The sequence below is a fragment of the Akebia trifoliata genome, chromosome 8 (assembly GCF_017979445.1).
Source record: "Akebia trifoliata isolate Shusen 1 chromosome 8, ASM1797944v1, whole genome shotgun sequence".
NCBI lineage: Eukaryota > Viridiplantae > Streptophyta > Magnoliopsida > Ranunculales > Lardizabalaceae > Akebia > Akebia trifoliata.
Window position 1 is genome coordinate 3,758,982 of NC_141382.1, and position 131,006 is coordinate 3,889,987.

Below are 131,006 nucleotides of genomic sequence, written 5' to 3' on the forward strand. Positions count from 1 at the left end.
GAGTCATTTTATCATTGCTCAATTTATTTTTTGTGAAAAGCAAAAAAATAAATATTTTATTTATTAAAAATTAAATTAAATATAATTTCAAAAGTTTTAACCCTTATTTTAAAAGATGCTTGACACAATATTTGACTTTCTTTAAGGATCAGGTGACAATCTGGGAGATAATGTTCTAGACCAACTATTTTGTCCTACATGGACTAAAATTTTTTAAATGAGCTGATTTGTTTGTGGATGATCTCCATGGTGAGGGGATCATCTCACAAAAATAGTCCATTATAAAATTATTATCCCCAATTTATAAGTTGAAAAATCGTAGATGATTCATTTTTTACCATTAGCTTGTAACTAGTTTCATAGTTTTAGGAACGTAAAATTCTTTGTTATTTTCTCCAACATCCATCAGTTTTCATTCTGATTCTCTACTCTTCTAGTCAATTAGATTTTTCTTATAACTTTTAAATTGAATACTTACTTTTACAAGGGCCTCTGAGCCTTCAAATTCAAATCAAACTTTTTTTTTTAATAACTTTTAAGTCGAATGCGGAATCTTACAAGAAGAGCCACCAAACCTTCAAATCCAAATCAAGTAACCTAAAGAGTAGTTGATGGGAAAGGTTTTAATGGACTTTGACTTGTCTGATTTGTCTCTTTAGGATCAAAGAATATGGCCGGACAAGTGAATGGTAGTTGATCGAATGCCATAGGGTTGCAAGGGACAAAATTCCATGAATTAAAAAAAAAAACTATTTTTTAGTGTTGAATTTTACTTTTAATTTGAAAGTTCCTTAAAAGTTCTGTAGCCGTCCGCTTTCAAAACATTGGATAAAGTTCAAAAGAAAAAAAGAAAAAAAATTCTTTTTAATTGATGCGGCAGCATTAGTTGAAAAGTCCGATAAATATGGATGTTTACTGTTTGGCTTCAAACGAAATCTGTCTCTAGCTATGTAACGGTTCATTATCAACTAATTGGACAGTTGAACAGTAAAACCAGAAAAAGGAAAGGGTAATATTGCACTTTGACCCCTGTGGTGTGACATAATTCCATGTTGATCCCTTAGGTTTTGACTATTGCACTCACCTCCCCTATAGTTATCCAACGGGTTCACTTAAATAGTTCAAAAAATGATTTTTAATTTTCATAAAAACCATTTTATCTTTTTCTAAAATGTTACTCTTTTCTTATAAACAAAAATATTGCCCTAAAAAAGTTAAAGATAGGTTTACTTGTGAATGCTTAGACAAGCGCATTTATGTGGTTTTAAAATTTAACTTTTTATTTGTTTTTATTTTTATTTTTAAGAAAAAGAGATAAAATGAGAATGTAAAATAATAAAATAACATCTAAATTTTAATGTTGTGTTTGAAAGAAGAGGTAAGTCAAACATGGAATTATGTCAAATTACAGTGGGTGAAAGCGTAATTTACCCCTAATTGTTCTAAATCAAATATCGATTCTCTCGTGGCAATAGATATTTTCAACCACTGTTATCAGTCACAAAAGTATCTAAATAATCCTTAAAGTTTTTAAAATTTCTTTAGAGGACAAGTGCTGTCATTGTGCCCACAAAATATCTTTTGCTTCGAGAATCTGGGATCCATGCACCAATCACACGAGCTCATGTGCATTGAATGGAATCTCCAATTTACAAAACTACCTTTATTAGTTACAAAACGACTCTTGTTAGACTTGACGTGGCAAGCAATAGAGAGTGTGAGTAGACAATCAATCTTGTCCCCATTGTAAATCCTCCCATGCATTTCAGTGTCTATATATATATATATATGGGAGCGGTTTAGGCCCTAAAGTTTGTCCAATATTGTGTCAAACATTTTTTAAGACATGGGTTAGAAGTTTTAGAATGGGCTGATTTTTTGTGAGGATGATCTCTATGATGAGGAGATCATCCTTACCAAAAATCAGCCTATTCCAAAACTTTTAACCCCATCAAAAGTGATTTACAAAAATTGGACTGTCCACGATTATTCAATTTGTAAATTAGGGTAAGAAATTTCAAAATGAGATGATTTTTTTAGAGGATGATCTCTTCACCGTAGAAATCATCCTCACAAAATATCAGCTCATTCCAAAACTTCTAACCCATGTGTTTGAAAAATGTTTGACAAACTTTAGGGCCAGTGAACCGCTCCTTTTATATATATATATATATATAAAAAGACATTGGTTCAGTGGAGAAGCCTAATCAAGACTCGGCCCAAACAATCCGCCCAAACAAGAATACAAAGGTATTTTACACAACTACTATTAGCAAATTTGTTCCTACTGGACCAAACTATGAGTTGGTACAAAGTGCACTAAATCATGGTACATGTTGTATTGGTTCCCTTGAATATAATGAACCATGTACTATCTAAATAATATGCAAACCCAGTCATTCTGATTTTGACAAATCAGTATTGAAGATACAACATTTTTTTTGGTTGAGAAATTCGATTATGCTTCTTCTTGAATTATAAATATGCCAAGCAAACTGAACTAGAGAACCAAGAAATAAATTATTATTTTTCCTACGTACGTACCTCTATGAATTGGATTCGTTCTAGAATGGTGAAACAAGCCATGACCTGAATTTGAATTAAGTGAACCAATGAATTAGGTAACGTAGGGTGTGACAACATGTTGCCAAGATAAATTTTCAATTTTTTTTTTTTTTTTTTTGTTATAAATGTACTATGGAGGAGTTTTCGGGATCCATATTCGTGGTGCTCAAGTAGTTGAATTGCCTTCTAAGAAATTCACTATTGGCCATAATAGGGTGGGATGGACAGGATTGTGTGATGTGCCTACACTGCAAAATCTTATTTCAAAGATATAATTAAAGGATTTGATACTTGAAAGTAGTTGTTGCACTTTATGATTGAAGGATTTGAGGTTCATCGACAAAGCAACATATTAACCACATTATGTGAAAACTGAAAAATTCTACATGAAAATTCGATGGGCCAAGGCCATGAATATTAGAAATCAAAATTCAATGGCCCAAGACCATCGTAATTTGTGGTGTTTCCTACATTCAACGACTTAGAGTCATCAGATTTCTCTCATCCTCCATTAATTTGACAGTTTTGATTTGTTAGAAGAAAAAAATTTACCCCATGATCCGTCAAATTTTACGAAATTCGATGACTATGGGCCATCGAATATGAGTTTTTTTCACGTTGTGCCAAAAAGTAAAATTATGAACTTCTTCATTGATTATTATTGAGTATTTACATTAAATATAATCGATCTACTAATTTCATTGAATAGATTTTCAAGATATCGAATTTGCTTTCGAAACAACTATGCTTAGGTTATTTAAAAATCACAGTTACAATTGAATTATGACATATACGATGGTCCATTTGTAATATGCCACTGGATAAAAAAGTACGGCATCTATGGAATGTCGACAGTACTGTTCTTTTCTCTATCTTTTTATTTTTTTCAACGTCATAGAACAAGCAGTGTTCTTGTCATCCATGGCTGAGTGTCATCCGAAGGTTCATACCATTAAATGGACCTTTAGATTTAGAATGCACGAATCCCAAGGATCACCCAATTGTAGACAAGGACCCAGCATGATTGACAGGATATTTTCGTAGACTTAGTGGTAGATTTGGATATGGTTAAGATGCTAAGTTGTTTTATTCTTGTTTTTATTCAAACAAAGGTGACTTACCAAGGCTAGTAAGGGCCAACTTTTATGGTATTGTTGTCTGAATTAAAGGAATCTGGTTTTGACACTAATACCAAGTGTCAAAGACATAGAGGTCCCACCTTGACTTGCTCAATTACATGTTTTACGGCTTATAAGAAGGAGAGGTCTTCAGTCCAGTCTAGATGAGCTTGTACAAGAGCCCAAGGACCCATTCCGTAGAAGTTAAGATGGGCAACCAAGAAAGTTTGAAATAATAGGGTTAATTAGAAAAAAGAAAAAATTGTTTTTAGCAGGGCAACCATTGCTCACTCTCCCTCAGGGGTTTCTAGCTTGGCCTGTAATAGTGGGCTAGTTTGAAGTCCAGGTGGGGGAGTGGATGATTGGTGTCATGCATGCATACTTCTGTGGAGTTGATTGATCAAAGTGGTTGGTATGTTGGGTTAGAGTCATACTATGGCATTTATTACTCACTCTCCTTCAAGGGTTTCTGATCTGTCTCTTAGGGCAAGTTTGAAGTGCTTGGGGGAGAGCGGATAGTTTTTGCTTGTTTTCATGGAGTTGAATTTGAGCTTCTATCCTCTCTCCAGGCTAAAGTATGTGTGCACATCAACTATGTGAAAATACCCAAATCTTGACGGCTTAAAACCGTCGAATTATGGATACATTCGACAGACTCAACTGTCGAATTGGCCCATCGAATTGGGGCTTGTCGAAAAATATTCGGCGGCTAAAAACCATAGAATTTTTATAAATTCGACGATTTTGGACCGTTGAATCTGGGATATAAACATATATTTGACGATCTATAGCCGTTGAATATTATATTTTCTACGTTTTGTGGCCGTCGAATCTGGGATTCTGCCATATTTTCGATGGCATGAGGCTGTCGAATTATTTTAAAGACCAATCAAAACTTTCATTTCGTGCCCAAATGTTTTTTTTTTCAACCTATATCTGCGAAAAAAATCACACATTTATATCTATATCCCATCCATATTGACATTCACATCCAATCCCATCCTCTCATCCCCATCCATTCACATACCATCCACACCAATTTGCATTCAATTCATAGTATCAAAGAATAATAAGATTTAAAAAAAAAAAATTTATTTATATAAGTCAAGATTTTAATCTCACATATTGGAAGAATTCTTGAGATCATTTTCACATACATCAATGGACAAAATTTGTCATCCAAAATTTTAATTTTTGGATTTGATTTAATTCTAGGAAATTAACTTGGCATTGTTGTTTTCATTTTCCCAAATGAAAACGGATCAAGGTCCTTGGAAAGCATCCGTGCTGAACTTGACTTCATCAAAGTACATGTCTTGAAGTTGCTTCTCATCGTCCCATCTAGTGCTCTGCTCTAATTACTTGGAGAATGAACATGAGATTGTTCACCTGCTCCTTTATCTGATTTAACTTTAACTCTCTGATAGAATAACACATAAGCTATTGATGTCTTGATTTCACCTCCACTAATAGGAGAAACGTGACAGTCATCAAAATGGTACCACCTGTCCCTTTCAAGTAGCTGCACATTCGATAAAACACATTACATATTCTCAATCATACACCAACAAATCCCAAATAGAAGCAGATTCTGGTTTACATCTCTTACCTTTGCATATGCAGAGTAGTGACCACCACCTAGGCTACCATAATGATTGCTGATTGCATAGATAAAATTTACCCATCTAAACAGTCCAAAATCTGAATATATAGATAAAATAAACAGTCCGAAAGCCTTTACACCCAGCCTATTTCCATATAAATTCTATATATCTCTTTTTCATTCTAATTAAAGGGATAAGTGAACGAAAAAAGCTTCCTGGTATTGCCTGGCATCACTTCACAATAAATATCATGTATTAATATGTATCTAAATAGTTCATGACTAAAACAACATACTTGTAACAAACTCCAACAAAGAATTGTCCATTATGAGAGAGAGAGAGAGAGAGAGAGAGAGAGAGAGAGAGAGAGAGAGGATACCTTCTTCAGTTGGCTAGAAATTCCTGTCTTGTCATGTTCTTCATCTCTTCAAGCTCTTTCTCATATGTGCTCAACTGAATATAAAAAGAAAAATTAAATAAATATAAAAGCTGATTTTGATCATGCTGATCTTCTATAGTTACAAAAGGAATAAAGAACCTTTACATGAGAAAACTAAACCAACTCACAGGGAAATTTATATGAGTTGAAGGACCCTAGTACTTGAGTGCAGCTAAATCATAAGCCTTAGCTGCCTTTTCTTCCATATCATGCCCACCTGCAGTACAACCAATGTTATTGATGCACAGTAACAAAAGTGGTCATATATCCCACATTCCATAATAATCTTATATTACAAAAATGATTCTTTGATATATGATCATTCAACTTAGAATCTGAAAATCAAAGAAAATTGCCTAAGCTAAGGGCCTACGTGATAAGTGCAATTCATGTAATTTTAATTAATGTTGTGTGATGAATCCTGTCATCTTCCAAATTTTCACTTTTTTCCGGAGTTATATCCATATTTAGAATTTCAAGACTTCAAAAGGCAAAGGCACCACTCTCAAGAGTCAATCACTTATGAATGCAAATCTCCCAACTAAGTCAGAATGGTAAATTTGTGTTCTCTTCAGAAGACAGAGAATAGAACAGAACTTAAAAGCTAAACAACAATAATTGGTCACATTACTACTACTACTCCTCCTACATGCAATGTACAAACACCCTCAAAGAAAACATCAATCCTACTTGCAACTCAACTAACAAGGAAGCTCACAATGGCAATCTCGACTGTCATCAAAATTGTCGAGATGAGAAGTTGAACGGTGCGGCGCAAGATGATTCAGCATAAGACCCAAATAGATCCGAACCCATCTTAGCAATGTCCCCCACATTGTCAAGATGGTTTAAAAGGGACCAGAAGGTGGACCAAAACCATTCTTTATAGACCAAGTATATGCTGAAATCATACAAAGAATAAGGTATGTGGAAGTTGACAGAGAATATAGTGCAACATGTTGTAGACACCCCATTTTTGCATCCGCCTGATTAATCAACTCGTCAACCCGATCGCAATGATTCCCAATGATGGATGTGTATTCCATTGCTTTACTTTGTTACCAGATATGTTTCAGAAATCCGGATGAGGTATCTCAAACTAACAAAACCTTAGAAACCACGCTACGCTAGGAAAATATGACTCTAGAAACATAGAAATCATCATCTTGCAGACCAAAAAGAAGCTTCACGATAAAAATCACTAAAAATTGACCGAATTACCAAAATACCCCTAACCTCAAAACAACCCTAGAGCCTACATTACGCTTAGGAAAACCCATTCAAACACATAAAATAATAAATCGAAACCAAATAAATCATTTCACCAATTTTAACAGAATTTGACAAAATTACGAAAATGCCCCTCATAAAGTTCACAATCATTTCACATAAAAATTTTCATAAATGACACAAACCAACATTCTCATTGAATTCCTTACGAAAAACCGATTCTAAAACATCCTAAAACATTAAAAACCGACTTGAAACGTGAAAAGTCCTCTCCGGGGGCAAAACGGTAATTTCATAATTTTCATAATTAAAAAATTCGAAATTAATAAATAAAATATTAAATAATTAAAGTGAAACATTTATGAAATTAATTTAAAATTTTGAACCAAAGAAATCGATCAATCGGACTCTCAAGCAAAATTGTTGAGGGTTCGTGAGATATTTCTTTAAAGACCCCTCCATTTGGGGGTCCAAGAATTAAAGAAATAATGGAAGGGGGTTCTCCAAAAATTAAAAGTAAATCAAGCAAGACTAAAGTCAAGGTATTAAAGTCAATCAAGTGAGACTAAAGTCAAAATTAAAGTCAATTAAGCAAGACTGAAGTCAAAATATTAAAAGTCAATCAATTAAGACTAAAGTCAAAACATTAAAAGTCAATCAAATAAGACCAAAAGTCATAATAGAATTCTAATTAAATAATAACTCTATCTAATAGAGTTCTAACTTAAAAACAATTCTACCTAAAATAATTCTAATTAAAACACAATTCTACCTAAAACAATTTTAACTAAAACACAACTCTAATTGAAAGATCTCTAATTAAACACTAACTCTATCCAAATCAACCCTAAAAAACATCTATAAATAGAGGTGCTCACACTCTATTTTCGTATAAAATCATAAACCCTAAGAGAAGTAGGTCTAGAAGCTCCCCTAGCCCCCCATAAACCCTAGTTTTGGAGTCCCAACTCCTTACCTAACATCCCCCCTTCAATTTTAGTCTAGAAAACACTTAAAATCCCTCCAAAAACACCCCTAATCCGCAACAAACTTGAAGAGTTCAGATTCAGAAACAAGGAGATACCTTAATCTAGGAGATCCGAAGTCAAATCCGGAGACAGAACGAAGCAAGGGAGTACAGTACAAAGAGCTCTTTTTGCCAGATCTGAGGGAGCAAAATCCTTGCTATCAGAAAGGTATGAAATTTTTTATTTTTATTTTTATCTAGGTTTTTTAGCAATGTGATATATTTGGGAAGTTAGTAGAGACCGGCTTTGGCCGGGCGGGGTTGGTGCCTAACACCTTCCAACCCCGTAACATGATCCCCGAATTCAGATTTTTTATGGTAGATTAGTTCTTGTTATCCATGTTAGAGTCAGTTTGGTTCCTAGACCACAATAACTAGGTGGCGACTCCCAAACCTCAAGGGTCAAAAGTGGATCCGTGCACCCCGCGGATCGAGGGCGCTTTCACATGTGCACAAATAATTGCACTATCTGCCCCTGATATCGTTATACCATGATAAGTTTATAGATGATTTCTGTATAGTTAATTACATGGTAACATTTGTGAAAAGTCGAAGGAAAGGAAGTTCTATCACTTATTTCTTCTAATACTTCGATAATCTGATGTGCATAACCTAAGTGCAATTGAGATTGAAACTCTACATCCCTAAGGTATGAATTAAAGAATCAATCAAGATATATGGTAGTGCAATGGTGATTACTCTTATAAAGACTACCACTAAAAGTAAAGATATTATATCCAAATGAATATCTTGGTAGGTAATAATAATTGACTCTTCAGATGAAGCAGTTTCGAAAAAGAGTTGGATGAGATAAGTTGGCTTAGAATCTCTTTTACATGTCTTCTCCCATATTCTAGTTCTTTAACAGAGTTTGGACATTTCCATCTATTTTATCATCTTTTTATAAAGAAATGGTCAGATTGAATTATTAAGATAATATTAATATTAATAAATAAATAAAATGGACTATGAAGACAATGTTTGGTTTTAAATTATGTCAAGGTGAGATGAAAATCACTAATATCTAAGTTTGATGTTAGTGCTTCTCATCAGAACAGAACACCTATAAAAGCTTGTTTAATTGTATAAAACTGAATATTTTTGGCAAATCAGTTGGTAGCATATATCAGGTTTAAGCACTTTTAATTTCTCTAATTCAAAAGCAGGGGCGGCCCCACATTCATTTACACTTTGGGGAGATAAAGTTCATGATAGTTATGATGAAAAACGGTTAGTGGTTGAATAGATCCATCTTATATGTTATCTACCCCCAATAATAATCATTAAAGTGAAGATTTAGAAGGTAGTGATGCACCATCATTGTGTCGGTTAAAATATCACTTCCAAAAGAGAATTTAGTGATTTTCAACAGGTATGAGGGCATTTTGAATATAAAACTTAAGATTTCAATAAGATACATCAATATGCAATAAATTAACTTACTGTTAACATAACTGATGTCATATTTTACATTACACCTCAAATCAGAGCCCACCAATGACAGGCCCCAAGTGAGCTAAGATCTTATAGATTTCATTCAGAGTTAAGAATTTTTGGACTAAATTCATACTACGGAAATGTTCACATACATTTCAATACATACAGAAAATCCAAAATTTACCTTTTTTTTATTTTAGCAAATAAGAACACAACTTAAGCCAACAAGTGTATAAGTTGAGGGACATTTTTCACTACAGGAAAAATTGGCTACAGCAACAACTTCTAGTGACGGTCAAAGTTTAACCGTCGCTATGGAGTGTTTATTTTCGATGGGATCAATATGTGGCAACCTCATTACGGGGTCTCTCTCTCTCTCTCTCTCTCTCTCTCTCTCTCTCTCTCTCTCTCTATTTTCCCTCAATTTGATCGTCTTTGATCTAAGAATGAGTTTATCTGTGGATTTGCAGAGAATGCAAGATAACTTGAATAAGCAGAAGGAAATTAATAATAAACTCCGGAGAGAAATTAGGTAATCCGAAGGCTTTTTTCACAAATCGTATAAAAAAAAGATAAAATTGGGGATTTTTATATATATATATATATATGGGGGGCGTTCAATGGCCAACTTTTTGGCAAAACATTTTTCAAAACATGAGTTAGAGGTTTTGGAATGGGCTGATTTTTGGTGAGGATGATCTCTATGGTGAAGAGATCATCATCACCAAAAATCAGCCCATTCCAAAACTTCTAACCCATGTTTACAAGCTGAAACATCGTGAACCGTCCATTTTTTGTAAACTGTTTTTGATGGGATTAGAAGTTTTGGAATGGGCTGATTTTTGGTGAGAATGATCTCCTCACCGTAGAGATCATCCTCACCAAAAATCAGCCCATTCCAAAACCTCTAACCCATGTTTTGAAAAATGTTTTGCCAAAAAGTTTGCTAAAAAGTTTGCCCTTGAACAAAATATGGAAAGTTCACTGCAGACTGTTCGTGATCGAAAGGTAAGAGTTCTTATTTGCAAGGATCTGTGTGAGTTCTTGAAACTATATTTCTTTCTCCTCGCAGATCAAGAAATAAATGTAGATGCAGAAAACACCAATTAAAGCATTAAATATTTGTAAACTCTGATCTCCTGCCATTTACAAACTTCATCTGGTGATTTTTGGATAAATTTCCAGTGAATTTTTTGAACTTGGATCTCTTCCAATCGAATTCAAACAAATGAACCTTTCTGATTTCATTAGAAGATTTGGAGGTGTTTCTGCAAAAACCCCTTTTGGACAATTTTTTATGGTAATAATCGTTAATCTTTGTGGCCTTGGGCCTTAATCATGTAACCTAACAAGGATTAATCTTCATTATTGTGTAAAACAGTTTCAGGTGATCTCCACTCAGATTGAGATAAAATTAATGAAATAATGGGTCCATGGCTAATAGTTTGGATTGTCTCCATAATTAAATTTCCATTCCAGTTGAGCTATAATGGTATTTTCATTATAGCCAAAATTTGTTTTTGGTATTGGTTACGGATCATCTTCTAATTTAATACTCTCAATTCCTTTGTAACAGGATAACATGGAGTGCTGGCACACGAGTTCTTAAGCGATACACGTCACTGTCTTCAGTCACTATGATATCTTTCACTATGTGAAAAAGGCCCATATTTGACGGTCTTAGCCCGTCAAATTTTGAGAAATTTGACGGACCCTACCATCAAATATGCCCGTCAAATATTCTCTTGTAGAATTTTTTTTTTGACGGCCCTAGACTATCAAATTATTGGATAATGGATTTAAAAAAACAGAACCTGATTGCAAGTGTTCATATCCAACATTACTATCTCAATTTGCTTTCTTTTTAGCTTTTCTCTCATTCTTTATAAAACATTCACAACTTATACACTCCTTTAATTTGGGACAATATTCAACCTTTGTTGGTGAACAAACCATCTCAATTGATTTTTTCTTAATGTACAGCATATTGGTACTAGAAAAATAAAATCTTCGTAACATTTCAAATATGAAAGAAAAATCACTCGATAAACTACACAACATAATAAGAAATCTATGTATCCTTCTCAACATAACAAAAATTGTTCCTAGTAGCAGCCATCTCTCTCTCTCTCTCTCTAGATGGGGCAGGGTGGGACATCAAGGGTAGTTCCTGCTTGAAGTTGGCCCCATCCTATAAGTCGCCAATGCTTCTCAACCCATCGGCTGAGGGCAACCTTCTCCCCTTTGCTAGTGCACACGGGTGACGTGAGTTGCAGCTTAGCAAGATCATTCGTTACAGCAATAACTCGAGCACCTGTTGACACAGACCTAATGTTCAACATCAGGATCTCACCTTTAGCCAGCTTTGAGACGTTTCCTTGCCTCTCTGTACCCTTGGTTCTGACTCCAAGAAGCCGTCAAAGAAGGAAAAAGTTCACCTAAAAAAGTTGGAGAGCAAGAACAAAGTCATTCATCATTATTCATATTTTACAAGGCACACACAGAATAACATAATGATCTCAGTGAAATAGATGGAACAACAATCTTTTGCTTCTTGGTTTCACTGGTTTCGACATTTTGTCCAACCTGCCCTAATTGATAACGGGCAACATGGATAAAATAATTTATTTGAAGAAATAACTGCTTAGACGACGAACCCTGATATATTTACAACTACACACAAAGTCAAGGTGCAGAATCAAGGAGTCAGGACAAAACTCCATCTACTTGGATGTTGACCAAACCATTTATTTCAGCCTTTGTGCAGTAAAAGAAAACTAGATTCATGTACAAACCAAATGGTCTAGCAAAGAATATACAAGTTGTTTATGCCTTCAATCTATCAAGTTGCTTTTGGACAAAAACAGTAGTTTTGATGGGGACCTAACTGTTAGCACGTCAACAAATTCATCACATTCCGTCATGTCCCACACATGAGAAGATACAGATGCAGAATAGTAAAAGTAATTTTGCAGGTTCAGCTTCTTACCTTGAGTTCAACAAAAACTTCCGGGAGTGACCCAACCTCCCCAAGAACTTGACCCACCAGCCTATCATGTGTTAAAGTGGGGTTCATGGTGGTGCCAATCTCAATGAGACCTATCAGCACGTGTTAACGTGGGGTTCATGTTTAATTGTGTATTGCTTTCCAGCCCCACCATTGTCTAAAATACTTCGCGAATTGTTTCGTTATATATTTCCAACATAGATGCCTACAAATTTTTAAAAGAAAAAAAGGTTAACCTGCATTAATATATCTACACCACAGGCATGCATTTATTTAATCAAATGTACAGAAAAAGATTCAACTGTAAAAATTAAATGGGTAACCTGCATCTTGTATTTCCAGCCCTGGGATGCCGATATTTCTATTTTCATAATCGAAAGAAAGAGAGAAAGATAATAGCAACTTAAACATAGTGACTAGGATCTATTGTCATACCTGCTAATCGAGAAAAGTTGCAATGTCTGTTGGGTGGATATTTTCAACATTAAATGAACAAAGAACAGCACAGCGGACAGTTTGTGAAGGAACAGGGCCATATACGTGGATATTGGGAAGAGCACGCAGGTTTTCATAGAGATAACTAGCCAGTTTAGTCTGTAAAACAAAGATAACATAAGGCCAGAAACCAGTTTAAGAACATAGACTGACATCCAACCCGGCGGATTTTTACCTTGTAAAAGGAATTATTTACTAGGTGTTGAGTTGCATTCATCGCACACAAAGATAATAAAACCTAATCCCAAAGAATATCTAAAGTTGAGATGGGATGAGGATGAAACTCAAACATAAGCCAAAATCGCATCGATCAGCCCATGGTTAACTCAATGAGCTACATCAAAAAGCCGAATGGAGTATTCTTTCGGTGTTGTCCAAGTCTCTTGGTTTCCATTTTGAATCACATGCCCCCCTGGTAATAAGAAACACAGGTGTATATTGTTGTTGCATGAATGGCCATTTACAATTTCATCTGACAAGTAACAAGAATGCATAGTCGATGAAGATTATAATGATAAGGATTGCTTTGAAGGATAGTCCAAACAATCTAATGACGTACCTGATCTGGATATAGTTGGGAAGTCGCAATGTCTAAAAGAGATGGAATCAAAATGGGATACAATAGCAGATGCTATATTGGCTGGGCCATCAACATGGTGGCAATGCTCAAAACAGATTGATTTTTATTTATAGTTATTGCCCTTGAGTGATTTGAAGTGTTCTAAGGTGATTGTCATCATGTTCATTTTTTCTCTTTTATCTGTTGTCATTGCCCTCAAATACTAAGATATCATTGTTACTTCATGAGTAACCCTTTCGAAGGAAGTAGTGTTTAGAGGGAGCCAATTCTACCCAAAAGACCCAAATCTTGGTTGTGGTCCATTTTAATTTCAAGGACCCGATTGACAATCAGCACAGGTATGAGTCTATTTGTACCTGGTTTCTGGCACATTGATCACTTACAAAGTAGAACAATGCCGCGATTTTGGATCCAATATATAATGGAGGGATCAATAAGAAACATTGTTTTGAAAATCCTTCAAAACAGGGGAAGCTCTTAAATGTCCTTCAACATTTAAATGCTGTCATGTTTAGGTCTTCCTAAGTTATGAAAATCTGCATAACCAAAATAATACTTCAGATAAGCAAAGGTGGAAGATGTATTTAGCTTGACCAAGTAGATAATTCAATCCACAACTGAAAAAGTAAACAGTGATTTCTTGATATACAAATTATGTGACATAGTAAATGTATTGTCCAAGGAAAATATGTACATTCTTACAACTGATGGCAGTCACAGACCTGTGTGAGGCATTATAGATCGTCCAAAATATCTTAATGAAATATGACCATTACCCAATACGAACCGTAATTGACCCCCGACACCTATGTGAATCCCAAATCAAAGCGCACAATGCCACAAAGTTATTAAAAATTATTCCACTAGAATGTTGGAATTGTGACTACAATAAATATTTTTTTCATAGTGTACTGCTCCCAAAAGAACAAAAATTAATGTTCAAATTCAACCCTATTGTAGTTGTCAAGTAGCTTACTCCAAGACTACAAAAAATACTTGTATGATCCATAAAAGGCATAGACAAACGTCCAACATTCAAAAACTTGCTTACAAAGAAAACCAATTCCATAATCACTTTAAAATAAATTATGTAGATCTCTTTGGATGGAACCAAAAGGAGTTAGATTTCGGTCACTGTCGTTTCAAATTTATTTTTCAATACCACAACTTTGGTGACACTGACAAAAGGTGTAATAAATTTGATAACATGCATATCATTGCTTGAGAATATTTTTTAGGTCCATTTCTTCATTAACCAACACTAACAGCGTGTGGATACACTTTTCAAAACAAAAATGGAAAATGAGAGCAGTCGGCAGCACAATGTCAAGGAAAACATTTCTAATATTACAATGACTATATCTTGGTGTACTTTTTATAGTGCAATCTATACCTTAATGGATGGATCCCTTTTCCCCCAAATTAGATTGCCAATTTTGGGAATCCTCTTGTCAAGCATAATCCATATTAGGCTTAGACCACCACCTACAATTCAATCCCTTGAAAATCAACCATCCAAACCGTGATAGTGCTACATGAAAAAAAAAGGGGTTGATTCGACTCCAAGGACTGTCAAATTTGTTTGGATTTAGCCAAATTCAAAGGACATTGGCATGGAGTTTACCCCTTTTTCACGTAGTGTAGTTAGGATTTTTGGACTTCTAGGTAAAGAGTGACGATTTATTGGAACTGGTGTAGAATTCATGGAAGAAGAGGCATTAAGCTCCCCTCTTTACTATTAGAGTTTGGTAGAATATTCAAGTATATGCACCTATTAGACTCCAATGTTTACAAGTTGGGTCATGTTGAAAAAGTTGAAATCATTTGTTTTTTGAGCGGTATTATATTATTATTGATTATTTTCAGGAAGAGAGAACTAAGAGTCACAAGATAGATCAACCAGAAAGTGATAGAAGGTGTTTTTCTTTGCAAGTTCAAATGTTATCATCTTATTTAAATGTCTAAAAGAAACAGAGTTATTGGAAATTGAAATCAGAAACATCTCCATGCACCAAATAATTTATAGAAACACATAATTGGGTTTAAATTGGTATGCTAGGAATTATTTTAAAATCGTATAAAAGACTGCGAAACTCTAAAACAGAAGTCACGAGCTGGAGCCAATGTTGTAGGGGTGTAAAGCTAGATTAAGAAGGAAGAGTTTAAAAATTCAATAAGAGTGCAAAGTTTAGCATGTGGGCATTTATGGCATTCATATGGCGATTAGTACCTACCTGCATGTAAAGCAGCTCGATGGTTCCACCATTTCAAGTGAGTAGCATGTTAAGCACATCAACAACTTGGCAGTTGCGGAACCACGAAGACCAATCTTTGAGGATTTCTACGATTAAAAGAATCTTAGCTAATTAAACTTCCTTACCAAATCAATTATCAAAATCAGAAGACCAAGCAAAATAGAGTCAAAGACAGGACACTAAAAACAAAAAGAACTTACCCATGTAGGTTCAAGACCCATCAGGCTGCAGGCTCGTGCTGCCACTCCAAGGCAACCATGAGAAATTGCAACGATTCCAATGGAATCCGGAACAAGTTATGCAAATCAAAACAGAATTAAAAATTAAAATAGTGTAGGAAAAATTACAAATAATACAAACATAAACTCTCATCAGCAACATACAAAAAGATCATCATAAAGCACAAGAAAAATAAAACAACGCAACATGCATTCCCACTAACCCTGCAGGGCTAGCATCCCTTGGTGGATGTTGAGGTGTCAAATGGTATTCACTACTAGTCACCAACGAGTCACAACCTAAAATTGCTTGTTACATGCTTAATCTTCCAAATCTTTAAATTGATTTGTAGCACTCTTTCGTATTGAAAAAAAAAATTGTTCATAGAAATCTAGGATCCATCAATCATAGAAATTTGTTCCAAATAACAGCCCATTGACAGCCCAAATAACAGCCTTGCATACTCCTTTAATCAAATTGTAGAACTTGTAAAGAAATGCCACACAACAAGGTCATTTTTAACTATGGATATTTTGCTTACAAAAAATAACAATAAGAACACAAACAGCCCAATAAAAAATAAAAAAATTGCATTCCACCTTCATTACACAGCTTGTCAATCTCCAATTTTCTAGGCTTAGTTAATATATTTCCTACACATAAGGTTCACAAATTTCATCATTATTCTGGTAGTAAATTAACATAAATATCTTCAAGAAGTTATTATAAATAAAACTAATTAAGCCACTGATTATTTCGATCCACATACCTCAGATTTGTCATCATGAAAGGCTCCGATCTTGAATCTTCTTTTCCACCTCAAAATACATTTCAAAAGAGTAGCTGCCAAAGAAACTCCAGTACTAATGCTCAAGTCAAGAAGTGGAATTATGATTTCTAAATTGGAAATTGAACAAATAATTAAGTACCTAAAACATGCTTAAACAAACCTATTTATATTTTATAGACTTTCGGCCCTCATCCTTAATGAGACCAAACATTCAAGTGGTTTTTTCACCTATTACTTCATTATATTAGTAGCTAGCAGCAGACCATTCTAATCATAAGGTTGCGATCACAGATTTTACAGAAGGAAATTTTAATTTAAATGGTTGAAACTCAAATCAAATGAGTTTAACTCAAACTACTTCAATCTTTAGTGGATTAATGGAAGAACTAAAGTCCTAACAATATCAAAACACTCAGATCTATAAAATCTTTGGGATCTATAATCAAATGTTTATCTATTCTTAAATTTTTCTTCATGAAGCAAAATAAACGCATTTGGAAAATAAAAAATCAAAACTAATATATTTTGTGAAATTAGGAACCCTAGATTTCATCTTCAACAATTTGAACAGGGTTATGGATCTACCAACAAGAGAGAGAGAGAGAGATAGACTCACCTTAAAATTCAACAGAGAAATTTCAAGAGGTTAATGGCTTCTTCTTCACTCCATCGTTCCAATGTTGAGAGATCGAGAGATAACTTCGACAAATCAGAGAGAGAGAGAGAGAGAGAGAGAGAGAGAGAGTGAGTGATCAAATACAGAGAGAGATCGAGGGTGAGATGAGATCAAGGGAGACGGAGAGATGAGATCGAGAAAGATCGATCGAGAGTGACACACAAAGTGAGAGAGAGAGAGAGAGAGAGAGAGAGAGAGAGAGAGAGAGAGAGAGAGGGAGGGAGTGAGACTTGCAATCGCAGCAGTGAGAGAGAGAGAGAGAGACTTGCAATGGCAGCAGAACGGGTTTAATGGGAGAAAAACCATGAAATTCGTGGTCCAATGACCGCGGAATTTGAGTCGTAAAATTCGTCGGGCCTTCCCTAACAAATTTTTTTGTCAAATTTTGTAGTTTTCACGTAGTGTTTATTTCATATAATACAGAACAATTTTTCACTGCATTTGAATTCTGTAGCGAAATTTCCAGATTATGTGTTTTGAGAAATATATGGATCTAATATTATTTGTACAATGACTCCTTGGACAAAAATATGAACCTTCACTATAGGAAAAGAGGGCTATAGCAACAAATTTAAGGGACGGTCAAATGTATAGAGTCATATTATCCTCACTCAGACTCACTCTTTCACTGACTCACTCTCACTCTCTCTCGTAAGTAGGAGCGGTGAACAGGAGCATGGCGCTAGCATGATCACTAACTACCCTATGAACCCGCAGTACAAAGGCTCCTAGAATTATTAATGTGTTTCACGGTAATACATATTGGATATTTATGTATCTATAGTCTAGAGAAAAAATTCCAATTGAATTGGGATGTTTTTCACAGCTGGTATCATTTGTTTCTACATGAGTCATTTTCAAGGAATCACTGGAGGAAACTGATCCAATATCTCATTTAGGGAAGCAAATTATGTTGCGCTTACAGATCATCTTGCCTCTTCTTTCTAATTTCCTTCATCCTATATGAATCCGATCTCCTCCCATTCTGTGCTCAGCCAGCATTAGTTGAGGTTGGGGAGAGAAATTAGCAATGAAATATTTTCACCATTGAGTCTTTTAAAGTAAAGTGTATGCCCCCAAATCCTCAAATTATGATTGGACCATTCACCAAACACAGTTCTTAACTATCAACATTGTGACTGAATTTTCAAAAAAAATTGATGAATTAAGTCAATTTTTGCTTGCTCAGTGGCATCCAAGTCATTTGACCTTATTCCATGTCAAAATCTTGTTGAATGAGGAAACCGATTCACATTGGGAAACTTGCTCAGTGGCATCATTCTGACTTGTTGGCATTGTATGTTATGAAGCTTGTGAGATCATTTTGTAGATCATCAAGTGAAAAAAGTGGTATATTTTACTTCCTTATTCCTTGTTTGTGCTCCTATACCACTGACCTAATAAATTTAGTCTTTATGATACTCTTCACATGCATATTAGATTAAAGGGGTGTAAATTTTATCCACAATTTTTGTTGCATTAAAAGTTAGTGGCTTTGGCAATTTCACCTTTTTTTTTATACGAGAAAAAAAAATCCAAGTTTTGTTACTTTAGCCTTACTTCTTTCTTCTGTTGCATGTGTGGCGGAGGATCCCTTTGAATATGTTGGTTCCATACTTGTAAACATCTCGAAAATGGAAGCAGGAAGGAAATTTCTAATGCTATTTAGTTCATTCCTCTTTCAAATTTCTTGATTTCTTTGGGCACACAGGAGGCAAAATCAGCAACCCTTGAAGCAAAGGCTAGATCTAAGATGGGAAATGTAAGCCTTTTTTTTTCCCCTATCTATCTTCCCTTTTGTTGGAAATACAATTGTCTATCTTATAAAATAGTCACTCATATTTGTATCATACAAACTCTTGTTTGACACATGCTTTCTGCTTCTTTTGATGTATGGGATTCTTTTTTGGTATGTGACCAACTTTTGATATGACTCGATGAAAATTCTTGATGGAAGTTATATGTTTCACAGTAATCCGGGACATTCATTTTCTTCCGGAGTTACATTAGCAAAGCTTGCTGCTGTTACGATGGATGAACAGGGCAATGAAACTTTTGATACCAGTGATGCACTGGATAAGTTGCGGAAGGTTAGTTTGAATTCTTGTTAAGGAAAATATCTCGTTTTCTAGTAATGGTCAGAACTGTTTAAACATGCGATATAATATATATACATATATTGGTAATCATAAATTATAAAGAGCAAGGAAGAACTAGTAAAATCCAAGGAGGTCGAAAAGACCTGCTAAAGTAAAACAAAACATTAGAAACACTAGTCTAGCTATTGCTTCAAGCAATATTGTTATTTTGTTATATCACTATCTTCAAGAATATGCTACAGTTAGTGGTCTAGAATTTTTTTAATCTTTAAATAATGTGTATTTTTTCCATTTATTTTATTTTATTTTTCTGCTTTGAGTAAAGTGACCTCATGAAGCGCTACTCATTAAAACTGTCCCATTTAACTTATAGTCTTAGTTGCATATTGCATTTCCTAACAGATTTTGATTACCTGCTTATTAGGCACTCTTGGCCAGTCCTTTTTTGGTTCCTTGTCCTTCTTTCATTTGACATTAGCTTGGCATATTATCCTTGAATTCAAATTTGTTTTTCTTATATGATTTAAGAACAAGGGAAGATTGGATGATCTGAAAACTCTTGCATTATTCTAGATCTTTTTTTTTTCTTCAGATTATTAGCATGATTCTTCTTTTATTCCATGTGTCACAAATTGTTTAGGTGGGTTTCTAATATGCTCTTTCTCAGGTTTCACGCATTTAGCATTTGCTTTCAGATATGAGGCAGGGATCACTAAATGTCCAATTGATGGTAATTTAGTCCCCCTTGGTGCTCTTATTACAATTGTACAAAAGGGACTTCAATATCTTGAGATGGAAGCGAACTTGAGTAATGTGAGTGTGCTTAATTCATTGATAAATGATATTTTACATTCTTCTTATGTTTCTTAGAGCATTTTATACTGTATCCTCTAGAGTTTTATGCTGATCGATGCTTGTTTTAAGCTTTCCAGGGTGATGAAGATGTGGATGACGGCTTCTCCTTTCTTCAACCTTTATATGTGTGTGTGTGTATCTTTGCATGCGCGTGTGTGTATGTGTGAGTTGGATTCTGTGAGAATTTGTATCAGTCGGTATAATAGTAGCACAATGAGATCTAATAGAGGGCATTTAGGTCTTTTCATATTGATAGTTGGGGTAGGTCATCAATTTCAAAATATAGGGGTATCTCCAATATTCAGCAATACATGAGGGGGCTGGTGTAAATTCAAATTTTTTTTTTCAAAAGCTTTTATAGCGACAGCCAAAACCGTAGCTGAAGCTGAAGAGTAAAATTTTTTTTTTCAAAAAAAAACTACCCTATAGCGACGGCCAATAGCGACTGTCGCTATAAGTCTTGTACCTAACGACGTTTCCTTCAATTGTTGGCCGTCGATATAACATTTAGCGATGGGACAATTAGCGACGACTATCAACGGCCTCCCTGACTGTCGCTAGATGCTATTGCGACGGTATTGTGTACCTATAGCGACGGTCGAGACCGTCGCTATAACCCTATTTTACTGTAGTGTTGGTGAGGATTATCTCATCACAGAATAAGCACATATTTTCTAGTCTACTATGCTTGGAAAGTTGAGCGAAAATACAGCATTACGTGTTATTCTAATCTCCAATTTTTCCAATTCAATCATGATTTCAGTTTTTAATAAAAATAACTAAAACCCAATAACCAATATAAATAAATGAAAGCAAAATCAAACTTATAATGAGTTGAGATAACAAGTAATAGTATATTTAAATGGCTAAATCAGACCATATATCAACATTACAAATCCAACACTGGAAAATTCAAATTTCAACTTTCACTTTCGTTCTAACTAGTAGAAAGTTCATTAGAGTTTCATTGTAAAACATGTCTCAGACCTAAAGTTACAGTTCAGTCAAAATGCAGCTGTGTCCCTCTAATTTTGAATATTGCCTATTTAATGATCATGATTCCACTTTTTACTAGAAATAAGTAAAACCCAGGTCAATCAAAGCCTATATCGAGATGAGATAAATACCGAAGTCAGACCATATATCAAGTGTTCCAATTCAGAGTTTGGTCAAGTATTCCAATTTATACATTTGAATATATGTAACGATACTCAATCTCCAAGTAACCAAATGCAGCCGAATCTTGATAAAAAAAGATGCAAATTACTAAATGCCTTAGAATATATATATATATATATATATATATTCTCAAAGAAAGTACACAAATCTCAAATAGCGAAGTCCCAAAAAAAACCTCTACATGAGTAAATGTTGTGTGAAATTTGTTGAGAAAAACATTATTCAACTAATCTCACTTAACACTCACAGCTCGTAAATGTAAGAAAATTACCATATTTCTATTCAACAAAGTAGACAATAAAAAGTGGTGAACTTGACATTATAACGTGAATAGGATTTTTTGTCTTTTCACTCACGACCCAATAGTGTTCTACCCATTTTTTGAAAAACCAACAAAGTTGACAGAGAGCTCCAAAAATAGACCCTTAACGAACTAAACTCAAATCAAAGAAACTACATTCATATCATCTAAACTAAATTCATAGAAAAATGCATCCAATTAGATTTCTCCAATTTTATATCCAAATTTATCAGAAAAGCTCCAAAAACAACTATAAATCACCATCAAAACATAATAATTAGAGAATATTTAAGTGAAAAATAGAAGTAGTAGAGAAACTAGAATAAAAATATAAGAAATAAAAAGAAGTGAAGATGACCTACTGGAAAATTAGGGTTTTTACAGAAAAATCTTCTAATAACTCTACGATTAGAAGTTCATTTTAGCACAAATAAGGTCGGTAAACTAGATTAAAGCATCTAAAACAGAATTTCAACAAGATTAAACTGAAATTATTGTTTGGAGAGGCATTCGAGTAAAAGTACCTCTTAAAAGGCTAAAACGAGGTAAGAAGAAAATTTGATTTGTAGAAACACTAAAGATTTCTGGATTTGAAGCAGATCAAAAATCTATCGACGAAGTGATCGATCAATCGATCGGTTTGATCAATCAGTGTTCTCGAATGCCTCTTGAATGTCTGGTTTGATTGGTGTTCTCGAATGCCTCTCGAATGTCTGGTTTGATCGGTGATTGGTGTTCTTGAATGCCTCTCCAAAGTCTGCTCGAATGCCTCTCCAAAGTCTGATTTGGTAAGAAATTCATAATCGAAAGGGATTTGTGAGTGTAGATCGAAGAGGGAGATTGAGAAGAAATTCAGAGTCAAGTAGATCGAAGAGGGAGATTGAGAAGAAGAAATTTCGAAAGGGTTTTATCTGTTCGTTATTTTCCTTGAGAAGGAAAATCGAAACTGTTGTATAAAAATAAAAAATAAAAATAAAAATAAAAATAAAAATAAAAAACCGGTGGGTCGTTGGGCTGGGGTTGTCGAATAATTGTGTTGGGCTTAAGTGCGGGCTTTGGGCAGACGAATATAAATGTGAAATTTGGGCTATCAAATTTAACGCTAAATAAGTGCAGAATTTGAGCTTTTTTGACGTAGTGATCTCTCTTGTTATGCTTTAAAAAAAAAAAAAAAAAGAAGAGTCGTGCTGGAGTGACCTCATGATTGTACCTTATATCGTACATCCTGACATGAATGTGTATAGGAATCATAGATGCTTTTTCACTCTTATCTTGATGTAAAACATCTAACGTACAATCTTGAGGTCACTTCAGCATTATTCAAAAAATAATAATTATAGAATGAGTAAATAAATGTAATCTAATCTATTTAGCAATCATGAGAGAGTGTGTCACATTACATAATTTCCAATGCATCATTATTGATGACATGTTATCAATCCACATGCATTTCAGTATGTCACTGAAGAAAACCTGGGGTGATCAAATAATTTGAAAGAAGAATAAGACCACATATCAACTTAAACTAGATGGGACGACCCGGAAATTAAAATAAATAGATTGCCTTTTTGAGCCCAAAACAAACACAATATAGGCTATATTCTGGGCTGTATCATTGACCATTGGCTCCTTTTGGGTCTTAAATGATCTCATTTTGGAAACCTTCCTAGGCTCTATTATTGTTCTCATTCGATAGAACTCAAGTAATTCAATTCAGGACGCAGGAATTTAGTTGTCGGGATGATTCATGGGCTTTTGGGTAGTTGATTTTATTGGTCCTGAGGTTGAGTATGTGAATAGACTTAGGGATTTGGGCTTTAAAGGTTTGCGGCCCACAATCTTAAGAGAGAGAGGATGGAGGGTTGTCTTCCCATTCCTTTTTTTTTATGTGGGTGGGGGGGGTGGTTTGAAGTTTGTCTTCCCATTGACAACCTTAATAACATAGGATTAAGAGTCTGACTAATTTTACTAACATAATAGGGAAAAAAGGCCTTACTAAGACTCTACCACCATCAAAAAGACCTTGAGATACGTAAAAAAAAAGACCTTGAGATCTTTGTCCTTGTATATCCTGAATCAAATGATCTATGGTTCTGTGAAGGAAGCAAATAAAGAGTGTACAAAAAAAAGAGTTAGACTATCGTGACTCAATTCTAAAATATCAGCTAGTCCTAAACTCCTAATTCAAAATTCAAATTCATTTCATCCAAATCTAATCAATCACAATCCGAAAGAAAATTTAATAACATTTTAACCTAAACTAAAGACCCTTCCTTTCCCTAAATCTCGATTGAAACATTGGGGAGGATAATGGATTGCATTGTGATAAAAGCAGTTATTTCAAGATGGGGTGGTTCAAAATTGACAGTAAGTTGATCTAGAGAAGGTCTTGTTGCACTTATGCAAGCTTATGGTGTTCAAGGGATTTGAGCACTTGTGGAATGGTACTCTAGGAATCAACACTCCACAAACATTACCAACTTATCTAAGTTGGGCATTTTTATCTATCTATCGATCAAAATCCTCATTGAATTTTATTTTTCACTAGGAGCATGCGTGTGTTTTGTGGTATGATCTGTGCATGCTCCATTGGTTTGAAAAGTTCTTAATGTTGAGTCAAAGGATCGAGAAACTCAGTGCGCCACTGTGGATGCAAAAAAATCAACAATGCTCCTTGAAACTTGTACTGGTGATGATTCAATGAGTGCAAACAGTTGAAATAGAAAATTGCATGTCTTTTCTATCACTCCGGCCCTCCACTTCATAATTTTTTTGCTTATTGGTAATATATAAATCCTATAGTGTGCATTGATTGTGTGTATTGTGTAATTATTTTTACAAGCGAAGAATAAATTCATAATCATTTATATTTTGGAGTTATTTTAAATCTTTCTTTGAGATTTAAGTATTAGTATATGTTGAATCTAACTTCGATGCTTATTAAGAACTCTTTCAAGTTTAGATCTTGTAATGTTTGTATACTTTTAATTTATTTTATGAATATTAACATGAAATACCCATCTTGTATCCCGAGATAATACGTTTCACTATCTCAAAATATGTAAAATTTACTACACCACCACTATTCCACTATTACGGATTAATTGACTTGAAGTAGGGTATTCTTTTTGCACGATTAGTGGCACAAATTGGATTTGATCTTTTGTCTTGTAAAAAAGGGATCTTGAAAATAATAGGTATTGAATCCTTTTTCAAATTTGGATGTGGCTCTCATTATAACACTAAAGACTTTCTATTTTTATTTTTAGAGCCGTTCAAAATTGACTTCTTATGATACTTTGTTGATGTGGTCGAGTGCACATAACCATAGATTTTTTTCTCGAGATATAAGGACAAAAATCAAGAGTAGTAATAATCTGACTATCTTTTTTGTACGCTTCCTTCACAGAATCATTGATCTTTTCATTTGGGATACATAAGGACAGATATTTATGATTTTGTATGATTCTATGAAGGGAGAGTGTATAGAAAAAGAAAGTCAAACTATCAAGACTAAAAAAATCTACAGCTCTATGCACACTACCACGTCAACAAAGTACTAAGTGCAGTGTTGTAGGAAGTCAGTTTAGGATGCTTCTTACTTTTATAATTGCTTATTTCTAGACATGTGGACCCTAACCATGTTTATGGCATGAGTCCTGATAATCTGCCTACCCCACATGGTACACTCAATCAACTCTCCAGACATGATAATTTTGGGAACAATAGATTTGTACGTCTCAAAATGCTTATTCTCTCGGGATACACATTTTTATAAGGAAATGCAGTTTTATATTCCAAGACGTATAGATCTACGATTCCCAAAGTTGTCACGCCAAGAGATTCGATTGAGTGTGCCACAGTGAGGTAGTAAGATTATCATGATTCTTTTGGCATATATCACATGTTAATGATAGTCAAGAGACTCTTGAGTGAGGATCATTACGTGGAGGCCCGGCTCAACTCTAAGGCCTAAGACCCCTGTTGAGAGGTAGGCCCCCAAAAATGTCTGTTAAGGTTGCACATGGGAGTGTATTTTTTTTTTTTTAAAAAAATCTTAACAGGCCTTTGCACATTACCACGTTAGAAGATAGAATTCTAAAAAAATACAACTTGATAGATCCACACGGACTGAAATTTCCAAAAAAATAAAAAGCCCCCAAATTTTTTCCTTAACAGGCCGTTGCATATTGCCATGTTTGAGCTTAAAGGTATTAAAAATAAATAAATAAAAAATAAATAAAATAAGGAGATCCCACGAACTCAAATTCCTTTAAAAAAAAAAAAAAAAAAAGAAACAAAGAAGAAGAATTCTTGTTTCCACTAATTAAAGTTTTCCCCTCTTAATGTCCCAGACAATTTTAGAAGTTCTCCCCCTCCCCCCAACAAAATCTTAAAAGGTCCCATTAGAAATTGAAAGTTCAGAAAAAATAAAATAGAGAGATTCCACAACGATGGGGTGTAGAAGCATCGTAAAAGAGTTTGGATTGGATTATTATTCAAAAGGTCCGGGCTTCAATTTGGATAATTTCCTGAAATTTGAAAAAAAAAAAAAAATATTGGATAAATTTAGTGGAACATACAAATGATATTTTGGGGTTTTAACTAAAATCCTATCTTGTTTTTGAGATTTGAATATTCAAGGAAATAAAATTTTGAGGCATATTTTGTGATTTGCCAATAAATCATAGATTAATTCATCAATTCACTGGTTTAATCGGTTAGTCCCTTATTCAAAGAATTTTATGAATTTTCGAAAAAATTCAGACAATTTTGTGACTAAATATGCTTCTAAGTTTTAAAAAATAAAAATAAAAGAGATTATATTAGTACACCAACTTTACTTTCATCAGACCAGTCCTTTTGAAACTTAGGTATAAATTTATGCATCCCAAGTAAAAGTTGGCGCGTTAACGTAAACTCCAAAAATACTCTACAAATTATTTATTTATTTATTTAAAAAAAAGGGGGGGAATCTGCATCAATCCCCACGTTGGAATTTCGAAAAGAGAATGAAAAAAAAATCTTAAGTCGCAAAAACAAATCTCCATTCTCTCTCAATGCTCTTTCTTATACTTTCTCTCGCTATAAAGTAAAGGAGCTTGAGATTGGATTTTAAGCATTGCGATACAAAATGAACATTCTTATGAAGGTACGTCTGTAAGTTTAATAATTGAATTAATTATAAATACTTCAACTTAAGTTTATAAATCATTGTTTGTAATCTCTTTCTCTTCGTTTGAACTTCATGTATTCAATTTGTTTTTGTTTTTGTTTTATTGCTAACTTAATTGTTTTAATTAGAATTCTTACATGTGGATATTTAATCATTTTTTGGATTTAGTTTGATTTTTTGTTAGTATCCTTGAATTAAAATTTTGATTTTTCAAGATTTTTTAATATGTACATCATGGTGGACATTTCTGACGTGGATGCATGTTGAAAGCATCTATGGTTCTAACACACATCCATGTAAGAAATGTATCGTACGATGTACATTTTAACGTTACTTCAGCATTATCCTAATTGTTTTTCACAAAAGTTCATTTTTTTTTTTTTTCAAAAAAAGTTATAGAAGATTACTTTATTTGTTTTAGTGGAAAAGTATTGTCTGACCTGTCTCTTAGGAATTAATATGATTTTCTCACCAATACCCCACCACTCGGAATCAACAAACAAACTTCCTTTCTGACAGTTTTGTGCAATCAAATACCAGAAAACATGTTTTGAGAAAATAAAGTATCACTAAATTAATTTTCTACAAAAACCCTTTTCCAGAGAACACGTGATTTTCTAAGAGACTTGAAAATTTTACTACCTAGCCAAGAAGATGCCTACGTTAAATATGAGTGATTCCACCTCTATAAGAGACAGACAATGTTACAGATACAACAACCCATAAGGTTAAATAATATTAAAGAAGAAAAAAATTATTTTCTATTGTCACCATCCCAACTATTAGAGAATAAAACATGTATAAAATTCGATGACTTGCAAGGTCATTTAATCCGACTATAATATTTACATATTAAAATTATTAGAACACTTTTAATTTTATATTAAAAAATATTTTATTCTCAACCTTTAAGAAAAAATTATTAAGTGGTTTGGAGTTGGACCAGGATTTTAAAACTCTAGCCTGATTATCTGAGCCTGGCCAATGTGAATCGTCCATCTCATTGAGTCTACCAATATGTTGAAAATATCAATTGAGATAATGAAAACTTGACCTAGTAAACCAGATTTTTTTTTCTACATCAATGGCATATTGATTTTGATTATCACAACAAGCACCTCGATCGAAGGATGATAAATGTTGAGTAGTGTAGATGCATCACATTAGATATGAGACGGACGGCAATATATTTTAAAGAGAAGAGGACAACCGGCAATATATTTTAAATTAAGTAATTAAGAGATTATGTTCATCCCATCTCATTTGTGGAATAAAAGAGGTTGAAGTTTATGTAACAAAGCAAGAGCACTCACTCCTGCAGACTTGGCCTCGACAATAATGGGAACCAATTTTCTATCTGCAATCACAAGAAGGTATGTTAATAACTTAATATCCCAACTTTTTTTGGTAAATATTTGTTCTTGACATATATTTGCTACACATCCTTGATCCTTGTTTCCTTTTTCTGACCAATCTCAAGCCTGATCAATTTGATTGGATGGTTGGGATCACAAGAAGTTACTGGTCTGATCCAAAAAACAAATTCTTGATTTCCAAAAGAATTTGATAGATCAGATGGTTAGATCATGTGGATGATGATGCATTTGTGTTCCATGTTTGCCATCATACTTGCCATCTTTAAAATTGATGGACTAGCCATCCAAAGTTAGCTAAGCTTCTGCCCTACAAATCCTAGTAAGTAGCCATAATTAGAAAAAAAAATTTAAATAGATAAAAGTCTATTTTCTCCTTTTCTTTAACTTGCCCTACTTAGAGCATCTCTGGCTATGGTTTCAAATCACATCCCATATTGAGATGACTCGCCTTTATTTATTTTTTTTCCTTTATCATGGGTATCCTCACCCTTCGGGTGAGACTAATCCCATGGCCACACGCACTACCCCCCTCGGAAAGTCCAACATGCAACTGATTGAATTGAGGATCAACCGAAACCTAGAGGGTGGCCCCAAGGAATCACTGCTTTGTGGGGTTTGGAACACTTGACCTACCCTTCCAGAGGAGCTTATCAAGGGTCGGCTTGCCACTAGTCTAATCCCTTGGGGTTGAAATGACTCGCCCTATTGTCCAAGAATGTGTGAGATAATCCATGTGAATCATCGCGCTTAGTGTCTCATTTGACAAACAAGATGACTCAAATGATATTTTGAAAATTTGGTCGAGTCAAATAGGTATTTATTTTGATTAAATCATTATTAATGTTGTGTAGATTGGAGGGGAAGGTGGCATTGATCACTGGTGGCGCAAGTGGCATAGGAGAGTGCACAGCAAAACTATTTAGTCAACATGGAGCCAAAGTCATCATTGCGGACATCCAAGATGAGTTGGGCCATTCGGTCTGCAAAGAACTTGGTCCTTCATCCTCCACTTATGTCCATTGCGATGTCACTGATGAAGACCACATTCGAAATGCGGTTGACACCGCTGTCACCAACTATGGAAAGCTTGATATCATGTTCAACAATGCGGGCATTGCCGATGAGCCCAAGACACGAATTATTGACAATGAGAAGGCTGACTTCGACAGGGTCCTAAGCATCAACGTGACGGGTGTCTTTCTTGGTACCAAGCACGCAGCCCGTGTCATGATCCCTGCACGTAGAGGTAACATAATATCAACCGCTAGTATCAGCTCAGTTGTTGGGGCTGCTGCGTCCCATGCTTATGCGTGCTCAAAGCATGCAGTGGCCGGGCTAACTAAGAATGCAGCGGTTGAGCTCGGGCAGTTTGGTATTAGAGTAAATTGCTTGTCACCTTACGCACTCGCAACACCTTTGTCTAAGGCATTTGTTAAGATGGATAGTGATGAGGAGCTTGAGAAGACCATGTGTGCCCTTGCTAACCTTAAGGGTGTGACCCTTAAGGCAGACGATGTAGCACAAGCTGCTGTTTATTTAGCTAGTGATGATTCGAGGTACGTGAGCGGGCATAACCTGATTATTGATGGTGGTTTCACCATCGCTAATCCATCTTTTGGCATGTTTAAGTACCCCGAATATGCTTAATTATGTTCTCACTTTTCAATTGAAAATTTTCTTTCAACCCAAGTGTACGCCTGTAGCCCTTTTGTTGTTTGCTTGTTAATGTTGTCACTTGCTTTTAGTTGATCAGATTGTCCAATTAATGAATTCTTCTTATTGTTAATTAATGCTTCTTATTCTTACTCCCATTCTAGATGCGGATTTTCGCTCTACTTCGAGATGCTCTTCCTCCCTTTCGTAGTCCGCTCGGATCTGCAAAAGAGTCCACTCCGACGCCAAGTCAGAGATAGTATAAAAGAAATTAAAATTTGAAGGGGGGAGAACAATCATACCTTTTAGCTCATGTGTCCATCTATATATATAGAGATGAGACCTTAGGACTTAATTGGACCCCACTACCGATTTTACCCTCGTATCCATACCAAACTCGAATCCCTAGTTGCCACGTGTCACTCCTCAGTTCCTAGTAAAAAATATCCTCCACAATATGGATAATATTGTGGATGATCTAAGGGTAGATTAAGTCATTCTCAACATCAAGAGTATAGTCACTAAAATTCAGTACATTCCAAACATTACTAATTATATTGAAAAGTTACCAGATGGTTTAAATGAATATTTCAAGGTCTTCAAATTCAAATTAAGTTTTAGTGACGTAACATATGGTTGAAACCCGTAAGGGTTGGTGGCATGGCCTAGACCATGCCTCATGAAGCGGAGGTCTTGAGTACATTAGGGGGCCACTCTTAGAGATTTATTCTATAAATTGCCTGGTAAAGAGGAATTGAACGTATCTCAAGGATTAGTCGGATGCTTTAAAAGGCTTTCATACCTTGATTAAAAAAATATGATAAAATAAATTAAGATTTTGTAAGAATGTAGTGTTCAAGGCATGGAAAATCCTTTATATGGTTGATTTGTCTAACATGTTAACTACAAACACCACACCACACTACGTGAAAATTGAAAAATTCGACATAAAAAATTGATGAGCCAAGGCTTATGAATTTTAGATACTGAATTTTGACTGTATAGGACCATCGAAATTCTTGATATTCTCAGATTTGACTGCTTAGAGCTGTCAAATTTCTCTCAATCTTCATTAATTTGATAGTTTCAGCTTATCGAAAAAAAATTTTGACAATGAAAAATTTGACACCAATTCAACTCTTTTGTCGATCAATTTTATGAAATTTGACGACCCAAGGCCATCAAATTTAGGTTTTTTTTCACATTGTGCCAATCTCTTTCTTTTATTGTAAATTTATTAATTTAAAATAATAAAAAATTAGATTTACACATTTGTCCATCCCTTAATTTTTCTTTAACTAATGATTTTCCGACGATACGTTGAATAATGAATATTTTCTTGTGTATCCCGAGGCAAATGATCTATATGGTTCTATGATGGGGGAGTATGTCAGAGGGGAGGGGGGGTGTCAATTATCACAACTCTTTTTCATTCCCATCCCTCTTTCAATGAAGTCATCAAATTAAGGAAAAGTAACCATTTTTCTTTCCTCTCTCCATCTTGTTTCTCAATAAGGCAATTAGAAGGAAAGTGATGGACAACATTCTTGGATAAACAATGGTTGGTACATCGTGCACTAAGATTTTAAAGCTTCATGTACTATTGTAATGAGAGAACAACGGTAATTAAAGTTGTTTAACACCAAAACTGCCCAAACATTATATGTAAGACAAATGATAATCTGACTCTCTTCTGTCAGACACTCAAAGTACACTCCTTGACGTGGCAGTTACTGAGTTATAAATCTTTTTTTCGTGTATCCCAAAGCGAAGGATTTATGATTCTGCGATGGGAGCGTATGAAAAAAAAAAAAAAAAAAAATCAAATGATCACGATTCTATATTTAAACTTAGTAATTATTAGGATATTTTTTATTTTAAAAAAAAATGAAATTGCAAATGCACTTCCAAACAGTTTAATTTCTTCAAATTGCAAAAATATCTTTTTAATCCTCAATATCATAAGAATGAGATTAGGTTCTGAAGAAAATTCAAAGTTGTCCCACCCTAGCTAATTAATAATTTAAATATAAAAAAATACTTTAGCAATGTATGAAATTATAAACAATGATATAAAATAAGATTATTTATTTAAAATTTTTCTAAAATAATTATTTAAATTAACTATAAAAAAATTTGATCTAATATAAATCCTAATTTGTCATATTGGTATAATTTAAGAGAGCTGCTATTGGCACCCCAACTATTACTTGATTATTACACTCCAATTAAAAATAAAGAAATTAAGTGAGTGGTTGAGAATAAGTAAAAGTTGGGGTGCTAATAGAAGTTCTCTCACTTTTTACTAAATTTCTATATTTTTTGGGTTTAGGGTTTTTATATGAGCTTAATCATAACTATAAACATGTACTGAAATTGTTCAAACGAGTGTTATATTGTTTTGTAATGTTGAGATTATATATAATTTGACCCAAATCTATGTAATGTTTGAAGGGTGTGTTTTAATCTTTAATTTGGGTGTGAGAAACAATTTAAGGAATTGGAGTGTAATAAGTAAAAGTTAGGGTGCCAATAGCAATTCTCTCATTTGAATGTTTGGACTCTAAAAAATGTAGAACTCACAAAACCAACTTGTAAGGTGAGGACTTACATAGATTTATATATGGCCCAAGGTTATGATACCCAAGTGATGTGGGACTATTGTTCACACTCCCCCACGCATATAAGTCTCCTACATCCTTGTGGTTAGGTGCACTGATACCAGTAGAAGCCCATGGGCCTAACTCATCCTCACAAAACCAACTTGTAAGGTTAGGAGTGCCCTAGGTTTATATATAGCCCAAGGATATGATACCCAAGCGATGTAGGACTATCGCTCTAAAAAAAACACTCTAAGATAAGAAATTTGTGCCCACACAAAAATTAGTATTCCTACCATGATATTAATAACTCAATATCCAATAACACATTTATTTGACTTGAACCTGTTCCAGACCCAATCGGATCTGTAATTTTAAGTGTGAACCAGATCTGATATAATATGTATTGATGCATATTCAATTCAAGAGTTAAATATTTTTGAACTGGTCATAATCCAAGCAAATTTGATTTAATAAAAATATAATATGCATCTTATGTCAAAATAAAATGGTAAATATATATCATTTATATATTTAAAATACATTATTTGATTGGATCCTTATCAAAATTCAAATCCATTATCCAGATCCGTAGTTATCACATAGGTGTTTATTGGATTTTTAGTTTGACCTGATCCATTGACAACCTTAGTTAGATTGTTCAACATATAAACATCACTGATGCTGGAATAACACAAACAGGGACACAAGAGTGACACAAATAACGTGGTAGCACGCACATAATTTTTTACTTGTATCTGGTGAAAAAGCATCTACGATTATGTGTGAGCCACCATGTCATGTTCTCACGCTTGTGTCCCCCTTTGTGCCAACCCAGCATGACTCTACAAACATAAAGGTTAAACTTTACAGTATTTTACCATACAAAATCTTTTACAAGATTTTGTAAAAGATTAATGTTAGAGTGCCCTTAGTGGGGGACACACTGGGGACATCTTGACCTGATAGCCCACGCATGCTCATAGATGTGTTTTCTCTGAGATATAAGTAAAACGCATCTATGGACATGAGCGCCCCACCACTTCAAGTAGGGGCGGCAATCTCAACACGACCCATGAATACTACTTGAAAACGACACGAAGTTAGTGGGTTTGGATCATAATAGTGTCAACCTGTCTAATACGATTATTAAATCGATTGAGCTTAGGTTCTGGGCGTCAACTAGTCTAATCCGTTTAGCTATTTTGTCATTAACGTGTAATTTTAAATATATCAACAATTATTTAAGAATTTTTTAAATTACTCATTGTTTCTAGAACTTCTTAAAACTTTTTTATACAACTTTTATTTTTAATCAAATTCTATAAAATATGAAGGGTGTTTTAAGATATTAATGTTAAATTAATAATTGGTTAAGCTTTAGGTTAGAAAATAAAAAACACTTCTTCTCTTAATAAATTATTTATTTATATTTATATTTTTTTACCCTTTTTCATTAAAATCTAGAGCTCTGTAGTGTTTAATTCTAAAATTGGCAAAATGTTTCTCAATAAGATTTAAGATCTTATCAAGTAAGGCTATTATGTCTCATGTGATAATAAAATGCACTTTGCTTAGCCAATAATAATATTGAAAATACTTTCTTTACAAATTTCGTAAAGGAAAGTTTTCTGACCACATTACCTTATGGCTTCCAAAAACATGATTTGATGCCACATGATTGTAAAGGAAAAAATTCTATGAACTTTGAAAAAAAAATTGAAAGGAATAGGTTATATATAAGTTAGGTCAGGTATACCTATTTATAAATGGGTTGAGTTTGGGTTTAAATTTTTGACACGATTATTAATTGGGTTGGATTTGGGTTTGATAAATTTTCATAATACCATTACCTCGACCCAACCCATTGCCACCCCTAAAATCAACGTGTCCCCCATGCGATGTTCCTGTCGAAAGTTCCGATCTTTCGCAATTTCCCCCCCCCCCCCCCCCCCTACCCACCCACCTTATTTTTATCTTCTAGTCATCTTCACTCCATTTTCCATTTTCCCCTGGGTTGTCAACTTGAATTTGTAATGGGTAGAAAAGTCTTCTCTCTCACAGGCACCAAGGCCACTCTAACATGCCTCTTTGTAAAATCCTAAGTGTGATGAGTCGTGAGCTAATTTTTATTTTTAGTTTTATTTTTAAAAAGAAGATTTTTCCTTTCACATGAAAACTGACCATTTTGAAACTTTTAACCTTATCAATTGTTTACGGTTAGAAGTTTAACAATGGTCTCCATCCTCACCAAAAATCAAATACAAGTCATTTTCATGTATAGATCCCACAAACTCATATAAGAAAAATTGTGCAAAAGTCTTTGGAGTTTGGACCACATATTGCTCTTCTTCCTCTTATCATATTGCTCTCTCTGATTTTCCATCTATGTTTCTGGTGAGTTCAATTATTATTATTTTATTTTTTTTTTTTTTTTTTTTTTAAATTTGATATTATATAAAGGGTCAAGATCCGATGACACATGATCCCTATACTGTAAACACAAAATCCAACGGCCAAGATTTTTATGTATCCCCATAACATACATCTTTGAAATACTTATTATCTCGAGGATAAATTCCAACCCTTGGATTTTGTGTTTAAACAATAGGGATCATATGTTTAAATCTTGGTCTTTAATTTTGTGTTTATACGGTTGGATCATGTGTTTTCTCACGAGTCATTGGAACAGGCCTAATATAAATATTACAACAATTATGTCATAATTATTTTTATTTTATTTGATATTTTTCTAAAAAAATTCAATTATATAGTATGCTTTTAAAAGGAAATATCCAATTAAATTTACCTATGAAGTTAAATCTATTTCCCAAAAATATTATATTACCAATATAATATTACAAACGTTACCAGTCACAATGAATTTTTTTTCATTTATTTATTCATTTTTCTTGAATTATTAAATGAAAAAGGGATTTTTTATTGAATATATCCAATTAAATTTATGTGATGAGTCGTTAACTAATTTTTATTTTTATTTTTAAAAAGAAGATTTTTCTCTTTCACATGAAAAATGACCATTTTGAAACTTTTAACCTTATCAATTGTTTAGGGTTAGAAGTCTAACAATGGTCTTCATCCTCACCAAAAATCAAATACAAGTCATTTTCATGTATAGATCCCACAAACTCTTATAAGAAAATATGTGCCAAAAATCATTCAACAAATACTTGCCTGCCCCCTCACTAAGATTGAGATTACTTCTAGGTTTAAAATTTATAAAGTTACATTTAAAAATATTATTTTTTAAGATTAGATAGTAAAAAAAAAAGATATCATTATAATTTTGAAAACTAATCAATGTATTTCTAATAGTATGGGTTATAATTTTCTTGATTTTTTATCAAAATAACTCTGATTATATTAAATGTAAATATAAAAATGAGGGCATTTATGACAATCCAAATATGAGAGCCACCATAATTCTTTTAAGCAATTATTGTATCAAATTCACTTATAGATGGGTTGGTAACTGTATACATCACGTGACACACGACATTGACAGTGTGAAATAATATTCAACACAAGTCTTTGGAGTTTGGACCACAGTGTGTCCTCTCTACAATTTATATGCTTCTACTCTTCTTCCTCTTATCATATTGCTCTCTCTCTCTCTCTCGTCTCACTGATTTTTCATCTACGTTTCTGGTGAGTTAAATTTAAAAATGTTTTTTTTTTTTTCCCCGAAAATCTGATATTTTATAAAGGATCAAGATACGGTGACACATGATCCCTATACTGTAAACACAAAATCCTACAGCCAAGATTTATATGTATCCCAATAACATACATCTCTGAGATACTTATTATCTTGAGGATAAATCTCAACCCTTGGATTTTGTGTTTAAACAATAGGATCATATGTTTAAATCTTGGTCTTTAATTTTGTGTTTATACGGTCGGGATCATGTGTTTTCTCACAAGTCATTGGAACAGGCCTAATATAAATTTTACAACAATTATGTCATAATTATTTTTATTTTAAATAATCAGTTATATGATATACTTTTTGATGGAAATACCCAATTAAATTTGCCTATGAAGTTAAATCTATTTCCCAAAAATATTATATTACCAATATAATATTACAAACGTTACCAGTCATAATGAATTTTTTTTCATTTATTTATTCATTTTTCTTGAATTATTAAATGAAAAAGGGATTTTTTATTGAATATATCCAATTAAATTTATATTATCTTACAGTTAAAGTACCTTTAAGCTAAAGATGAAAGGTGCACACTTGATAGCTCCAGTTGCAAAAAGGTAAGCCCAATACATACCCCTCCCATCTTAAGAAAGTGTTTGGATGCAGGAGAACTCAGTCCGGATTACAATTAATCTTTGATGATTCAATTTACAAGAATTACGGTATTTATTTATCCTCGATGAGGTGTGGTTCTTTCGTGTGTAATGGTAGGCCTCAGCCCCTCAATGGTGATTTCTAGTTATCAGATTCTAGTATTGTTCGTAATGCTAATGCCCATGGATGAGGTCAAGTCCGTGTGAAAAAATCTAGGGTAAAGTACACTTTGACCCCCTGTAGCTTGACATAATTCCATTTTGACCCTCCTAATGTTTTTATAATTGAACTTACCTCCCTCTTTAACGGGTTAAAATTCATATGTTATTTTGCTATTTTATCCTCTTATTTTTATTATTTTTTATTTAAAAATTAAGTTTTAAAACAAAAATTAAAATGCCCCCATCTAATAAGCATTCATTGAACCCATTTTTACACAAGCATATATATTTTATTTATAAAATAGAATTACATTTTTAAAAAGGGTTAAATGATCTTTATAAAAGAAATGTAATAGTTAGCTTGACGGCAATTTGACGGAAGGGTGTAAGTGAACACCTTAGATAACTATAAGAGAGGTAAGTGCAATTATCAAAACATTAGTGAGTCAAACTGGAATTAAGTCAAACTGCGGCGGTTGAAGTGTAATTTACCCAAAAAAAATATTTGAATCAAATTACTAGAAATAACCAATCAGATTTTTTTTACTTTTACTCATTACACCCCAATTTAAAATAAAGGAAATAAGTAAATGATTGAGACTAAGTAAGAGTTGGGGTGCCAAAAGAAGCTCTCTCATTTTTACTTTTTTTGCTAGACTGCTATTTTAGGAGGTTAGGATCTTATATGAGCCTAATCATAATTGTAAACATTTACAGACATTATTTGAACGAGTGTTATAATGCTTTGTAATGTTAAAATAATAACTTAAACCAAACTTTCATACTGTTTGAATGGTGTTTTAATCTTTAATTGGTGTGTATTAAATAATTTAAGAAGCTAGGGTGTAATAAGTAAAAGTTGGGATGTCAATAGTAATTTTAAAAATTTATAATAAAAGAAAAGTTTAATAGATGCAAGTCAAACAAACCAAATTGAAACCAATTATGAGTTATGATTGTAGCAAGATATTCTTTATTGCTTCTTGATTTTGGAATCGGCAATCTCCTCGATTACAATTTCTTATTCTAAAAAATGAATAAAAGAAAATTACTAAAATAAAGCTACTAAAAACTCTAGATGTACATTTACAAATCTCCTTATTTTTCATATATCTTTTAAGTTTTGGTCTGATCTCCTATTTATAGAGATTAGATAAGGGTTTATAGGATTTGGGACCCTTGTATAAATACAAAAATTACAAAATCTTAATTCAATGCAAACAATTTTCAGCCGCAAAGCTTTTGTGCGAATCTCGATGTTGGAATCGTCGACTTAACCGTACTGCCCTAGTCAACTTTGGTGGCACAATCCAAGTGGGGCCCAATTGACCATGGTCTTGGTTAGTTGACTTTTTTAAGATCCTTGATCATAGTGGTTTCTACGAATTTTTTGATTTATTCTAAAAAATTTGTAACTTTTTCTTACTACACAAAAATAACAGTAATTAATTCAAAAGTACATCATTTTATTGAAATCAATAATTATTATTATCTAACAATGAACTATATCTAATTAGAAGGTTTAATGTATAATTTACTAATAAAGTCTATGTAATTAAGGTTCTAGAAATCACTTTTTAAATCCTGATTAATTATCACATAGGTGCTCATCGGATTTTTAGTTTGATCTGATCCATTGACAACCTTAGTTAGATTGTTCAACATTATATCCATATAGGCCTTAGGAACTAAAATATAAACATCACTAATGCTGAAATAACACAAACAAGGACACATGAGTAACACAAATGACGTGGTGGCACAAAAATAATTTTTTACTTGTATCTGGTGGAAAAGCATATACGGTTATGTGTGCGCCACCATGTCATTGTGTCACCCCTGTGTCCCACTTTGTGACACCCTAGCATGACTCTACAAACATATAGGCTAAACTTAGTTATTTACAGTGTTTTACCATACAAAATCTTTTACAAGGTCTCATAAAAGATTAATGTTGAAGCGATCTTAGTGGGGGATACACTAGGAACATCTTGACGTGATGGCGCACGCATACTCATAAATATGTTTTCACTGAGATACGAGTAGACACATCTACGGACATGTGCATCCACCACATCAAGTAGGGATAGCAATCTAAACACGAACCGTGAAAACAACTCGAAAATGACACGAAATTAGTGGGTTTGGGTCATAATAGTGTCAATCCGTCTAACACGATTATTAAATAAGTTGGGTTTGGGTTTTAGGTGTCAAGTAGTCTAACTTGTTTAGACACGTTTAGTTATTTTATCATTAACGTGTAATTTTAAATATATTAAGAATTTTTTAAATTACTCATTTTGTCTATAATTTCTTAGAACTTTTTCAAAATACATTTTTTTTTATCAAATTCTATAAAATATAAAGGGTGTTTTAAGATATTTTAAATTAATAAATGGTTAAGCATTAGTTTAGAAAATAAAAAACATTGTTCTTAATCAATTATTTATTTATATTTTTTTACTCTTTTTTTCATTAAAATCTAGAGCTCTGTAATGTTTGATTCCTAATATTGGCAAAATGTCCCTCAATAATATTTAAGATCTTATCAAGTAAATAATGTTTCATGTGACAATAAAATGCACTTTGCTTAGCCAATAATAATATTGTAAAACACTTTCCTTACTAATTTTGTAAGAAAAGTTTTCTGATACGTCATCATATGGCATTCAAAAACATGATTTGATGTCACATGATTGTAAAGGAAAAATTGTTACGTACTTTGAAAATAAAATTCAAAAGAAAATTACTTTTCACAATTGAACTTAGGTTACAGTTGTGTGACTTTATTTTTAGTAATGATTTTTTTTTATTTTTTATGGTGAAAATATTACTTATTTTTTCTAAGATTAGAATTTTATTAAATAAGTTATATATGGGTTGGGTCAGGTATACTTATTTATAAATGGGTTGGGGTTGAGGTTGGGTTAGGGTTTGATAAACCCTTACTTGGGCCGGACCCGATCCAACCCATTGTCAACCCTAACATCAAGGTGTCCCCCACTAACGTCACTCTAGCACGCCTCTTTGTAAAATATTAAGTGTGATTAGTCGTGAGCTAATTTTTATTTTTAAAAAAAGATTTTTCTCTTTCACATGAAAACTGACCAGTTTGAAGCTTTTAACCTTATCAATTAAGATCCCACAAACTCGTATAAGAAAATATGTGCAAAAAATCATTCACAAATAACATGCCTGCCCCCTCACCAAGATTGAGATTACTTCTAGGTTTAAAATTTATAAAGTTATATTTAAAAATTATTTTTTTCTATTATGTATATACTTAAATTGAAAAATCCCATTTTTGCACCTTTTTAATAAATAAACGTTTCTTATGGTATGAAAAGGGTCCCTCATATTTAACACGATGAACCTAAAATAACAGGTGTAACCCTCAGCATAGTCACAAAATTCTCCAATTTTTTTCCAAAAAATTGTAAAATTCTTCAAATAAAGAATTGGCCTGTTAAACTGGTGAAACAACAAATTAATAGTAATTTATCATTACACCAAAGTGCAATAAGTACACTTTGAAAATTGGAATCTAAGGGTATTTTGGTAAAAAAATTAAAATTAAGGCGTTTTTGGTACAAAATCCAATTTTCAAATTGTAGTTATTGTACTTTAACAAAATCCAATATTATAGTAATATTTTTATCATTTATTCATACCTTCTTCAATATTCAAATCTCAATAACAAAATATGTATGATTTTTGGAATTTTTGTCAAGTCAAATAGGTATTTATTTTGATTAAATCATTATTTTTAAAATTTTAAATATTTATTTTCTTAATAATAATGTGATATTGTGTCTAATAATCTTCTAATCCACCATATTCTATATAAAAAAATATTATTATTATTTGCATATAAATATGTATTGATAAATAATAGTATCTACGAACAGATGACTCTGATTAGTCAACTCGGTAGGCGGGGGTGAGACAAGACGAAACAAAGAGTTTTAAAACAATGTCCCTAATAGTCTCTATATCTTCAAATTTAGAGGGGTTATGTATAAAATCCAGCTAATTTTCAAATTTTAAAGCCCCCTCTATAAATATTATTCTCTTTGTGAGCTTTCCTTTGTGTCTTTTCTTTCCATTAAACTTTTCTTAAAGGAAAATGCTGAAGTGACATTGAAATGTTACATTGTTTCACTTATTGCTGACATGGATGTGTGTAGGTAACCATAAATACTTTTCACCATCGTATTGAGTGACAAGCATGTGTGGTTCTGTCTAGACTAATGTGCGAAACAATGTCAATTTTGATGTCATGTCAGCATGACTCTTTCTTAAATGCTACAATTATCTTATGAAAATTGTCAAAACAACCCCGAACTTAATTTTAATTCTATTTATTTTCTTATTATCAAGTTAAAATATTTAAATCAATCCACCAATAAATTTTTTTACTATATTTTATATCTTTTGAAAAGGAAATTCTCTTAAATCAACATATTTCCTCCATTGGATTCTCAAATGTTTTCGGGGAAACATGCGATGTTTAAAAAAAATAAATGAATGAATAGTGCTTAAAGCTAACTTAAGCTACATTGTGGTGATTAGCTTGAGTACCTGTTGAATAAATTTCGACTTGTTGGATTTCATGTTTTGGAAACATGGAATTTTGCTTTTTCATTAATCAACTGATCCCAATCCCTTAATAATTGATTCTTTTGGCAATCCCCAAAGATGGATCCATCGAATGAATCTCGCTCCTTCGTCCGATTCGTTTTGTGACAAATCGAAGTCTGTTAGAAAGGAACTTGCGAATATTATAGATTGATGGTTGCGATAAACTTAATAATATGTATCACATTAATGTTGTGTAGATTAGAGGGGAAGGTGGCATTAATCACTGGTGGTGCGAGTGGCATAGGAGAGTGCACAGCAAAATTATTTAGTCAACATGGAGCCAAAGTCATCATCGCGGACATCCAAGATGAGTTGGGCCATTCGGTCTGCAAAAAACTTGGTCCTTCATCCTCCACTTATGTCCATTGCAATGTCACTGATGAAGACCACATTCGAAATGCAGTTGACACCGCTGTCACCAACTATGGAAAGCTTGATATCATGTTCAACAATGCGGGCATTACCGATGAGAACAAGCAACGAATTATTGACAATGAGAAGGCTGACTTCGAGAGGGTCCTAAGCATCAATGTGACGGGTGTCTTTCTTGGTACCAAGCATGCAGCCCGTGTCATGATCCCCGCACGTAGAGGTAACATAATATCAACCGCTAGTGTCAGCTCAGTTGTTGGGGCTGCTGTGTCCCATGCTTATACATGTTCAAAGCATGCGGTGGCCGGGCTAACTAAGAATGCAGCGGTTGAGCTCGGGCAGTTTGGTATTAGAGTAAATTGCTTGTCACCTTTCGCACTCGCAACACCTTTGGCTAAGGCATTTGTTAAGATGGATAGTGATGAGGAGCTTGAGAAGACCATGTGTGCCCTTGCTAACCTTAAGGGTGTGACCCTTAAGGCGGACGATGTAGCACAAGCTGCTGTTTATTTAGCTAGTGATGATTCGAGGTACGTGAGCGGGCATAACCTGATTATTGATGGTGGTTTCACCATCACTAATCCATCTTTTGGCATGTTTAAGTACCCAGAATATGCTTAATTATGTTCTTGCTTTTCAATTGAGAATTTTCTTTCAACCCAAGTGTACGCCTGTAGCCCTTTTGTTGTTTGCTTGTTAATGTTGTCACTTGCTTTTAATTGATCAGATCGTCCAATTAATGAATTCTTCTTATTGTTAATTAGTGCTTCTTATTCTTACTCCCATTTGTGGGATACATAAGGATAATATTGTGGATGATCTAAAGATAGATTAAGTCATTCTCAACATCAAGATTATAGTCACTAAAATTCAGTACATTCTAAACATTACTAACTATAGGTTTCCTAATGGTTTAAATGAATATTTCAAGGTCTTCAAATTCACATTAAGTATTAGTGAAGTAACATATGGTTGAAACCCCTCAGGGTTGGTGACATGGCCAAGACCATGCCTCACGCAGCGGAGGTCTTGAGTACAAAGCACCCTTTAAGGGCCACTCATAGAGATTTATTCCATAAATTACCTGGTAAGGAGGAATTGAACGTATCCCAAGGATTAGTCGGATGTTTTAAAAGGCTTGGATACCTTGATTAAAAAAATATGATAAAATAAATGAAGATTTTGTAAGAATGATGTTCAAGGCATGGAAAATCCTTTATATGATTGGTTTGTCTAACATGTTAACTACAAACACCACACCAATCCCTTTCTTTTATTGTAAATTTATTAATTTAAAATAAAGAAAAACTAGATTTACACATTTCTCCCTCCCTTAATTTTTCTTTGAATAATGATTTTCTGACCCTAGCCCTCCCCTCCCTTACGCTCCCACTAGAGAACCGTAGATCATTTGCCGTAGGATACATTGAATGATGAATTTTTCTTGTGTATCCCGAGGCAAATGATCTATATGATTCTATGATGGGGGCATATGTTAGAGGGGGCTCAGATTATCATGACTCTTTGTCTTTCCCATCCCTCTTTCAATAAAGTCATCAAATTAAGGAAAAGTAACCATTTTTCTTTCCTCTCTCCATCTTGTTTCTCAATAAGGCAATTGGAAGAAGGAAAGAGATGTACGACATTCTTGGATAAACTATGGTTTCTGCATCGTACACGAAGATTTTATAGCTTCATGTACAAGGATCGTAGGGGTTTTCCTTTCTTAAGGTTGTAGTTGGTCTGGGTCTGCCTTAACCTTGTTGACCTTAAAAAAAAAAGTAATAAAAGTTGTTTGACACCAAAACTGCCCAACATTGTATGTAAGACAAATGATAATTTGACTCTCTTTTGTCAGACACTCAAAGTACACTCCTTGACGTGGCAGTTACAGAATTATAAATCTTTTTTTTTGTGTATCCCAAAGCGAAGGATCTATGATTCTGCGATGGGAGCGTATCAAAAAAATACAAAGCGTCAAATTATCACGATTCTATATTTAAACTTACTAATTATTAGGATCTTTTTTGTTAAAACAAATGAAATTGCAAATGCACTTCCAATAGTTTAATTTCTTCAAATAGCAAAAATATCTTTTTGATCCTCAATATCATAATAATGAGAGAAGGTTCCGAAGAAAATTCAAAGTCATCCCACCGTAGCTAATTAATAATTTAAATTTAAAAAAAAAAAAAAAACTTTTGCAATGTATTAAATTATAAACAATGATATAAAATTAGATTATCTATTTAAAATTTCTAAAATAATTATTTAAATTAACTATAAAAAGATTTGATCTGATGTAAATCCTAATTTGTCATATTGGTATAATTTAAGAGAGATGTTATTGGCACCCCAACTATTACTTAATTATTACACTCCAATTAAAAATAAAGAAATTAAGTGAGTGGTTGAGAATAAGTAAAAGTTGGGGTGCCAATAGAAGTTCTCCCATTTTTTACTAGATTTCTATATTGTTCAAATGAGTGTTATATTATTGTATCTAGTGGAAAAGCATCTACGGTTATGTGTGAGCCACCGTATCATTGTGTCACCCTTGTGTCCCCCTTTGTGCCACCCCAGCATAACTCTACAAACATAAAGGCTAGACTTAGTTATTTACAATGTTTTACCATACAAAATCTTTTACAAGGTTTTGTAAAAGATTAATGTTGGAGTGCCCTTAGTGGGGGACACACTGGGGACATCTTGGCATGATAGCCCGCATATGACCATAGATGTGTTTTCTCTAAGATATGAGTAAAACGCATGTACAGACATGCACGCCCCACCACGTCAAGTAGGGGCGGCAATCTCAACACTAGCTGCGAACACAACTCGAAAATAAGACGAAGTTAGGTTCTAGGTGTCAACTAGCCAAATTGTTTGTTATTTTGTCATTAACGTGTAATTTTAAATATATCAATAATTTTTTAAGTATTTTTTAAATTGCTCAATTTTTTTTTAGAATTTCTTAGAGCTTTTTCATAGTACATTTTTTTTTTTAATTATCAAATTCTATAAAATATGAAGGTTGTTTTAAGATATTGTTAAATTAATAAATGGCTAAGCTTTAGTTTAAAAAAATAAAAAACAATTTTCTTAATAAATTATTTATTTATATTTATATATTTTTTTACACCTTTTTTCATTAAAATCTAGAGCGCTGTAGTGTTTAATTCCTACTATTGGCAAAATGTCTCTCAATAAGATTTAAGATCTTATTAAGTAAGACTATTATATCTCATGTGATAATAAAATGCACTTTGCTAGCCAATAATAATATTGAAAAATATTTTTCTTACTAATTCATAAGGAAAGTTTTCTGACCACATCACCTTATGACTTCTAAAAACATGATCTAATTCCACATCGTTGTAAAGGAAAAAATTCTACGAACTTCGAAAAAAAAATTCAAAAGAAAATTACTTTTCAGCACTGAACTTAGTTTACGGTTGTGTGACTTTATTTTCAATAATGATATTTTATTTTTGGCAGCAGAAATGAACCTTATTTTTTCTAATAAAAATTAGAATTTATTAAATAGGTTATATATGGGTTAGGCCAAGTATACCTATTTATAAATGGGTTGGGTTTGGGTTTAAATTTTTAACACGATTATTAATTGGGTTGGATTTGGGTTTGATAAATTTTCATAATACCATTACCTCGGCTCAACCCATTGCCCCCCTAACATCATGGTATCCCCTGTGCGATGTTCCCTGCGAAAGTTCCGATCTTTCGCAAATTGCATCTTATTTTACACAATTATATTTAATCCTTCATACTGATGTATTCCCCCCCCCCCCCCCCTCGGCCTTATTTTTATCTTCTAGTCGTCATCATTCCATCTTTCATTTTCCCCTGGGTTGCCAACTTGAATTTGTAATAGGTAGAAAAGGTTTTCTCTCTCGTAGTCGCCCAAGTCACTCTAGCACGCCTCTTTGTAAAATCCTAAGTGTGATGAGTTGTGAACTAATTTTTATCTTTAAAAAGAAGATTTTTCCCTTTCACATGAAAACTGACCATTTTGAAACTTCTAACCTTATCAATTGTTTAGGGTTAGAAGTTCAACAATGATCTCCATCCTCACCAAAAATCAAATACAAGTCATTTTCATGTATAGATCCCACAAACTCATATAAGAAGATATGTGCAAAAGTCTTTGGAGTTTGGACCACATAATGCTCTTCTTCCTCTTATCATATTACTCTCTCTGATCTCTCTGATTTTCCATCTATGTTTCTGGTGAGTTAAATTATTATTTTTTTTTTCTGAAGATTTGATATTATATAAAGGGTCAAGATCCGATGACACATGATCCCTATACTGTAAACACAAAATCCAACGGCCAAGATTTTTATGTATCCCCATAACATACATCTCTGAGATACTTATTATCTCGAGGATAAAAACCAACTCTTGGATTTTGTGTTTGAACAATAGGGATCATATGTCTAAATCTTGGTCTTTAATTTTGTGTTTATACGGTCGGATCATGTGTTTTCTCACGAGTCATTGAAACGGGCCTAATATAAATATTACAACAATTGTGTCATAATTATTTTTATTTTATTGGATATTTTTCTAAAAACTTTCAATTATATAGTATGCTTTTAAAAGGAAATATCCAATTAAATTTACCTATGAAGTTAAATCTATTTCCCAAAAATATTATATTACCAATATAATATTACAAACGTTACCAGTTATAATGAATATTTTTTTTCATTTATTTATTTATTTTTCTTGAATTATTAAATAAAAAAGGGATATTTTTATTGAAAATATCCAATTAAATTTATATTATCTTTACAGTTAAAGTACCAAGAGCTAAACATGAAGGGTGCTCACTTGATGGCCCAGTTGCAAAAAGGTAAGCCCAATACATACCTCTCATCTTAAGAAAGTGTTTAGATGCAGGAGAACTCAGTCCGGATTATAATTAATCTTTGATGATTCAATTTACAAGAATTAATGGTAGGCCTCAGGCCCTCAATGGTAAATTCTTGTTATCAGATTCTAGTGTTGTTCATAATGCTTATGCCCGTGGGTGAGGTCAAGTCCGTGTGAAAAAAAAATTAGGGTAAATTACACTTTGACCCTCAGTAGTTTGACATAATTCCATTTTGACCCCTTTAATGTTTTGATAATTAAGCTTACCTCCCCTCTTTAACAGGTTATAATTCAGATGTTATTTTGCTATTTTACCCTCTTATTTTATATTACTTTTTATTAAAAAAATAAATTTTAAAACAAAAATTAAAATGCCCCCATCTAACACTACAAAAACGGCTTCTTTTTGCGGCGGAGCGTTAACGGCATTTTTAAAATGTCGCCTCTAATTGTTAACCAACAACGGTAGTTTCAACCGTTGGGAATACTATACAAATAACAGCGTTTCTATAAAATCGCCGTTAATTAATTCGGTTAATTTTTTAAATATATAAAAATGATTTAACGGCGGTTATGATGTGCCGCTAATACATAGGAAACAACAGCATTTCTATACAAACATCGTTAATTTTTAAATATATAAAAACGATTTAACGGCGTTTATGATGTGCCGCTAATACATAGGAAACAACGGCATTTTCTCCGTAACCGCTGGGAATACCATACAAATAACGGCGTTTTTATACAAACGCTGTTAATCAATTCGATTAATTTATAAATGTATAAAAAGATGAGTTAACGATGGTTATGTTGTGCCGCTAATACATAAGAAACAATGGCAGTTTCCACAGAACCGCGGGGAATACTAAACAAATAGCTGTGTTTCTATAAAAACGCCGTTAATTAAATAGATTAATTTGTAAATGTATAAAAATGAGTTAATGGCGGTTATGATGTGCTGCTAATACTAAAGAAACAACGGCATTTTTTTATAAAACTGCGGGTAATACTTATAAATTACGGCGTGTTTATAACCGCCGTTAATTTGATCGAATATTTTTTAAATATCTGTTAAAAGATTAAACGGCAAGTATGAAACAACGGCACTTTTCTACTAAACCGTCGGTAATACTTAAAAAATAACGGCAGTTTAGGGAAACGCCGTTAATTTGCTCAGATATTTTTAATGTATAAAAAAGATTTAACTTATGAGTTCCCTGGGTACTCCCTAGATCGCGAGTATTGAAAGATATTGGGTCTACCAATCGGCCTTCTCTAATAGGGCACTCAATCAATCTCTTTTCATATCGATTTTCATTAAAGGGCTGGGAAGAAAACTACAAGAGAGCTGTTGAGTGGAAGGTGTATTACCGTTGGGATAACGGTGCAGTAGCAGTGGTAACTACAGTAGCATCGACCGCAATGGGAACAGTCTTTATGTGCCACTAATACACATGAAACAACGGCTTTTTTCTTGATAATCGTCGATAATTTAATCCGATCATTTTTTTAAATTAATTAAATTTATAAAATATGTTTTACATCATTTTTTAAACGTCGGTAATTCAATCTTTAATGGCAGTAATTAATGATTCGTCGTTAACACATTTAGTTTGTTTGGCTATAAGCGGCAAAAATTTTCTTTCGATAGATCAATTGACTCAACACCTCATCTCGACCGAGTCATCCAAAAAATGAACCACCTTGGGTTAGAAATTGAACCGATTTAATCGACTATATATATTTTTTAGGAGATGTATCTTAAAAATACTTATATGTTAAATATTTTTGGATAGTTTTATATATTCGAATCCGATAATATCCAAATCGAAATAATATATTATTTTATTTTATTTTATTTGATTAATGTTTTTATATAGATAATATAATAAATAATTATTATTTTTAATAATGAAAATAATTATATTATCCTATCAGATATCGAATAATATCTTATTCGAATTCGAATTCAGATATTAGATAAAAATTTCGAATTTGGATATTACTACTTCCGAACCAATAAGCATCCATTGACAGCCTTACATTGAGTTGAATCTCAATTCATTTAAAAGGGATAAAAAAAGAGAGTTTCTATTGACTCACAAACTTTTGCTAATGCCACCCAATTCATATGTAAATAAGGAAGTTTCTATTGCCACACCAACTTTCGCTAACGATACCCAATCCATATGTAAATCAGAGAATTATCTATTTTTTTAGAGGCGTTTTGGTTGTGAACCACCACCAACACAGCAACACCGACGGCAATTTGCGGGAAATCGTCGAAAAATCACGAAATTTTGGCGCCAACATTTCATTTTATTTCCTCTCTCCCTCTTACACTGTACATCTCCCTCTTTCATTCCATCTCCCTCTCGCACTGTCTCAGTCTATAACGTACTCTCTCTGTCCATCTTACTCTCTCGTCCTAACTCCCAATCTCTCATTCTCACACCCTTCTCATCTTTGTTACGATTTTCATCCCTACAAAAGGCGTAGAAGCTCAACTCATTGTGGTTTTTTTTTTACCAAGGCTCTCTAGATTTGAGGTTTGTAAAGGTTTTGCTTTTTAAACCTCATTTACTATGATAAATCTCATTTACTTCGTCTTGAATGTTCTTTTTTTCATGAATTTTTGAGTTTTTGTTCATTTTCTTTATAGAACTATGGATTTATTTGGTAAAATTGTTACTTGGATGCTGAATTTTGTGTAGAATCTTGAATTGGGTATGCTTATACAGGTTTCAAGAAATTTATGGAGGAATTTTTTAGTTTTTAATTAATAATTAAGGGTTAAGTTTTATGGGATTTGTTTTGTTTCTGGTAATTTGATCTTTAAAGATACCCAACTTATATGGGGTATTATTGAACAGTTTTTTTTTCATGAATTTTGGAGTTTTTGTTCATTTTTATAGAATTATGGATTTCTTCGATAAAATTGTTACTTGAATGCTGGATTTTGTGTAGAATCTTGAATTGGGTATGCTTATACAGGTTTCAGGAAATTTATGGAGGAATTTTTTAGTTTTTGATTAATAATTACGGGTTAAGTTTTATGGGATTTGTTTTTTTTCTGGTAATTTGATATTTAAAGATACCCAACTTGTATTAGGTATTATTGTTTACTAGTTTATGTTATAGCGTGAACTTGTATCTACTTCTTGGGGGTTGGAGTTTTCTTATTTGTCTGGTAATTTGAGTTATTGAAATTGAAGTTGTTGCTTATAAGGGTTCCACAATCAATCGAAACTTAGAATGTTAATTGGTATGCTTATTGGGTTAGAAATGACAACTAATTATTTAATTTATTTTCCATATAATATATTGTGTGCTAACTCTTTTGTTTATTGCATGTCTTAGATGGACCTTTCAGAGGATGGGTGAAGTCCATTATAATATGAGATCGGTGAGGGGTTGTCTGGATTTACTACCAAGAAAAGAAGGGGTCCAACAAGGTGCTTGAGCCTATTTTCTCTCCTACCAAATAAAAGGCTAAGAATAGAATTTGATCAGGCAAAACAACCATTTGGAAAACATGTGCCAAAGATGTTTAACTTTTGTGGGGTTATAGCTAGAGACCCATGTATGTTTCGTTTAGATGTTCAATCGTAGAGAAAGATTGATAAAGATGACAAAGAGCATGCATGGCAAATGCTACTGGTAGGTTACATATGTTTTAACATAATTATAATACATTTTATTTTTGTCTATACTGGAAACTATTAGAATGATATAATATTTGATTGGCATATTGATATATATAGGAAAAATTCGAAATTGTCAAAGAGAATCGCTCATTTGTCATGAAAACAATGGGTAGGAAATGGAAGGACTACAAGTACGGTCTTAAACGTACTATTTACGATGTGTACGATGATGATGCAATCCGATATGAGCATCGTCCCGATGGTGTTCCTATTGAGCAGTGGGCAGCACTCATAGTTATTAGAATTCAGAGTTAGGACAGGTACATGCTTAATATTTCAGATTTGTTACCATTGCACATGATATTTGTATTAATTATTTTTCCTTAATACGGCGTCGAAGTGAGACAAATAAGAATAATCGCTCACAGCAGACAATGCTACATACGTCTGGTTCAAAAAGCTTTGCTTGCTTTCGCCATAAAGACCAATCGCCGTTAATATATAATACCGACGGTTCTTTATCATATTGAGGGATTTGAAAACGCCGGGGAAGACCGTTTATTTTGTAGTGTAAGCATTCATTGAACCCATTTTTTCACATGCATATTTTTATTTATAAAAAAAATTAACATTTAAAAAAAAAAGGCAAAATGATCTTTATAAAAGGAATGCAACAGTTAGCTTGACGCAAATTTGACGTATTGGGGTAAGTGAACCCCTTAGATAACTATAAGAGAAGTAAGTGCAATTATCAAAACATTAGTGGGTCAAAAGGGAATTAAGCCAAACTACAGGGGTTGAAGAGAAATTTACCCAAAAAAAAATTTACCCAGAAATTTACCCTAAGGGCACATGTTAAAAGTGCAATAAATACACTTTGGAAATTAGATTATCAGGTATTTTGGTAAAACATAAAATTTTAAGGGCATTTTAGGTACAAAATCAAAATTTCAAATTGTAGTTATTGCACTTTAACAAAATCCAATATTATAGTAATATTTTTATCATTTATCCATACCTTCTTCAACATTCAAATCTCAAGAACAAAATATGTATGATTCTTGAAATTTTGGTCTAGTCAAATAGGTATTTATTTTGATTAAATCATTATTTTTAAAATTTTAAATATTTACTTTCTAAATAAAAATGTGATATTGTGTCCAATAATCTTCTAATCCACCATATTCTATATAAAAAATATTATTATTATTTGCATATAAATATGTATTGATAAATAATAGTATCCACGACCATATGACTCTGATTAACCAACTTGGTAAGGGGAATGGGGTTGCGACAAGATGAAATAAAGAGTTTTAAAACAATGTCCCTAATTGTCTCTATATCTTCAAATCTAGAGGAGTTAAGTACAAAATCCAGGTAATCTTCAAATTTTAAAGGTCCTCTCAATATATATTATTCACTTTGTGAACTTTCCTTCTTTGTGTCTTTTCTTTCCATTTAACTTTTCTTGAAGGAAAATGCTGAAGTGACATTGAAATTGACATTCTTTCACTTATTGTTGAAGTGGATGTGTGTACATAATCATAAATGCTTTTCACCAACGAATGAATGGGAAGCATACATGGTTCTATCCACACTAACATGTGAATCATGTCAATTTTAATATTACTCCACCACAACTCTTTCTTAATTGCTACTTTTGACCTATAAAAATTATCAAAACAACCCCAAACTTAATTTAAATTTTATTTATTTTCTTATGATCAAGATAAGATATTTAAATCAATCCACCAATAATTTTTTTTTTTTACAATATTTTATGTCTTTTGAGAAGGAAATCCTCTTAAATAAACATATTTCCACCATTGGATTCTCAAATGTTAACAGGAAACATTGACGTTTTTCTAAAATAAATGAATGAATAGTGCTTAAAGCTAACTTAAGCTACATTGTGGCGATTAGCTTGAGTAGTTGTTGAATAAATTTCTGACTTGTTGGATTTCATGTTTTGGAAAATTGGGATTTTTTGCTTTTTCATTAATCAAGTGATCCCAAATCCCTTAATAATTGGGTTGAGTTTTGGTTTGATAAATTTTCATAATACCATTATCTTGACCCGATCCAACCCAATCCATTGCCACCCCTAACATCAAGGTGTCTCCCATGTGTCCCCTGCTAAGGTCACTCTAGCATGCCTCTTTGTAAATTCCTAAGTGTAATGAGTTGTGAACTAATTTTTATTTTTATTTTTAAAAAGAGATTTTTCTCTTTCACATGAAAAATAGCCGTTTCAAAACTTTTAACCTTATCAATTGTTTAGGGTTAGAAGTTTAACAATGGTCTTCATCCTCACCAAATATCAAATACAAGTCATTTTCATGTATAAATCCCACAAACTCCTATGAGAAAATATGTCCCAAAAATCATTCAACAAATAACTTGGCTGCCCCTTACCAAGATTGAGATTACTTCTAGGTTTAAAATTTATAAAGTTATATTTAAAATTTTTAATTTTTTAGATTAGATAGTAAAAAAAAGATATCTTTATAATTTTGAAAATTAATTAATGTATTTTTAGTAATATGTATTATAATTTTCTTAATTTTTTATCAAAATGATCTTGATTATATTAAATGTAAATGTAAAAGTGGGGATATTTATGGCAACTCAAACATGAGAGCTACCATATTTCTCTTAGCAATTATTGTATCAAATTCACTTTTAGATGGGTTGGTAACTATATATGTCACGTGACACACGAGATCGACAGTGGGAAATAATATTCAACACAAGTCTTTGGAGTTTGGACCACAGTGTCCTCTCTACTCTTTATATGCTTCTACTCTTCTTCCTCTTATCATATTGCTCTCTCTCATCTCACTGATTTTCCATCTACGTTTCTGGTGAGTTAAATTTAAATTTTTTTTTTTTTTTTTTTTGAAAATTTGATATTTTATAAAGGATCAGGATCCGATGACACATGATCCCTATACTGTAAACACAAAATCCAACAGCCAAGATTTATATGTATCCCAATAACATACATCTCTGAGATACTTATTATCTTGAGGATAAATCTCAACCCTTGGATTTTGTGTTTAAACAATAGGGATCATATGTTTAAATCTTGGTCTTTAATTTTGTGTTTACACGGTCGGGATCATGTGTTTTTCTCACGAGTCATTGGAACGGCCTAATATAAATTTTACAACAATTATATCATAATTATTTTTATTTTATTTTTTCTAAAAAAATTCAATTATATAATATACTTTTTGATGTAAATACCCAATTAAATTTACCTATGAAGTTAAATCTATTTCCCAAAAATATTATATTACCAATATAATATTACAAACGTTACCAGTTATAATGAATATTTTTTTTTTCATTTATTTATTTATTTTTCTTGAATTATTAAATAAAAAAGGGATATTTTTATTGAAAACATCCAATTAAATTTATATTATCTTTACAGTTGAAGTACTTAGAAGCTAAAGATGAAGGGTGCTCACTTGATAGCTCCAGTTGCAAAAAGGTAAGCCCAATTCATACCTCTCAATCTTAAGAAAGTGTTTGGATGCAGGAGAACTCAGTCCGGATTATAATTAATCTTTGATGATTCAATTTACAAGAATTACAGTGTATATTTATCCTCGATGAAGTGTGGTTCTTTCGTCTAATGGTAGGCCTCAGGCCCTCAATGGTGATTTCTAGTTATCAGATTCTAGTATCGTTCATAATGCCCATGGCCAAGGGCGGAGCTAGTAAGGAGCTGGTGGGGGCAATTGCCCCCACAGAACTTTGAGGCTCCCCTATATTTTCAACTAATTACATGTCCCATTTGTTCCCACTTCCTCACCTCTCTCCTCATTTGCCCCCACACCCTCACCTTCCTCAATTTTTGCTCCCACCCTTCAATTTTTTATTTATTTTTTGATGACATTGCCTATGACTGGACCTTCTCATATACTAAGTGGAAATGATCTAAATATCCTTTTTCTAAACCTCTGAATTTCTCCTTAAAACCATTCATTTTCAAGTTTTTCAACTATACAATTAACCATAATTTGCCCCCACTATCAGAAAATCTTGGCTCCGCCCCTGCCCATGGGTGAGGTCGAGTCCTTGTGAAAAAAATTAGGGTAAATTACACTTTGACCCCTTGTAGTTAGGCATAATTCCATTTTGACATTCTAATGTTTTGATAATTGAGCTTACCTCCTCCCTCTACCGGGTTAAAATTCAGATGTTATTTTGTTATTTTTCCCTCTTATTTTATATTATTTTTTATTGAAAAAATAAGTTTAAAAGAAAAATTAAAATGCCCCCATCTAAGCATTCATTAAACCCATTTTTTTCACAAGTATATTTTTATTTATAAAAAAGAATAACATTTTAAAATGGGTAAAAGGATCTTCATAAAAGGAATGTAACAGTTAGCTTGACGGCAATTTGACGGAAGGGGGTAAGTGAACCCTTTAGATAACGATAAGAGAGGTAAGTGCAATTATCAAAACATTAGTGGATCAAAATGGAATTAAGCCAAACTGCAGGGGTCAAAATGTAATTTACCCAAAAAATAATAATATTTGAATCAAATTACTAGAAATAACCAATCAGATTTTTACTGTTACTTATTACACCCCAATTTAAAATAAAGGAAATAAGTAAATGATTGAGACTAGATTGCTATTTTAGGAGGTTTGGATCTTATATGAGCTTAATCATAATTGTAAACAGCTATAGAAATTGTTTAAACGAGTGTTATAATGCTTTGTAATGTTGAAATAATAACTTAAACCAAACTTTCGTAATGTTTGAATGGTGTTTTAATCTTTAATTGGTGTGTAATAAATAATTTAAGAAACTATGGTGCAATAAGTAAAAGTTGGGGTGTCAATAGCAGCTCTAAAAAATTATAATAAAAAAAAAACTTTAATAGATGCAAGTCAAACAAACCAAATTGAAACCAGTTCTGAATTCTGATTGTAGCAAGATAGATTTGGTAGTCAAATTGATTCTTAAAGTGTTGGATAGGACAAAGGAGAATTCTACATAGTATGTAGATGGGCAGTCCAGACTCAGAGCCACTCATATATCATATTTGGCATAGGACCTTATCCATTCAAGTAATTTTTATTATTATTTTTTTTTAAACTTGGTATCCCTGTGGATAGCGGGTTGTGCACGGTCCATCAGGTTTTGCCCGACCCATACAACAACCTTATCCATCAAGACTAATCCCATCCCACCCTCTCATGTGACACCATTTAAATAGTCACATTTTTGTGAAAGGGCATATTGAGACATTCAAGTAACTTGGTCCAATGTCCAAAAGCGTCATACATATCTTTCCAGAGAGTAATGATTTTTTGACTCCCCACGTGGCATACTCAAAATACTCTCCTAATGTGCCATGTGCTAGAATCATAGATCTTTTTGCCTTGGGATACACAACTGCACATATTTATGGGGATGTGCAAATGTGTATCGTTAGGGAGAGTATTTTGAGTATGGCACGTGAGGGACTCCGATTATCACGACTCATCTTTCAATTCATAAGACTTGGACTTATGTGATGTTTGTGACTTGTATTCTGATGGTATTATATTAACTGAATGGATTGTACACCAAAGGACACTCCATGAGTCTAGCTCTAAATCGCCGCTGCACGAGGAGGGTTGGGTAGTAACATCTTCATATATCTGATTTGCATTTTTTTTTTTTTTTTTATGTTTGTAACCATTGTTTCTCGGACCCAATTTTGTACATTTTAAATAGGATTGATGATGACAATGATGAAATTTTGAAAACATAATTATGCAGGTTAAAAGGTAAGGTAGCACTAATAACAGGTGGTGCCAGTGGCATTGGTGAGTGCACCATGAGATCTTTCATCAGTCATGGTGCCAAAGTCGTCGTAGCTGATGTTCAAGATGATCTAGGCTTCTCCATATGCAAGGACATCGGATCGGATGACATAATGTCCTTCATCCATTGTGATGTTACGAAAGATTCCAACGTTCAAAATGCAGTCGACACTACTGTCTCTAAGTATGGAAAACTTGACATAATGTTCAACAATGCTGGCATAAGTGGGGATTTTGACCCTAAACTCTTAGACATCGATAATGAAGACTTCAAGAGAGTGTTGGACATCAATGTATATGGTGCATTCTTGGGTGCCAAACACGCTGCGAGAGTGATGATACCAGCGAAGAAGGGAAGCATACTCTTCACCTCGAGTATTGCTACAGTCACTGCTGGCTTGACAAGCCATGCATACACCACATCAAAGCATGCTGTGTTGGGCTTGACAAAGAATTTGTGTGTCGAGCTTGGACATTACGGGATTAGAGTAAATTGTATATCTCCCTACGGAGTTGCCACCCCATTACTAAGGAATGCGATGAAGATGGAAGAAGCGAGTGATGTGGAGGATATGTTCAAACAGTTTGCCAATTTGAAAGGAGCGGTGCTGAAAGCGGAGGATGTAGCCGAGGCAGCGATTTATTTGGCTAGCGATGAGTCTAAGTATGTGAGTGGTCTCAATCTTGTTGTTGATGGGGGATATAGTACAACCAATCAAGCTTTCTCCATAGCTATGAAAGCTGGAAATGCTTGATCTATTGATAGAATTATATTTTATGATGCATTATGAAGCTAAAAGTTTCTCTCTTTTTTTTTTTCTACATTTTATCAATAAATTCAAATTGTTGGGGTTAATTTGTTACTTAACATACCTTAGAGTGAATGCGGTACGTGATTTTAAAACTCAGTTTCATGTCTCGTCTCGTCTCATCCATGTTAGATATCGAGTTGTCTCGAATGAGTTTTCTACTAAGTTTGAAACATCTCATTCAAAAATAATAAAAAATAAGTGTAGGATTTTAAATCTCGTCTAAAAAATTGATTAGTCCGTCCTTCTCATTCATGCCTGATATTGAGATGACTCGGACAATAAGTCTTGGTCTTGGATGAGTTTTGAAACCATGACGCGCTATCCCATCAAGGTAATATTTTCAATGACATCCATGCCTACCTAACTTCACGCCTTCTTTGTACACATGTCTCAAGTCCACTGGTTAGTTTATCTTTTTGCGAGGGACTAGTTGTCGTGTTTTGCCAAAATAATAATAATAATAATAATAATACTCGACACATGCCACTTGTCAATACTTTCTATCAGAATAAGAAGGAAAAAGTTGTAGGAAAGTAGAGTGATATTGGAGAGAAAAAATACTTGCATTTTATTCCTTATTATTTATTTTTACATGAATCGTACCTCTATTTATACACGTACATTGATAGCTAATTATCATAACAGAATAGCAAACTGGCTAACTAACACAACTGACTAACAGACTGATTTGTACAACCAACTAACATAACTGACTAATCAGATTTGTACAGCCAACTGACTAACAGATTGATTTGTACAGCTAACTAACATAACTGACTAATCAGATTTGTACAACCCACTAACATAACTGATTTATAATCTAATACTCCCCCTCAAGATGGAGTGTAAATGTTAATAACACCCATCTTGGAAAGAATATTAGAGAAGAGATTGTAGCCAAGAGGCTTAGTCAAAATATCGGCTAGCTGCCCAATTGTGGAAACATGTAATGTTTTCATAGTTCCTGCCAACAGTTTTTCTCTAACAATATGACAATCTATATCTATATGTTTTGTACGTTCATGAAAAACTGGGTTGGCTGCTATGTGCAAGGCAGCCTGATTCTTTCATTATAGGCCTGGACTCTAATTTTAGACTAATTTTTAAAAGGCCCGTGATGAAAATTCTCAAATTAAATGACAAGTATACCAATCAGATGTGTCCGAAGCTACTTTACAAAACTACTTAGGAGTACAGGATCACGACTCTCCCATTCAATTATTTAACGCTTGCACTCCTCTTCTTCCTAGATCTGATTGCTCCTCTACCCATCACAGTTATTTGCCATTAACGCTTGGGCTGAAGTGTTTGGTGAGTTAGAAACTTAAAACTATTTCTGAACAATTTTTTTTTTTATATATAAATATTAAAAATATGTCAATTTTTATGAGAATTGTATTTAAATTTTTATTTTGAAATGTTGAATAAAATATAATTATTAACTTTTCATTTTAATTAAGATAATTTTTACAGACAACTAGAAACTAAAGATGAAAGGTGTTCACTTGCTAGCTCCAGTTGCCAAAAGGTAATTAACCTGGCTTCATCTCACACCATAAGGAAGCTTTTGGATGCAGGATACCCCTATCCTGATTATATTTGAAATCTTTGATAACGTATAATAATTTTATCCTTGATTGATATAATGGGTCAGGATCAGGATCAAGGGACACATCATCTCATTAATAAATTTTCAAAATATGGGTTAGAAGTTTCGGATTGAGCTGATTTTTTGTGAGGATGATCTCTATGATGGAAAGATCATCTGGAAAAAAAAAAATGCAGTCCAATTTGAAACTTCTAACCCATTAAAAGTGATTTAGAATGTGGATCGTTGATTTTTTGCCAATTTTTGTCAATAATTTGTAAATCACTTTTGATGGATTTAAAAGTTTTAGATTGAACTGACTTTTTGTGAAAATGATCTTCTCATCATAGTGACCATCATCGCAAAAAATCAACTCAATCCAAAACCTCTAACCCATATTTTGAAAAACCATTGTTTTTACATATGTCCCTTGAACCGCCCCTGATATAATTGAGTTATAATTTTATCTATATGCTTTAAATTGATAATTACCTTACTTTTATTTTCTCTTCACGTTACAATCCACTTGATTGGTGATTTATAGTCATTAGATTATAAAAAATAAAATTATCATCGGCCTTAGGGATGTCAATGTGATCCAAGAGGATTTACACACATATTCTATAGTAAATTTAGCATGACTTTGTCATATGGAATTGGTCGCGTAGCCCTCTGGACTATGGACTATACATGTAGATAATTTTGAATTCGTATGACAAAGTTATGCCAAATTTATTATAGACTATTTATGTAGATCCTTCTGGATCCCAATGGGTCGATCCCTAAGAAAATTAGAATTAAAACCACTATATATTTTTTATTTCGGTTCTTGTCGATTTCGATTTTAAAATAAGTGGTATTGGAACCACCAAGAACCACGTGTACCCATTAGTCTGATTCTCAAGAATTAAATGAGAAAAAAAATATTTCAAAATCATTATAAAAAGAAAATTCTTCTAAAAAATAACAAATTATCTACAAAGTATCAAATTCATTATAATTTATTTCACTAAAAATATGATTTAATTTTTTTTTTTTTTTTTTCAAAAGATAAAATTAGTCTTCTTTACAAGTAACAAATTTTAAGAAGAGATTACCCATTTTGAGTTTCAATATTTAATTTATATGAAAAATTGAAGAACTTTTATGCAATATATGTTAATTTTAAAATATAGGAAAATACTAAAGTATGTATAATGTAAAGATAAGTGACAAAATAAATTGGTTCCAGGTACCCATAGGATAAAACCAAAGGTTTCTTATCAGTTTGGTTCCATATTAGAACTGATTCTAATCGGATCCAATAGAAAATGAATTGGAATTGGAACTGGGGTTTTCGATTTCGATTTCAATTCCGAGTAACACCCATTAACACTCCTAATGGGTGAGATACATAGCCCATAAGGAAAAGTAATACTTGGGTCAAACGAGTTAGGGTCCCAAATCACCAATCAAGTTATCTTTTCCTCTTTGGCACAAGGGTTTATCTAGTAGGGGGTGTTTAAAAAGCATGACTTCGGAGCTCCCACAAAATCAAGAATAAAAAAGAGTTAGAAACCAAAATTCTCAAAAAATAATCTTGTATACTTTGACGTGACAAGCACTGAGGACTTTGTGAGCACCGTGAGCAAAAAATGACTCTTCCTGAAAAATTGTTTGCTCACAGAAATCTGGAATCTACCAATCATATGTACCCATATGTATTGGATGGCATTTGTCATTTACAAAAATACCCTTGTTAATTACATAACTACCCTTGTATGCTTGACATGGTAAGCACTGAGGAGTTTGTAAGCACTGTAAGCAAAAATTCTATGACCAAAAAATGACTCTTCTTGTTTACTCACAAAAAAAATTTTCTCATAGAGCTCACAAAAATTTCGGATCCACCAATCACATGTACCCACATGTATTGAATGGCATTCGTCATTTACGAAAATACCCTTGTTAGTTACAAAACTACCATTGTATGTTTGACGTGGCAAGCACTAAGGAGTCTGGGAGCACTCTGACCAAAAAATGACTCTTCTCAAAAAATTGTTTGCTATACAGAGCTCATAGAAATTTGGGATCCAACAATCACATGTACCCATGTGTATTGAATGGTATTTGTGATTTATAAAAATACACTTGTTAGTTACAAAACTACCCTTAAATGCTTGATGTGGCAAGCACTGAGGAGTCTGTGAACACTGTGAGCAAAAAATGACTCAGAATTCTCTAGACCTGCTTTTGGTTTCTTGAGCAATTGTAGAAAGTAAAAAATTTGAGTTGTGATAAACTGACACTCACTCTCTGATCTGACAGTTCACATAACCATAGATCTTTTTCCTTGTGTATCTCAAAGAAAATGATTTATGGTTCTGTGAATTGTTAGATCAGAAAGCCTACACATAACGTTAGTTTATCAAGATTCAAAAAAAAAAAAAAATTATGATATTTTGGGATGAAAATACTTTTTAATGAAAAAAAAAAAATTCCCTAGATCGACTATTTTGAGAGTCACTCTTCACAATGTCCAAGGGGATCTAGGCCTTTCTATTTGTAAGAACATTGGGTCCGATGACCATATTGCATTCGTCCATTGTGATGTCACCAAAGAAGTTGATGTCCAAAATGTTGTCGATACAACTATCTCAAAGTTTGGAAAGCTTGACATAATGTTCAACAATGCTGGCATTAGTGGGTTCTACAATCTTAAATGTCGATTATGAAGGATTCAAGAGGATGATGGATGCTAATGTCTATAGTGCATTGCTAGGTGCCAAACACGCTGTGAGAGTTATGATTCCCGCAAAGAAGGGAAGCATACTCTTCACATTGAGTATTGCTTCGATTGTTGCTGGTTCGGCACCCCATGCATACTATATAACAAAGCATGCTGTGTTGGGCATAACGAAGAACCTATGTGTCGAGCTTGGACAATATGGGATTAGAGTAAATTGTATTTCTATTTCTCCCCATGTTGTAGCCACCCCAATGTGTAGAAAGGCAATGAGGTTGGAGGAAGCAAGCTTCGATTTTCAAACTTGGAAGGGGTGGTGTTGAAAGCAGAGGATGTGGCTGAGGCAGCAGTTTATTTGGCTAGCAATGAGTTGAAGTACGTGAGTGGTCTTAATCTTATCGGTGGGGGTGGTTGTAGCACAACCAATCAAGCTTTGATTAATGCCATGAAAGCTGGAAATTCTTGAACTATCAGTAAAAGACTCAGGATCCAATAGGGTGTCCTGTTCCTATAAAATAGGTTTAGGACACCTTGAGCTCCTATTATTCTCCAATCAAAAAGTGTCATGTAAACACCGTTCTGCTCTTGGTGATGCATTGCCAGACTGAGCTTCTCTTTTTAATAAATGTTACATGTTAAAATTTAAATGTTGCTAATCATTCATCATTATTATCATTATCATCAACAACAACAACAATAGCAAAGCCATAATTCAACGGTTTAAAGAATCTTGTTTCTTCATTTATTTATGTTTGAAACAATGTCTTTTGATAATTGTAACATGTTCGTAGCTTGTTCATAAGTGAAAATGATTTGTAAGGTTCGTAGCTTAGCTCCCTTACAACTATATTTATAGATAAAAATGAATGAAAGCTTTCGATGTCTAATCAAAGACTAGTGTATATTTGATTCTCCTTCTCAAGTTGAAGATCTTACATATACTAATTTCTTTTTAAAACAAAACAAAAATCTAAAAGATAAGTCATTTTAACTAGTTGGCCATTTAGGGGATTTATCCATCCTTATCTAGTATGTGTGGTTTGTGGGGTATTGCATGTACGTGTACAACGTAAAAAAAAAGCCCACATTCAACAATTCAAGGCCACTAAATTACAGAAAAATCGACGAATCAAGGCACTAAATTTTTCATTACATATTTTTTATTTGATTGGTCAAAATCATTAAATTAATGGAGGATGAGAGAAATTCAACGACTTTAAACTGTCAAATTTGAGGAACATAAAAAATTTCAACAATCGTAAACTGTCAAAATTTGATTTCTAAAATTCATGGGCTTTGACTCATCAAATTTTAAAGTTTTCACATAGGGGACGACTACGATGTGGTTCTTAAAACACTTAGAACCATAACCATTATTTTTTTCAGATCTGATTTCTATTACGGTTCAATCCCAAAATAAGTCGAACTAAAATTAGAACTACAAAAAAAATAGGTATCCATCGATTCCAATTCCCAAGATTCCAATGAGGAAAAAAAAATATTTTTAATAGCTATCTAAAAAAGTTTTCTTTAAAAAATTATCATATTATATATAAAATTAACTTAGTTATAATTTTTAAGGTAAAAATATAAGTTAAGAATTTTTTTTTTTAAAAGTCACACATTTTATAAGCGATACTTATTTTAAGCTTCAACCATAATTTATCTTCTTTTGTTCCTTATCCAATCAGAAAAAAAAAAAAAAAAAACTGTGTACGGTACATGTATGACAAGACAACACATGCCACTCAGTCCATAATTATTGTCCCACTGCGTCGGAGTAATTCTCATCATCGGCCTGGACTGGACTCTAATTTTGATTTATTTATAAAAAGCCCATGATGAAAATTCTCAAAAAACGAAGTAAAAAAATACCAATCAGATAGTCCGAAGCTACTTAACACAACGACTTAGGTGTACAGGATCACTACTCACCTACTCTATTAATGCATCCACTCCTCTTCCTCCTCCGATTGCTCCTACCCATCACTGTTATTTGCCATTAACGTTTGGGTTGAAGTGTCTGGTGAGTTGAAATATTAAAATTATTTCTGAAAAAATTGATATTTTTTATATTTATAATTATATATATAAATTTTTTATGAAAATTTTTGTTGAATTTTTCTTTTTCGAAATGTTGGATAAAATTATTAACTTTTCATTTTAATGGGATAATTTTTACAGATATTTACAAGCTAAAGATGAAGGGTGCTCACTTGCTAGCTCCAGTTGCAAAAAGGTAAGTTACCTTGACTCATCTCACAGCTTAAGGAAATGTTTGGATGCAGGATATATAACTCTATCCCGATTATACAAGAAATCTTTGATGTTGTGGAATGCATTTATCCTTGATAGTTAGCATGGCTCATGGATAAGCATTTCTTGAAGATCTGAGTGATAATATATCTGAATTCCGAGTTGACTAATTACTAAACTTTTATTTTCTTTGTATGGCACATAACACACCTGACTAATTACTAAATTTTTTTTTCATCATAGGCTTCATGAAGAGGCCCACACGGTTGAGGTGAAGCCCATAAGGGAAAATAATGATTGGATCAAATGGGATACAAATCCCAAATCACCAATCAGGTTATCTTTGCCTTTGTGGCCATGGTTTTAAAACTTGGTTTCGCATCTCGTCTCGTTCAGGCCCGATATCGAGTTGTCTCGGATGAGTTTTTTGATACGTTTGAGACATCTCGTTCAAAAAATCAAAAAATCAAAAAATTCAACGTGAGGTATTAAATCTCGATAAAAAAAAGTGACTTGTGAGTTGGTCTTGTTCAGCTCCAATACCGAGTTAACTCGGGCCATATTTCTCGGTCTTCAACAAGTTTTAAAACCATGTTTGTGGCACAAGAACTTATCCATTAAGTGTGTGTGTGTGTGTGTGTGTGTTGCATGGTTCTAAAACTCGGTTTCGTGGCTTGTCTCGTCCATGCCAGATACCAAGATGTCTTGAACGAGTTTTCCGGTAAGTTTGAAACGTCTCATTTAAAAATTTGAAAAATGAACGTGGGATTTTAAATCTCTTCTGAAAAATTGACTTGTCCATCCGTCTTGTCCATGCCTAATACTGAGACGATTCGTCTCGGTCTCGGACAAGTTTTGAAACCTGTGTGTGAGGCCAGGAGGGGGAGTTAAAAGCATGACAATAGACTTGTCTAGACCTGCTTTTGGCTTCTTGAGCAATCGGAGAAGATTAAAATTTATGACATTTTGGGTTGATTTTTATTTATTTATTTATTTTTAAGTTAGTTAAAAAAAATTCCCTCAATATTTTCATAGTCACCCTTCACAATATCTAAACTGCAAAAACTACTCCATTAAGGGTTGATTTCACCCAATTGCCCACAACAAAGTCGCTTCTATATCAAAAAAAGCAATTCTTGAACACCATCACCAAGCAATTGACGTCTTAATAATTTTTTTTATAAATGGGATTCAAAGGTGGGTGGTTCCATAGAAGCACTTTGGTTGAAAGAGGAAAAAGGGCCTTAAATTCCTAAAGTTTAAAGCTTCTTCACCTCCTAAACTCAATAAAAACTACTTCTTGTTCATTCGATGTGTCAATCTGAACACATTATTTATGCTTCCCAGGTTAGAAGGTAAGGTAGCAATAATAACAGGTGGTGCTAGTGGAATCAGTGAGAGCACAGTGAGGTCTTTCATCCGTTATGGTGCCAAAGTCATCATAGCCGACGTCCAAAGTGATCTAGGCCTTTCTATTTGCAAGGACATTGGCTCCGATGACCTTATCTCGTTCGTCCATTGTGATGTAACTAAAGAAGTTGATGTCCAAAATGTCGTCGATACAACTATCACAAAGTTTGGAAAGCTTGACATAATGTTCAACAATGAAATTAGTGGAAACTTTGGTTCTACAATCGTAAATTTGGATTACGAAGAATTCAAGAAGGTGATGGATGTTAACGTCTATGGTGCATTGTTAGGTGCCAAGCACGCTACGAGAGTTATGATCCCCGCAAAGAAGGGCAGCATACTCTTCACCTCGAGTACTAGTTCGATGATTGCTGGCCTGGCACCACATGCATACGGTATATCAAAGCATGGTGTGTTGGGTATAACGAAGAACCTATGTGTCGAGCTTGGACAATATGGGATTAGAGTAAATTGTATCTCTCCCCATGCAGTTGGCACACCAATGGCAATAAAATCATTGAGGATGGGGGAAGCAAGTGAGGTGGAGGAATTCTTTTGTCGACTGTCAAATTTGGAAGGGGCGGTGTTGAAAGCAGAAGATGTGGCTGAGGCCGCGGTTTATTTGGCTAGCGATGAGTCCAAGTATGTGAACGGTCTCAATCTTATAGTTGATGGAGGCTGTAGCACAACTAATCAACTTTTGATCAAGGCCATGAAAGGTGGAAATTCTTGAATTATTGGTAAAAATACTCTTGATGATATCATCATAAACTAAACTTCGCTTGCTTTTTATTTGATGTTGTATATGTTAAAGATTGTTAAATTTGTTGTGTACGTGAACACCTTTGTAAAGCTCACTTAGTAATTTAATCAAACTCTTATTAGGTATTTCACCAAATAACTTGTATGTCACACCTTCGAAGACCTTGTTTGATAATGACAATGAATTATAAACACAATTAATAGTGGCAAATGAAAAGAAGATAAACAATCACACAACCAAAAATCAGGGACACAGATACCCTTACACGAGATTTTATATGGTTCACCCGAAAGTTACGTCAACAGAGGTATGAGGGTTGAAACTCCATTTTACTATGAAGAAATTAGGTAAATTGATACAAAGAATCACTTCTATTACTTAGTTTCACATTCTTCTAGATCCCAATCTTCCCAAACCTCTCCACCTCTCTTCTCTTGAGTTTTCTTTCTCTACTTTCTCCATTAGAAAAGACTTAAGACTTCTTAACAAAAGAAAACAAACCCCATAAGTAGACCACTTACATAAATTACAAACCCAACGCAAATTACCTTGGACCTGACAAATTCCCAATGGATTCAATGAACCAAAAACTGGCTTTGGTCTTTCTGAGATTCCTTCGAATAGAGTAGTTCTACAAAGTGGAAACATGGGTAGTTACAAAGAGTTACAGAAGTTACAATGGTTACAGAACATGTACAATAGTTACAGATCATGGCTGATGTGGAAGTTACAAGCAGCTCAGATAACATGGCTGGTGAGGCAAGTTTAGGTGGCAACAATATCATTTCTAACATGCCCCTTCAAGGGGAGTAGCAACTCGTTGACAGTCGACTTAGCCTTTAAACGCTGAAATCTTCTGGATGTGAGTCCTTTAGTGAATATGTTCACGATTCGATCAATTGTCGATAGATATTGAACGAAAATGTCACCACGAGCTACTTTTGCTCGAATGAAGTGGTAGTCCACTTCAATAGGTTTTGTTCTACCATCGAGGCAAGGTATATAGCACTGAGATTGTCGCACAATATAATGGGAGGAGTACGCAAATAAATTCTCAAGTCTTTTAAGATCATCCTTGTCCAAGCAAAATGAGCTGCAACTAATCAAACACTCATATTCAATTCTCCAGCTCTACTTAACGAACTCATACTCATTTCTATGTAAAACAAATAAATCTAAAAGATAAATCATTTCAAGATAACCCAAATGTTCTACTTGGGGGGATAAGGTAAATGTGCTCGATTTTGGCAATTCTTTACTATTAATAAAGCCTATAATCCTCTACTCCGTATATCAAGTTTAATTTATAACATGTAAATTAATTATCAATCTTGTTCTCCATAATTTTAGCCAAATTTACAGTTTTGTTTAGAGTTTGGACACTTTAAAACGAAATATTCAATTCCACCAAATTTGGAAGAAAAAAAAAATGCTCACAGAATCTGGGATCCACCAATCACATGAGCCCGCATGGGTTGAATGGCATCCTCAATTTACAAAACTACCCTTGTTAATTTAGACATGGCACACATTGGAGAATCTGTAAGCATTGTGACGGAAAAAATGACTATTCCTTCATCTCCTTGTACTACTCATTTTATTAGGAGTTAAGTGTATATATAGAATAATAAAATGATCCCTATGCGGATGTGGAACCAATAAATTATAGAAGTCATATCATAAAATAATATACACAATATCATGGGGAAAACTATAATAGTGAAGTTGGGGAAAATTATTTAATGAACCTAGGAGAAGGGATATCTTTGTAGTAAAATCTTTCTTTCCAAATCCCCTTTCACCTTAACAAAAGTTTTAAAATACCCTTTTCGCTAATGTACCTAATCATTTTAGTTGTGACTACGATCTATTCTGACTATTTGTGAAGGTGAATGATGAATGAAGGATGACATACTCATAATTTCAAAGATTTAAATGTAATTTTGGATATATTTCGATGGTTTTATAACAATGAATGATGAACGAAGAACAACATACTTATAATTTTGTAGATTTAGTCGTAACATCTAATCCTAGTGTTCATTTAACCATTATAATACACACATTTTTGGTATTTTAAGAAGATCTATCTAATGTTGACCTTAAAAAATAAAAATAAAAATTAAGTCATCGAGATCGACATTTGAAGTGTTTGAGATCGATGATTTAAACATTGATTTCAACACTTTTCATTTTTTCAGATCAACTTAATTAAGTTAAGAGAGGTGAGAAAAGGGTATCTTGGATACTAAAATATTTATCTCAAGGTGAGGGCATTCAGAAATAAAGATTCTACTAATTAAGTAGGTTATTAAGTTACTAAAAAAAAGGTGATCTAGACATGGACCCCAACAATCGATCAATAGTAAAGATACATCCCAAGTGTTTTCAACTTGATGGCATGCCCCCTTGGCCTAGGCTTTATGTTATAAATTAACAAAAAATGATCTAAATGCCATTATCTTCAACCTCTAGCTAATTTTCTCCAAAGCCAATCATCTTCAACATGTAAAGTTTTTATCCTTTTCTTCAAGCTTAAGATCCTATCTTCCTCAACCTTCAAGTTACAAGAACAAGATAGGATTTTTTTAAGACCAATGAAATTTTGGGTAAATAAAATCAAGGGTTTCTATAGGACATATTTTTTTTTTTTAGCTTTTTTGTTTAATGATAGTGAAGGTGAGCTCAATGGGATTTAATCCTTGGTCATGGGATTAACTCTCCTCAAGACTTTACCACTTAGCTAAGTGGCACCGTTTGTTTCTATAGCACATTGATTAAGAGATTAAATAAGAATAATGATGAATGCATGCAATTTTGAGTACGTGGCTGATGTGGCAAGGGCACAAAACTGCAAATTTTTTCTTGTGCATCTCAATGAAAAGATCTATGGTTCTGTGCCCTTACCATGTTAGTCGCGTACCCAAAACCACGTGCATTCATCACAACTCATTAACCAAGTAAGAAATAGTTGACCCTAAAGTTCAATCGTTTGAAGGTTTTTTATTAGAAATTTTAGAGAAGTAGAACATCGATGGAATTTTGTATTGAAAAATCATTGATTTCTACAAGATATGGAAGAAGAAATCGAGTAAGTAAGAAATAGTTTCCCTAGAGTTTAAGAACTTGAAGATTTTCTTTCTTTCTTTCTCAACCTTTAAATTCTATCTTTCAACCTTCAAAAAGCCATTAACAAAATAGGATTTTCGGAGAAGGATGGACTATGGGGTTGATAAGTGAAGGAATTCTACATTACATTAAAGGTGGGTTGAAAATGAGTTTTTAACCCTTTTATTTATTTATTTATATGCGAGGTTCAATGAGTTCAAAATAACAGATTTTCTAATAAGAAAAATTCAAGATTTTGACTTGAGGTCGAAGACAAGGAAAGACCATTAGATAACATGTATCACATGAGCTTCGAAAGGGAATCATATTAAAATTCTTGAACTGAGACTTAGTGGGTGATAATAATACAATGTTAGGGAATCCAGAGACGTCGGTCAAGAAGAATTTTTGTTAGTTACTATTAGTATCTCAGACGAAACCGAGGTCAAGGGGAGTAAGTCATCAGTTTAAAAACATGGGGTTTTCTCTAATATTGACCAAAACATCCACCCCAAAAGAAAAAGGAAAAAAGAAAAAAAGTTAGGGGTATTTTAGAATCAAGTACTTAAGTAATTTGTTAAAATCATGCAATAATTGTATACGTGGCGATCACTGAATACGCAGAAATCCTGAGGTTGATATTTTATTCTACATAGTAAAAATTCTCCCCCACCAAGACCTTTAACAGCTTCAATTCTGTCGAATTAACTCACGAACGTCTGATCGATTTCTACTCTCTTAAGTCCAACTAGCGAAATTAACAATAAAAATAAAATAAAATCAATCTTAAAGATCTCATTGTCCTAAGAGCTGAAAGAGGAGAAAATTTTGCACCACTGAACTCAAATTCTTGAAAAAAAAGAGGTGGATTTTGATCCAAATTGAGAGCAAGATGGCAGAAGTCCAGAAATTTGCGGAATTTGTAAGTTTTCTTGTTGAATTTGGTTCACAAAACCCTTGATTTTGTTCTTGTTGATTGGTGGTAGAATAGGTGTAAACAACTACAAGTTCTTTAAATTAGTTTTTTTCAGTAAATTTATGTTTTTTTCTCGGGGATTCTAGGGTTTCTGCAACTTCACTTTCGATTTTATGTGAAATTTGTTATTTATATTCAAAGGGAGCTTGATAGAGATGAATTTCAGTAAATTAGAGTAAGAGATATTAATCCTAGTAAACATTTGATTCACTAAATTCTTCATTTCTTCTACTATTGTTGTTCAAAGAGAGCCGGAAAATTAGGTTTAGAAAGATTAGAGTATGGCAAATGTACGTTTCTCTGGAAATCTAGGGGTTATGCAGCTACAAATCCCCTGCTGTCTCTGTTCAGGGAGAGCTTAATAGAAAAAAAAGGTTTAGTTTTTAGGGTTTTTTTCATGATTTTATTGCCAGTAAAGATGAAAAGAAAAAGGAACAAGTTTGCATCTTCAGTTGTTGCAGCATTGAAATGGAGAGAGATTTTGAGTAGATTACCAAAAAAAAGTAGAGAAAATTGTGAAATTCCCGTTCCAGCGCACTATTCATTTTAATTCTGAAAATGATAAATTACCATTTCTGAATTAATTTTTTTACCAAATAGGAAAATTTTATTTTAAATTTTATTAAAATACCCTTGGTGTTTATTATTAGACATCACATTTTGATATGGGAATTTTTGTAATGTAACTTAATTTTTTTCCTATTTGGTAAAAAAATTAATCCAATTAAAAAAAAAAATAGTGTGTTGGAATGGAAATCTCACAATTTCAGCAAATGTTTTGCTAAATCAACTAGATTTTCAAACTTTTAAATCTGATACCACTAGGAAATGTGAAGAACTTTCAATTTATTTTAAACTGAATTGATGAATGTTCTAAATTTAGTTTTTTTTATCACTATAGAATGTCAGATCAGAAGCTTTGTTATCGTTAGTCATAGTTTGGTTCGATGATTACTTTGCTTGTGCTAAATGTTTACAGTTTATGTGAGAGCTGTTTGTAATGATGTCGAGACCAATGGTAGTTGTTTTTCTTCTCCTGATACTCATAATCACATCCCAGTTTGAATGGAAACAACAACTAGTGAATGAAATTGAAGCCAGTCCGAGTATTTCCCAGAAGCAGCAACATTTTTCACCAAGGGAAGAAGTTGTAAAAGAGAAGGCAAGTTAACTATATTAATTTCTTTGCTAATTCATTAAATTCCTAATATCATTTATTTTTCTCACTATATGTTGGATTCTTAACTATATTATAGTTTCTTTCATTTATAAGGGTACATATCCAACATGCTTGTAGATCAAATGCATATTCTCTCTATAGCATAGTAGTTGAAAAAATGAATTATCAACCCAATATTCCATTATTTATATCAGATGCACGTGGATTCAAGCTTCTTAGGCTTTTATGTGGTAAACTCTTCTTCATTTTGAAGTTATTCCCAACAATAAAATAAAATAAAATTGTAATTAGTCTAAATTTTCACATTGTAAAAATCCAAAAGAAATGAAAGGAGAGGTCATCGAATCACATTTAAGGTTATTTGGGTGGTTGCTTCGGATTTGGTGAAAGTTGATTTTTGGTGGTTGCAAAGAACACTGTTTTAGGCTCAACAATTTCAAAAGCATGGTGGTTTTGCAATATGCTTCCTCTTTCAGTATCTAGGATTCTTCCACAGTTGAGGAAAGGGACCATTCTTTTTAGCTTCGGTTGTTGAATCATATTCTTTCATACATATCTGAAGAGGATGGTTACAATTTTCATTAACATAGGATTTGAAGAAGAAGCTCATGCTCACAAGTTGGCATGTAAAGTTATTATTGGCCTAATGATCATAGCTTATCCCCATTGGCTAACATTTAATATTTTAAAAGAGACTTTCTAGGTTTATTTATCTCAGGGAGTACAAAATACTTTATAAACAAGAACAGAAAGCTTATATAACTCCTATAAGATGTTTAAATCCAAGTAGTACTTCTAAGAGCATTATGCTAAGAAATCCTAATATTCCTTCAAGGCTGAGATATGATTTTTTAGCATCAGAAACTTATTATTAGTGCATAACATCAACATAATGATTTTTTTTTCCTTTTTTTTTTCCCATCCTTTTCATGATCAGTGTCAACATAATATTGTTCTTATTTCACATGTTTTAATTCTTTATATTGTTCAATAACTATTACTCCTAGAATAGAAGGTGTTGAACTTCAATGTACTTCCATACTTGCATAAAACATATGGGATTTGATGAGTTTCTAACAGCACTGACATTTCTTTTTTCTTTAAAAAAAAAAAAGAAAACATCATATCATTTTGGCCTGAAAAAACAAAATTGATATTCTGAGTACATTTTCTACAAATTCAAGTTGTAACTTCAGTCTATAACTAAAACATGCCTTTTAAACATATATTTGTAACTTTGAGGAAGGGGTTGCTTTTAAATATTTGTTTAAGGATTAATCAGATTGTTTTTAAGTTTTCACTCTTCTACTATAGAATGTTGAGACAAAGACATTCATTTTGGGAGTACTTGGATTTATGAAGGGGGAAAGATTAAGTATAAATTTTGTTAAGAAATGCTCATGGGAATAATAATGAGAATGAAGAATCATTTCTCTAAGTTAACAAAGAGATCTGTCTACATGCCCTTAAATCCTTGATTCAGTTAGTAGCATTACATTAAATGTTATAAGGGAGATGGATGTGTGATAAAAGAGATTAACGATAATTGACTGTGTGAAGCCATCTAATGGGATACCACCGAAAGTATAAGGTCAACCACAATTATGGCTTGTTGTTTAAGATTAGTGGAAAGTTCGCGACAACCAACAACCACTTCTTTTGAAAAAAAAATGAGTTTGGTGATATAACTGTAGTAAAAATGGTTGCGAATAATCTACCATTTAATTTGTTGAGGATGGTAGGGTTTCATGAAAGAATGATGGCCATCTCAAATCGTGGTACAAAGTATAGCTCTTCTGACAGTAAACAATGAGAAAATGATTGTAGAGTCTTTGAAAGGAGAAAGTGGAGATTACATCAAGAAAATCAAAGATTCATGGGTTGTTTCTGATGCATAATTACGGTTGGCAATTCTTTACACAACCGTGAAAACGACTCAAAAGAAAAAAGTAGTGTTTTGGGCTGATCCTAATCGTGTTCTTGTCGACTAATCTTACACAATTATTAAATGGGTCGTGTCCAGGTTAAGGACATTGACCTGTGTTGACCCTTTTCCTCAGCATGATTCAACCCAACGCACTGCCACCCCTATACACAATAATATAGGATTTGTTGATTGATCGAAGAAAAATGCCACATAAATTTGTTTGCATCTTGTCCTAAGGGGACAATTTCTTAAATTTGAATGCGTTTGGAGGAAGAAAAAATATGCCAATTACATTGCAAACTTCATTTGTTATGGAGTTAAAGAAATAGGTTCAGAAAAAGTTTTCCAATTTATGTTTGCCAGTGCTTCAATTTACACCTCAACGATAATCATTTTTGAAAATATATATATCCAAACATCTTCAAGACATCTTGTGTGATAGATTGCATGAATCTCATCTTGGAGAAAATAGATGAGCTTCCCAATGTGAAAGGCCATTTTTGAAAGTGCACAAATTCTAGTGAAGTTCTTCTACGTATTCCAGCATGTGCTTGATTTTCATGCAATCTCATACCAGTGGAAGAAAATTAAAAGGGCCAAGGGCTACTAAATTTGCAATATAGTTCTTATCTGCAATCTATCATGAAAAAGGACAAGTAATACAATTTACGATCAGTGCAGTTGAATGGAGAGTTTGAAAATAAAATAGAAGGAATGGAGGTTGAATACTATCCTGGGAAATACATTTTTGGAAATATGCGAAAAGGTTTGTGTGCTATTGAACCTTTGTTTGGAGTGTTGAGGATGGTAAATGCAGATGGCTCCACCATGAGATATTTATGTAAAACCATGGATAGGGTAAAAGAAGCCATTAAAGGCTTCTATGAAGGAAATGTTGACAAGTATGAAGCTTATTGAAAGATTATAAACGAGAGGTAAAACAAGCTCTTCATAGCCCTCTACATGCTTTTGGAACTTAATTAAATCTCCAATTATTTCATGACAAACTCGTTAAGTTGGATAGAGATGTGAAACTGGGACTCGATAAGGTTTTAGCCAAGATGTTTGATTCTAGTATTGTCAAAAAGAAAATTGGTAAAGAGCTCACACTTTACCACAAAAAGCTTTTTCTGAAATGGCAATTGATCACCTTCATGATACACATCTAAGTAGGTTTATATGTATGTCTTGTAGTTTCTAAAGTTTCGATAGATTGTCAAGGTTCAATCAATAATTAATGATTATGTATTTGTATTCATTATTTAGGAATTTGGGGCGACATATAGGCGTTGAGGTTCTTCAATAGTCGGTCGTCAAATTGCATAACCCACCTTGTGACATTTCTGCATGTGAAAGAAGTTGGAATGTGTTTGAGATTGTAAACACTTATAAGAGAAATAGATTGGAAACAAGGAAATTACATGACTTGATATTTGTTTGAAAGGACGTGCATTTCATGAAGAAATGTGCAGATAAAGAACAAAAAGACTCAAGCAATCAGCCTAAGTAAAATTTTAGTCTTCTCAATCCCAGATGATGCACTAGTAAGAGGAGATGACCTTGATGATGGTGATCATTTTATCAATAAACCATTAGAGAATGAGGATAATATTGAATTTGTGGCCATCTTGGAGGTATAGAGTTGGGGATGGAAGTTGGGAACTCACAAAAGTTGCTCTACATGTGTGTGTTTGGAATGTACAACTTCAAAAAAGTTTGACTCTCCAACTCTTCGTAACTGTCATTTTTGAGGAGTTACCACACTCTACCTATGAGGTGGGAGTTATAACTTCTTATTAAGTGAAAGTTGATAACTCACCCTAGAGCTCTATATAAGAAAACACATCATCGTCATCATCAATTGTATCTGGATATAATGATCATAGAAACCCAACCTTTGCCAAACATATTTTATGCCTCAAATAATAATAGAGAAATAATACCAGTGTTCCATGTATCTGCACCACTCAATCCTGGTCGGCCACAAAGCATATTGAAGGATATACACTATCTAAATTGACAAAGTAGTGTCTATCAATATATATGACAAAGTACTTGAGTTGGAGTTCTCTGGAACTCCAAGATGAATTCTCACAGGTAGCCAAAGGCTAAAATTATAATGAACTATCTGTCAATTTTCAGAAGTGAACTTCAGAAGTCCATGCCCTTGATGATTTTGATCAGTTGATGATTCCGAACTTGAATTCATGATTGTAATATTATTTATTATTATTATTATTTTGGACAATATAAACCTTGAATATGCTGTAGACATGTAGTTTCTTTTTTGTTGATGTATGGATGATGTTAATATGAAGTTTGGTGATTTATTATTATAGTTTAATATGAGAGTTTATTTAATATGAGGACACTACTGAGTAAGAACAATTACAAAGACCTAGCCCGATTTTTTCTAGAAATTTTCCCTTGTAAATATATTCCTGAATCTGACTTGGTGATTATGCAATCTACCATCTCTTTTTAATGGTTTTTTAGTAACGTTGAGCTTATCGGAGATTCACTCATCAATTGCAGATTATCTTATCCCAAGAAAAGAACATTCAAAGACTCAATGAACTTGTGAGAAATCTTCGGAAGCAACTGCTACAATGCAGAGGAAGCAATGATATGCTAAATGATACTGCAAGTCGGTTGACTGAAAATATAACCGAGCTTGAGCGGCAGCAGATTTCGGAAGGCTAATCAAGGAACTTGGGAGTCTATCTTCAGTTTGTTTGGTACGTTCAAGTACTAAGACCTTTTGTTTCTCAGTCCAAGCAATTTAGTTTCATTGCAGGGTTCTCTTGCATGTGAGTTCCACATTATCACAAACTACCTAGAATTCCCACAGTATCGAATCCCTATAATTCCTTGTTGATTATCGTTGGCAATATTGTCCAATCTTGTGCTGTCTTGATTGATGGAAACTCAAAATCATTGTTGAACAGGTTAACCCATCAGTTGTCTATAACATGATCTCCATCATCTTCTCGGTGTAATCGAGCTTGTACTGGTCATTATTCATTGACCAAGGGATGTAGACAAACTCAAGATCTGTTACGGCTTTTAGTTGCCCTCAGCCAACTGACGGGATCTTTTTTTTTATTCCATCTGTGTGTTTGCATGTCTTGAATTATGAAGTCATATTATGGAATGTAAATTTTGTTCCTAGTTAATCATGGAGATCTTGAAAATAACATTAATTCATGGTTCACAGGTTTTGTAGTCTTGTCTAGTTCATGGTGAAATGGATAGCCACAAAATGAGAACGGTGGGAAAACCATGTTGAAGGGAAATCACTAATTGCCAAGTTTGTGGTAACACAACTAGTGCTGTTCCAACCCATGCTTATTTTATTATTACCTTAAATTTCTATGCACCTTTTTCACGATTTTCTATGATTAATATAATATTTTTGTCGTTCCTAAAAATTTATAGTATCTTAATATTGATTGAAATATTTCTATACCTCACTAATTGAAACATGTATTGATATTTAAAATAATAATAATAATTTGAGCCCTTTCACTTGAGTTAATAACATCTGTGTTTGTTCTCCATATGCTGCTTCTTTTGTTTTCCATGTTCCATATCTGACAAGAAGTAAGAAATCCTCCTTTCGACTAGGATTCTCCCACACCAGAGTCGTTTCTTTTCTTTCTGTTTACCATTTGGCATCATACATCATTTTCTGTAGCATATTTTTTTGCATGTATTTGTGTGTATTGTTGAACTTTTATGGTATTGATAGAGCTGATTAGGCAAGGTTGGTGGGTGGGTGGAGAAATCGCCTTGAGCCGTTGAATAGTCATTGTAAGACAGCAACTTGCAACTACTCTATCACCAACCCATTTTCTATTAAACATTACCCCCTTTGAATGTCGTTGAAATGTTTAATTTATAGGAACCAACTTGACAACCTTTTTGAATCCAATCTCTAAGATAGAATAGTAGACTCGCAGAAAGGAATCACCTTTGTAAATAAGTTCAAACTGTAGTTTTAGCAGATTCTCTGAACTACATAATTTCGTTCTTCAAACTTGTTTTCAATTCTTCTCCCCCAAATATTTTGGGGTAAGGCTTTCTTGGTGATAGAACTTTCTGTCAACCAAGGTCTCGCATTTTGTTATAGGTATGTATGACTCAATCCGCTACATAAATTGCTGTTGGGCCATAGATGCGCTTGATGTCCCATTTGTTTTGAAATCTTAAAGGTTTTTGGGGTTTTTTTTTACTTAGTGCATCAGTTGTTGTAGTTCATCGAGTTGCACTACAAGTGTGTAGAAACTCACAATGAGGGAGGGAATATGGATATGATATCTCTTGTGAAGGTAATAAACTTATGGTTAGGCTAGCAAATGGAGCCTGAAATTATCGATGGTGTTTGGTTGCAGTGAAAGATAGAATAGTAGACTCGCAGAAAGGAATCACCTTGTAAATAAGTTCAAACTGTAGTTTTAGCAGATTCTCTGAACTACATTAATTTCGTTCTTCAAACTTGTTTTCAATTCTTCTCCCCCAAATATTTTGGGGTAAGGCTTTCTTGGTGATAGAACTTTCTGTCAACCAAGGTCTCGCATTTGTTATAGGTATGTATGACTCAATCCGCTACATAAATTGCTGTTGGGCCATAGATGCGCTTGATGTCCCATTTGTTTTGAAATCTTAAAGGTTTTTGGGTTTTTTTTTTACTTAGTGCATCAGTTGTTGTAGTTCATCGAGTTGCACTACAAGTGTGTAGAAACTCACAATGAGGGAGGGAATATGGATATGATATCTCTTGTGAAGGTAATAAACTTATGGTTAGGCTAGCAAATGGAGCCTGAAATTATCGATGGTGTTTGGTTGCAGTGACAACGCCATACAATTTGTGTAGTTGTATTGACACTAAAACCATATCGTGAGCTCATAATAAGAACATAAGTGTTATGTGGTGACTCAAACCCAGGAGAAAGGGTGAATCTTCATTAATGACAAAGCTAACCCTTACCAAGTTGGATATTTAAATTGGACATGTGTGAGGTGGGTGACCCCGATCTGATGTTACAGTTGCACTGTACTACTGAAACATAATTACATGGGCCTAACTTCTTTTGGTTATGTTGTGTGGTGGTATTCTTGAGTAATAGTAACACTTCGAAGAGATTAGAAGCTTTACAACCACCGTTTCAAGTGTTCTCTCACCCTGCTTGGGCTACTTTCGTTGAAAGGGAGGGGAAAGCAAATATTTAAAGCATCATTTGGATGTTATCCGCTATGTTTGGGTCTCTCTCACAAGCTAGAAGTTAATTTAAGGGCTTTCACTCAATGTTGCGCATGTGCTTCATTAATTATGGGAGTTGGATGAATTGAAGTTTCAGTAAGTGGGGATTTGAAATTGAGTGTGTTTCTTCACTGAGTTGTGAATTTCTGACTCGAAAATTTTCACTTGGTCTGTACACGGCTGATGTGATAAGGGCACAGAAGCGTAGATCTTTTTCTTCGGGATACACAAGGAAAATGATCAAAGATTTTGTGCCCTTGCCATGTCATTTGTGTACAGACTGAATGAAAATTTTTTAGTCAGAAAATCTCGACTCTTCTTCACTCTCTCTATTTATAAACATATCTTCAACTCCCCATGTATTGATAACCATTATTTTTAAGAGTCATGCTGGAGTGACTTCAAGATAGGACCTCATATTGCACATCTTGACATGAAAGTGGATAGGAACCATACTTTTTCACTTATATCTCGAGAAAATGCATTTATGGTTCCCATACACTTTCATGTAAGGGTGATGTGAGATCAAATCTTGAGGTCACGTCAGCATTATTCAATTTTAAACTAAACTCAGAGTCAATCAAATGCCAACCTAGTCAGACCATGCCGAAATGAAGAGTATGTAGTTGTTCTAAACACACTTCATCGAATGTATGATTCTGCATGAAATCATTGTCAAGGGAAAATGGTAATGGAATTGAATATCTCGAGAGAAAATTTCTCTCCGTTTGATTGTGTTTGGAAAATGACGACATTTTTTTATTGCACCATTTACTGGCAGACGAATTTTTTTTCCGGAAAACACAGTATTGGACTTTAAATCTTTTCTATCTTGACTACTCACAATAATCTCTCTTCAAATATGCATCGATTACTCAATATTTTGGATTCCACACAAGATAAGGTCTGTAAAAGAATTGTCATAAGATTAGAACTATGATTTCCATTTTGTGGCAACATGAGATGTTTCTTTTACCTTTTTTTTTTTTTTTTTAAAATTTGAACCACTCAACGTTTTCCATTTGTATGGAAAGCAAAATTTTAAAATGGCTCTATTGATAACTGGTTTTAATGGCCATTCAATGGAAGATGCATTGTAATATCGGGTAATGTGCTCTGAACTATGTGAAATGAAATTAAAATCATAAAATATAAATTCCAATTAATTTAAATTAAAATTTGGGAGAAAATTATCCGTTTTGGCATTTTCACAAAGAGTCAAAAATGATTTACACTACAAAGGTTTACAGGAGTTAGTATTCATGTATAAAGTTATAATTCTTTTCGTAATTAATCTAAAAGATTATTTTAGAAATATCAACCAATCTCTCTCGTTTCATTATAATACTGAAACTGTAGGGGCATTTTTATCAGAGAGATTCTATTGCCACACTAAATTTTGCTAATGTCATCCCAAATCATATGTAAATCACTAAAGAATTAGCACACACTTACAAGTAGTGTTGGCAAAAGTTGGTGTGGCAATAGAAGCTCTCTTTTATAATTAAAGTCGTTAATTTTCATTAACATTCTCTCCTGTTATTAGTAAAGATAAAATTATAAGGTCATTTTTGTAATTTGAAGAAAATAATTTTCACCAACAATCCTCTCCAATCTCCTTTGTCAAGAGTCAAGCGTCATTTGAGATTAGACGTCCTTTTGTAATTGTGACGGTCAAACGATCGAAACAGTTGAGTCAAACTTTTCGCAAATTAGAGACGTGTCAGTCGGGTTCATCAGAGATCATTAATGGGAGAGAGAGAGAGAGAACAGAAAAAGCACAGGCGAGTAGTTGCACATGTGGCATTAGTGGGCCAGATGGGCAGCGACTTCGATGCACTTGCTTATAAGCAAAAATAAAACGTGTGGAACACGAACATCGTATTCAACAGCTTTCCCTAAGAAAACACACGTGTAAATGGAAGTTTGGTTTCCAACTGAAAGGTACAATTTTTATAGCAATTAATGCTGTGCGAGAGAAGTCCAATTAAGACCATGGACTAGACGGTAAACTTCCACGTGCTACACTTGGACATGTGCCATGTGGCATAGAATCAGTGAGCACGTGTGCATTGGTGTCGGTAGTCGGTACTTGGTACCCAAAAAGAGGACTCAGGAACGGTATCTATGTGGGCTCCTCGTCGAGTCGTGGACGCAACCCAATATATTTATTCTCAAATCAAAATATGCCACGTAGACATCATAGTAGATCCGACTAAAAGGAGAGCACCAATTGGGATTTGTCGGTTCGTGGAGGTGTGTTTATTCACGAAAGCTCTTTCAAAATAAAATAAAAAAGATTCAACTTTAGTAATGGTTATTTGCACTCAAAACACTATATTTTAATTTTATTTGCCTTCAAATAATAGAAAGAAAAATAGTGAAATGACATAGGACATTTACTGCAATTCTCATGATTCTAACGTGAGATGTGTATATAATCATAAATGTATTTCTTTGTGATACGAGTAAAAATCATCTACGATTCTATATGTATCTCTATGTCAGACTTATGAGAATCACAATAAATCCTGTCACCCGAGCACAACTCTAATAAAAATTACTTGATTAACATCATAAACTCTAAAAAAAAAATGAAAAGAACACTCTAACTTTTACTTATTATATCTCAATTAAAATAAAGAAAATAAATGAATGATTGAAAATGAGTAAAGTTTGGAGTGGCAATAGAAACTCTCATTTTATTTTTTGTTAGAATTTTTTTTTTTTTTTTTTTGAATTTAAAATTTATATGAGTCTCTTTATAATTGTAAACAACTACAGAAATTGTTTGATCAAGTGTTATAATGTTGAGATTGTAATATAAACCAAACCTTGATAATGTCTAAAGAGTGTGTTTTAATATTCAATTGAGATGTGATAAATAATTTAAGAAATTGGAGATGTAATAAGTAAATTTTGGGGGGTCAATAACAGTTCTAAAAAAATGATAAATTAATAAAACATTACGTGACATATGCTCCAGGAGAAATGTCGTAAGCTAGATGTCGGACTGCACATTTAAGAGGAAATGACGAAAATTGTAGGAATTCAAATTGATTTTTCCATAGCTTGGATGATTGATAATTCAAACCAAGAAATTGGACTTTTGAAAATATTTAATGCTTCTCACCTTTCCTCAAACCATTAAAGCCATGGAGAATGAGAGGATGTGATTTGATATAGATGGACAGGTAAGTAAAAATTGAATGTTCATACTTTTCAAAGTTCAAATTCAATGGAAAGATTGATTTCCTATCAACATATGATTTTGGCCTTCTTTGCTTATTCTCTCTTAAATCAACAATTTTTTTTTTTTTTTTTTTTGAACATTCTTTCAGCATTGGTAAGCCTCAATCACCATCATTTATGAGTTAACAAAGAGTACACAAAGTGGAACACCCATTATTAGTAGGATGTTAAATCAAGGGTTCCAATGGTTCAGGTCGGGTCGGATCTAATATGTGTACCACTAAGTCCAACTCAAGATAGTAGATCTAAAAATTGGATCCAGAATTACCCCAAAAGTAGAATTAAGTTCTCGAGACTTTATCCCTACGGTTGTTCTCTCCGAAGTTAATAATTCGAAGATAAAGGAAAAGAGAGATGGAGGGATGCCCCTACTCTTTCCCCTAGGGACCTACTTTGTTCCAGAGAAAAAGCAATATGCCTTTAAGGCCTCCTAGCTCTTAATTAGAGCATTTTCATCGATATGTACATACGTCCATATCGATAAAATAGAAGCACAATAGACTATTATGAATAGCTTTAGATGAATCTATATACTTCTACATATTTGGATAAGAGTGCCAATCTTCTTTTATTGTGATGTATAACTACTTTTTTCTACCCGACCACACAAAGTCTTAAATATCTTTGGATGGTAATAGTTATTCTAAGTGGATAGGCATAAATTATTTTAAGAATTAAAACTTTTTAATTTAGTTGGAATTTATCGATTGAACTTTTTCAGGTAGTTCATAAGGATCAGACAAGGGTGATGGGTCTATTAAAGTTATGATTTCTAATATTTGAATGAAAATCTATTTAACAATTTTTTTATTACATTCTTTTAACCAATAATCACTTTATATAACTTAAGTGATTCCAATATTTAGTCATGATGATTAATTTATTATTTTATGATTCATTATTATTTGACCTTGGTTTGTTGATTTTGGTGTATAATTCATTATTAAAAAAAATTTGGTTATGCAGTATTATGTGACAAATGTATGCCAGTCAAATTAAAAGAAAAGTTGTATATGACAATGCTAAGACTAGAAATGGGTTACGAAGCCAAATGTGGAGCGGTCTAGAAACATTATATTAATATATTGAAAATGGTTAATGCTTGTAGGTCGTGAATTTGATATCTAGTATGAACATTAATTTCTCAGGAACCTCTTGCGAGGGTGCATCCTCACTTACCTGGTGAGTATGATGTGTGGGTGTTGCACGTGCCCGAGATTAGTCCTTAAACAAGACCATGGTCTATGAATTGGGCAAAGCCCAAATATGGGACTAGATCTACTATCTATAGGGATGCCCGATTATCAAAAATATATATTAATAGATTGAATGCAATAGAGATGATGGGATTGAATGGAAAGACTAGGAAATATAAGATTGAAAGCAAACACATTCAAAAAAAAAAAAAAATGCAGAAGGAGTTCAGGTAGGCACTAATCTAATACATGGTTGATCGGTAAATTTGGTGTGGGCACATTTAATAAATTAAGGTTGATTACAAACCTAATTAAAAAGGAATATGCAAGGTGAATGTGTTAAAAAAATCAGAAAAAGACTTCAAAGAATTTGAATTGACATGGCGTTAGTGGGAAAGTGAATACATGAACACATTTTCAATAATAGAAGTTAGGGCTCTAGATAGAATTGAATGGAGAAATAAGATTCATTCAGACGAACATGATTGATCTGATGATTGCATGTGTGCATTGGATCTTAATCTCTTATATGTAACATCTAACCTTATATTATAATTTTTATAATTTTCTTAATGCTGTATGCACACAATCATGTATATTAAGACACATGACCCACAACATGTATGTGTGCACTTGGCCCTCAACTCATGGTCATGGTTCACCCCACTATATATACATGCAAAAATATTAAAAGCATAAAAAATAATAGAATATCCTCTACTATGCGTGTGGACCAAGATCATGGACCCCACCTATTAAATCATTTCCTTTACAGAATACTAAAACCATATATTACGAAAAACTATATCCGTAAGAGTCGAGATTCCATACCGTGCGTGTCCCGTTCCTTTACATAAGAAGAGTATCTACATGGCATACTTTGGTTGGAAAATAAATACATTCAGTTGTGTGAACAGCTTAGTTAAGAGTCAGAGCTAACTTATACTCCAATTAAAGCATCTCATGCATGTAGACATCGTTCCTATTTTATGAAAGGGTCGTGATGAATGCACATGATATTGGTACACGGCTGACATGACAAAGACACAAAATCATAGATCGTTTTCATCGGGATACACAAGAAAAATATGTGTGGTTCTATGCCCTTGCCACGTCAACCATGTACCAAGACCACACCTATTCATCATTATTTTTTATAAAAATAAGATACCGTATTGGATACCGAGGCTATCCATAAACCCATGGTTCGGTTCGGTCTTCTGCATGGACCAAACGCATATCCTTTCTTTACTACCTTTCAAAGAAAATTCTTCTTTACTAGATTAAGTCCAAACCAAATAGATTGAAACGAAACTTAGAACCTTGAACTATATTGTGTCCAACCCAAATGGATATATAATGGATCAAATGCATAACGGATCTGATGATGAATCTTGTTCATCCCAAATGAGCCAAATCTGATACCTTGACTTGTCTATGTGATCCTCCTTTAGGCTTTTTGCAGTGTTATAAAACCCAAAGCAAGCAAATCATGTTTGCCAATTAAGTTTCCTATCCAAGACTTCCTTGGTAGAACTCCAATGGACTAAAATTTTTGTGATAAGGTATGCGTTATGATGATAATGAATATGATCAAAAGATATGGCACAATGATCCACAAATCAACTATAAAGTTATGGTTTGGATCTATTGGAATCCAAAAACTGTCTCAATCGGATGCCCATTGAGTCATGTCAATGATTTTAAGTTAACGTGCATACAATAATAACAAAGTCTTATCTTAAAGATTTGGGATTAGGTTAAACGAATCATATTCCTCCATTTCACTTTATTTAAAGTCAAATCTTTGTAATTGATAATTAATTCATATTTGCTCTCGTTTTCAATGAAACAGCTTTGATCAAGGCAGGCAAGTTGTTGAACTGGTTGGGGTAGTGTTACTAGGTCTGTTTAGTAATTGAGTTGGACCCAATTCATGTTTAGGGTCGAACTTGGGAGCTAGGTCAGTGGGCAACCAGGACCAGTTACTCATATTATGGTTTTATTTATCATATAAATAAAAAGGAGCGACACAACTCAAATACTTGTGAGCTGGGCCGAGTTGGACATAGATGATCTTTGTTTGGCCGAACCCAACCATTAGATGGACTATGCTTGAACTAGATTTTGAGGCTCGAATATAATCAGGTTATGGTCCATTGATCGACAATCTTAACCGCCTCTGTCTACATTATTTTAGAGATAGTGAAAGTATATATGAACTCACCTTCAATAATGAAAGAATAAGAATTATCTAACCGAGCCCAACTATGATTCGCATGAACTAATAAAACAATTAAACAAATTTACAATTTCAAATCAGCTATCCCGAGAACTCATACTTAAAATTCCATGGAATCGTGTCAACTTGGCCCAGTTTGAGGCTACCCATTATCTCAACGTATCCATTGAAATACATTTGTGGTTAAAGGGAAAGGGTCGCCATCCAGAACGGTGTATACATGTCACATGTTTATTGGAGAACAAACATATTGGACTGCATGTCATATTTCAAAACGGCTTGATCAGGAGTCCAATGTCTTAAAATCCTATCAACAAGCATAACGTGGACTCCATTCCTATAACATAGAAACGAGATACCGTTCTGGATCGTGACTCAAGAGAAAAATACATGAAATACAAATCATGCACGTATACGTACACATGCAAATGTTATTAAATCAACTTATTAATTAAAGCCCCCAAATAGTCAAACTTGATACCATCAACAACCTTGTTTTGTGGTGGACTTATTTTTGTTTTGATATCATCACCATCATAAATGAAAATAATGATTTATATAATTAAGGTCAATACAACGCGTTGCACTGGATAATATTATATTTGAAATTGTCTGGGTGGTGATAAATTTAAAAATTTTATTTAATTATTTCCAACTTCAATATTTGAATCTTGACTTTGACTCATTTAATGTAATGTTACTTCTCTCAAGCCGAAAATTAGTAGATGCGCGTTATTGCTTTAATGGCTGTATTACTCACGAAGTGACGAAAATCAAATGCTAGGGTTGAAATGACGATCATATCCTTAAATTATTTGGTTATGATCATTCTCCATTGTAACCAATATATCTATACTATTTATTGTCCAATATATCTATGGGGGGCGTTCAATGGCAAACTTTTTAGCAAATTTTTTGGCAAAACATTTTTCAAAACATGAATTAGAGGTTTTGAGGAGATCATCATCACCAAAAATCAGCCCATTCCAAAACCTCTAACTCCATCAAAAACAGTTTACAAAAAATGGACGGTCCACAAGTTTTCAGCTTGTAAACATGGGTTAGAAGTTTTGGAATGGGCTGATTTTTGGTGAGGATGATCTCCTCACCGTAGAGATCATCCTCACCAAAAATCAGCCCATTCCAAAGCCTCTAACTCATGTTTTGAAAAATGTTTTGCCAAAAAATTTGCCATTGAACGCTACCCTATATCTATAGTGTTTATTATCTGTGAATCTTAGAAAGATCCCACTTTTGACTTTTGACCATGAAAGGAATAACAGAAAATTTATGGTTTGACCTTGGACTTTTCAACATCAAACCATCTTACAACTGATTAGCCCAGATGGGAAGAAAAATAAAGATTTTCTAGAAATTAAAGCATGTTTCCCCGATATCGATTTTAGGAAGAGTCGTGTTAGAGTGACCTCAAGGTTGGACTTTATATGGCACATCTTGACATGAAAATGTATGAGAATCATAGATGATTTCTCATAAATTTTCACGTCAAAGCGTACGATGTGAGGTCCAATCTTGAAGTCACTTCAGCATTATTCTTTTAGAAAACATCGTCTCATCTCATCGATTAATTTGATAGAATCCTCAAACTTGCCTTTGACCTTTCATTTGCTTTGAGTTAAAATATAATAATTATTCATTAATCCCCTCTTGAGATCATGGACCTTGGGTTAAGCATTTTTGTTTAAATAGTCAAAGATTAGACTTTTTTGTATAAGGCGAAATTGGGAAACAAACCATTTCTTGTTCTACCAATTTTAAAATTGGAATTAAAATAGTTTGAAACAAGAATCATGCAAACATAATTGATTTCACGAGGCACTGTAAATTCAGGTTCTAACATCCAAATTTAATCATAATTAATTATCCTGATTATAAATGCAAGAATTAGTTTGATAGAATCTAAAACCTATTATATTTGCAAAATAGGTTTTAGTTGCTGATACTTTAATAGTCGAGTTAGATTCAACCTATTAACACCTACTTAACCGGCTAGATGGCACTGGTATTGTTTGTGGATGAGCTTGATTTGATGAGTAAGTGGGTCATGTACTCATGAGTAGTGGCAAGTCGAGGAGTCTTTATAAGCTCCTCACGAAGAGTAGATCAAGTGTTCGAAACCCACAAAGTAGTGAATTTCTTGGGGCCACCTTTTAGGATTCTGTTGACCCTCGACTCACCTAGTTGCATGGAGAATTTTCCGAGGGGCCAGTGCGTGTGATTGTTAGATTAGTCTTACCCAAAGGGTGGGTACCCACAATTAGAAAAAAATAAGAATAATAATCCGTACCGTACAAAGTCATAGAGAGTTAAGTGTGTGGACATTTAGCGTTGTATCTAACATCTCTTACAAGAAATCTTAGGGTTTATATGATTACACTTGGAAAAATGGGCTGGAAAATTATTTTGCCTAAAAAATGTGATTTTGAGATGTATGATTACGTGTTTTTCTTCAAGAATAATTTTCTTCTAAAAAGATTTTTCCTGGTTGTTGAAATAGTGTAAATATTTCAAGTGGTGTTAAAATTGTGATTTTCTATTGAGATGTTAAATCCATCAAATTAACGATCATGTTGGTGCATACATTGATATAAAGGAAAGTTGTTAAGAATCCAGTGGGGTGCATTAATTAGTGAGTTGAATCATAGGTTTCGATTGACAATTGGGCGAGTGACCAAAAGCAGTGCTAGATCATGTGCTAGAAGTCTTCGAACCATAAGTGAATTAAATACTTATGGTCCACTTAAATCTGAATTGACCCACTATACATAATTTGAAATTATCGAAATCTGAGTGACGTTAAGTTGGTAACTGTTTAATGGGTGAATCAGAATGCCCAATATCTTTCCTAAACCACAATTGAACTTTCAAACCTGAATCCTTGATTTGTACCTCTTCTACAGAGTCAACTCATCAACAAAAAAAAAAAAAAGTTTTAAAATCAAAATTAAATTTGATGACTATTCACATTCAGTTAACTCAATGAATTGTGGCGACTCCATGTCATGTGGTAGTCGGTTCCATCTTGAGAATCCAGTCATTACATCTCTCTTTAATGTCTTTTTATAAATAAAATAAAAAACATGTGCCACTCATCATAGACTTTTTTATCAATTAGATGTGGGAGGGTATTTCACCATGTTGGACTTGCAATTAAGTGTGGATAGACGACTTAGCAAAAAAAGTGTGGACGGACGAGGACAATAAGGACGTGACAACCCATTGGAGCCTTCGTGCAAGTTTATAGTAATGCCATATACCATGAACATTTCTCCATGATTTTTACAAAAAGAATTAAAAGAAGTTAATGTAAACCCTCCTCACCAAATTATAATAAATTGCAAAATACCACCAGCTCTATAAAATCACATAATATTTCCTTCAAATTATTTAAAATTAAATTTCCTCCCAAACATAAAAAATGGACACAATCTAATTTTACCCTATAACGATTAAAAAAAAAATTGGTCTTTTGTAAAAATTGGAAAATACAAATTTAAATGTTTATGATTATACATTTTCCTTGAAAAATCACTTCCATGCAATTTCCTCTGGGCATGAGAATGATTTTCTCCCTCCTAATCTTATTCTCTCGATATTATCTCCGTCCCAAAAAGTAAAAATAACAAGTCTCTTTTTGACATTTTCTTAAGTGCAATTGAAAAATATAATTCATTTTTCCAATAAATTCAAGGTTTGTTCTTTACAAAAGCCAACTCTAGCTCTAGAAATTGGTTTCTAGAAGAAGTAGAAGTCCAGAACCTAAAAGTCACATTTAGTAGAAACTTGTTTGTTACAAAAGCACATAAGTTAAAAATTGATATTCATTAAACAACTTTTTATTGTTGGATTCTGGTAAAATGATCAGAATACCTTAATAAATATATAATTACACTATATATATAATAAATTTATATTAAAAATTAAAAAATAATTATTTCAATTTAATAACTTTATAAATTTTATAATTGTATCAAAATTTTGGTAGCATCTACTCTTAAAAATGATATATATGATAAATAAAAAATACCTACATAATACACAATTCAACATCCACATAGAGAATGAAGGGTGTTTTGGTAATAAAGTAGTAATGATGAATTGTTTTATAGTAAAGATGAAGGGTATTTTGATAATTTTTTTTTATTTTTTTAAGGTTAAGTTTGATTGAAAATTTGATTAAAGATAAAGGGTATTTTGATCATTATAAGGTATTTTAGTATTTTTTTTTATTTTTTAAAGTTAAGTTTGGTTAAAATTTTGATTAAAGATGAAGGATATTTTAGTAATTGGTAAAGATGAAGGGTATTTTGGTAATTTCATTTTATTTTTAACATTAAGTTTGATTGAAAATTTGATTAAGGATGAAAAGTATTTTGGTAATTGGTAAAAATGAAAGGTATTTTTATAATTTTTTTTTTTTTTTAAGATTAAGTTTGGTTGAAAATTTGAATAAAGATGACGGGTATTTTGATAATTTATTTTTATTTTTTAAGATTAATTTTTATTGAAAATTTAATTAAAGATAAAGAGTATTTAAGTAAAGATGAAAAGTATTTTGCTAATTTTTTTATTTATTTTTTAAAGTTAAGTTTGGTTAAAAATTTGATTAAAGATGAAGAGTATTTTAGTAATCTCATTTCATTTTTCAAGGTTAAGTTTGATTGGAAATTTGATTAAAGATGAAGGGTATTGTGGTAATTACACTTGAATTGTTTAAGTTTTTGACTTCCTACAAATGCCATTTGAAAAAACCCCTCTTGGACGACTTCTTTTAGGAGCTACTTTTGGACTTCAATTGAAATCTAATAAAGTCAAAAAAGTCAAAACAAACATTATTTATCTGATTTTTTTGACTTAAAAGCAAAAAAAAAAAAACTACTTCCTGAAACTGAAAAGAATAGGGCCTAAATATCTGTAGATCTTGAGTTTTATACCCAATATGAGGATTAATTCCTCAGGGGCCACTCCTGAGACGCACCCTCACTTACTTGGTGTGTGTGATGTGTGGGCATTGTACGTTCCCTAAGACTAATCCTTAAATAAGATCATGATCTATGGATTGTGAAAAGCTCAAATATAGACTCGATCTGCTATCTACAGAGATACCGATTATTAAAAGAAAAATTGCTCCAATCATATAGACAATTGTTGATTTATTTAATGTTTTATAATCTTTGCTCAAAACCCCAATTGTACAAGAATTAAACAATACTTCTTAAGAAAATCTGGATTTTTTGGGGGATTTTGAAAAAAATTTAAAGATGGAGGTATCTCAAATACATACCGAAACCCATAGGAGCATGTAAAAGTTAACTTTTTATTTTTGGTTTTTCCTTATTGCAATTGCCTAAGTAAAACAAAAACAAAGGAAATCCAACATTTTTGGTTTGAGTTGTAGAAGTAATAGTGCCAACTACTTTCCCAAAACAGCCTTTTAACCATCATTTAACGAAAAAGTCATGCTCATGTGGTAAATGGCTGACACACATGGACAAATATATTGATTGACTTATCCCATCATGACTCACAAGTAACAATAAGATTGAATAAATGAAGAGGCTCCATCGGGACCTTGGCATTTGCTGGCTTTCATAAAAACCTAAATTAATACTATCTTCCTACAACTAGCTAATTATTTAATGGATATATTTATTAAATCACCAGTCCCTCATTTACTTCTCATTTAACTTATTTAAGAGCCCTAGTTGGTGTTATTAAGACAAAACTTAATGAGACAAAAGTCAAAACCCATTTTAGAATTTTTTTATTTTATATATAAAATACAAATAACCCTACTTTCTAAATTCAAAATATTGTTATTTTTCCTATTAGGAGAATGATTTAATGAACCCATCCTAAAAAGATGACACATGGCAAAGTATTAAGGTTGATTAACATGTGATTCCTTGGTGACTAATTTAGGTTATCTACACTTCAAAGTGTTGGAACATAATTGAATGGAGGGACAAGATTCGTTTAACCATTCTAAAATCTTCGACAAGTCTTAGACAATGACGACGATGATAGCTCTATACACCAAAAATTATCATTGTAGGTGATTTCTACCCCTTAGATTTTGACATTCTTCATCATGGGCTTGGTAAAAAATACTTATATTCATCATCAGTAGTATTATATTTTTGTGTGAGTGGCAAAAGGAGATAATATCTATCTTTTATTATTTTGAAGTGTAAAAGCAAAAGATCTATATTATTGATCTACATGGACTAATGATGTGAAAATTGAGCATTCTTATTGGTTACTTGCATTGTACAATGCTTTCTTATCAGCTCTAGTTTTTTCTTGGATGTAAAATTGATTTGAAGGAAATTTAGAATGTGAAATTTATTTTTTGGAAAAATTGGATATAAATTAGAGTTTTTTTCCCCCACTAGCAGTATGATCTCTTTAAGACCCTCTCATGATAATTTGGCTATAATGAAAATAATGATTATGCATAGAAAAGAGAATTATGTGAAGTATGTGGAGGATATTTTTGTAAGGCACCAGGGGATGACACATGATATCTAGGGATCTAAGTAAGTTTTGAAAATTTGAGCCAATTTGTCTAAGTCCGAGTATTTGGGTAAGTTTGGTTGACCCGATCACAACATCGACTCAAGATAGAAAAAGTTTTTTTTGCACCAACAAAGAACTTATTCATCATATCAATTAACGTCGAATAGGCCCAATAACCGTCTGAAAAATCTAAGCTAAAAGTTTCCTAGTGGGTTGAGGGTTGTTAGATGAGTTTCAACCCCAAATGGGTATCTCCCCAATGGTCACTCGAATGGGTCTTACCTCAAATTTGAACTTCCAATGGGTTTGGCACCATTTTCGCTTCTCTAATCCATCTTTCAAGGGGATATCTCTTTTTAGACATTAATCTATATAAAGGGTATCGGCTCAGACCAAAAAACATTTAAAAAAAAATTAACTCTTTTTTATCTAATTATTATATATCAATTCTAATAGTTGAAGATGTCTTGTGTATCATAGAACTTGTGTATAAGGTTATCTTTAAGCACATTACAGTGGATTCTATTGTATCTTCAAGACATATTCATTAAAATTTTAAAATAATTCTAATTATATATTTTTTATTTAATTCTACTCTCCAAAATTTTCTCCTTTCCATCAACTTTTCAATGGTGGATTACAAACTAGTACAAAGGAAATAGAACACCGATGTAGTTAAAATCATTCATCATGACAAGATCTATTTTATTTGTCCACCAAAAAATTCAGTGGGCCCCTAATAAAGTCCCCATAGCATTTTCTGGGCAAGCCATTGAGTTTTAATGGTGAGGAAAGTACGTAATCAAACCCCATTCCTACCTAGTAAGTGAAACATAATAAGTAAGGTTAGATAGGTAGGGTCTCACGCAGTTGGACAATGGGCATCCGACGAACAACTGAGATTTGAAGATATTCCATGTAGATTCTCCTAAGCAAAATGATAGCTAGAAAAGTCAAACAAAAGTTGTCCACTCCAGACTGAAGACACAAGCTTCCTAGGGATCTGTACTGGTTCTCCGGAGCCAGGATATATTTTATTTTTGACAGAGTGTCAAACATTTGTTTTTTGAGACTTTTAGGTTTGTATTTCCTTAAAGTCAATTATATCGCCAATTTATCGAACAATGAGAAATAGAGTTTAAAATTAATTTCCTAAAAGAGCCGCCATTATTTGCCAAGTAGATCACAACAACTCCGTACAGATAACATATCTGTTTTTTTTTTTTTTCCCTTATTGATATTTATATTTACGATTTTGTTAACGTGTCTCCTAAGGGCACACGTTAAAGTGCAATAAATACATTTTTAAGAAATAAATTTTTTTCTCAAAAATACCCTTAAAGAAGTTTTTTTTTTATTACTTTTAACTCCACTAAATTCTAGAAAATCTCAGATTCACCTCACAAAACATTTTAGAAGGGTCATGATGAATGCATGGTTGGTAAGGGCACGGAACCCTCGTATTTTTTTCTTCGGTGCACACAAGAAGAAAAATATGTAGTTCTGTGCTCTTGCCACATCAACCGCGTACTAAAAATCGCAGCATTCATCATTATTCTTTAGGATAAGATCATTTTCTGATCAAATTAATCACATGGGCCCACCTAAAAAAATATCTATAGATGGCATTTTCTTAAGTTGCTAGACACAATTTTTGATGTGGCAGTATAGCATCAGAAAAGAATTTTGAAAAATGAATCTCATAAATGTCATTCAGACCCACCAGCTCATGCAAAGCAAATTTTGAAAAGCAACCAAGTGTCTACCTTATAAATATGTTCAAATGGAAAAACCAGAGAGAGTTATAGAGAGATTAATTTTGCTTTTCTTTCCTTCCTTGCTCTTGTTCTATTTCATCTAAACCAAACTTTTGTTTTAATTTTACTGGGTTTGATCTCTCTCTCTCTCTCATCAATCTATGTGAGCAATCAATGAAGACGAGTACCAGTTGGAATTACAATATTTACTGCAATTTTGGACTCCTGCAAACGTCTTGGATTTTTTCCCACCATTAATACATTTCTCTGGCCTAGATTTAATCTCATCGTCTACCAATCCTTCAATTCCATTCAATCACCCCTCTCTCTCTCTCTCTCTCCATAAATAAATTAAGTTTTAAAGAAAAACACATCTCTTCCTTCAATTCCTTATATAATGGCCTTTGAAGTTCAACAAAAACAACAAACCCATGTTGTTTGTGGTGGTGGTACTAGGAATCACTCACATCAATCTATGTGAGCAATCAATAGACGAGTACCAGTTGGAAATTACAATATTTACTGCAATTTTGGACTCCTGCAAACGTCTTGGATTTTTTCCCACCATTAATACATTTCTCTGGCCTAGATTTAATCTCATCGTCTACCAACCTTCAATTCCATTCAATCACCCCCTCTCTTCTCTCTCTCTCTCCATAAATAAAAATCCATAAATAAATTAAGTTTTAAAGAAAAACACATCTCTTCCTTCAATTCCTTATATAATGGCCTTTGAAGTTCAACAAAAACAACAAACCCATGTTGTTTGTGGTGGTGGTACTAGGAATCACTCACCTATAAGCGGTGGTGGTGGTGGTGGTGGTTTTGCTGCTTTTGATTCAAACTCAAACCATCTTCATCGACCCATACCGATCACCCTTGATCTCTTCCACTCCGAGCTTTCATCGTCCCGAGTAGAATTAGACGAGCCGAGCCCTCTCCCCTTAGGTTGGCAAAAGTTTCTCAATCTCAAGGTAACATACCTTATCCTCCTCAAAAATACTTTCTAATTTGTAATTCCTTCATATCTTCATAGTTACTTTAATTAATTGTATTCAACTCTAGATTTTGCTAATACTGTTATATTGCTATAACATAATTTGGCTTTTATTAAGGCCCCGTTTGACCATATAAAAAAAGTATTTTACATATCCTGAATTGGTTCTTGTTTACCTTTTTCTTAGACAGGAGAGATCTATTATTCGAAGGATAAGCAATTGGTGTGCGACACAACGATGAGTCGTAACGGAAAGGGTCCAAAGCTAGACTTGAAGCTCAACCTCTCACCACCAAGGGTGAACCCACTAGTTGAGTCACCCAAACAATCAGCAACGTCGTCTCCAACATCGCCTCCGAGCTCATGTGTATCATCTGAGCTCAACAACAATAACAACAACGACATAATTCGATACTCAAACAGCCCCGAAGCGACATCGATGATGTTAGTAGGGTGTCCTCGTTGCCTCATGTATGTGATGTTGTCGGAGGACGAACCCAAATGCCCAAAATGCAAAAGCACTGTTTTGCTTGATTTCCTCCATGATAACAACAACACTAAGAAGACAAGGAAGAATTAGCTTTAACTTAAGCTTCAAATACTACAAGTGCTTCTACTTCTAATGTTTCTATTAGGTCCTTTTGTTATAGTCTTCTTTTTTATTTTATTTTTTCCTTTTTTTATTTCTCTTATTTTTTCCTATTACCATGGATTTCGGCATTATCTAAATAGTTTGTGTTTAATCTTTTTCTATTCTTCTATATATATATATATATATATATATCAAAATGGGCATTGCCTAAGTCATGTATGTATATAATTCAAGTTAAAAAATTTAATATTAAAGGGCATTCTAGAGAAAGATCCAGGTTGCATTAACGAAGTTATTGATTTATCAAGGCTTTACAGTGCTCAAGGGCATTTTTGTCAATATACATGCATATGACGTGGATCGAGTTCGTCATTTGGGACATGGATTGCCAAGTTAGCCCAAATGACACTTCAGCCCTCTAGAATTCTAGAATTCATGGTTTGTAAATTAGGTTTAAAAAATTCATTAAAAAAAATATATCTTTGTCAAATCAAAGGTTTTGATAATAAACAGGACCTTGCAGTTCTAAATTTAAAATTTGTCAATCAACAATAAAAATATCTTTCTTTTAAAAAAACTAAATAAATAGAATTTTGTGCTCTACATCAATGGTTATAAATTTGTGCTCTGTACATGGTCCTAAGTTTAATTAAAGGTGGTAGTTCTTGTCCTATTATATTTTTAATACATTAGGTACCTCTTTCATTCACTGAGGCATTATTCCTCCTTCTCTATCTGAGTTGTTCAAAGTGCAGACCTTGTTAAGAAGATTTCGATTATTAGAATTCAACACCATGAAAAAAAATTAGAGTTTCTAAAATTTTGTGCTCTACATCAATGGTTTTAATTTTGAGCTCTGAACTTGGTCGTAAGTTTAATTAAAGAGAGGGGATGAGATGGAGGTATTTTTAATACTCCTAGCACCTCTTTCATTCAATGAGGCATTATTCCTCCCTCTCAATCTGAGTTGTTCAAAGTGCAGACCTTATTAAGAAGATTCTTATATTAAAATTCAACACCATCAAATAATTTTAAATCATAAAAAAAAAAATTATATTAGTTTGAGATGGTCACAAGTGTTAAAGAAAAAGTCTAGCGATCAAAATGAAAAATATTATTATCAATTGACAAATTAACAATATTTTATGAGACTTAGAGTAGGTAATAACATAAAATAAAATAAAAAAGAGCCGTGATAATATATAACTCATCAGGTGGCATATTCAATTGACTCTTTCACGTGACATGTTCAGGAATCGTAGATCTGTATGTCTCGGGATACACAATTGCACTTTCTCATAAAATAGTGTCTCGAGGGAATCGTGAGTCAATTGAGTATGCCACCTAACGATTTCGAACTTGTCCACGTCAAGAAGTCAATTGAGTATGCCACCTAACGAGTCATGTTTTCATGGATCTAAAAATAAAAAATAAACGAAACAACTGTACTTAGATGGAAGAAAAAAAAAAAGAGGGAAATTGTGTAATTAAGAAAATTAAGTGATGTGAGAAGGGCGGTTTGGGGAGGAAGTGTAGAGAGAGACATGAGGTTGGGTAGTTCGAGCATTGAAAAGAAGGCACTATTTTGGATGAATTTCCATAAAAACAATTTAATGCAAGAGTAATTGAGACGGTTGAGAATAATGAGGCTATTACGTCAGATGATAAATACAAAATTTAATTCCACCTCCCTTCTCTCTCACACTAAATGCCATCTTCTCTTCCCATTCCCATACTCTATTTGCCCAATTTGTTCCTCTCTCTCTCTCTCTCTCTCTCTCTAAACACATTTTCAATTTAAGATACCAGAATAGGTAGGTTTAGACAATTTAACTTATTTTGTCATCAACAACGTTGACAGAAACCCAACTAAATGATTAAAGAAAAATTATATTGCATCCATAGGCATCTATTGTGGAACCCATTTTTCTATGATCACATTTATTTCAAATTGAGCAGATATTTAGAAAATTCTTCGCATTTTTTCAAAAATTAGAAAAAAAAAATTTATACTAAGGGTTACCCGATTAATTCATTGATTGGCGAATAGTCAAATAAAAAAAAATTCTAATCAACAGAATAAACCCTGAGTAATTAATTATGTAATGCAACTATTTTATTGCTTTAAAACATCATTTTTATAATCCTCGAATTTTTTCAAATTTTTACTGAGTCTTTCTCAAATTAAACCATGCCGAATGATCGCTGAATCCAAACTTGGTTAATATGCTTCTGAGAGCATTTTCCAATATGGGCCAAGCCCACGATGACAAACTATAAAATTCAATAGCTAAAATAGTCACCAATCATAGTGATCATTTGATGATTGTAGTTTCACCAAATGTGGGCCAGACTTTAGTGGGTATAGTGGGTCCATTTTATTAGGGTATAGGGTCATCGTGTATATTTTCTTAGGGATTTTCTTTAAAAGCAAACTATTTATATTTCTCATCTATTTTGATAGGTCTCATTCTGTAATGTACTTTGGGTTCAAGAATTTAGGTGACACAGGTGGAACAAACCTAACTAAAAGACCTAAAATGGGAAAGAAGTCCCTATTCTTATCCAATAAGGTAAATGGCCTAAGGTCAAAGATATTGAAGTTCTAACATATATGTTATTTGTCACATCCATCATCTGTTCTTTCTGTAACAAGGAAGATCCATCTTTATCTTTTGTTTATGCTCCTTGACGTAATTGTTTCTTTTGAGTTCTTTAATTAATTTTATAAATACTTTCCAAAATTTATTAAGAATGATAATTAATGAAACTAATTAGAAAAAATATTTTAGAGTATCGCAAACAAGAATAAAACTGTGTTATCATTAAAGAAAATGAAAGAATAAAATATAAAGAGTGAGACAAAATAAAATTGTTAGTAATTATGATTTTATAATTTTTTTATTGTAAAAAGTTTCTAGAATAATTCAAAAATTATATGTCAGGTTAAAAAAATTGTGAACTTTACGTAATCGATCTTTGAGAAGTTCGGTCATTATGGTTGTCATCTAGGAAAATGAAAGAAAGGAAGAAAGAGTTGTGATAAATGCACACGGTCTAGGTACGTGGCCGACGTGACAAGGGCACAGAACCATAGATCATTTTCATTGGGATGGATACACAAGACCCCATGCATTCATCATTATTCAAGAAAAAAAACAAAAATGGAAAAATAAAAAAATTAATTAAGATTTTATAATTATTTTAGTGTAAAGTGTTTTTGGAATAATTCACAAATAATGTTAGGTTAAAAAAAATTCCTAACTTCACCAAATCATCAAAAAGTTGTGCCATATGTTATACAATTTAAGACAAATTAAGGAGATGTGGCAACTATACAACATGATTTGCAAACTTTCTATCAACGTTTCCATTCATATTATACGCAATAATCCAAGGAGTAGTTAAATCTGTGTTAAAACATCTATCTATCAATATAAATAAATAAATATATATATATATATATATATATATATATATATATATATATGTATATATTTATTTATATTGATAGATAGATGTTTTAACACAGATTTAACTACTCCTTGGATTATTGCGTATATATATATTGCAAATTCATACTGATACAAACTGTCTAATCTCCGGGTCACTCCACAAATTATATCACCATGTTGACACGATCAACATCACCTATGCAGGTCTCTGGAAAGTCCATGATCAAAATTCTAGAATATTTGGAGCTGGCAGATCGATGATGCAAAGACACTAATTTAAATGCTAAATCTGCACTAAGATCTGGTGAGCAGTGCACATGAAGTAAGTTTTGAACCCAAGTCATAGTATCAACTCTCACAAATTTTAACCAATTTAGAAATGGGCCAGAATCCCTTGTCTCCTAAGAATGATTCAAGAAGAAAAAACACATTATCCCAATACTTTAAATGCAAAATCCAATAATTGAGACTTATCTTCAGGATAAGTTTCTCCGAGATATGTGTTATCAAGATACTCATAAATCTCAACTATTGTATTTTATATTTAAAGAGTTGGGATCATGTGTTTATTTTCATGAGTCATTCTTAAGAGTCAGCAAATCCCTACTCTTTAGAAATTTGGTACCTTCTTCTTCTTCCTTATTTTTTAGCAGTAAGCTAGGTCAAAGTGCCCCTCCCCTTTTAATTAATGGACTAACAGAATAAATACATATTAAGTCATCTGTATATAGAATCCTCTTACGATGCGTGATGGCTCAATAAAATGTGGTCCGATATCATTAGCCTCATCCCAAAGATTTGGGGTTTGCTATATAAATCATGTTTGTCCATTCAATTTTATTCAAAGCAACCATTCTGTGTATTGAAAATAAGCTCTTATCTACTTTTACTATTCAATCAACATTTTTTTTGGGTCTCCATTTTGCTATTTTAGAACATTCAACTTGTATATTCCTTCTAAGTGGAGTTATAATCATCTTTCAATTCATTGAATGTGCCTAAACCCTCTCAATGATTTTTTCCTTAGTTTATTGCCTATTAAAGTTACTCTTACATTTTCTCGAAAACATTCATTTCTAATTTTATTTACATAAAAGTTGGCATTAAAAGGCTTAAAAGATCGATTAATTACCATTCAGAACATCTTTGCATATCAAAGTTATGCTTACCAAGCTAACATGTATGCATGCTATTCCATAAGATGTTTTCAATTGAGTGTAGCATCCACTAATCTGTTTCTCACTTTCACCATAAAAACGCTACCCTAGCTCAGATTTGGATTTAGATAGTAAATATTTATAGGAGTTATGTTTGTCACAATTTGTGTAGTCTTTTTTGTATATATATATATATATATAGGGGAAGGGGATGGTTCAGCAGCTCTAAAGTTTGCCAAGTTAGGTGTCAAACATTTTTCAAAATATGGGTTAGAAGCTTTGGAATGAGCTGATTTTTTGTGAGGATGATCTCTATGATGAGGATATCATCCTCACCAAAAATCAGCCTATTCCAAAACTTCTAACCCCATCAAAAGTGATTTATAAAAATTGGACGGTCCACAATTTTTCAACTTGTAAACTAGGGTTAGAAATTTCAAAATGAGCTGATTTTTTGTGAGGATGATCTCTATGATCTCTTCACCGTAGAGATCATCCTCACAAAAAATCAGCCTATTCCAAAACTTCTAACCCCATCAAAAGTGATTTACATAAAATGTTTGGCACCAAACTTGGCAAACTTTAGGGCTGCCAAACCGCTCCCATATATATATATATATATATCTATATATATATAGATATGGGAAATGTTCAGCAACAAACATTTTGGCAAAACATTTTTCAAAACATGGGTTAGAGGTTTTGGAATGGGCTGATTTTTGGTGAGGATGATCTCTACGGTGAGGAGATCATCATCACCAAAAATCAGCCCATTCCAAAACTTCTAACCCCATCAAAAATGGTTTACAAAAAATGGACGGTCCACGATTTTTCAACTTGTAAACTGGGGTTAGAAGTTTTGGAATGGGCTGATTTTTGGTGAGGATGATCTCCTCACCATAGAGATCATTCTCACCAAAACTCAGTCCATTCCAAAACCTCTAACCCATGTTTTGAAAAACGTTTTGCCAAATTGTTTGTTGCTGAACGGGACCCTATATATATATATATATATGGGTAGCATTCTTTTAACAAAATCCTACACAACATTCTAGACAAAACATTTTGTCTTACATGGGCTAAGTGTTTCCGAATGGGCTGATTTTTTGTGAGGATGATCTCTATGGTAAGAAAATCATCCTCACAAAAAATCAGCCAATTCTAAATTTTCTAGCCCTAGTTTATACATTGAGGAATTGTGAATCATCAAAATTTTACTGTTGGTTTGTAATCACTTTTCACGGGATTAGAAATTTCAAAATTTGCTGATTTTTTGTAAGAATGATCTACTGACTATAGAGATCATCCTTACAAAAAATCAGCCAAATCCAAATTTTTAGTCATATACGACAAAATTTTGTCTAGAATGTTGTCTAGGATTTTGTCAAAATAACTCTATATATATATACCAAGTTACATAAGAAAAAAATTAGGAGATTTACAAATGGTTAGAGATAAGTACGAGGAGATTCGTAATTTAGGAGATAACACATTGTAGATAATATCGAGACCCCAGTCTACAAGCAAGGAGAAAACTTATGGGTCGATTTGTTATCTGTAACCATTGAGAGAGATGTGTTTTAAATCATGGATTTTATGTCCTCCTTGAAGTTGATGGATCACACACACAAGTGAACCATCATCTTGTCACGTAGCACTTTGTACCTGGCAGGTGAGAGTCCTTTAGTACAAACATTCACATATTGATCAAAACTTACAATAAATATGAGGCGAAGCTCCATGTGTCACTCTTTCTTGGAGGAAATAATAATAAATCTATCTCGATGTGTTTGGTCTGAGCATGTAGGATTGGATGCTATATAAGGACACGTAGTGAATGAGAGAAGATTACTATTAAGGGAACATAAAGTTCTTGAAAAAAAATAGACAACCATCGGATATATGTTGCAATTATTACTAATGCTCTATATTGAACTTTAATACTTGAGCAAAAAACAATGGGTTGTTTTTGGTATGTCACATGATTAATTTAGGTCCAAAGAAATACAAAAGCACAATTATGGATCGAAGATTGTCAAGACAACTAACCAATGCTTCTCACAACCCTATTAGATGAACAAGTATGTGATCATATGAAGGCCATAATGCGCAGTGCCCTTAACATAATAGTAAAATATGTGTAACTGCTACGATACGACAAGTACATGGGCAAAACATAAGCTGGTAAACTTGATTTATCACATAAATTCAATAAGCCAAGTCTTGTCATATGTGATATATTGAAAAGCATCCACTAAGCTTCGATGTGCTGTATTATCGAAAAGAGTAGATCAAGTACATACATATATAAGTTATATATGCCAAACGTATTAGCACGGTGGAGTAGATCAAGTACATGGTCTAACGAAGCTCAAGTGAGCCAGCCCAACCTGTCTCATAAATGAAAAATTCTCAATAGATTCAATGAGCAAGATTATTTTAATCATCCTTAGATTCTATTAAATAAATTAAAGTACATTAGCAGTTTTACAGAAAGGGAAAATATGACTCGTTACAAGGAGTCGCAGAAGTTAGAAAAGTTAGGTAATATGGTTGATGAGGTTATGCTTAAGTGTGTGGATGATGTCGAGATAACAAGTAGCTATAGAGAACATGGCTGATGAGGCAATCACTTAGGTGGCAACAATATCATCGCTAACTCATCCCTTTAAGTGGAGTGGAAACTCGTTGACAGTGGGCTTGGTCTTTCAATGTTAAAATATTGTGAAATTGAATCCTTTGGTGAATATGTCCTTAATTTGATCAATCATAGATAGATATTGAATGGAAATATCACCACAAACAAATTTTCCCCCATTGAAGTATAATCTAGCATTTCAATGTGTCTCGTTCTAGCATGATAGACCGAGCATTCTCTACCATCAAGCAATATGGCATTATCATATGTGGCTTTTAGCAAAACCCTTGATGACTAGGAGTCGAGAAGGAAAAATAAACAAACAAAATGTTGGCTAATTTACTTCTTCTCAATGGAGCTTAAAAGACATGGCAAAATTTGATAAATTTGGGGTTCAACTCAAAATCAATTGTCAATAAGTGGAGAGGGCCAAGAACTTATAAGGAGAGGGATTAAGCTAAACTCAACATGCCCATGCACATGTGGGCCAAAACACGTGGAGATATGAACTGAGTGATATGAATAAGAGAAAAGTCTGTTCTGATACTAAGATAAATTTGGGGGTCCAAATCAAAACCAATTGACAATGAGTGTCCGATGTAAGATTAAACTAAACTCAACAAAAATATTGAACAACCCCATGTGTAGGTGCATGAAAACATCTTACTAAAGAAGGAATAAATCAAATGAGACTATTTTTAATAAAATGTTGCATTTTCAATAAGAAAACTTTTACATCAAGTCAAGAACACATTAGAAATAAGTTTGATTAATTTAGTTGGCATGCTGTTCTCATTAAGTTGTCAGTAAATTCATATTTTGGAAATCCATATTTAGGTTTACATTTCCCCCACTTGGTCAGATATGAATATATTTGAGTTTAGGAAAATGACTTTGATGTCCTCTTGCATGTTGTGGTTTATATTTACAATGTTTAGCAATATATAATCTAATTAACTTATCATTCAATCTGCTTCATGTGCATACAATCGAGTGCATATCGTCTTATTTTATTACAATTTAATCATATAATCTTGAGATCATCTTGACAATAAGGATCGAGGCCTTTAAAACATGGTTTCCAATCACATTCAACCTAAATTAAGGGTGTCAACGGGTACTCGATGTACCCGGAACCGATTAATTGATTTTGGGTCCACTATGAGAGACCCGAGTAATTGTTGGGTCAATTATGGGTAGTCATTTTAAGGACCCATTAAGGGTCAGGTCTCCATTGGGTAAATGAGTAAATAAGGTATTTTTTTAATTATTTAAGAGGATGTTTATATTTATTATTTTGTAGTATAATTAATTAACAGTAATTTTCTAATTATAAAGAGATATTTCAATATTCAATATCTTTTCAAAATTCAAAAGTACAAGCAAATATAAGAGTCCGACTAGCCTAAGTTAGTAATCACCCCTACTAAGAGTCCTTGGACTCATCTTGTGATATTAAAAAAATGATTTGATGATTCAAGGTTGTAGAGAACAAAATTCTATGAACTTTGAAAACAAAAACATTTAAAAATTATTTTTCACAGCTGAATTTTTAAAAAGTTAGGGAGGAATTTCGGTACATGTCCATTCTCAAAACCTATGATCAGCCCCCAAAAAATTATTTTTTGAATTTGGGTCGTGGTGTTGGAATGCTAATGTGATCATCCATTTGAGCAAAATGCCTTTGTAATTTAGTCAAATTAGCTTTTTTAATCTTAACAGGTACCCAATGGGTATGAGATAGTTGTTGGGTCGGTTCTGATTCTAAAAGTCTTATACCCGAAATCAAAACAGATGTATAAATTCAAGTCCGATTCTAGGTATGGAACCGACCCAAACCTGACCCATTGACACCCCTACCTAAACAACATTTACTGGTTAAACAACTCTTTAGACATATTACAACTATCTCATGTAAAAGAAATAATAATTAAATTTAAGCTTAAAATATATTGTAATCACAATGGATATATTACTTTTTAAGTTGTGGCAAGTCGATATTAAAATGTTTTTAATGTGATTTTCTTCATTTTCATTCTCACGGGTGACAAATTTATTAATCCATTACAAAAGATACAGTGCTTATAAAAAAAATGATAAAAAGCTTGAGACTATTTAATTTATTGAACTAAATTTCTATATGCATTATTTATATATTTATGTGGATATATACTTTATGTAACTTTTAGAAAAGATATGTTTGGGAAACCATGGTCGTCATTTTCTTTACATAATTCCAATTCCAAAGTAAAGCAATTGAAACCAATTGATAGATAACTATAAGAATTACTCTGTATCTCCACCTTTTTTATTTTTTCAATCTTAAGTTATGTTTGATAACACTTCTGAAGTTTGACCAACGCCCCTCATCATTGGTTCAAAATTTTTGAATTTGAATTATAAAATTTAAATCTAAAATAAAATAAACGTAAATAAAATTTCTGAAGTCGAAATTTTAAAGGTGGACCATCCTCATTCAGATTTTAGAAGTGTTATCAAAGATAGTAAATAGAGATTTATTCCAAAATCAATCTAAATAACCTTTTGAATTAAATAAAAAAATATATATAATATTCTATTAAATCTTTTAATTATATATATATATATATATATATATATATATATATATATATATATATATATATATATATATATATATATATTTAAATATTTTTCAACATCTTCCTCGCTAACATAAGTATTTATTTCTTCTGAATATTAGGCTCAACAACACAAATTTTATTTTCCTAAAAATTTCATATAACTTTAGAGAATCCTATAATTTTTCACACATCACATGCATTATTTACACACTATTTTTGCAATTTAAAAAAAAAATTCAATTATTAAAATAAAAAAAAATAAGATATATAAATTAGTTGCAACTTTATTCTTCCCAATCCTATCACTCTCCTGGTCCACCCTCTTTCATCCTTATTCCTTTTTGTTTTTGGTTTCCCCATCTCTCTCTCGCGATTCTCCTCTTCTCTTCTCCAGATTATTTAAGCTCGATCTGATCTCAACACCCCAATAGACGAAAACCCTTATCAATAATGACGATTGGCTCTGGAGGATCGAGTGTTGTGGGTAAGACTTCAACAACTACGTTCTGTTTCAATGTGTTTTTTTTAATCTTTGTTTCTTTATATGTCGATCACTCCAATTTTGTATTTTTATTGAAATCTGCTCTATGGGTTCTTCGAAATTCACGATTTTTTGCTCATCTCTTAAAGAAATCTTTATGAGCCGGCGTCATTTCATGATGGATTTCATGGGTTGCTTTGTTTCTGCATGTTTCCTACTATATTTTACCAATCTGATGCAGGAATCAAAATGGGTTTTTGACTAAGAATCCATAAGTTAATCAGATGGGTTGCACTTAATTAGTTGTTTTTGCTCAATTTTGCTTTTGGGGTTTGGTTTCTGTTGAGAAGTAATTTTGAAGGAAATTGATTCAATGTCTGGGTATAAATTTTGATGGTTTTACTTTATATTTGAATTTATATGTTTAGTTTGGTAGATTCATATGGTTCTCTCTGGATATTCATTAAAAAGATTGTTATCTGTTACTTAGAAAAGTCTTTTTTTTTTATTACTGGTTTTTAATGACATTGCACATGTTGTATTGTTGAGAAATAGATTAAAAAGTTTGAATTTGATAAGTGATGTGTAATTGGGAATAAACAGATTCCATAAATATCTTCTTCCATATTTGATTCTACTTTGGATGCTTGATATACATGTCACTATTCTTTGGATGTTGACTTTAGTGGAAATAAAGTAGAATTCTAAGCATCCATTCTTCCCTTTTAGTACTTAGACATGGTTTTTGTGGCTTTGATTTTATTTAGATCCAATTATATTTATGGCTGATAATTGTCCGATAAATCATGTCTTTCTATCTATGTAGTCATGCTGGCAGCACTTATTATAGTCTAGTTGCAAAAAAAAGAATGTTAATTGATGGCTATTTTACCTGGTCTGATAGGCAAACAACATGGGTACCACTTTTTACACATAAAGTGAAGTGTGAGGACCCTTGTATAGTTTCTAATTTGAAGTTTATATATACCATATTGCATAATTAAGTCACTTCCATTGAGTTAATCTTATTGTGCATGTGTAAATATGTAAAATTACATTTGACTATTTCTTAACCGCTTGTTTAGTTACTCGTATGTTCATTTATTGTGGCCTATATAACACGGGCATGGATTGTTCGACACAGGTACATGGTGTCAGGCAAGATGCCTCTGAGAAGCTAAAACATGGACATGCCCTTATACATGCATTATAAATATAATATTTTAGCTACATTCAATACTCAATTTTTATTTTGAAATAAAAATAAAAGAAGTGAATGAAAGAAAATGAAAACACTATAACTAAAATTTGATTTTTAATATCAAATGATAGTTGTGTTTAACAATTTAATTTGTTAGTGTATGGAGGATGGATTTCTCAACCTATTTCTAAAGTAATATTTTTAGTAAATCTTAAAAATAAAGAGTAGCACTACCTTATTTGTTAAGAAGTGAGTTGGGATGTATTTGGTTGTGTCCATGTGTGTACTTACCATAGGCACCAAGTTGGGTTTCAGAAATAAGTCGTCCAGGGGAAAATTTCGTAAAATGGGGAAAAATCGAGTTGGGGTTAGGACTGTATGATTGTTCCTTTTAGGTGGTGTTTTTGTATTATATCATCAAATCCTAAATTAAATTACAATAATAAATCACCAAACATTGCATTTATGTGGTCCATACATCCTCCAAAGGTAAGCACAAGTCCACAACACATTCAAGGTTTTATTATTCAAAATATAAAAAGATTATAATCATAAATTCAATTTTGGAATTATCCACTGATTGGAATCATCAAATTCAATGTCACCTTTGTTTGTATCATGATTATCTGATGCTACATCGGTAAAATGGGTACCATCATCTTTATCAAGGTCATCTCCTTTTGCTAGTACATTCAAATCATCTATCATTTTTCCGATATCTTGAAATTCATTATTTAATCGTGAAGTGCATAAAAATTGGGACTTATTAAAAATTGGTAACAATGTTACCTACCGAAAAAAAGGTTGTGTCCATGTGGATATGTGCCCAACATGACAAAAATTCAATAAGTGTTATTCGTTATTACGTTGGTTGTGGCATTTAAGTTATGGAGGAAATACTTAATGTTGCAAGTGACCTACATATATTAATGTTTCCCTGAGTTCCACAACCCTTATTTGCATTTATATATGATGCACTTGTCATATTTCAGAACCCCTTTCATATTCAAATAATTTTGCAAGTTTTTGTGAGGAAGTACAATGATTCTTGGTGCTAGTGTGGAAGAGTCAAGAATCAAGATTCGCTTCCCTATTACAGCTCCCTATTACAGCTAATATTTTTGACATTGCACTGCAATTTGTTAGGAGTCATGGTACACCAAGAGCTGCAATGGCCTTCGTTGCCATTCTCGGTGAAGTGAACCTAGAGAGGAGAACCTTTCGTGAGAGCACCTCACAAGTTGTATCTTCCTTATGGCCTCCAAACCTATGATATCTTTGTCTCCACAATACTACCAGTTCAAATTGCTACCTACATGTCTCCCTCTTGGCCACAATATGGCATCTATGGGGAGCTTACGGGTGCGCATGTGGCATGTAGGGTGACCAAGTGATGCGTGCACTTTCATTTCTTGATCTTCCCTTATCTTCTCCAAACGACTAAGAAATGCCTAATGAGATATGCTAATAGGCCCAGTGTTGTCTTTTGACTTGTTTATTGCTCACATCAAAATGTAGTGTAATACCCGATAATTTTTCATATGGACCTTAGTGAAGGTCCATAAGCTTAAGGTCAAACCTAAGTCTTAAGTATTAAAATTAAGTGTATTTTGGGAATCTTTATTTTAATTAATTGGTAGGAGCATGAAGTAGTTTATAAGTTGAAGTACTAGAGCAAAAAAAATTTAAAAATAATTGGGGGTTAGAAATAGAATAAAAACTTGAAGGGGGTTGTACCTGCGTGGGAAAATTATTGGGAGATAAATTAAAGTGATCAAAGGATCTCCTAATTTAACAAACATGAAGGATAGTGCCATGTGTGGATTAAACTTGGGGAAAGAGATTTGGAAAATCATAATATCTCCCAAACTAACCAAATCATGGAGGGTTGTGCATGTGTGATAAGTTTGGGAGAAAAATTAGGGAGATCAAAGGATCTCCCAAATTATACATAATCATGGAAGGGTGAGAGAAGGATTTATCAGGTATTACAACCTTCCCCCACAATAGAATTTCATCCTCGAAATTTGGGATATACTTTATGTAATGAATAATTCTAGGCATGTCCTTTTGAACCCAAACTCCAGCTCCCATGTGGCCTCTTCAGCATTGTGATGCTGCCACATTACTTTGACCTAGGGAATTGCCTTAGTGCGCAAAACCTGCCATTTGGTGTATAATGTCTAAATGGATCTAACTTCGTGGGTCACATCTTCTTGAATCTCCACTTCCTGTCATTCAATGACAAGTGTTTGATCTCAAACATATTTCTGGAGCATTGACACATGGAACACATCATGAACTACCCACAACTGCGGCGGCAATGCCAAGCGATACGCAACTTCCTCAATCCCAATCCCCTTGATGATTTCAAGATTGTGCAACAAATCTTGGAGTCAAATTCATTTTCTTACCAGAACGAAGCACACCTCTACGTGGAATTACTCTTAAGAGCTCATGATTGCCGACTTGATATTCTAAGGGTTTCCACCAAGTGTTAGCATAACCCTTTTGACAACTTTGAGCAGCAACTGGGTGCTTTCTAATCATTTTAACCTTCTCATTTGTTTCTTGGATCATCTCTGTTCCAAGAAGACTATGCTTCCCAACCTCTGCCCAACATATAAGGGACCTACTGGGCTTCCCATATAATGCCTCATGTGGTGTCATTCCAGTACTTGATTGAAAATTATTATTATATGCGAATTTAGTCAATGGAAAGTGTTAACTCCCACTGCCCTTGAAATCTAGAGCACATGCTTTCAACATTTCTTGTAGACATTCTTTAGTGTATGTTATTTTCAAATGATTTATTATTCTAAGGGTTTCCACCAAGTGTTAGCATAACTCTTTTGACAACTTTGAGCAGCAACTAGGTGCTTTCTAATCAGTTTAACCTTCCCATTTGTTTCTTGGATCATCTTTGGTCCAAGAAGACTACGCTTCCCAACCTCTGCCCAACAGATAAGGGACCTAATGGGCCTCCCATATAATGCTTCATGTGGTGTCCTTCCAATACTTGATTGAAAATTATTATAATGCACGAATTTAGTCAATGGAAAGTGTTAACTCCCACTGCCCTTGAAATTTAAAGCACATGATGCTCTCATATTGACCATCCATCTGCGGATGTAATGCAATACTGAACTTTAACAGGGTCCCTGAGGCATTCTACAACCTCTGCCAAAACTGAGATGTAAATCAGGAATCCCTATCTAATAGTATGACACAATTGACAATTTCACTCCATGAAATTTAATGATTTTTTGACTATAATGTTTACTCAATGTACTCAAGGAAATGTGCCAATTTGGTCAATCTATCGACTATCACCCAAATGACATTATGACCTTGTCAAGTCCTTGGTAATCCTGACATGAAGTCCATAGATGCATGATCCTACTTTCATTCAACTACCAACCAGGACTGAAGCTTTCCTGCAGGTCTTTGGTGTTCTGTCTTTACTACTGACATGTGAGCCCCTTCAACACATACTCTGCAACATCTCTTTTCATTCCCTTCCACCAAAATTGGCACTTCAGATCACGATATATTTTGGTGCTTCCAGGATGGATGGCCTTTCTAGATCGATGAGCCTCACTGAGAAAGTCTTCTTTGAAGTGAATATTATTTAGTATAAACAGCTTCCCTAGTTACCTCAGACCACCATCTGCACTCAATGACCATTCATATTGATTCTTCCCATCTTCTATCTCAGGTAGCTCAAATTCTTTTCAATTCCTGACCATCCCTCTGAGCTTCGATTAACCTCTGGGCAGGGTTGATTGGGCTACCAAGCTATAAACATAAGCTCGAGATTTTTGTCTTCCAACACGAAGATCAATGTCATCAGTCACATCTAGCATCTTCCACCTTCGCAAGGTTTATCCAACTATCAATCCCTGAGATTTCCTACTTTAGACATCTGCTACAACGTTTGCCTTTCCTGGGTGATAGTGGAGAGGAAAGTCATAATCTTTTAGAAACTCCATCCACCGTCTCTATCTCTAGTTCAGCTCTTTTTGGATAAATATATACTTCAAACTTTTGTGATTTGATTAAACCTCAAACTCCTCTTCGTACAAATGCAACTTGCTTCTTGTAGTATTCCATTCCCTTTCAATGATATTGATGGTCCAAATGTCATTATTCAAGGGGACATTCTTTAGTGTATGTTATTTTCAAATGATTTATTATTGATTTTTGAGGCTAGAGGATAAACGTATAACTAGAAGTTCAGAGAGAGACCTTAGAAACTAGAGCTTTAAAATAAGTAGGATAGGACCGATACAAAGTATTTGTATCATTACTTTATAGGAATACTCAAATGAATGAGTCACCTGTTGAGATGGATTGGTAGTAATTGCATCGAAGCGGTCATCTTCATTGTATTGGTTTGATTATCCATAGAAGGGGAGATGCATTTTCAGAATTTTATGCAATCGACGTTTGTCAATCAACTAAATGGGAGACAACAATAAGACCCATCATGCTTTGTGGAGTACAATTTTGGGCAATCAAGAGCATATTCGTAGGTTGGGCAGACCATATATGAGGATGTTGAGATGCATGAGTGGTAAGATTGGAAGGAAAGAAAAAAAAAATAATAATAATAATAATAATAAGCACATCTAATGGCCTAGATAGAAGATAAATTAAGGGAATATTCAAACTTACTTGCGTCTCCACCAATGACTAACTCTAATAATTATTTTGTTTTAATTTGTCTAAGGATTTTCTATGGCCATTCAATATTTCTTTCTCCCTCCCTCACTGACAATCAAATTATCTCTTTTGGACTTCAATTGTATGTTTCATGAAAGTATTTCATCAAAATCCTTGCTCTGTTAGCCTCTCCATTTTTCATACTATGGCATATAAGGGATGATTCCATAGTAGTTGGTGGTCATTATATAAATCGCCTTTTCGACATTTAAAGGAGAAAAATAATATGGTATTTTATTAGACTTGCCCCTAACATTTTGTATTTACCATCCTCCCCTCCCAAAAAAAGAATAGTCAAGGATTTCTCTAATATCTTTGATGAAATAAGAAGATTCTTAGCTCGATGACCTGTGCTCCTCAAAGCTTCAGCAACATTTGAAGAGCTTAGTACCCAACCCAAGAGAACAAAAAAAAAAATCAGACTTCACTTGGATACTCAAATCAATGATGCTATGGAAAACTGCAAGTTGGAGTCCACAGAATAATTGAATCTCATCATCATCAAAGCCCTATCCCAAGGATTTGGGGCTGGCTAAATTGATTTTACCTGGGCCCACATACACATGATACAATGTATTTTTGTTGGCTGCAACATGGTTGTATTTCTAATTTTTGCTGTGGAATATATATAATCTTGGAATTATATGATAGGCGATGCATTAGTAATTGCCTAAGCATCTCCTTAGATAGACAACTTAATAATCTAGAAAATAGAAAGCTGGGCCATACAATCCAGTACTTTTCTAAAGATTGAAAGTCCTTGGTGTGTATATGTGACGCTTTCTCTGAGAACTTACTAATTTATCGGGTGTTTTTATGCCTGTGTTACTATGCAGTCCCTCGAAACTTTAGATTGCTAGAGGAACTTGAACGTGGAGAGAAGGGAATTGGGGATGGAACTGTTAGCTATGGAATGGATGATGGAGATGACATTTACATGCGTTCTTGGACTGGTACCATAATTGGTCCTCACAATGTAAGCCCTTTTTGGTTAGCATCTTGTTATATTTACATTAAACTGCTCCACACGTAATATGGTAGTAGGCTAGGAGCACAACAAGAGGGTCTTTGAGGGCACGGAGGAAGAACCAAGTCATCACTCTTAAGCATTAAGACTACATTGTTTTAGTGATCTACATTGTTGGGGGAGTTTAACGGGTTATTCTTTAAGGATTCTGTTTATAGATGTGCTCTTATTGTGTCGGATGATTGTTAGTATGTCATAAAGTGAAAATATCATTGGGATATATTGCAGTTGTTTTCTAACACAGATGGCTTATGAGCTCATTATTTTGGTTTCAGTCTGTGCATGAAGGTCGCATTTACCAGTTGAAGCTGTTTTGTGATAAAGATTATCCAGAGAAGCCTCCAAGTGTTCGATTCCATTCAAGGATCAATATGACTAGTGTGAACCATGAGACTGGAGTGGTAATACTTTAGTCCATTATTTTTCTAACTGATGATGGCGTGGGGTATATTTTTAATTTGGCAAATATTCATGCAGGTCGAATCAAAGAAATTTGGGATGCTTGCGAATTGGCAACGTGAGTACACAATGGAAGACATTCTGACACAGCTGAAGAAGGAGATGGCGGCCCCACATAACCGGAAGCTGGTACAGCCTCCTGAAGGTACCTACTTCTAGTAGAAGAAGAGTAAATGAATAGTGGAACTTAAATAACATATATTATGTTGTTTGTAATGTCGTGTTGGTCCTATTTAAGATAATAGGGATCGAGTGACACCTTATAGGTTTCATTATTCCCTTACGTATGCGCACTTAACATTTCTGCTTTGGGTAAAGCTTTGTTTTAGGGAATGGGATTGCTAGTGTGAAATATGAAAAATGCTCTTAAAACTAGATTTCCTCGACGTTGATTTCTACTGTGGTGGTATTCTCAGAATCTTGGGTTTGTCCCAAAACACATGCACTTGACAAAGACACAAGAATGTAAATATGGTGATAAATTTCCCTTTGTAGTATACATACGGCACATCGACTCGTTGATCTGATGTCAGTTGGTGGGCCTTGTATCCTGCAATATTCTTGACTGACTAAAGTAGTGCAGAAACTTTGATGTCTTGAAGAAGATTTATAATTTTTGAAGGGTTCATTAAATAGATTTTAGTCCACTCAATTTTAGGCTGTTTGTGGTCGATAAACTTACTATTAAGATCAAGTACAATGTGCATCATATGTATTTCTTATTATTTTGTTGAGAATCTCAAATCTGTTATTTCCAATGAGGTGTGATTGGTCATTGAGTAGGAAAAAAATTCACACCCTCATGAACAAACATGTTGGGTAGGATTGTGTAAAAAAAAATATATTGGGGAAGCAACGACAAACCAAGTGACCAACCAAAGAGATTTCGATTAAGAAATATATGGATCAATAGAATGGTGTAAATTTGTCACATGTCACAATATGCGTGTAAAGAATCTGAGACATGATATTATAAGGAACAATGGGATTTTAACAGTAAAACAAGCACATAATCAGTTACCATGTTTATTTCATACTTATCAAGCAAACTTGAGTTGGCATGCATAAAAGCATGTGGAGATATAATTCGAGTTTAAAATTTTTTTGTAAGTAAGCACAAGAATAGAGGTATGAAATAAGTGGTCTAATCATTCCAATTTGGGTCATAGCATCCTCTTAAGAGGTGATTAAAGGTTCCCAATGGATAAGTGAGGCAAAGGGGTAGGGGTGTCAATGGGTGCCCATTTAACCGAAATCAAACTGAAATTGAAATCTAAAATCGTGGTTCCAGTTCCCTTCTTATAGGAACCTGTGAGAGTCGAGTCAAAAATTGAACCGAACCTATAGGAATCGGAATCGTTAGGTTCTATCCAATGGATCCCGCGGGTACTTGGAACCGTTTATTTTATCATTTCTTTTTATATTATAGATGATTGAAATTTTATTTCAAAATTAATACGTGTTATATAAAATTTTTAATTTTTCATATAAATTATTGATTGGAGTTTAAAATGAACTCTCTTCTAAGAATTTATTGTTTTTAACTAAGATAAATTTTTATTTAAAAAAAAAAAATTATTAATTTGTATCTTTAGTATAACTAAATTAATAATTTTGTAGATAACATTTTATTTTTTTGAAAGAAAAAAAAGTTTTATAATGACTTGAAATATTTTTTCTCATTCAATTCTTGCGAATTGAAACTGATAGGTACTCGTGTTTTGTGGTAGTTCCAATTCCATTTATTTTGGATTCAGACCCGGAATAAACAAGATTTGAAACCGTAATAAATATAATGAATATGGTTCTAAGCTCCTTAAGAACTCACCCATTAACACCCCTATCAAAGGAATGAATTTTTGCTCACAGCCCAACAACCGTTTGACATGTGGCACAAATGACATCAACAATAAAGAGAAATTTTCTCTCTCCTATCCGCACATCCTACCCACAAATTTCATTGAGAGCACATGAATTATAACATTATCCACAACCTTCTAGATTTTATGAAAAACATACATTAAGGGAAAAAAAATTATTTTTCAAACTTGATCCATGGAATTGAAAATAGATGACTATTAATATCGAAACTTAAAATTAAAATTCAATAATAAAAAATAAAAATAAATTTTCTCTTTTAAAGGTAGTAGAATTTCGTCCTTTTACAAATCCGTAGCATCGGATCATGATATTTTTGAATGACGGAAAAGAAGACGACAAATCAGAATCAAGTCACTGGGTCACATGCATTCTTATAGATCCGACATGAGCGGCCCCTTGTTGTGTTGAATGCTTTAGTCTGCGTTTTTCGAATTGTCGGACTCCGTGATGGGAGATTTCAATGTCAGCTGAGCTCTATGTATCGGGCGGTGATCGGATCAACAAATTTTCGTTTTCCCGAGAGAAATTCTCGGTTTTATTGCTGATGTCCACATGTCAAATGGATCTTCTTGGACAGGGAACAAATTGTGAGAAAAAAAAATCACTCTGACTAAACGTTGTGTTGGCATTTTGTTTTCGGCCAATCACAGGCTTGAGAGGCTGGATCCTCCTTTTTGGCGGTGCAGGAAGACCAAAAGGGCGGGTCCCACAGGAGTCGTATAACGCGGAAAGTTAGTACAAGCGGTCAAACAAAGTAGCTGCACATTATTATTATTATTTATTAGGAAGAAAAGGATAACAGCAAACTTCGCATTTCTTTCACAAATGTTTTGCTCAATTAATTTTTTTTATTTTTATTATGTATCCTATGTTTTGAAATTGATGACATACCTCCCTTGACCTTAGTCTTTTCTTATAGACCAATAAAAACTGATCAAGGTGCTCTTATTTTTAACCTCTACCCAAAAACCCTTACATTTTTTCTTCCAAAAATCAGTTTTCTCTACCAGCTATTTTATCTTTATATTAAATTATTTATAATCAATTCAACATCCTTAATTTTTCTATCTAAAATTTAATTTTACCAAAAATTCCATCTAATTCTTCTTGAGGTTGATAGGTTGAACAATGTTAAAGATGAGAGTAAAAGAACATAACCCAAGAGGTTGGAGATGATTGATTATGGACCAAAAAAATAAAGAATTTTTTATTAGAGGTTGAAGATTATTTTGGTTGTGGAGTCAAATGATACTAAATAATCAACAAGAAATCACTATTACTTTCATCAAATAAAAGTATTTTTATAATTTCACCATAGTACTTTCATTATAATATATAAAATCCTAGTTATGTTTATTAGGGGTATATATTTCTCGTTATTCGATGAAAGGGTGCAATCTCTAATAAAGAGTTTTCTCTTCATAATGTAATAATAATCGATGTGGATCCATGAGTATACCTCAACCCTGAGGAACTTTATTTATATCCTTAATATTTTTTTTTTGGATCGACTCCACAACATAAGATCATGTTGGTATTGTTACTCTTTCATTGTTAGATAATAGTTGGATGAGATTATCTTTATTTTGTGCATCTATCATCTTCTTAGAATTATATTGTAAGGTGACGATTCCTCTCCATCAAAAAACCTCTTCTCGAGTATTACGACTCTGGAATTAACAATGGCAGGGGTTGTTCTCTTTTGCTCCTTTGTTCCAAATCTCTTTGATCCGTATTGTTTATGTCATTGGTGGTTTTCTCCACTATTGTTAGACTAAATTAAATGGATGGAGTGATTTTTCCATCAATCACCAACATCACAAGATGAATAATGGAATACGAGCTCTTTTCTCAATGCACTTGTTTTCTTTGATGATAGATACAATAAGATAACCTAAGATATAGAATGATTCAAATAACTCTAAGAATGGTTTATGTTTTCTATTTATAGAGTATAGAGTCAGACCTTCAATCATAGACGGGCCCACTTTTCTGGATCAGGCATACATGGTTTTGAAATTTGATAGAAGAGATGCTTGATTGGTCAAATAATTGGGTTAGGTTAGTGTGGAATGATGCGCGAGGGAGTACGAACCGGACTCTATATTCCACGCGGTATTCACGCACCTATCAGTTCACTTTCTCTGCTCAGTTACAACTTAGATAAACATTTAACTGCCAATTGTACAGCTCATGAGTGCTACTCTCCAACTTGTCATTTTTCATATTTAAAATAAATAAATAAAAAAGGAAGCCGTTGTTTTTAAACTGGCTTGTCGGCTTAGCTTCACACGTCGAAGTGTGAACGTTTCAACGAAACTCATTAGAAGCATCTCACACATACTTACGACCACGTCAACTCAAATGAACTTTGACCTTACCTGCTTTTACTAATATTAATTTTTTGTTTGTACGGTCAAATTATAATGGTTCTGTTGCCGTAAAAAAAAAAAAATGTTTCACGTGTCACACTCTAATGAATTGCTCACGATACGTGCCTCACGTGACAAGATGTTATGACCGTATTCTTTCAAAATGAGATCGTGCAGTATTTAAGATAATAATCCACAAATAAGACTGTGAAATAAACTCACACACAAAATATAATTTACAATACAAAAAAATAAATATAATACAAGATAAAATTTAAAAGTAATTTTATTAAAATAATATGCAAATTATACAGAATAATACGTTAAAAAAATAAATAACATGTGTTACAAATAACTAATGATCTAATATTTGCGAGACACCACATAGTTTAAGGAAAGGTTTAAAGTCAACATGAGTGTAGGTTGAGGATTGGGACCAAAGACACTCTTCTTATAAATAGTACGTTAAGTCTTTCCTAAATTTTCAAAATGAAACATCAAAAGTAAATGTCGATTATACTTTTTTATTATAAAAATATCATTAAATTGACAGAAATACCCTACCACGGGACTAATATAATTTCATATGTGAATCTTATATAGATTTACATGAGTGCTCTTAAGTGATTCTAAGACGAATTACACCTAACTCTAGGTGTCGTAATGCATGGCCTTCACACAAGAGCACAAAATCATAGATCATTTTCATCAAGATACACATGACAAGGATTTTCGGTTATGTGCCCTTGCCACTTTAACAATGAGTGAATCTCTATTTCGTGCGTTGAATATGATGAAATTATGAGTTTGGTACACTATTCATTTTAATTCCTAAACACATGTTTTTCTTGGGAATTCATCATTTTTAATATCAACAAATTTGTAAATAAAATACCAGTGATTTTGTCATATCATCAATTTCACGGATAATTTATTAGTAAATTCGTTGATTATAAAAATGACAAATTCTCAAGGAAAAACATGATTTGTGAATTAAAATGAATATTGTACTGAAATAGGAATTTTGATATAATTTGCACACATTTTGAAAAATAAAACTCTTAATTTTATTTTATTTTCTTCTCGACCCTCTTTATAAAAATATTCCTTCAATTTTATATATTGTCTTTCCTTTTTTTAATTTTTTAATAATATCCCTCTAACTTTATTATATTTTATCTTTTACCCTATATAAATCTCAAGATATGAAAAAATAATTTTTATTTTTTATACATTATTTTTTGTTTTTTACAGCATACCATCAGATGCCTTTGGATCATGTAAAGTGAACGGCATCTAACGACCTAAATTTTTTTTTTTTTTTTTTTATAGAAAAATTGTGTACACCAATTCAAAAGTGATCGAACTGAACCAGCAAACCAAAAAAATTAATTCTCTCTCTTCATCCCTACAAATCAGGTTTGCCCTAGACTGGTAAATCACAAGTTCAAGTTCAAATTCAAATTCGAACTGACTAACCAGGTAACATAGATTTGCACAGTGTGGAACGGAAGAGCATGATTGGCTTATTAACTGATTCCAAATCCTTGGAATAAGGCTTTGCTGCTTATGCTGATGATGATGATATGTATCGGATTTGGTTCAGACCCGATCCAGCCCAACATACCAAAACTACACTCACAAAAATGCTCCGTGTAAGAACAATTCACAAGCCGAATGACTGATGAGCCAAGAGCCGAGCTTAAAGCGCTTATCAGTTACTTTTTCAGTCAAACCAAGCCAAAGTGGCAAGACCACGTTTTCTTCATCTCCTTCCAAGCAACAACGTTTCCTTTATAAAACCACCCCCACTTTCTTCCCCCATTTCTCAACCCAAACCCTCGATTCGAAGATCAATTCGATCTTCAAACCCTAAAACAAGAAGAATAATCGAAATTGAGATCCATTGAAGAAGAAGATCTGATCTGATCTTATCGATCGAAACTGAAGGAGAGATTTATAAATAGAGATCAACAACCATGTCTTGCAAAGATTCAGATAAAAAACCAATACTAATCAGAGAAGTATGGTCTGAAAATCTCGAATCAGAATTCGATTTGATTCAAGACTTGATCGATCGATTCCCTTTCATAGCGATGGACACAGAGTTTCCAGGTGTTGTTTATCGTCCAGAAGGAGACATAAAAAAACCCTACTACCATCAACGTCAGCCGTCGGATCACTATCTGATCCTCAAAACTAACGTAGATGCGTTAAATCTCATCCAAGTCGGACTCACACTCACCGACGCCGACGGAAACCTACCGGATCTCGGTACCGGAAACCGATTTATCTGGGAATTCAACTTCAGAGACTTCAACGTTGCACGTGACGCGCATGCGCCTGACTCGATTGAGTTACTAAGGCGACAGGGGATCGATTTCGAGAAGAATTTGGAAAACGGGATTGACTCGTTCAGGTTTGCTGAGTTGATGATGTCGTCTGGACTCGTTTGTAATGACTCGGTGAGTTGGGTGACGTTTCACAGTGCTTATGATTTTGGGTATTTGGTCAAGATCTTGACTTGTAGGAGTTTACCAGAGGAGATTGGAGAGTTTCTGAGTCTTCTTAGGGTTTATTTTGGGACTAGAGTTTACGATGTGAAACATCTCATGAGGTTCTGTGAGAGCTTGTATGGTGGGTTGGACCGGGTTGCGAGTGTGCTTCAAGTGGACCGGGCGGTTGGGAAGTGCCACCAAGCCGGTTCAGATAGTTTGCTGACATGGCATGCATTTCAGAAGATTAGAGAGAGGTTCTTCGCAATAGATGGACCGGAGAAGTATGCCGGAGTTTTATATGGATTGGAAGTTTTTTAAGATTTTATTGAAATTTGTTTTGTTAAATTTAATTTGTATAGTTTTTGTTTTTGGGTTAGTGAAAAAAATAATTCTAAAATTTTAATTAAATATTAAATATTAAAGATGTCTATTTATAAAGTCGGGAGTTATTAAAGCATATAAATATCCTCAAAATAAGAAAATCTCAAAAATATAAAATTCTTAAAAAAAATATTACATGATTGCCCTTCAGGTGTTTAGCCCTAATCGCTGTTCCGAAGTTTGAAAGACTTTCCAATATTAGTTCGCTTAATTCAATTGGGAATTGCAGACGAGCGAAAGCGGAGCAGATCGTGTCAAAACTTGCATCGATCAATTACAGGAATCTACGAATGAGACTGAAAGTCGAAGTGCGAATCTTGCTCCGTTGCTGCTTATCTAACTAAGGCTCTCTCGACTGGCTTGGCACTTGACCCCTTGTTGTTTCGATCTTGCAATATCTAGTTGTTGCCTATTTAACTAAGGCTCTCTCTCTTGACCGGATTGGCATTGGGGAGTGAAGGCGACTTGTTTGACCAAAGAAGTTTATCCCTTTTCATACTTCTTAAAAAATTTGAGTTGGAATCTCGGTAGGGGTGTTGCTCCCTTCACCCCCTGCAACTCTGCATGATATAACAAAATACAAAACATTTACACAACAAGAACGGACCCGAGAGTGGAAGGTCGAAGACCTACTCGAAAATCGCAATAAATGATCAATCTCTAAGAATTTGAGATTGGCATGTGGATTAATAATATTCTTTATTGAAATAATCTCATAATCGAAGGAACCGAAAAGAAAGGGAAATTGAAATAGAAAATCAATTACCAATATTAGGGATAATGATGAATATAGAAATGTTCCGAAAGGGCTTCTCCCCCCGCCCCCATCTCTATAAAAGTGGCATGCCCATATCACTAAAAGGCATGCAAACTTTGTGCACGACAGCTCTAGAAAATTTATTTTAAAATCTAACTTTGACATCAGAGGCTCTTTGATACAGGTCTACTAAGAGCAACAGACTAATAGAAAAGAGCTTGGTTGGAATCTCAGATCTCGAGGTAAATCACAAAATCTACCTTTACCAGTACTTATATTACTTTTTTGTTTTTTTTGGCATAACCAATTTGGGTCTTCTTAAAATTTAGAGGCCTTCAATTGGTGGGCCAAATTGCTAATATTCTAGAAATTCGGTCAATTTGAACATAAAGAAAATGGGAAAACTGAAGCTTTATGCTTTCGTTAATTGATTTGTGTGTTTAAGAATACATCTGTCGATTTTAGTGGTTTTTTGCTATTGCTGTGCAAATATTTAAATTATTTGGAAAATTTTAGAAGAAATGAAGTATTTTCTTTTCATGACAATTGAATTTTTATGACATTATTATAATATTGATTGAAATTATGTTATGTAAGCTTAGCAAAAAAATAAAAAATAAAAAATAAAATTGTTATGTAAATTCTTGTAGTTTTAGTCAACCAAATTATTCACACATTATCCCCAAAAAATTCGTAAACTGTAGCTAAGCAGTCCAAAACTTTGTCTAAATGCACATATTAAGCGGTGGATATCATCGTAAATATCTCATTGATTGTTTTCTAATGGTTTTGTTTCTTGTAAATCAATTTAAAGAGCAAAGCCTCGCAAGGGGCTTGGTTTAACGGTAAAAGTGATGATAGGGGTTTGCTCCCTCTCATTGTATGTTTGAAATTAGATGTCTTTTCCAGTTACCCTATACCTTATTGCACATTGGGAAACTTTTATCGTGTGGGGATGATTGTGACTGGTTCTACCTGAAAAGGATATTGGAAAATCATACTTTATAAAAAAAAAAATCATGATAATCTGACTACCCCACGTGGCAAACTCAATGGACTACCCTGACATGACAAGTTTGGGAACCATAAATCGATGCTCCTCGATATACACAAATACACTTCCCCATATTAAAAAAAGTGTATCCTGAGGGAATCGTGTATATCGAGGAGCACAAATCTACGATTTTCGAACTTGTCACATCAGATAGTCGATTGAGTTTGCCATGTGGGAGGGGAGGGGGGTAGTCAGATTATCACGACTCTTATAAAAAGATAAAATTAGAGGCCTTCCATTGCCACACCAAGTTTTACTAATGATTGGATGATTAAAAACCATCTTATAGCTACGATCACTGGCTATTGTTCAGCTTTGTAGGATAATCTGACGGTTGAGATTAACTAAAACATGGACTCTGATCCAGTGGATAACCAACAACTTATAGACCATAGTTACAGCCTTACAGACTTAAACGTGGAATCTGGGTGTTAGTGGGCCGGGCTACCCATGGCACTTATGGACAATGTCTTGGACAGAATTTATAAGTCCTATGTGCTGCTCTTGAGTTTATTTTTATGCCTCTGTGATAAATGGAACAATCTTGGGCTTAATTTTGAAAAAATATATACTTTACTCCCAGACAAATTAAATGACCAAACTTACTAAATCCATTTTTGGATTGTTCTTGGGCCCAAAACTGATCTAAGTAGAGATTTAATTTCAACTCTTGGGTTTCTATTAGCCCACTCAACTCTATCATAGTTTCAGAGAGAGAGAGAGAGAGAGAGTTTTTCTACTGTGAACATTCTCCTTTATTGTACCTTCTTTCCTAGTTTGTACTCATTAGCTTATCCACTTTATGACAAAAGGGATGAGTAAAGAAAACAAAGCAAGATCCAATCTATGCTTTTTCACTTAGTTAACCCATGTTAGTGATAATTTTCATGCAGTCCAATCAAAACTTTATTACCATAAAACATATCTTTTTTATTATAAGATATGCTTTGTAATCCCAAGGAATACACCTCTAAATAAATATAAGGCCTGTAACACTTGAAGAAAAAAAACAATATCTCTTCGGAATATTTGTAAATCCCAAAGGTGTGCCTAGGAATTATTTATTCCCTTTTTGTAGCCAAACTCTTCTTCTTTTGCTAACTTGCCTAACTCTGCCTTCCTTCTTTTGGATTCCTTCACTACATATATAATTATGTATTATTATAACTTGGTATTATGAGGAGCATATTAGCTCCAAAATTGAGGTTTTGATTATAAAGAACCACCATCTAATCTAGATTTTTAAAATGATTTGTTTGATTGCTTATTTTTCATGAAATTCATTTTTATTTTTTTTCATCCAATGTGATTTTCTACTTTGGGAGGGAATATATTCCCAACTCACCTCTTATTGCTATTTACTCACGGCTCTCCCCATCATCAAAACTAAAAGCCAACCCTCTTTAAATCACTATTCACGACTAGCGCTAGGAAATTTCAGAATCCATCTCTAAATCACTATTCATTATTTTAAATATCCATTTTGTCCTCTTTTTTTTTTATTTATACACAAATGTGATTTTGCTTTCAATTTTTCATAAAATATTTATAAATTATAATTTTTCTCCTCTACTTATTTTTAATTGTTTTCATTTAATTACAGATTTAAATAATGAATAGTGATTTAGAGAGAAGATCGGTTGGAGTTCAAATTGGTTCGAGAGAGAGCATCTTCTCTAAATTTGGAGAAGATGTCAATTTAGAGCCAAATTTTAGAGACGTGGGTTTGGAGTTGCTCTTAGTGCAATCAAACAATGAAATTCATTTTTCCATTATCATTTTCCCAAGAAATTCATATTCCCTTGAAAAACGAATTTGCCGCAATCATACAGACCCCAAATTGTTCTATTTGTGGGAGAAATATCAATTGGAGTTGCTCAGAAAAGCATATCCATCATTAGCAAAACAAGAAACCCAGCCAAAACTCACATATGGTAGGGGAGAGAGTGTGCCTTTTGTTCCCCATTTGTCTTTATAATCATGAAGTTTCCTTCTTTTTTTCATTTTTATTCATTAAAATAATACATTTTTTACATAAATATTCCTTTATAATATATTGAAGAGTATAAAAAGTAAAAACATAGTAATTATGCACACAAAAAAATTGAACGTGAAGCACCTTTTCTTCCTAATATTTGTTGATAAAGTTATGGAGAGCAATAACTTAAATGTATATTTATTATTCGTCATTATTGGATGCATTTCAAATCAACAGCTGGGATAAATCTTGGGGGAATATCAATTATATATCATAAATTCATAATTTTTAGCTGCGATCACCTACAAATTAAAGAAATATTTTCAAGAAAGAAGTGAATTAGAAAGGATTGGAGGGCAAAATATGAACATGGAGACTGAATCTTGATATACCTTCTTTTTCTTCTTCTCTTTCTAATTTTATGACGGGGTGTCCGAACTGACATCCGATTAGGGGGACTGGAAGAGCCAGGACTGGAGCCAAGGCATATAGGTCCCTCCTCCAGGCACGTGCAATGTCCACACATCACACACACTAGGTAAGTGAGGGTGCACTCTCGCAGGTGGCCCCTGAGGAAATACTACTCATATTGGGCATCGAACTCACAACCTATGGATTCTCACAGCTTATTGGATCCGAAATTTCCATTTAGCCACCCCCTCGAGGTTAATCTTGATATAGTCCTATAACTCGATCAAGTTTCTTGTTTGACTTAGTGCATTTTCGATTGATTAGGTGAGTTGATCAAAACAAGTTAAAGGGTGAGTCAATTCGAAATTCAGTCAAGTTAAGCTGACTCAAGCCAAGTTTTGCGTCGATTCAATATGTAGAATATAATATGTCTAAATTACACATTAAGAGAGACAAAAAAGTTATTTAATGTTGTTTTTTAGTTGGTAAGCTGGACTTGAACCCACAACCTCTTAATTGTTCTTGTTGTTGAGACTTGAGAAAGATTAAAGTGTCTTGATTCCTTCACCTTTATTCTTGTTTTCTTGCTGAGAATATGACCAAATTTAAGGAGAGAAAAAAAAAAAAAAAATTTCATTCCCAAGGCATAAAGCTTTAAAGACAAACTAATAATCTAATTATAGAATCTTCACAAACCATTATAGAATGGAAGATTTAGACATGTCCCTCCATAATTTGGTGAATATTAAAGATACCTTTATGTTTTTAAACTGATGACTTGCCCCCTTGACCTCAGTCTTCTCTTATAGATTAATGAGAAATGATCTTAATGACCTCATCTTTAATATGCAATAAAAAAATCTTTGATGTTTCTTTCCAAAATCAGCAATATTCAACTTCTTGAGTAATTTATTTCCCCTTTTGATCTTCAATCTATGCAAACTTTAAACCTCAAGAACAACATAAAATTTTTGGAGAAGTAGAAAAAGATGAAATTATAAGCGGAAAATTCAAGGGTTTTCTACATAGGAGGTTAAGACAATATTAGAATTGATGGATTGAAAATAAGGTTGAACAAATTAAAATTAATTTACCATAGAAGTTGAAGAGCTTGAAATTGATAGATTCTGGGTAAGAAAAAATCAAGGATTTTTTACTCAAGATTAAAGATGAAGGCATTTATGTCAATTTTCATTATCTATAAGAAAAGATCAAGGTAAAGGGAGTTTGTCATCATTTTGAAAACATAGGCCTATCTCAAATATTTACAAAAACTTTTAGGCTTGTGTAATTAATAACCCATATAAAACCAATGCAAACAGCTTTAAAGTACTCCAAACCTAGACTTTAAATGCATTCTTTCATACAGTGAGATCTCCTTTTATCCCCTTGTGTTGGGGAGAAAAAATTGAAAGAAAACAAAAGACAAAGATAGTGAAGCTTTAGAAGAGAACCTACTCCAACAGCTTTGGCCTTTGGGATCGACGGTCGTCCACACATGGAGTAACATGGGACACTCCTCTGATATTATATTTTACTTTTCCAGATTTTTCATACAAAAATATACAAATTGTGGAGATCAATTTTGTGATAAATCGATATTGATCATGATTTCATCATTAATATATATAAAATAATAATAATAAAATATAAAAAATAAAATAAAATAAATTTTTTTTACGTGATTCGACAAACATGCCTACGTCCACAGGTTCGAAGAATCGTTTCACTATAGATTTCCTGATTACATATATTAGATATAATAATATATGCACTTATTGTATTATGGATTTTTTTTAAGGATATTTATGAAAAAGTGATTAACTTTTGACGAATTTACGATTCTAGCTACTTGTTCATTTTAATTATCAAAACATGAACCATAATGAATTAATTCGGAGGTTTTTAAAGTAACTATTTCCACATAGTCACTTTAAAACCCACCTAATTTGTTATGGTTCTAAATTTTTTTAACGAAAATGTGATCGTTCATGTTTTGGTAATTAAAATGAATAGTGAGCCGGAATCGTAGATAACTCAGTTTTTGCTCACGAAATAGTAATTCACCTTTAAAAAAAAAAAAATAGAAGAGAACCTAACCCATGTGATGATTTACACATTCAACCAATTAAGTCAAAATTTTCAATAATTTCTCATAGTCAGGTCATTTATTTCTAGGCTTTGAATATGGTGAATAATACATTAAATCATATTGGACCATTTTTTTTATTTGGATCTTCTCCAAGGATCCAAACCATGGTTTTTAAACTCGTTCGAGATCGAGATGTATCACCCAAGTTAACTCGGTATCAGAGTTGAACGAGACCAACTCATAAAATCATTTTTTGACTGAGAATTAGAACTCACGTTCAATTTTTTAGTTTGTCTCGCGAGACGTCTTAAACATATCGAAAAACTCGTCTGAGACGACTCGGTATTGGGCCTGGATAAGATGAGACGCGAAACCGAGTTTAAAAACTATGATCCAAACCGACTAAATTCGAGTCCAACCCATTTTTTTTAGGTCAAGTCCTACCCATTTTGTGCCCTAGTCATATGAAACCATCTACAAGACATGTTAGCTTAGTGGTTCCCGTGATTACCCAACGAACTGAACTCAAAGCCTCAAAGCGAGTGGTTCTTCTCGTGACAGTGTCTGAGCATTAATTTCTTCCACGTTTCTTCACCGCGCAGGTCTCTATAGCCACCTCTATTTCATCAAATGGCACCCTCAACTTTTACTTATTACACCCCAATTAAAAAATAAAGAAACTAATTAAATGCTTGAGAATAAATAGAAGTTGGAGTGCCAATAGAAGCTCTCTCATTCGATGAATCTCCAAGTTTGCATTGAATAAGTCAAAATTTCAGTTTTGGTACATTGTTCATTTTAATTTCCAACACATGCACACGATACATTGTTCACTTTTTGTGTCTCTAAACTTGTGAACGTGTCGCTTTTAATATCTACAAATTCGTAAGTTCGTCACTTTTAAACTTACAAGTTTGTAGATACGTAAAAGTGAACAATGTGTCGTATGCGTGTTTTTGTAAATAAAATGAACAGTATACCGAAATCGTAATTATAAAAAAAAGTCGTGCATGCTTTCGTAACTAATGAAGCTGATAAAGATTGAGAATCAAACCATTTAAGGCAAAAAAAATTTGACGGTTCCAATTCTGATTCCATTAATTTGAGAATCAGAATTGAAATTGATAGAATTTAACGATTCAAATTCTTTTAGTAATCGAACCGGAATTGACCCATTGACACCCCTAATTAGACTTTAGCAACTTCTATCAACATGTATTTTTCATATCTATCTTTGAAAGATATTAGTACTGTGTCTTTTAACATAAAATATTTATATTTTTTATTTTGTAAATAATTTTTGAGAATCTATAAGCACTTACAAAACTATTATTATATGAGATCATATAATTTTTTTTTTTTACTCTAAAAGATAAATAGAAAATAACTTTTAAGATTACATAAATCACTTATTTGTCGAGTCAACTCCAAACTCAATTGTGTCGGTTTCACTTGAATGGATTTTAGGGTGACTCGACCCAAAAACTCGATGGAGCCCACTCGTCATGTAGATTGAATCATCTTGAAAATGTACCAAGTTGGTTTAGAACTCAGAACTCAATCGACTTAATGTTGGATAATATATTATATTTTTGTGGAAAAAATAAATATTTTACTTATTTTAAGATATCAAAAAATATTTTTAAATATTTGTAAAATTTATATATTTTTATTTGATTTATCAGAGTCGACTCGCAAGTTGTTGACTTGACTCGACTCGGTCTAGTCTCTCTCAAGCTTTTACCGAGATGAACTAATGAAGTATTTGATGCTAAAGCTCTCTTCATCAACTTTTCAAAAGCACTGACGTAGATTCTTGATTTTGGCCTCGAGATTAGCGAAAGCAACCAAATGATCGAGATGCTGCAGACTTGTAATCTTACCAGTCATTTAAGCGTCAACCGTAGATCCACAACGGATTATATAATCCTTAGGCCTATACCGTTGGATCCAAAATTCAAGGGCTGTCGTCATCTCCAATCAAAAGTTCGCAATCGCATGACACGCGTTTAACAGTATCAAAATGAGGTTCACCATGCACCTCAGGCTTACACCAAGTGTAGACTACTTTTATAAAAAGTCCACATAGCAAAATTTGATGTACTGTACCAGCACAAAAATTTATGTTACCCTCTTAAAGATGCCTTGTTAATGGATCGGATCGGTTCAATCCGGGAACAATCCGATAAGGATTGGATAGGTTCAAACCCAATCCAATATATATCAGATCAAACTTTTCTTGAGTTGAATTGGTTTTGAATAAGACCAAACCCGATATGACATACAAAATATAAATAAACTTTGTAAATTCAAATAAAATATACAATGTAATTTATATACTTTCTCAAAATTTATTAAATTAGATTCTGATCAGATCAGGACGTGATTGATCAATAACCGATCTAATTAAAATATTGGATCGGATCCTTATCTTAATCCAAATCCATGAATCAAATCAGAACTTCTCCGATTAGAACAGATAAGAGTTGAACAGATCAAATTTCAGATCTTATATGTTCCAATGACGACCTCATCGTATCTCACTCTTTAACCAAATGAGCCCCACCATAATAAAATTTAGCTCGATCATTGATCTATATTTATTAAATTTTATTTTTAATGAGTTATTTGTAGCCATTGGATTTGAACATTCTTGTGTACTAAGATTGTATGGGTACAAATTATGTGACATAAAATTATTTGTGTCAGATGGGGACACCAAAATTGGCAGACTAATGTTTCATGTTAAAGAATAAAACAATTTTTTTACTCGGGATGCGTGTCTGTTTATTTATTTATTTATTTTTGTCTTCTATAAGCATGTTCTCTGGGATGTACCATCCAACGGATATAACTTAAAGTCGACTTCACCTGTGGTGGACCTCAGTACTTTATAACTATTACTATTGACACACAAAAATAAATAAATTAATCAAATTTAATAGAACAATCTAACTCTCAAACTTAAAATCAGATTTTTTTTTTTTTTTTTTTGAATATTTTTTAGAAAATATGTGCAAAAATTATTTGAACCGAGGTAGTCTGGCCTCTTTGAGTACCCGACTAATCTTAAAGGCACCCCCCCGTCCCTCATTCCTGAGGTGTGGTCTTGGCCATCTCACCAATTCTTTAGTAATTTTTGGAGAAAATCATAAATACTTGAACAATACTAGAGCCTTCAATGTACGGACAAGATTGAAACATATTCCTAGAATTTTTTGAGAAAAATGCATCCCTAGGAAAAATGATATTGGATCAAACCCAAGATCTAATATTCCATGCCAATAACTTTGGATTTGGATTCCAAAAGGACTCAATTTGATAAATTGACATATCAGTGTTGGATCAATCATGTCCACAATCCAATTGGACTTCCCCCATAAAATGTGAGAAAATGTTAAAATAATATTATAAATTTAATTTAAATATATAAAATGTATTTATATTTTAGATAGCTTCAATGCACATAATGGTCACAAATGAACATACATACTGGATCAAAACCAAAAGAATCAAATATCAAATCAAAGGTGATTATGGTATTTTAGTAATTATAAAATGGATCTTATATAATATTACCTTTTATTATATTAGTAACAAAATCAACTTAGTTAATATTTAAATTATAAAAAGGACTTTATCATCACATATAATCATCTTAGTTAATTTTCTAAACTTAAAGAAAAAAAATCTTTTTAGTGTACTATCTTAAAATCATTTTACTTGTTATCCATTAGTAGGTACCATAGGTCTTTTGGGCTGAATGTGTGCTATGTGTTTTGTTATTTGTTTATTATTTTAATCTCACTGAAAATCTTTCTTCCATATGCAAAATTTTACTATTGTTGAGTAATTACTCACATTTCCTTGGTGACAAACATTTTGTACGTAGCTTCATTATAAAGATAATGTCGTTTATTAATTTATCAAAGTTTGCAGGTGCCTATAATACAAGCACACTCATTGGGGTTAAATGGGCAAAGGAGAAAAAATAATACAGTTGGAGGGGTATTATAAAAAATATATATCTTTGAAGTTAATTGGGGGGGGGGGGGTTTGAAAAAATAAAAATAAAGTTAAAAAAGTAATATTAAAGAAGAGAATAAGAAGAAGAAAGAAAATAAAGTTAAGAAAAATTTTTAAAAGAAAAAAAAAAAGATAAAACATGTCTTCAAAATACATTCTATATGGTGTATAAATCTTGAGACAAACGGAGTGGGACCCATCGTTATGTTTTGTTATATAGACTAGAGTTTATCGATGTCACAAGGACGGACATCCTCTTTGGGGGTTAAAAGGATAAAAGAGAACAATAATTAAATTGGAGGGATATTAAAAGAGAAGGATAAGGGGGTAAAAGGAGATAAAAAATAATAAAATTGAATGGGTGGAGAGACAATAAAATTGCGTAGTGTGAATCCCACTTCATTGTAATTGAAATGGGACTCATTGGTGTGTTTTAATATATGGATTAGAATTTGCTTGTACCTATAGTCACCCTCTTTGTTGAACACATTTCGATTCGATTCGATTTGATCAAAACACGTTTTATCCTTTATGGATTAAAATTTTCGAAATGAAAAAATTTTTAAAGTGAGGATGATATCTACGGTGAGGAAATCATCTTATTTTAAAACTCCTAACCCAAGTTTTACAAGGTAAAGAATTGTAGATCGTTAATTATTTGTAAATT

The 131,006-nt window shown here is 33.2% G+C and overlaps 8 protein-coding genes, 2 long non-coding RNA genes and 2 pseudogenes across 34 annotated transcripts; 10 read left to right on the forward strand and 2 right to left on the reverse strand.

The window, feature by feature from the left end:
* Positions 1–4,794: 4,794 nt before the first annotated feature.
* Positions 4,795–22,810, reverse strand: LOC147395544 (uncharacterized). 2 transcript variants are annotated; one of them, XR_015180707.1, is made up of 5 exons: positions 22,401–22,810; positions 5,855–5,943; positions 5,667–5,740; positions 5,293–5,384; positions 4,795–5,205 (listed from the first exon to the last, which is right to left on the reverse strand). It is a non-coding gene; the product is annotated as an uncharacterized LOC147395544 (long non-coding RNA). The 2 variants fall into 2 exon arrangements; XR_015180706.1 differs by lacking the exon at positions 22,401–22,810 and having other exon boundaries at positions 5,855–6,673.
* Positions 11,415–17,793, reverse strand: LOC147395545 (uncharacterized). 16 transcript variants are annotated; one of them, XR_015180471.1, is made up of 8 exons: positions 17,383–17,793; positions 16,927–16,994; positions 16,746–16,819; positions 15,958–16,629; positions 15,737–15,843; positions 12,863–13,021; positions 12,410–12,632; positions 11,415–11,858 (listed from the first exon to the last, which is right to left on the reverse strand). XR_015180471.1 is itself a non-coding variant. In XM_086450285.1 (5 exons), the coding sequence occupies exons 2-5, from the start codon at positions 15,976–15,978 to the stop codon at positions 11,855–11,857; spliced, it is 291 nt and encodes a 96-aa protein (XP_086306411.1). In that variant the 5' UTR covers positions 15,979–16,629; positions 16,746–16,920; the 3' UTR covers positions 11,415–11,854. The 16 variants fall into 16 exon arrangements, 1 of the variants encoding a protein (XP_086306411.1); XR_015180468.1 differs by having other exon boundaries at positions 16,746–16,839; XR_015180477.1 differs by lacking the exons at positions 16,927–16,994; positions 17,383–17,793 and adding exons at positions 13,098–13,334; positions 14,225–14,308 and having other exon boundaries at positions 16,746–16,920.
* Positions 18,007–20,533, forward strand: LOC147395546 (uncharacterized). The gene is made up of 4 exons (XR_015180693.1): positions 18,007–19,204; positions 19,415–19,532; positions 20,209–20,354; positions 20,474–20,533. It is a non-coding gene; the product is annotated as an uncharacterized LOC147395546 (long non-coding RNA).
* Positions 22,811–26,885: 4,075 nt separating the features above from the next.
* LOC147395547 (secoisolariciresinol dehydrogenase-like) lies at positions 26,886–30,219 on the forward strand. The gene is made up of 3 exons (XM_086451652.1): positions 26,886–27,028; positions 28,374–28,425; positions 29,280–30,219. The coding sequence occupies exons 2-3, from the start codon at positions 28,391–28,393 to the stop codon at positions 30,073–30,075; spliced, it is 831 nt and encodes a 276-aa protein (XP_086307778.1). The 5' UTR covers positions 26,886–27,028; positions 28,374–28,390; the 3' UTR covers positions 30,076–30,219.
* A 4,789-nt stretch (positions 30,220–35,008) lies between these two features.
* Positions 35,009–42,964, forward strand: LOC147395548 (secoisolariciresinol dehydrogenase-like). Of its 2 annotated transcripts, none has more exons than XM_086451976.1 (3): positions 35,009–35,078; positions 36,909–36,968; positions 42,005–42,964. In XM_086451976.1, the coding sequence occupies exons 2-3, from the start codon at positions 36,931–36,933 to the stop codon at positions 42,798–42,800; spliced, it is 834 nt and encodes a 277-aa protein (XP_086308102.1). In that variant the 5' UTR covers positions 35,009–35,078; positions 36,909–36,930; the 3' UTR covers positions 42,801–42,964. The 2 variants fall into 2 exon arrangements, with proteins under 2 accessions (XP_086308102.1, XP_086308103.1); XM_086451977.1 differs by lacking the exon at positions 35,009–35,078 and adding an exon at positions 36,249–36,350.
* Positions 42,965–53,505: 10,541 nt separating this feature from the next.
* Positions 53,506–57,415, forward strand: LOC147395549 (short chain aldehyde dehydrogenase 1-like). Its single transcript, XM_086451779.1, has 3 exons — positions 53,506–53,589; positions 54,165–54,224; positions 56,516–57,415. Exons 2-3 carry the CDS (start codon positions 54,187–54,189, stop codon positions 57,312–57,314), a joined length of 837 nt encoding a protein of 278 aa, XP_086307905.1. The 5' UTR covers positions 53,506–53,589; positions 54,165–54,186; the 3' UTR covers positions 57,315–57,415.
* A 1,117-nt stretch (positions 57,416–58,532) lies between these two features.
* LOC147395550 (short chain aldehyde dehydrogenase 1-like) lies at positions 58,533–66,233 on the forward strand. Of its 6 annotated transcripts, none has more exons than XM_086450571.1 (5): positions 58,533–58,682; positions 58,832–58,899; positions 63,869–63,923; positions 64,184–64,276; positions 65,288–66,233. In XM_086450571.1, exons 3-5 carry the CDS (start codon positions 63,886–63,888, stop codon positions 66,081–66,083), a joined length of 927 nt encoding a protein of 308 aa, XP_086306697.1. In that variant the 5' UTR covers positions 58,533–58,682; positions 58,832–58,899; positions 63,869–63,885; the 3' UTR covers positions 66,084–66,233. The 6 variants fall into 6 exon arrangements, with proteins under 6 accessions (XP_086306697.1, XP_086306699.1, XP_086306700.1 ...); XM_086450573.1 differs by having other exon boundaries at positions 58,845–58,899; XM_086450574.1 differs by lacking the exon at positions 64,184–64,276.
* On the forward strand, positions 60,077–62,500 carry LOC147395551 (secoisolariciresinol dehydrogenase pseudogene; annotated as a pseudogene).
* Positions 66,234–69,897: 3,664 nt separating the features above from the next.
* Positions 69,898–76,693, forward strand: LOC147395552 (uncharacterized). Of its 3 annotated transcripts, none has more exons than XM_086450580.1 (4): positions 69,898–70,143; positions 71,258–71,359; positions 75,840–76,042; positions 76,522–76,693. In XM_086450580.1, the coding sequence occupies exons 1-3, from the start codon at positions 70,114–70,116 to the stop codon at positions 76,005–76,007; spliced, it is 300 nt and encodes a 99-aa protein (XP_086306706.1). In that variant the 5' UTR covers positions 69,898–70,113; the 3' UTR covers positions 76,008–76,042; positions 76,522–76,693. The 3 variants fall into 3 exon arrangements, with proteins under 3 accessions (XP_086306706.1, XP_086306704.1, XP_086306705.1); XM_086450578.1 differs by having other exon boundaries at positions 69,903–70,143; positions 71,177–71,359; XM_086450579.1 differs by lacking the exon at positions 76,522–76,693 and adding an exon at positions 76,253–76,507 and having other exon boundaries at positions 69,903–70,143; positions 71,177–71,359.
* Positions 76,694–94,227: 17,534 nt separating this feature from the next.
* LOC147395553 (uncharacterized) lies at positions 94,228–95,260 on the forward strand. The gene is made up of 2 exons (XM_086449734.1): positions 94,228–94,528; positions 94,739–95,260. The coding sequence occupies exons 1-2, from the start codon at positions 94,280–94,282 to the stop codon at positions 95,129–95,131; spliced, it is 642 nt and encodes a 213-aa protein (XP_086305860.1). The 5' UTR covers positions 94,228–94,279; the 3' UTR covers positions 95,132–95,260.
* Positions 95,261–105,285: 10,025 nt separating this feature from the next.
* On the forward strand, positions 105,286–113,264 carry LOC147395554 (ubiquitin-conjugating enzyme E2 variant 1C). The gene is made up of 4 exons (XM_086450581.1): positions 105,286–105,480; positions 112,240–112,379; positions 112,706–112,831; positions 112,908–113,264. Exons 1-4 carry the CDS (start codon positions 105,447–105,449, stop codon positions 113,046–113,048), a joined length of 441 nt encoding a protein of 146 aa, XP_086306707.1. The 5' UTR covers positions 105,286–105,446; the 3' UTR covers positions 113,049–113,264.
* A 5,679-nt stretch (positions 113,265–118,943) lies between these two features.
* LOC147395555 (putative CCR4-associated factor 1 homolog 11 pseudogene) lies at positions 118,944–120,078 on the forward strand (annotated as a pseudogene).
* The last annotated feature ends 10,928 nt before the right edge of the window (positions 120,079–131,006 follow it).

Bases quoted from the DNA above. Each gene is read 5' to 3' on its own strand.
- LOC147395545 (XM_086450285.1), bottom strand. From the start codon at position 15,978: ATGGGTCTTGAACCTACATGG. The intron at 15,844-15,957 runs GTAAGTTCTTTT...TTTTAATCGTAG, and splicing joins TGGGTCTTGAACCTACATGG to AAATCCTCAAAGATTGGTCT. The intron at 13,022-15,736 runs GTAGGTACTAAT...TTTGTTTTACAG, and splicing joins TCGAGCTGCTTTACATGCAG to ACTAAACTGGCTAGTTATCT.
- LOC147395547 (XM_086451652.1), top strand. From the start codon at position 28,391: ATGGGAACCAATTTTCTATCTGCAATCACAAGAAG. The intron at 28,426-29,279 runs GTATGTTAATAA...AATGTTGTGTAG, and splicing joins CTATCTGCAATCACAAGAAG to ATTGGAGGGGAAGGTGGCAT.
- LOC147395548 (XM_086451976.1), top strand. From the start codon at position 36,931: ATGAAAGGTGCACACTTGATAGCTCCAGTTGCAAAAAG. The intron at 36,969-42,004 runs GTAAGCCCAATA...AATGTTGTGTAG, and splicing joins ATAGCTCCAGTTGCAAAAAG to ATTAGAGGGGAAGGTGGCAT.
- LOC147395549 (XM_086451779.1), top strand. From the start codon at position 54,187: ATGAAGGGTGCTCACTTGATAGCTCCAGTTGCAAAAAG. The intron at 54,225-56,515 runs GTAAGCCCAATT...ATAATTATGCAG, and splicing joins ATAGCTCCAGTTGCAAAAAG to GTTAAAAGGTAAGGTAGCAC.
- LOC147395550 (XM_086450571.1), top strand. From the start codon at position 63,886: ATGAAGGGTGCTCACTTGCTAGCTCCAGTTGCAAAAAG. The intron at 63,924-64,183 runs GTAAGTTACCTT...TTTTCATCATAG, and splicing joins CTAGCTCCAGTTGCAAAAAG to GCTTCATGAAGAGGCCCACA. The intron at 64,277-65,287 runs GTTATCTTTGCC...TATGCTTCCCAG, and splicing joins AATCCCAAATCACCAATCAG to GTTAGAAGGTAAGGTAGCAA.
- LOC147395552 (XM_086450578.1), top strand. From the start codon at position 71,198: ATGATGTCGAGACCAATGGTAGTTGTTTTTCTTCTCCTGATACTCATA. The intron at 71,360-75,839 runs GCAAGTTAACTA...CATCAATTGCAG, and splicing joins AAGAAGTTGTAAAAGAGAAG to ATTATCTTATCCCAAGAAAA.
- LOC147395553 (XM_086449734.1), top strand. From the start codon at position 94,280: ATGGCCTTTGAAGTTCAACAAAAACAACAAACCCATGTTGTTTGTGGT. The intron at 94,529-94,738 runs GTAACATACCTT...CCTTTTTCTTAG, and splicing joins AAAAGTTTCTCAATCTCAAG to ACAGGAGAGATCTATTATTC.
- LOC147395554 (XM_086450581.1), top strand. From the start codon at position 105,447: ATGACGATTGGCTCTGGAGGATCGAGTGTTGTGG. The intron at 105,481-112,239 runs GTAAGACTTCAA...GTTACTATGCAG, and splicing joins TGGAGGATCGAGTGTTGTGG to TCCCTCGAAACTTTAGATTG. The intron at 112,380-112,705 runs GTAAGCCCTTTT...TTTTGGTTTCAG, and splicing joins CCATAATTGGTCCTCACAAT to TCTGTGCATGAAGGTCGCAT.